Genomic DNA, 144,179 nt, shown 5'->3' on the forward strand with positions numbered 1-144,179 from the left:
GGACGTGGGCTTCAAGGATGGGGAATGATGTGGTTGAGATGTTGTGTGGGAAGGGGCCTGATGGAGAGCCAGAGTGGATGGTGCACATGAGCCAGGTGGTGTACTTGCTGCCGACGGGAGTCCAGAACCTGAGGGGGGGTTTGTCCTACGGATAATAGTGCTGTCTGCCTCTGTGTGCCAAGGCTGTTGTGTATGGCCATGAGCTAGCAGTGGTACAAAGTTGCAAGGGATGTGATCTGCCTTGCAAGGGTGAGGTGTCTTGGATGGCGATCTGCTGTCAGTTCACTCACAATGCTGATGAGCTCCTTGATGTCGTGTGTTTTGGTGTCTCGGCACTATCTGAAGGATCTCCACTTGTCCTTGCTGATGATATGGGGATGTCTGTGTGTGGTCTTTTCCAGGCCTGTAAGGGAAATGATGGCTCTTTGTGTTGTAAGGTTTGCACAAGAGTCCGGCTAGGTCTGTAGGAGTCCAGTAGGTCTGCCTTGTCTCAGGTGCCTTAACTGTTGTTGTGCTTCACAGGAAAGTCCGTCAATGTGGCAAGATTGTTGGATCAGTTGCTGATCCAGTGCGTAAGGTTTCTGGGTGTGGCGGTGGTGTTGTTTTGAGTGTCCCACACAGCTTGTCTGTGGTGACTTACATCAAGCATCTTTGGGGTATCGTTAGCGGGGTGTGGGGCAGTGTGTTGCTTGTCGGAGACGTGGATTAAAATGTTGATGGACCAATGATGGATGGTGGTGTGGTTCTCCTCCAGCCAGAAGTTACTGGCCCCCAGCCACATGTAGCCTGTGGAGGTGAGGGCGTGCGTGCAGATGTACGTGTTGATGGCTTAGCGGAATTGTGGATGTAGGCCTGGAGATCTGTAGATGAGTGTTACTCTGAGGGTTGCCAGGGAGTTGCTGCAAACCCGGATTTGTGACTCTGAGGGTGTACTTGTGAATAAATTGCAAATAATCCTCCGGGATTGTTGGTGCCGTCCCTGCGGGTGATCTTGTATCCGTCTGAGATGGCAATGAAGAAGTCGTGTGCTGAGGATGCTTATGTCCAGGTTACTGTCATGAAGGTGATGTGTGGGGCTGTTGTGTTGAGGAGGTAACAGAGTCCAATGGCGTGCTGGTGGACGGAGCGGGTGTGGAGTAGGAGGCACATGACCTGGTTGTTCAGACATGGTCTGTTAGGCTGGGCAGCGCTGTGGAGGCAGTTGGAATTGCACACTCAGTATGCGAAGGTGTCGTGTGTGCGCTTAGGAGTTGCCTGATAGCAGGCGGATGATTGTCTGGAGGACATTGCTTGGAGGTTGGCTGCAGTATGAGCCTGTTGTGTGACATGGGTAATGCAAAGACCAGAGGCTCGTGCACTGTGCATGTTGCAGGCACAGACGGTCCTGCCTTTGGCACGGCGTTGGCGTAACAGTGGCAACAAAAAGCTGCTGGCTGCATTTAGAATGGGTGGAGGGGGAATGGCTGAGCATTTTGGAGGCGTGTGCGTTGCAGAATCTGGGCACTCGGTGGGGCGGTGCCGCAGGTGAGGCAGCAGCAGGCAGTGGCGGTGTGTCCATTGTGGGCGTTGTGGTGTAGCCCCCCCGCCCGTAGCTCCGTAGCTCCCTCGGCATTTCTAAACTTAAGTAAACTGAATCAGTTTACTTAAGTTCAAAGACGCCGAGGGAGAACCAAATAACAATCATGTCAGTCAGCATGACGTCGGACCGCCCACCCCCTTCAGAGTCTGAAGGGGGTGGGCGGTCCGGCGTCATGTTGACTGACATGATCAGGGGCAACAGGCAGCAGCACAAGTGCGCATGAGTGGGGAAGGTGAGCGAATTTTCACCCGTGCCCAGTCATGCGCACTTGTGTTTGCACTGGCTTGCGCATGCCCATTAGGAGCCCCTCGGTCTCCTAATGGGCAGGCGGCGGGCGTAGCGTAAGCTGTGCCCTCAGCCAATCCTGGCGCTGCTGGCAGCACCAGGATTGGCTGAGAGGGGTTGGCAGGCCCCTCCTGTGCCGTTCGTGAAGGCGCCCAGGGGAGCAGAGGTCTGAGAAGTGGCGTGGATCCGTGGACCGGCTGTGAGGTAAGTTTTTAAAAAAATATTTCATTCCCCCCGGCCGTGCGCGACCCTACCCCCCCCTCCCCCGCGAGCCGCGACTGGAAAGTGGGTCTACAATTCTCCCCACAACAATATTTTGGCCTGCTCTAAATATCAAAGTCCCTTTCGGCTTCTCATGATGTACTTTCTTTAACAAAAACAGAAACGCTATGTTTCCCTGAGTTTCAAACCTTAGATTATATTTTCTCACGAATGAAGAGCCTGTGTTGAAAAAAATATGCTTTCGCACAATTATAACCAGCGAATCCTTCAACATTAAAAGTTTCAAAAGCCAACGGGCCATGATTTTGCATCGACCACGTGGGGGTGATAAACATTTTCTTGCAAACAAACTCCCCCCCCAAAAAAAAAAAAAAGAATCATGCCCGTTATAAATTAAACACGATTTCAGGGTCATATAACAAATCGGTTACCATAAAGTCTACCAAACACGCTAGGACTGTTCACGTTGCCTGCAAGATGCGTCTTCACGACGTAGTAAATAAATAAATTACATTTATGAAGGTTGTCTAAGCGTGTGAGTGTGCTTGCAGGAAAATAAACTTGAATGTAAACATATATGTATAGATATATGAATATATATACACACACATGCATGCAACTCTAAATTGCATCATGGGTATGCACGTTAAAAGTCGTGTGAAAAACAGATGTGAAAAGCAATGCATTTCGAAAATGAACATTTTTATTCTCTGTTTTTTGCAAATCGTCCCTTTTCAAATATTGAATTTTCAAGAAAACTACTGTTTTTCAAATGATAACCGTGTTCAAGAAGACTGAGTCCTTGAATATCAGTTCTTGAACAGCTGGCTGGCACATACATACTTTAAAGTTTTTTTCGGTCCCGGTTTCTTTCTAGCTTGAGAAGCTGAAAGCTCTCTGCAGGACAAGACACACTATGATGGGTGTTGTTAGACCGCCGCACACAGTCTGTTTTAGCCCCAAACTTCTCAGCAGAGCCAGACACTTTCAAGCCTCTATGGATGCGCCGGTCTGGTTAAATTGTAAATCTTTTGCAAGATATTATTTATGTCTCTGCAACGTTAATGGTAGCCGCAGACGTATAATATGTAGGTTGTTTTAATTTCAGAAATATTTGGGGTGTATGTCGGATATTGTTAACTGGTCAAGGGGGTCTCCCTAGTTCAGGAAGACTTGGTGCTTTGCAAAGATAAGCTTCTTCGTTCGGTTTGGCGAGCCAGGAGAGAAGGACAAGTGAATTTACTTTACGAGAAGGGGATAGTTAGACCTTAAAAGTGTGTAATAAAATTACAAAAATCAGGTTGTTGCAACAAAGCTAAGATTATCTTCATAAACATAAAGATACGGACACCTAGCTCCGTCCCGAGTTCACCATTTTAAACCTATAAAAATGTTGTAGCTAAAGTTGCCGAGTGAAAGGGAAATAGTGATTTGGAAATGGTGACGCAATTTGGTCAAGTAGAAAAGCCGAGATTCGGGGGAGACGCGCGAGCGCGCGAATCAAGATGGCCGCCACCCGGTGAGCTCCTCCGCGTTTTCGCCCGTTTTTCTACATAAAACGCCGAATGTCTGTCAAAATTTTGTTTTAAAGGAGGTCGCTGCTAAAATTACAGGCTTACCAGCATTGTGAAGCGGTTTCAGGCCGTTTTCATCGTGGGAAGTCGTGTTTCTGGCTCCCTGGTTCCTGCTCCGAGCTCTGCATTGAGGGTCTGCCTGGTTAGTCTGTCAGGGGGGCGGAGCATACTTCAGGAAAGGACCTGGCTTGGGCCTAGCCACACCCCTAGTCCAGTTTAGCTGCTGCACCAGTATTTTGGAGGATTGCTTTGCTTCTTTTCGCTTTTTTTACTCATAATCTATTCATTTTTAATCAAATTTTATTATCTTTTCTCAAAAATGGATAATAAAAATAAAAGAAAACAGCAGATTTCACCGCCCCCAATAAAATCAAAGGTGGTGGAGTCATCTGAACCCTCGCTTTCTTTAATTTTGGAGGAAATTCAGGCTCTTCGTGCTAATACAGAAACTATTGCGACTGAAATAAAAAATGTACGAAAGGAAATGGCGAGTATGTCGATGAAAATCTCAGACAACTCAATTAAAATACAAGACAATAAAGTTAAAGTCGACGCTTTTACTCCACTTGTGGCGAAAATATCACCTCTGTGCTCACAACTTTTGGACATGGAAAATCGCAATAGACAATACAACCTTCGCATATTTAATTTACCAGAAGAGGTTGAGGGATCTAACTGTCGACTATACTTAGAGAACTTACTTCCTGGTCTTTTAAATGTCAAATTTCCAGAAAAATTTGAAATCGATAAGGCTCATAGAATTCCTTCACGTCGCAATCCTCAACATAGCAAGCCTAGACAAATGATATTTAAAGTTCTCCGTCACCATCATTTGGTTCTGATCAGAAAAGCAGCTAGAGAAATTCCTTCATTGTTGGTCAATGGTCACAAAATCTTTATTCATCAAGATTTTGCCAAGGAAACTGTTGCAACACGTAAGGGATTTACTGATCTTCGCCCACGATTGAGAAGCCTTGGATACCAATATGGCCTTTTTGACCCTTCAACTATGCGCATTTGGAAAGATAATTTTTCAAAATCCTTTCAGCGTCCTGAAGATCTACGACAATTTCTGGATCAGCAAGTACAGCAAACTATGGACACTCAGGGTCCTATCACTTGATTCTTTCATGTATGATCTTCTTTGACAGATTTATATAACTCATAATATTCTGGGCTCCAGCGGTTTCTGGCCATGCTTGTAGAGCGTGTGTGCGTCCCAATCTTCATATTTATGTGTTTTGTTTGTCTTTTTTGCTATGTTTTATTTCTTCCATTCCCTTTTGTGTGTTTTGGAGCTACTTTCTTATTAACTTTTGTGTCTTTTTCTGACCTTCTTCTCTCTAACCCTTCTCTCTTTTTATTTTGTCATGGCTAATATTAAAGTAGTGTCACTGAATGTTAAAGGTTTACGCCATCCTGTGAAACGTACAAAAAGTTTGGATTATTTGGGTAGTTGCAAAGCTGATTTTTGTTTTTTACAAGAAACTCATATAGATGATAAAATTTTAAACTATATGAAGAAAAAATGGGTTGATAATATTGTTTCTTCTCCTGCTAATGGCAAGAAAAATGGTGTAGCTATATTGTGTGCGAAAAAAGCACATTGCCAAGTTTTTTTTTTGTGTCCTCATTTTGCCCTCGGAAGGTCACATAAGAGCATTAGGAGAGAGAAAATGAACCGTACTGTCACAGATGAACTGGTAGTGCCATCATGAACCAGAATGGTACTCAATATAGTTCATACTCTCCAAGGATGCGCCTCAAGACACCAACCATAGAGAGCAATATAGCTGCTAATAAATGCCCAATACAAAATCTGGAACATCCTGATTTTGAGTAAGTTTAGGGAGGAGAGCCGACCAAGCAGCGTTAATCATTGGACAGTGAGAAAAATAAATAAATAAATAAATAAATAAATAAAAAAAAAAAGGGACACCTAGGCCCAATTCAAAAGGCGCCAAAAGTCTCGTTTTTCAGGGTTACCCGATCTTGCTAGGTCCATTTTTGAGGTTTGCAGAACTGACATACGCCAATCTAGCAAGGTGGGAGGTAAAGGATCCTTCCATTTTCTACAGATCTCTCTCCTTGCTAATAAAATGCAATAAAAGAGGAGTTTTTTAACCGGACCTTGGACTTCCAGTGATGTTCCGAATATAGCAAGCAATGCGTTAATTGAGATTTGATACCCCAAAGATGTTGACAAGAGAGTACTGATAGAGTCCCAAAAAGGTAGCAAAAATGAACATTCATAGAACATGTGTAAGTCCGAGGCTGCAAGCAGCCCACACTTAGGGCATGCCACAGTGGAGTCAGTAGAAAATTTCGATAAACGCTGTGGTGAATAATACGCCCTGTGTAGCGTAAAAAGATGGTTCCTACGCAGCCATGCCGGCTTCACTGTGTCCCACAAGATCTTAAAAGAGGAATACCAAATATTCTCAAGGTCTTTTCCGGAAAAGGAGGAGCTCCATAAAGACTCAGGTAAGACAAACTCCCCATCAACCTCTTCTAATAGCATATTATACCAGAGCGAAATCTCCTTAGGTGCTGGGGGTTTGTCCATCATCAGGGTTAGTATGCTGCTGTCTCCTCCCAATTGGAATCTACTCCTAATCAAGCTCTCAGTATGGGCCCAACTCACTATCTGTAGGTATTTAAATCTTGAAAGACCCCGCCCCACTCTGGCTGATAGATTGTCCCAAGATAACAACATACCATCGAAAAAAAAAGATCGCCCCATACCTCCAGTCCAGCCTCTCTCAAGGGTGTTGCCAAGCTGTCGAGGAGCCATGCCGGACTACCCGGCGAGTCCCACAGTGGCGACCTACTTGTGAAATAACCTACTTTTATGGCTCCTCTTAATTTGACCCATGTCTTTATGAAACCCAACAAGATCTTCAGCTCAATTTTTTTTTAAACTTAGGATCCCCAAATTTAAACAAAAAACCCTGCTGGCCTACTCCCTCTCCTCTCAGTAAGGCAGCAAACATGCTACCTACTCCCACATTTGTCGGCATCCTGAGCAGCATCCTTGAATGGGAGAGTTGGAAAGCCCATGCGTATAGTTGTAGGTCAGGTGCTGCCAGACCCCCCTTTTCTCTACGGCGCCTAATTTTTTTCCATGCTATCCGAGGTATGTGATCGTTCCAAATAAAAGAACTAATGTGACCTTGCAACTTTGTTAAAATAGAGGGCTCAAAGTATAATGGAACAGTATTGAACAGAAAGGAGATTTTAGGTAAAATAAACATCTTGACCAGATTAGCACTACCCAGGATGGAGAGAGGGAGTAGAGACCAAGACCTCATGAGCTTTCTACAATCTTTCGCCACGATGTCAAGGTTCAACTGCACAATTTTATCTATATACTTAACTATGGTGAGTCCTAGATAACGCATAGAGTGGCTTAGCCGAGCCCCTGCCACTGGCTCAGCCCCATTCCACATCATCATCTCCGTTTTTGATGCATTAATCTGGTATCCAGAGATCCTGCCATAGTCATGAGCTAGTGTGATGACCGCGGGGAGTGCCGTGCCTAGATCTGATGAAAAAACTAGAATATCATCCGCGTACAGGGCTACTTTCCTCTCCCATCCCCCATGAATAAAGGGCTTGATATTAACATTGTCCCTCAACCGCTGAGCAAAGGGCTCAATATATAAATCAAATAGGAGAGGGGAGAGGGGGCAGCCCTGCCTGGTACCCCGAGTGATGTTAAAAGGGTCTGACAATTCGCCATTGACCAACAAAGAAGCCGTGGGGTTCCGATACAATAAGCCCACGGCTCCACGGAATCTCTCACCTATATTAAACTTCCCCAAGACCTCCGACAGGAATATCCAATTCACCCTGTCGAAGGCCTTGGTGGCGTCCAACGTGATGACAGCTAGGGGCAAAGAGTCCGCTGTCGCCATGTCAATGGCTCCTAATAGGTCGTAAGTCAACTCAAAGAGCTGGCGGCCCTTCACAAAACCTCGTTGGTCCTGGTGTAAAATAGAAGGTGCCACCTCCCCCAATCTTCTAGCAAGGATGGATGTGAAAAGCTTATAGTCCGAATTTAGAATGGAAATCGGTCTATATGAACCGCAACTATCAGCTGGTTTGCCAGGCTTCAATATCAAAGTAATAGAGGCGTCATTCCAAGAGTCAGGAGGGTACAACCCCTCCTGAAAAATCTGATTGAACTGCTGGGTTAAAAAGGGGACTATTGTTGATAATAGGGCCCGATAGACCTCTGAAGGGAGGCCGTCGGGGCCTGATGCCTTACCCTTCTTACTATCTAAGATAGCTCTAGTAACCTCATCGTTCGTTATCTGTCTATCTAAGATAGCTTTCTGATCGAACGAAAGAGAAGGGAGAGTTACTCCATTCAGCCAGTCCTCGACTTGCCTCGCCTCAATGTTCTTATCTTCATGATAGATGTCCTTAAAGAAGTCGCGAAAAGCACTTCTGATGTCTCTATCTGCCGAATAAGCCACTCCTTCTACCGTGATATGGTCTATGTTATTTCTAAGACGGTCTGTTTTAGCTTTCCAGGCCAGGAGCTTCCCTGCACCCTCTCCATACTCGAAATGGGCCATCTTACTGGCCTCCCATCTCTGGAGAACTCGTAGGTTCAAGATCGAGCCCAGTTCCCCTTTTAATGTAATTAACTTGTTTTGCCAATCTTTTAGAATTTCTGGTGAAGCGGTAGGATGTAACGAGATACTCTCCTGTACGCTAGCCATGTCGGCTTCCAACGAGGTAACCAAATTTCTATAGATCTTCCTTCTATACGAGACCCTGTTGGTAATTAGGCCCCGCAGAAAAGCCTTAAATGTATCCCATACACAGCCTGAGGAAGCCGACCCGAGGTTATTGTCGAAGAAACTCTGTACTTCAGTTTTTAAAAAGGAAATATCGTCTGGAGCATTAAGGAGTGAGCGATCAAAAGACCATGTTCTAGATATGGGTTTTGATAATCCGGCCAGTTCCATGCACAAAGCAGCATGGTCAGAAAGATGGAAAGGAAGATAATAAACATTTTGTACCAATTTAACTAATTCCTGACTGACCAGCGCTAAGTCTATCCTTGACTGATGGTGGTATTTATAATTGCGGAAAGAGATGCCTTGTTTTAACCCAGATTTAAATCTCCATATGTCCACATAGCTATACTCCTTCATTCTTTCAAGTAGAAAGACCCTAGTTTTGGATACAGGTATAGGTCTATTAGATGGTGATTTATCGAGAATAGGGTCCAAAACCACATTGAAGTCTCCGGCCAAAACAATTGGTTCAGGGTATAAAAGGAGGTGGGAGAACACAGAACTTAAAGCTGATGGATCGTCCTGGTTAGGCCCATAGTAGCCTGATATCGTGATTGGGGCCCCGGCTATAACTACCGAGACAATAAGCCACCTGCCCCCTGAGTCTACAAGTTTGTCAACTAGCCTTGCTTTTAATGATTTTTTAAAGAGAATCGCGACCCCTCTAGTACTAGAAGTTTGTGTGGTGGAAACGCAAAAGTCAACCCAGCTGTTCTTTTTAACTAGGGAAAGAATCTCGTTTTCTGTGAGATGGGTCTCTTGTATTATGAGTACCTGGGCGTCAGAATCACGAAGGTACTGCATGATATTCCACTTTCTTGGACTAGTACGCAGGCCGTTAACATTCCATGAAAGAATTTTCAAATTATCCATGGAAACAATTTCCACTCCCTATCGTCCAAATAATCACCACATAAACAAAAAAAACAAAAAAAGATCTATATCGGCCATGCCAGCATTTACCTCCAGACCTATAACTCTCCATTACCAAAGATAATAACAATAGGCAAAAAAAGAGGACTTTTTTTTCAATTATTACTAACACCCCCCCGTCGTGCCCCCCTAAACCACCCACCACCCCATGGGAAACCCTTGCTCTATCTATCTGGAAATACCAGTAGATGGCACTCCTGCTGAGTTCCTGTCCCAACTAACCATCACCTTTTACATTTACATAAGTGAAAGTGAAAAAGAAAAGGAGGGCTGAGAAACAGGCAGGAAAGAGGTAGGAAAAAATAAATAAATAATAATAATAATAATTATTCCAAGAAGAGGAACAGGGCAAAGATTATAAAGTATTCTTTTTCTTCCTTAGTTTCTCTCCTTTACCCTTTTCTCCTTTTTCCCCTTTTCCTTTCCCTTTTTTTTTTCCCTTTGTTTTTTCCTTTCCCCCCCTCCTCTCCCCCTCCCCTATTCATTTAACTCTCTCCCACTTTTTTTTTTTCCCTTTTTTTTTTAATTCCTTCCTTTTTATAATATCCTAATTCAGGAAAAAGATCTCTTTATGTTGCTTCACTAAATAGTCTAGAAATTGTTCTGAGAAATATTCTGAGAATCGACGTCCCTCCACGTCCCCTCTAATTCTACTCGTGGCATTTATCTAGATCTCTTCCTTCTCTTCCCCCTTCCATCCTCTCCCTTCCCAACCCTTTCCCAACCCTCCTCCTCTTCATAAGGAGATCCTACTCTGCTACTCAAGTTGGGCCAGCCTTATCCTTGCTTCTCCCCAAAGAAATTAGAAGTTCATCCGCTGCCTGCACTGACCGAATATTGTGCATTGTATTATTATGCATGACTTTCAGGGCAGCTGGGAAAACTAACTGGGCTACTGCCCCTAGGCTCCTAAAGGCTTCAAGCCTACTCCCAAGTTCCCACTGTTTGTCCAGGGTGGCCCTTGAGAGATCTGATCTGATTTGAAAATTGAAGCCCTTCCCACTCAATGATTTCTGCTTTAGGGCCAAATTCAGGATGGACTCTTTTAGAGTGTAAGTATGGAAATTCACTAATATTTTTCTCGGCTTTGTTCTTTGGGGGTTCCTTCTGAAAGGGTCTCTATGGATACGTTGGATATCCAGAGATAACTCCTCGACCGATTGATCCAGTCTCAGGGATTCCTTTAGTAGTTGGATAATATAATTCTTAATATCCGACCCCTCACTGCCTTCCGGGATATTAAGAATTCGGAGGTTACTGCGACGGGCATTATTTTCCAAAGACTCCATTCTCTCAGCCAACAACAGGTCTTCTTTTTTGAGTTTGACAATATCCAGTTTAGCTTCGTCCAGATATAAGGACATGCCTGTCACTTTATCCTCTAATCTTTCCGTTCTTGTGGATAGGCTATCCACTTTACTATCTAAGGACTCACAGAAGTTCCGAATTTCGGATTGAATAATCGCCGAAGCCTCGAAGCCTTTCTTGATGTCTGCCGATAAAGAGGAAAACATCGACCGGAGATATGAAGCTAAAAGTGGATCAACCCCATTGCCCGGATTTGTATCGGAGGCCATAGCCCCCTGCACTTCCTTCTCCTGTATCCCTGATGAAAGTACCAATGACTCTGTAGCCAGGCCCGTTGAGGGTAACAAAGGAGTTAACAGTTCAGTGGGGTGTGTTAGATCTGTTAAATTTTGTAGAGGGGTAGCCGATGAGACGACCATTGAAGGTACCATATGAGATGAAGCAAAACTTAAATTTTGTGCTAGGGTATCAGGCAGGGGGGCAGTCGGTAATTCCAGAGACCTAACATTCTGAACTGAAAGAGCTGGAAGGCTATACTAGCCTTAAACCCAACTTCAACCTCAGTCCCGGCTTTGAATCTGTGTGTATTTGTGACCACTCCCTCTGCCGGGAACTGCAAGGTGCTTGATTTGGTAGAAGCAGATCCTGAGAATGGAATAGCTGGGTCTGATACAGTAAGTTCATTATGTTCCAGCGATGTCGATGTCATTGCCAAAGAAGTGCCTTCCAATAGTTGTTGATCAGGAAGAAGGAGAATTTGTGGAGCAACCTTAAAATAAGACCGCAGGGACGGCACTATCCTTGACCCTGTGTTATTAGCCGCTTTTACGTTTTTTGTAGCTTTGGAGCCTTTACATGTGAAAGCACGCTTTGCTTTAACCTCGCCGGATAGATATGAGGAGACCTTTTTTTTTAGGAGGACCCCCCGACTTATATCCGGTAACCCCTGTGGGCTCAAATCTACCTCAATTCCCTCACCCAGATCAATGGACCCTCCAGCGGCTTTAGCTTTACTTAGAGCACTTCTCCCCCCTCCTCTGCCTCCATGTTTCCGATTAACGGCTGGATTTCGCACTCTGCCTTGTGGAGGATGCGGCAGACCGGGAACAGGGCTACTATCTGGGACCTCCAGAGTCACAGGCACAGCTACCACAGATATTGTATTCTGTCCCCCAAAATCGCCCAGCCTACTGTGAGCCCCCCGGGGTGTTTCAACAGCTTCAGCGATGATCTCTGCAGCAGACTTTAAATGACTCAGAGCGCCCTTAATATCTTCTCCCTTCTCCTCACCCCCCCTACACCTCCTACCAGTAACCAGGGGGGTGCTGAAACGGGATCCCTCCAAGCTTCTTTGACCCAGAAGAAGGCTACGAATCTTCCTGCCGCGGCGGAGCTCCAGCGCGGCCAGACCCCAGAGCTGCAAGCCAGGAACAGGAACAGCCTGCCGCGGACTTCGACGATCGAGCAGCAGCCCTGGCCGCCTCTCCGTCACAGTCTCAGTCGACTTCGGGTTAAGGGGAGACGCAAGCCCATCTAAACACCTGGTGACAGAAACTCCGGCACAGTCTTGCCACGGAGCAACAGTACCAGCAACGCCTCTCGGACCGTAAGGACGCACCTCGTCCCCGCACATCGGGAGCCAAAAAAGCAAAAATACTTGTGACGCTACCAAACCGGGTCAGGTCCGCATAGCCGCAGAACGCCCAGTCTCTCGCCCCGCCTCACTGCAGTGCACGGACAGGAACTCAGCACAGAGCACCGCGACAGCTCACCTAGCTGCCGCCATGTTTCCCCAATGGCTTGTAAAGTAACTTTTTTTCCAAGTTTTGAGCAAAATTACAGATACGGATAGGAGATATTTAATTGTTAAGGTTAAAGTTCATGATTCTATCTTATGTTTATTAAATGTTTATGGCCCTACTGCAGATGACCCTGTTTTTTGGGCTACTCTTTCAACGGAGGTTGTAAAAATTGGTAATGTACCTTTAATTGTTGCAGGTGATTTTAATGTCATATCTGATCCTTTATTAGATAGAATATCTCGTACTAAATTCCACCCCCCTAAGGTTTATTTTGCTTTTAAATTATTTCTTCAAACCACTAAGTTAGTTGATATTTGGCGGTTACACTTCCCTACAGAAAAATGTTTTACTTTTTTTTCTAACCCACATAATTCTCATTCTAGGATCGATTATATATTAGTTTCGAAACAGCTGATCAACTGTGTTAGTAACCCCAGGATTGGCAACATTGATGTCTCTGACCATGCTATGGTTTCTTGTATTTTAAATTTAAATTCAACCTTTACTAACCAGCCTAGATGGAGAATGAATTCTGGTATAGCTCTCAATGAACTTAATAAACCAAAGCTCCTCTCTGCCATTCATGATTTTTTTCAATTTAACCCTGAAGGTACTACTTCATTGGTTAATAGATGGAATGCTTTTAAAGCTTATATTAGAGGGGTTACTATTTCTATTATGGCTCACGAAAATAAGACCTTTAATGCAAATATTAAAAAGCTAGAAAAGCAAATAGCGGAATATGAACGACTTTTTATTTCGTCTAATGACCCTCAATATAGAAGTAAGTTGCAAAAGCTTCGATATGAATTTAATACAATTCTTAGTAATAGAGCTGGTGTTCAGATTTCTAAGGCCAAAGCTAAATTTAGTTTTAATGCAAACAGATCTGGAAGATTGTTAGCGATTTACTTACGTATCAAAAAGGATAAAACTCAAATTACTTCTATTCATGGATCCAATGGTAAAATTGCTTTATCTCATAAAGATATTGTGACTGAATTTTTGGATTTTTACTCTAAGTTATATGATAAACCTGAGTTTCATAATGAATCTTTAGTTGATTCTTTTTTATCTTCATGTGGTCTACCTAAAATTTCTCCATCAGATAAAATGGGGCTTGACTCTCCAATTACTAAGGAGGAAATTTTAACCGCTATAAAATCTCTTAAAAAAAATAAATCTCCGGGTCCTGATGGTATCCCGGCGGAGTTTTATAAAGAGTTTCAATCCCATCTTTTACCCTTATTATTTCAACTTTTCACAACATTTAGCTCTACGGGAATTACTTCAGGATCCTTTACTGAAGCTTTAATTATCGTTCTTCCCAAACCTGATAAAGACCCCACCCTTGTATCTAATTATCGCCCTATCTCTTTAATTAATCAAGACTGTAAATTATATGCCAAAATATTAGCCACACGATTATCCCCTGTACTAGACTCTATTATACATTCGGATCAATCTGGTTTTATGAAGAATAGACACTCTGCAAATAATACAAGAACTTTATTACATGTCATTGAACAGGGTCTTACGTTAACTACTCCTTCAGGAATTATGGCTCTGGATGCTGAAAAAGCCTTTGATAAATTGCATTGGCAATTTTTATTCCATGCTTTATCATCTTTTAACTTTGGCGATAATTTTATTCGTATGATTTCAGCTCTATATTGTGCTCCTACTGCTCGTCTATTTATTAATGGCCAAATTTCAAATCAATTTTCCCTTTTTAGAGGTACTAGACAAGGATGTCCCCTTTCCCCGCTACTGTTTTTAATTGGCATTGAACCTTTCCTTACATCTATAAGAAAATGTGATAACATTAAAGGAATTATTATTAATGAGATTATTATTAAAACTTTAGCGTATGCTGATGATGTACTTTTATTTATTAGTGACCCCTTATCCTCATTTCCTTCTTTACTAGAGATTATAACAAAATATTCTATGGTGTCTGGCTATAAATTAAACACTAATAAAACTGAATTTTTCCCTTTAAACATTTATTGTACTCCTGATATGATACCTATGAATGAAATTGTTTGGCAAAAGACTAAATTAAAATATCTTGGTATTTTATTTTCCTCATCTATAAAATCTACAATGACTTTAAACTGTAATTTTGTCTTAGATTATATTAAAGATAAAACGTCTAAATGGGCATTGCTGCATCTTTCATGGTGGGGTAGACTGGAATCTATTAAAATGAATATTGCTCCAAAAATATTTTATACTCTTTCCATGATTCCCTCTCAGTTCCCATTAAAATTTTATAAAGATATTGATAAACTTCTCTCCAAATTTCTTTGGAATAACAAATCACCTCGCATTAGTTATAAAAAATTAAAAATGTCTAAATGTAATGCTGGATTTGGTATCCCAGATTTTTTTCTTTATCACAAAGCTTTTATTTTAAAACAAAGTGCCATATGGTTTAGTCATTTCCCTTTACATAATCCACCTTCTTGGCTCCTAATTGAAAAATCTATGGTGAAGCCGTTCCCATTACCAACGCTGTTAACTATGTCTAACACCTCCTCAGTTTTTCATAAATCTATCGTTCTCAAATCCACTAAATTAGTTTTTAATGATTTAGATTCTATTTTTCTATACCCCATGTATAACACTGTTGAATTATCATTATGGTATAGCAATATCATTAAACTAAATAGGAACATTAGATTTTGGTTTTCGTGGATCAAAGCGGGTATTTTTTATCTTAAAGACATTTATTCCAACAATACCTTTATACCGTTTGAGGATCTACAAACAAGGTTTGGTTTAATCCAATCTGATCGTATTAAATATGAATATTTAATTAATTCAATTTTAGATTCCTTTCCGCAAGCTATTCCGGCTAGTGTTACAGCTGATCTATCCGTGTATATCCAAACTATATCGCTGAAAGCTAATGGTGTTTCCATTTTATATAAAAAAATTCTAATACGTTAGGAAGTAACATAACGATGATTGCAACCTTCTGGAATAATGAACTTTCACTTACATTGTCTAATGATTCATGGGAAATTATATGGATTAGAAGTATTTCTGGTTGGTTACCTGTCTCACTTTATCAAACCAATTCCTATATTTTATTTAATTCTTTATGGACTCCAATACGTTTATTCCAGGCTAAACTCCTTCAGTCTGACACTTGTTGGCATTGTAAATTGCATCCTGGTTCGTTACGACATATGCTTTTTGATTGCCCTTTAATTGCAAAATTCTGGACAGAAGTTTGGGATTTTATTAAGAAATTGTTAAATATACATGAAGACTTATCATATAAAATGTTAATTTGCAAATCAGTTACATTATCACAATCTCTAAGTTCTCTTGAATGTAGGCTTTTTGATTTTTTGATTTCTGCTGCGTTAAAATCTATTACCTTTTGTTGGAAAGATGTTTCTAAGTTATCAGTTCATGCTTGGTGGTCTTGGGTTATCTTTACAAGAAGAGGTGCTCAATTATCTTTGTCTGGGGTTAATCATAATCCTATTTCCCATCACTCTTTTTGGATTCCTGTTGATTTCTATTTTGCATCTTAGGGGTATGTTTATGTATTGTAATGCTTTTTACGATTTTTATACTAGTTAATATGTCATAGTAGCTCTATTTATTGCTTACTCAATAATTTGTTATTAGATGTTTCCCTTCCCCCCTTCCTTTTAAGTTTATAAGAATATGACCACTTTCTTTTCTATTGGAATGAATTTGATAATTTTTGTATGTCTATGTTGTCGCTGTTCATTATAAAATTTCAATAAAATATTTTGAACTCAGAAAAGCCGAGATTCGACCCCGGTGGCAGGCTTAATAATGTAATCAATAGACTGCACGCAGTATATTTTTCAAGCATTATTGGTCAACGAGAGGGTCAGACATATGTTGGTCGATGAGACATGCATGTTTATCTTCGGAGTGCTGTAATGTTAGCACCCCTGGGCTTTGACAGATGCACAGATGCCAGCGATCAGTGGAGGAAGTGCGGTTGATTTGTTGTCATTGCCACATGAGCATTTTACATAAAAAGCAATAGATTGGATTTGGAAGCATTGAGCTCTTACCCGTTGCAATAATATATATATATATTAACTTAAATTTCGTAATTTTTCATCTTCAGGTTATATAATGTTTACATGTCAATTACTGAATGTTTGAATACCAGTAGTTTAATGTATACATTTTCGTGAGGGCAGGGAGGAGACATATGAGAGATATGCAATTTGACTCACAGGCGCTTCTCTCAGGCGCAGGAAGGGAGGGAGAGAGGTGGAGCAAGGCAAAGAGGCAAAGCACATTTCAAAGGGGGTTGGGTGACGAGGTATTTTGTGCATCTGATTTTTGCCCACCCTTGTGTTGTGTAATTATTCCACACACTTCAGTTGACAATTGGCTGAGTAGCGAAAGATGATGTTTTGAACGCTGTGTGTGTTCATGCCATATTTAGAGCGCCTAGAGCGTGGTCATAGTCCTCCAAGCGCTGTCTTGTTTACAGTCGGAGATGCCAATCCTAGGGAAAAGGGGATCCCATGTCCCAGGCCCTTCCCTCCAGTGCCTGATCTTTCAACTGTTGCTCATTTAAAATTCCAGTCACAACCTGTGCTTTAATAAAGTTATAAAGCAGTGGCAAAGCTATTACTAACTAAAGGGTCGAGTTTTTCAGGTGAGGAGTAAATTTAAAGAAAGGGCGCAAAACGAAGTGGCATGTCCAAGATCACGCAGTTCTTGTCACCCAGGGAGATGAAGGCTGAACGTTAGTTTCCTGGCTCTGCCGTCATCGTTTTAGACCATTGTGTATATCAGGTACGACGATGAAGCACCGAGATACAATGCTATTTGTTGTTATATGTGATGTAAAAGATTAATACCAGCAATAATACCATTTACGTATGATTTTAGACTCCCTGGTGTAAATTGTATTTCAACTGTGACAATTGTTCTTGCCGAGTCTAACAGATACCAAGAGCACCGCAGGCCATTTGTTGTGTCCCGGGTCACGAGCATTTGTCGTAGCGGGTAAATCACAGCAAGGGGAGATGTGTGGCTGGCTCATCTACTCTCCGTGCTCCAAGTCCACTGCACGTGTGGCAAAGTCTTTTATTAAACAGCACACTTCAGTAATGGACAGTGAATGAAAAGGAAATACAAAGGTGTGTAGGTACTCAGTGACCAAGAGTGTCTTTGTGTTATTGAGAAGTGCTGGCACTGTCCCATCAAAAGTATTGCACGACCCTCACTCAGAGAAATCTTGGAAGCTGATGCATGTTTTCTACACATAGCGGGTAGGAGGCTGCACAGTGGGGAATGAGTGGTAGGCAGGGTGTATTGTTGGGATCTTGTGTGGGGGAGAGTTTTTTTGTCGTTTGTGACAGATCAGAGGGGCCTGAGGACGCGTCGCAGGACGTAGAGTGCGATGAAGGAGGTGGTTGAAGATAGAGTGCTGTGGGATATGGGTGCATTTTTGGCAGGTAGATACGGTTAGCAGCCCCTTAGTATGATGGTTTTATTTAAGTTTTCTGGAGAGGTGCATGAGTGCACAGAGAGAGGATGGAGACAAACAGATTATTATAAGGTTCCAAGTAGAGCAAGGGACAGAGCGATGGATACGAGATAAAGTTAAAGGCACAGCGACTGATGCAGAAGGGGCACAGAGAGCAAAGGATCTAGGAGTGGTGGATAAAGGCAAAGGGGGTTAGGGGGGATGGGCACAGGGAAGAGAAAATGTACAGAGGAGTGATCCGTAAGGGCACGTGGAGAGGCAAAGACACAGAGGTGTGATGTATAAGGGCAAAGGGAGAGCAAAGACACCTAGGAGTGATATGTAAGAGCACAGGAAGAGCAAAGACACTGAGGAGTGATATGTAAGGGGTCTGGGAGAGCAGAGACAGACAGGAGTGATATGCAAGGGCACAAGAAGAGGAAAACAAACAGAGGAGTGATATGTAGTGACACGGGGAGAGCAAAAACACACAGTGGTGATATGTAAGGGCACATGGAGAGGCAAAGGCACAGATGAGAGATATGTAAGGACGCAGACAAAGGAAAGACACACAGGAGTGAGATGTAAGGGCACAGGGGGAGCAAAGATACAGATGAGTGATATGTAAGGGCACAGGAGAGCAAAGACACATATACTGAATAAGCAGCTACCTATGTTATATGACATCTCTTTATTAATGTAATAACTGCACTTTCACAATTGCTTTATTAACCTTCCTGCTTTCTCAAATTTGCTTGAAAATGCACCATTTGTCCACTCTTTTTTCTGCGTAGGTTGTTCCGGCTCGCTCGCTACGCTCGCTCGTTGCGCGGCATTAGGACAATAATTTTACGCCTCACCACTTTCAAATGTCACCAGCCGCCACTGGCAGCAGGTGGAAGAGGTGAGAAATTAGGCAAAAAGTAGCACACATAGACAAGGAGGTCAGAAAGGCACAGTGCAACAGGTGTATGTAAAGGAAGGAGTGTCAGGTTACTCATGGGTCACTACGAGAAAATGTATGAACAATAACCAAAAATGCCGGCCACAGGGTCAGGCAACAAAATGCGGAGCTGCACACAGGAGACACACCATCAGCATGCGTTCACGTCCCGTTGTGGGGAGCAACCTGCACAAATACATACACAACCAGGGACTTCATGCACAATAGATATTATTAGCCATGAAGAACTGCATGCATGTTGCCGAAGTACACATACGCTCAATATTTGACAAGTATGCCATAGATGACGCATGCAAACTGGCAAGAGAGCTGCAGTGACAGAGATGAGGCACTTTGGATCGTGCTGAACACCTTTATTCCACATATACACACAAAGGGAAATGCATTCATGTGAACAGACTCACAGGTTAGTTGACAAAACATGTGGGACATACGCAGGACCCCCCCTTCACGACACGGATGATGTCAATCCCAATGAACTGGCACACAAGTTAAGGGGATGAGCCAAACACATCCTGCTGCACACGGAGAGGATGCAATTCCCCATAGAGTCCGTTGTTGTGATGTCAAATGTAAAAATGTAAATGTCAAGGTACATATAGAGCGCACTGTCACCAGACGGCCACCTTGCGGTGTCGCCTTTGCGGTTTCCTGGTGCTGATACTCATACCGCTGTGGAACCCCTCCTGGCTTTCCCTGTGAAGTGTCCACTCCTGGGCACCCCCAGGGTGAAGCCAGGCATCCTTAGCGCTGTTGGGGCCGGTGTGGAGGCTAAGCAAGCTATTGCCCAGAGTTGCAGCGTGGGACCCATGATTAGAATAGGCACCGAGGCGAGAATAGACAGGTCTGAGGAAATTGAGCCCAAGCCCCGCCGAGGCGGGAATCGAACCCTAGTCCCTGGCCAGAACTCTGCTTCAGGGTCTGCCGCTCTAACCATTGAGCCACACTACTCCACACTATGTCCACCCGTAGCATCCGCAATGTTTCAGAGGCAAGGTTTACACACATTGATGCCTTCATCAGACGCCAGACTCCACTACAGATGACTGTCAAGAAGGGTGACTATCATGTCATGGGAGTGATGCTACATGTTATATGCTCCATGGTGAGAAGACATGAATGCATGTTACCACAACATGCACAGAAGCAGGCCCACACATTCCCAACCCGTACCACCACCAAAAAGCCTTGCTGCAATCCTTACCCAAACTGACATTTCCACATGTCCATGCATGTAACGCTGATTCAGCACACGTTGCAATCCTCATGAGTAATAGCAAGAGGACAACGATGACACGAGCAGACAACAAGCGCCAAAACCTGGGAATGACAGACACACAAGAAGTCACCTAAAACAATTCTCGCCGCTCACATGGACATTTACAAAACATGAACAATGTTGGACACATGTACATTTCAAAGAAAGTCTCTCCGCAAAACTGTGTGGCATGACATCATCACTAGAGTGACACATCAGAACACACATCAAAGTCACTTTGCATTCAGTCAGCTGGACACACACATTGCAACACATGCCACTCAATGCTACAAGCTTGCACACTCATACCCAGTGACTCACCATTATGAGAAGAAGGTGCGTATGAGCTGACTCCGGATATCATCCTCCTCCTCCTCATCACTTGCCTCGTGACCAAGCCCTGGATCCTCCACGGGTGGATGTTCCTGCTCATCCGGATCCAGGATGAGTGGCACTGCCTTCTCAACGGCCATGTTGTGCAGCATGCAGCACACAATGAAGATTTGGCAGACCTTCTCCGGTGCATATGGTTGGGACCCGCTTGTCTTGTCAAGGCACCGGAATCGGCTCTTCAGGAGTCCAAACGTCCTCTCAATCACTCGCCTGGTCTGCCCGTGTGCATTGTTGTACCGTTGATCTGCAGCTGTTCTTGGGTTGCGGAGAGGTGTCATTAGCCATGGCATGTTGGGATATCCAGAGTCCCCTACATGGAAACATCATGAAAATAAGTGGGTCAAGAGATGCTGTAAGAGCCAAAGATACCGCAACACACAGGACAAACAGAGTATACCCACCAACAAGACATGCTCATTCATTGTACAGCCGCAGCATTTGTGGCACCCTGCTACGCCTCATGATGTAGGCATCGTGTGCTGATCCTGGAAAACGTGCACAGACATGGGAAATAAGCATGTTAGCACGACACACCACAAGGGCATTTATTGAGTGGTAATGTTTTTTATTGCGATAGGCTTGCTCCTGTGCCTGTGGTGGTACCAAAGTCATATGTGTCCCATCAATGGACCCAATTACATGGGGCATCCCTCCCAGAGCATAGAAATCACCCTTGACCTCTGTCAACTCCTCAGGAGTAGGAAAGTTGATGAATTCGTCAAGGTGCTCCAACATGGCTGCCAAAACATCACGCAGGACACGGCTGAACATTGTCTGTGACATCCCACCAACATCAGCTATGGTCAATTGAAACGTACCTGTGGCAAAAAAATGTAGGGCTGCCATCACCTTCATCTTGGGGGTCAGCGCAGTAGGATACCTGTGTCGCGGTTGGAGGTATGGTGCCAGCTTGTCGGTCAAGTCCTCAATCAACTGTTGAGTGAATCTGTAACGTCGAATGCAGGCACGTTCCCTCATGGTAGCCAAGTCTGGCATTGGTCTTGGGACAGGCGGTGCCCTGCCAGACATTGTTTGGAAGAATGAAGATTGAGAGTCTGCCAACATCAATGTCAATGAACATAGCACATGCTAAACTGCTACTACACATCAGGTAACAATGGAGTCTGGTGTGTGCAATACATCCAGGACACATATGCCAGCTTGCTGGCACTCCTACAAAAAGCCAGATACACCTGTTGATTGTCAAGTCAACATGACATGCCCTGATATGAGCTGGGGGCAAGTCTGAGTGAACAGCCAGAGATATCACCGGAGTGACACACATCCACATAGCTGCATTGGAAGGTTGTCATCTCATCCAGACAGTTGACTGCAAGGCACACGCACAGGTCACATGGAATGTCAAATGTACATACGACACACATTGCGATGAAGGGGTATACGTGACACCAATTAAACACAGCCATTCAGACGACGCAGACATGTATGCCTGGGAAAATATGATATCCAATGCACACAGACCCTACAGCCGTGGGAATCCCCATGTGGCATGGTGTGTGTAGATGTGTTCCATGCCCATCTCCACACAGACCCATTTTGGATGCACCAACAGCAGATGCAGTTGACGGAACACTGACATCAAGCAAATGGGAACACATGACACACACCTGACATAGTCACAAAGGGGCACGCTGATCGTGACATGTCAGTTGATAGAGTGTCCCTGCCCCTGGCATCAGGAGACAGGTGCGGGTGTTGATGACTGTGCCATCCCACTGCTGCTGTGCATGGCACAGTTGGACTACAGACACACATGTGGCAAGTGTGAAGGTGATGTGTGCCACATAGTGCCGCCTCACTCATGACGTGTGTCCACAGGTCATCACACATCAATTGTGCAACTAGATGAGATGACCTGTGCAATATCACTGGCTGCCACACCTAGGGCCTGTCTATTATCAAAAATAGGGACTGGGGGTGTTGTTGTTTAAAGAGGTCCAGTGTACATACCCCAGAAGACTAGCAACAATAAAGGGTAAAAAGCTCCTCGTGTACAGTAGCGAAGAGGAGTTAAAGGAGCAGGTGAGAAGGTATCTCAACCGATCAGTGATGAAAGGAAATAATCAGGGGAAGACAAGGGGGAATTCCCTTGGTGGAACTAGTGCTCTCACAAACCCAGCAAGCTAGGTGTCATGCTTCATCATATGAGCACTGCCCCTCATCAAGTCGGCGCTGCAATCCTTGACGGGCTCCCGAAATCGGGGCTCTTTGTCGGGGATCTTTTGTTCCTGCCGATGGGTGCTTGGGGGTGAGGGGCCTAGTGTGAGGTGATGTAGCAGAAAAAAGGTTAAAAGGGGTCAGTTAGTCCTAATTAATATTTTATTCCAAAGGTAAACTGCCCTATTAAAATGGTGTAGAGTGGCTAGGTGCTAGGAATCAGGTATCTAGACATAAGCTCTACTCTATTGGATCAACATGTTTCTTGCCGTTAGTGTCAGGAGGATCAAGGCAATTCATCAGGATCAAATAAGGCTGTCTACATTACGTGGTAAAGTGACATCTACATACCACTTCCTATGGTCTGTTACCTGTTGAAGATGAGAAAAAGTTATAATGATTCTAAAAGAGCTCTTCATACTGTACATAATTGTGAACAGTTGTGTCGTGAAAATCACCGTGCTAGAGGCGTGCACCACACAATTTTATTATTACATTGCAGTGCTTAAAAAGCCATTCGGGAGTGGAGGGTGGGGAGAGATAAAAATAAAAACCACTAGAAGGTTGGCAATAGTTCTATGGAAGAAGACAAGGACACTCACCTAATGGGGTTGCTACTATTGTTAGCAACGGTACTGGCGGCTAAAAGAGGGGACACCGATTGGGTCCTGTATAAACATGGAAGGTACCAGAAAAACAATCATTAAATGTACCTGTAGTGGTTGGAAACAAACAAGTAATTGCCATCCCAAAGGTGGTGGCAACCGTTGTAAAGGATAACGGGCAGCCGGAAGCAGCCACAGCAGACCATAACCCAGGCAGATCAAAACATAACGGATCTGAGGACCGGGCAAGGGAGTCTTGGCCTCGGTACGTAGTATCCGAAAGAATCAATCAGGAGGGCTCCGATAGCCAGTAGGCAGATGCAGCTCCACAAATGGGGGGAAAAAACAAATACCTTAAGTACTCACCAACGTGGATTCACGTTCAAGCAAACGACCTACCCAGACCGCCAGGAACCGGGGTGGTGAGTAATGGAAGAGAGTGCGGGAAGATATACTCTATTTCCGGGTGAGTCACCGAGTGTGTCATAGCACGTCATGACGTATCACGTTGCTAGGTGAAGTCATGTGATAGGTTCTCGGAGAAGTGATGTGTCTCATTGCTAGGCAACGACGTGTAAACTAGCGGACACACCACCGTGAAATCATGTGATACGTTCTGGGAGAAGTGACGTGTCTCATTGCTAGGCAACGGCGTGTAAACTACCGGGCAAAACACCGTTATGCGTCGTTAGCTAGCGGCGCATGTAGTTGTTGATCAAAGGACTAAACAAGGTTGTTTGCAACAGGAGGAATACTTATCCCAACGAGACGGCAAACAATGGCGAGTAGTGGTGTTACTCACAATATCAAGCTGCATGGTATGGCATGTGGGTGTAATTAAACCACTCCCGAATGGCGTGTTGTTTGTAACACAGTTATTAACACATGCGAAGCCCATAACAATCGTGTGTCGGTCTTAAGTGTGTTAACTATCTTCGATAATGTGGAACGGTACTCAAGGGCTGTACCGTGACGCTGCAGGTCTTGCAATGTGTGTATTCACAAAAAGGCGTATGGGTGGAGAAGAGAGGTATTGATCCCTTCACAACCTATCTCTCTAAGGTCAAGATATAAGGATGTGATGTGTCACTAATCATATAGTGTGTAGGCTAGCACATCGATACTTCAATACAATGTAAAAGAATGGATCCCAATGGGTGTACTGTTGTTCAGCAACAAGAGGATCAAAATAAAATGAACATCGTATCCTGCCAAAGAAAATGTTAATAACGCTGACTGAAACAGAGAATGGAACAGGTTCAGGAGTCAAAGTGAAAGTGGATCAAAAGGTTTAGACTCAAATTCCCAGTTTAAGACAAGGTACTCCAGGGGATGTCATCATTAAGACCCTCGGTATGGCAAGACAATCTATGTACCCACCTCTGTTCAAGCCTGAATAGAGAAGATTTGGAAATCTGAACATGGGATTCTAGTATGACCCAGTGTAGTGAATCTTGTAGTTGTACGTTGGCAACGTATGTTGCTCCTGTGTTCAGTTATGCGGATTTTGATTGGACGCATGGTCATACCTATGTACTGTAGATCACAGGGACAAGTGATCAGGTAAATGCACTGTTTGGTGTTGCAGTTGGTATGTTTTTGTATGTTCCACCTGAAATTGGATCGTAACATGATTTCTTTAGTGGCTGTTGTGAATTTGCAAACTGCACATGTGCCACAGGGGAAGTGTCCTCTGACAGGTGGTAAACCCCAAAGGGTGGTTTGTGATGGGTTAGTGTGTTTTTTAGGTCTTGTGTGGATCAGAATATCTCTCAGGCTACAGGTTCTAGTATAGTCAAACCTAGGTATAGGTATCCGTAGATCTCCTGTGTTGAGAATGCCCCAATGTTTTAGGATAATCTTCTTGGTAGGGGCAGAGTTGGGTGTAAATGAAGTAACACATGTGATAACATCCTCAGGTTGTTTTTGATGTACTTCTAATAAGGACTCCCTAGGACTATTTAAGGCTCTCTTCATGGAGTCCTTAATCACCTTGGAGGGGTAGCCCCGAATCTTGAGGTTTTTGGCTAAAGAGGAGGCTTCTGATTTGTTGTCGTTAGTGGATGTACAGTTGCGTCTGATACGTAGGGCCTAGGGCCTGCACATGACAGTATGCAATGACAAGTACTTGATGGACATCCTTGTGCCCTCCATTCCTGGCATGTGTGCGCCTGTATTACCATTGTAAGCGTGTGAAATGCATACCTGTACGTATAAACTAGTGCGTACCCGTACGTGTCAAACGCACTGAACTACAAGTGCCTACCCGTACGTGTGAACTAGTGCGAACCCGTACGTGTCAAACGCACTGTACTTCAAGTGTGTACCCGTATGTGTGAACTAGTGCGTACCCGTATGTGTGAACTAGTGCGTACCCATACGTGTCAAACGCACTGTACTACAAGTGTGTACCCGTACGTGTGAACTAGTGCATACCCGTACGTGTGAACTAGTGCGAACCCGTACGTGTCAAACGCACTTTACTACTAGTGCGTACCAGTACGTGTGAACTAGTGCGTACCCGTACGTGTCAAACGCACTGTACTACAAGTGCGTACCTGTACGTGTGAACTAGTGCATACCCGTACGTGTCAAACACACTTTACTACTAGTGCGTACCCGTACGCGTCAAATGCACTTTACTACTAGTGCGTACCCGTACGTGTGAACTAGTGCGTACCTGTACGTGTCAAACGCACTGTACTACAAGTGCGTACCCGTACGTGTGAACTAGTGCGTACCCGTACGTGTCAAATGCACTGTACTATTAGTGCGTACCTGTACGTGTGAACTAGTGCGTACCCGTACGTGTCAAACGCACTGTATTACAAGTGCATACCCGTACATGTGAACTAGTGCGTTTGACACGTACGGGTACGCACCAGTCCACACGTACAGGTGCGCACTAGTAGTACAATGCGTTTGACACGTACGGGTATGCACTAGTTCACACGTATGGGTACGCACTAGTTCACACGTACGGGTACGCACTAGTAGTAAAGTGCGTTTGACACGTACGGGTACGCTCTAGTTCACACGTATGAGTACTCACTTGTAGTACAGTGCGTTTGACACATACGGGTACGCAGTAGTTCACACGTAGAGGTACGCATTTCACACGTAACCACACGTGTGGACTGGTGCATACCCGTACATGTGAACTAGTGCATACCCGTACTTGTGAAACGCACTTTACTACTAGTGCGTACCGTATGTCTGAACTAATGCGTACCCGTATATGTGAAACGCACGTACCTGTGTGTGGATTTCAAAATTACATAGGGGACACATAAGGGACAAGTATTAGGCCCTAAATGCATGCTGGTTGTCATGGAGACAGAGTTTTCAGTTGAAAAGTGTCGATCAGGTGTCCTGGAACAGTCAGTAGGCCACAAAATACAATGTTGCAAAGTGGTTGTTGACTTGACATGATGCTCAAAATTTGAATGATGCTAATGCTCTCATTGGTGTATGTTTAAAGGGACTGGAGTAAACGTAGGATGCTAATGAGTCTGACCAATCACTATGTACTCCTCAAAATGAATGCCCCTCAGCAACACAGATATAAGGCAGCCAGAACCCATGAGAGGGCACTTGCCTGCACAACTTTCCAGTCGACCACACTGCTGCTGTCTCTGCTTCCACTGGACCATGTCACGTACTGTGGAGAGGGCCCAGCCATTCACCCAGGAGGAGAATGAGGCCTTGCTGGACTGCCTCTTCCCACAGTACACCAAGCTGTATGGGAGACCAGGGGAGCAGGTGAGTGCTGAGTCCACTACCTTTGCCCATGCACCTGTTGTGTGACTGTCAATATTGTGTCCATGTGGGACAGACATGCAATGTTGTTTAGAGTGGGTTCCGGGGGGGGGGGGACATGCTGATGTCTCTCATGCAGAGCATGATGTAGTTCCTGTGTGCACTCCTCACTTGCATGGTGCTTACTGTGACTTTCACTGCATAGTGCATGACACATTCAGCCTGGCAAATCCTTGGTCGCTTTTTTTCCTATTGTCCTGAGGTGATTCAGTGGTCCCCCCGGTGTGACAGGTGACTGTACCCACAGATGTGTATGAGTTGAGTGGACCTGTGGTGAGAGTGTCCAAATGATGTATATGACCTCATGGACATTGATGTGTGTGAATGTTCCTTGTCATGTGGGTGAGTGTCTATGTGAAGTGTTGCACCACAGCTGCATGGAGGAGGCAACAGATCAACCCATCTGATGTGACAAGTAAGCCGTGCTGTGTGTCTGACTTGCAGAGCTAGCATGACACCTGTGACACCCCACTGGCAAGTGGCACATGTGCAGTGTGAGGGTTGTATCCTCTGTTGTCAATGACAGGCGAGTGATCTGTGCTTGGGTGTGTCTGTCTAGTACGCTGATGGTGCGTCAGTGTAGTGGGACATGTGACTGCTTGCCACGTGCTGGCCATCAGTCTTCTGTTGCATGTGCTGCACAGTGTGTGGCATGATCAGTGAGTGTGTCGCACCCCTCATGCCAACCTGTTGACTTTCAAAGCCATGTAGTGCATTGGGGCTTGCACACAGGCCAATTTCTTATTGTGTATGATGTAATTCCTGTCTGCATCCTATGCCCTGTTCAACATTTCAAAGATGTTCAAATGTGTGTCTCTGGGACATGGAGCAGGTGTATTGATGTTGTGTCACTTTGTCATCCTGACAGGTAACTGCCTACGAGAAGGGGGTGATCTGGAAAAACATTGTCAGGGCCGTGAGATCTGAGGGGAAGCGTAGTCGGCAGCTGCCACAGGTCCCCAAGAGGTGGCAGGACATCCGGTGCTGGACCCGGCGGATCGCCTGGGTCGAGCTGGGGTTCGACCCTCCTCGCCCCCACGGCGGCCGCCGACGCCTGACCCCCCACATGAGACGTGTCCTGGCGGTGGTCTTCCCTGAGCTCGATAGGCAGTTACAGGAGAGACGGCAGCAAGGAGGGGGTAGGTACATGGCTGTTTGTCGTCTTATGTGTCGCCAGCTTTTGGAAGCTCTGTAGCCTGGATACACTCCCAGAGTTTATATGTGCAGTGCATTTCCTGTTCCCCAATGTCACCTGGTGCTCTTTTTCATCCCTTCCCCTCCTTGACATGTGTCCCCTGGTCTGTGTGTAATCACATTTGCACATGGTCATCTAGGGTGCCAGTAAATCTAAGTGCACATTGCTTTCTGCATCATGTGGGAGGGTGGTCTGTGACCTGTGCTAGTACCTTGCCTGTTCACTATGTTGGGGGTCCATATTTGTTGTCACTGATGATGATTCTCAACATAGGAGTGTGAGCTTTCAAATGAACACCCTTGCAGCATGCATGACCAATGTTGTGGCCTCAAACATGATGTGCATGAGTGGGAGATATGCATAGTGCCATGACGGTTGAACATGGTACAGTCAGATCATTCCAGGACCACGGAACAGTGTGCCCACTACAGTCCCCTGAGACACCCTGGCCTCCTAATCATGTGTGTCATCCAACACTGTGCACATTCTCTGTGGGTTCAGCATAGGTCTGCCTCTGTGGCATTGTTCCCTGGCCTAGTTTTTATTTTGCAAATGTGTGCTACATGTGTCCACTGGACAGGGATACACCATTTTGCTTGTGCATACTCACACTGGGCAGTGCCTGTGTGGCTATTCACAACAATCTGTTGATGGTTGTTTGTCACAAATATGTGTTGCCAGCCCCACAAGGTGATGTTGTGTAAATGAAGCAATATTTCCTGCACAGTTCTTGTAACCCTGAATAAGAGGAGTCACTTCTTGATCTGTATCAATCACATTGACTCAGGTATGGGGGGGGGTGCAGGAAAGGCATACATGTGCAACCCTGAATTTTAATTGCCAGGTCTGACTTGTGTGTGAGACTTGGCTGTACAAAGAATCACCGTGCAGTGCCCCTGTGATGCTGGCCAGTGCTTAATGTTCGTGCTTTGCAGCCTGTGTCAGTTTTTTTAAAACATGAATCCTGCTCATACATTTTTGGCACCTGTGTGTGGTTCAGATGCAACGCAGTTTGGACTTTGTGTGCTGACATCTGTGTGTACATTCTGGCTTGCCATGAGGGTGTCCCCACAGTACAGCTAGGCTATTTTTCAACCCAATTGCAGGCCCATTAGCTTCTGCATTGTCCTGGGTGTGTACATGTGTGCCACTCCAGATGACAGGCAGTAGGTCATATGTGTAGCCAACTGTGTAATGAGGTGACGGATGGCCATGTGACAACTGACATAATTAAAGTTGTTACTCAAAAAAAATTGTACCTTGGCACTCACAGCACTTGTCAACAGTTCTTCATGTTTTAAATGTGGAAATGTTATGATTTGTGTTAAGAACACTGATGTGTCTGCATGAAAGAAGTCTCCCAAGGAAGTGCACACCAAACGACATTTCCACTTTCATGGAACACGCTGGCACCTTTTCAAAGAAGCCACTGTTAGAATTACATGGTGTTGCAGATTCTCCATATACATGTTCCCACAGTGGTTTTGATTTTGTGAGACTCCTTTGTTGTTGGTGATACTAACTAACGAGTCTCAAGCCATCAAGACCTCCGTGGGCAGATGTATATGTACTTTCTGCAACACCATTTATTTCTAAAAGTGGCTTCTTAGAAAAGGTGCCAGCTTCTTCAATGACTGTGTAAATGTCCTTTGTGTGCACTGCCTTGCGCAACATATTTCATGCAGGCACATGAGTGTTCTTTTCACGAAAAGGCGAATTGGCACATTCAAAACATGTTGATTGTGTAAAGTATTGTGAGTCCCAAGGTAGCAACATTTTTTCGTTTTGTGTTCCAAAGTACTTACAGGTCTCTGAGTGTGGTGACACCTTGAGTATTGAGGTGTGTTAGTTTACCTTGGGTGCACCACTACTGTTTCTTTTTGGGTAAACACGAGGTGGCATGACTTCATTGTATTGCTGTGCTCACCGGTTCACAGACACTAGCTTCTCAGTGTATTTCTCATTCAAGTTGTCGCCTTTTGTGTTCTTTTTTTCCTGGTGTCCAAGTGGCATAGTGGGTCTACCAACTGGGCAGTACAGGGCTTACATATGTGCGGAGTAATCTAGCTGTTACTCATGATGCATTGCCTGATATGCACTGTGACCAATTTTTCTTGTGCTCATGTGTCAGATGTATACAGGTGACTGATGCATTTCGGTTTCTTCTCCTTGCCCACAGCATCATCATCCGCAACCGAGGGATACACCTGCATGGACCTGGAGGAGGGACCCGGCGACAGTGCCACCAGTGCTGGGGAGTCAGAAGGAGCCAGTGGCACGGAGGGTGAGGGGAGTCAGTCGATGGACCTGTCTGGAGGCGAGAGCAGCTACGACGCCGACGGGTCCGAGGCTGACCTCCCTGAGGAGGCGGAGGCTGCAACACCAACAGGCAGCATCCCCACATCTGTCCCCGCCTCCTCCATTACCATCTCTGCCCTCCCAGTATCTCCTGTCCCTTCTGTCCGTGCAGAGGCCCACCATGTCTCCTTCGGCCCAGGCACCGCACCCCCTGCCCCTGTCACCCATGCTGCCCTCAGTGAAGAGTCTGTGGACATACTGCGGCAGTTGCAGGTTGGGCAGGCATCGGTGCTGAATGTCCTTCATGGACACACTAAACTGCTCACACAGATGGTGTCGTTCATGGAGGGCATGTCAGCAGCGATGTCCATGGACTCTTCCCTGATGGCAGCAGTTTCTCTCCTGCAGCGCTCCGTCTCCCCCCTACCACGGACCCATCCACACTGCCCTCTCCCATGCCTGCCCAACGCACACCCAGACAGTCACGGGCACGCACCCCACCAGACACATCCAGCACACCCCCAAGTAAGGCACAGCGCACACCTCCTGGCACGCACACTCAGGGGGATGTAGGCACACCCACAGGGTCTGGGGCAGACGACATACACGCAGCCACAGTCGCAGTCCGCAGTCCTCACAACCCTGTTCCTCCAAAACCACTCCCCTTAGCTCCCCTGCCAAACTCTCACCCAAGGACACCTATATGAGTGAGCTGGGCCTCGTCCCCACATGATGGTCATGAGGTGTACCATGGTATCTGTGTGCCATCACAGTGTCTCTGCAAAGAATCATTGGTAGTGTGTGTTCATTTAGTTTGGAGACATTGTACCAAGGAGTGTTCCTTCCTCTGTGGCATCAGACATCTTCACTGCAAACAGTTGCACAATTGTTGTGCTGACCTCTGTCCACATTTCCTTTGTTGGTGACGGATCCCTTCACCAATGGCCATGCCTGCTCACCGATGTCTCCTGCTGAATCGTCTGTGCCATCCTTGCTAGTCACTGTACTTGTGTTTTGGGTATGTAGGAATGCCTTCAGGGACAAATTGGCCCTTTTCAGCACTATGCATGTGTGTAATCACGGCATACCACACAAATGGTACTTGTTATGCAGGGTATTTGGGCACCTGACACACAATTGTGGGCATTGCATCTGGTGGAATTGAACCCTATTCCTTCCATGAGAGACAACATCTTGGTGGCTGGACCAGCACCTGAACATTCCTATCACTCCTGGGATGTTCGTGACAGTGTGTGTTCCCTTTGGCTATCTTAGTTTTGTATGCAGTTACATGACTATACAGTCTGTTGGCATGAAATCAGGGTGTGTATTGTGCTGCATCCGCCATGTGTGGGTATGCATGTGTTATATGTCCTCACACCCACATGTGGTGTGTCATGCAGTGTGTGAAAGACATCCATCCTCCTGGGAGTAGGACACTGCTGTCAGTGATGTGTTGTCATAGCACTAAAATCATAGTCCAAAGTTAGGGATGCGTCCATACCACCATGTAGGTGTGGTCATCTGATAATGATGTACACCCCCATATCTCTGTCCACTGCTGGGAGTCATATGCACCCACCCCTCATATGTCTGGACACTGCTGGTAGTCATATGCACCCACCCCTCATATGTCTGGACACTGCTGGTAGTCATATGCACCCACCCCTCATATCTCTGTCCACTGCTGGCAGTCATATGCACCCACCCCTCATATCTCTGTCCACTGCTGGGAGTCATATGCACCCACCCCTCATATGTCTTGACACTGCTGGGAGTCATATGCACCCACCCCTCATATGTCTGTCCACTGCTGGGAGTCATATGCACCCACCCCTCATATGTCTGGACACTGCTGGTAGTCATATGCACCCACCCCTCATATCTCTGTCCACTGCTGGGAGTCATATGCACCCAAACCCATATCTCAGGCCACTGCTGGGAGTCATATGCACCCACCCCTCATATGTCTGGACACTGCTGGGAGTCATATGCACCCACCCCTCATATGGCTGGACATTGCTGGGAGTCATATGCACACACCCCTCATATGTCTGGATACTGCTGGTAGTCATATGCACCCACCCCTCATATGTCTGTCCACTGCTGGTAGTCATATGCACCCACCCCTCATTTGTCTGGACACTGCTGGCTGTCCTCTGCACCCACCCCTCATATTGCAGGCCACTGCTGATAGTCCTATGCACCGACCCCTCATATGTCTGGACACTGCTGGTAGTCATATGCACCCACCCCTCATATGTCTGGACACTGCTGGGAGTCATATGCACCCACCCCTCATATGTCTGGACACTGCTGGTAGTCATATGCACCCACCCCTCATATCTCTGTCCACTGCTGGGAGTCATATGCACCCACCCCTCATATGTCTGGACACTGCTGGTAGTCATATGCACCCAACCCTCATATTGCAGGCCACTGCTGGGAGTCATATGCACCCCCCCCTCATATGTCTGGACACTGGTGGTAGTCATACGCACCCACCCCTCATATGTCTGGACACTGCTGGGAGTCCTCTGCACCCACCCCTCTTATCTCTGTCCACTGCTGGGAGTCCTATGCACCCACCCCTCATATGTCTGGACACTGCTGGTAGTCATATGCATCCACCCCGCATATTGCAGGCCACTGCTGGGAGTCATATGCACCCACCCCTCATATGTCTGGACACTGCTGGTAGTCATATGCACCCACCCCTCATATTGCAGGCCACTGCTGGGAGTCATATGCACCCACCCCTCATATGTCTGGACACTGCTGGTAGTCATATGCACCCACCCCTCATATGTCTGTCCACTGCTGGGAGTCATATGCACCCACCCCTCATATGTCTGGACACTGCTGGTAGTCATATGCACCCACCCCATATATCTCTGTCCACTGCTGGCAGTCATATGCACCCACCCCCATATCTCTGTCCACTGCTGGGAGTCATATGCACCCACCCCCCATATGTCTGGACACTGCTGGTAGTCATATGCACCCACCCCTCATATGTCTGTCCACTGCTGGTAGTCATATGCACCCACCCTTCATATGTCTGGACACTGCTGGTAGTCATATGCACCCACCCCCATATCTCAGTCCACTGCTGGTAGTCATATGCACCCACCCCTCATATGTCTGGACACTGCTGGGAGTCATATGCACCCACCCCTCATATGTCTGTCCACTGCTGGTAGTCATATGCACCGACCCCTCATATGTCTGGACACTGCTGGTAGTCATATGCACCCACCCCTAATTTCTCTGTCCACTGCTGGGAGTCATATGCACCCACCCCCATATCTCAGGCCACTGCTGGGAGTCATATGCACCCACCCCTCATATGTTTGGACACTGCTGAGAGTCATATGCACCCACCCCTCATATGTCTGTCCACTGCTGGTAGTCATATGCACCCACCCCTCATATGTCTGGACACTGCTGGTAGTCCTCTGCACCCACCCCTCATATTGCAGGCCACTGCTGGTAGTCCTATGCACCCACCCCTCATATGTCTGGACACTGCTGGTAGTCAAATGCACCCACCCCTCATATGTCTGGACACTGCTGGGAGTCATATGCACCCACCCCTCATATGTCTGGACACTGCTGGTAGTCATATGCACCCACCCCTCATATCTCTGTCCACTGCTGGGAGTCATATGCACCCACCTCTCATATGTCTGGACACTGCTGGTAGTCATATGCACCCACCCCTCATATTGCAGGCCACTGCTGGGAGTCATATGCACCCACCCCTCATATGTCTGGACACTGCTGGTAGTCCTATGCACCCACCTCTCATATGTCTGGACACTGCTGGGAGTCCTCTGCACCCACCCCTTATATGTCTGTCCACTGCTGGGAGTCATATGCACCCACCCCTATATGTGTGGCTACTGCTGGTATTGATCTGAAGCCACCCCCATATGGCTGGCCACTGCTGGGAATCCTCTGAACCTACCCATACACCCCCTTGGAGCAGTACACTGTTGGCCTGGACCTACACACACACCAATATGAAGGTAACATGCTGGGCCAATCCTCTAAGCCCACATTCCTGGCGTGTGTGCGCCTCGTATCCCAAATGTACTGGTGCCGTAACGGGGTACGTGTGTTACGCAACGTACCGACGCATTCATTGCGTGTGTACGGTCCGTATCACTGTTCTACTGTGCGGTAGGGGTACGTGTGGTACGCACCGTACCCACGCATTCATTGCGTGTGTACGGTCCGTATCACAGTTCTACTGTGCCGTTGGGGTACGTGTGGTACGCACCGTACCGACGCATTCATTGCGTGTCTATAGTCCATATCACAGTTCTACTGTGCCGTTGGGGTACGTGTGGTACGCACCGTACCGACTCATTCATTGCGTTTGTACGGTCCGTATCACTGTTCTACTGTGCCGTAGGGGTACGTATGGTACGCACCGTACAGACACATTCATTGCATGTGTACGGTCCGTATCACTGTTCTAATGGTGCCGTAGGGGTACATGTGGTACGCACCGTACCCACGCATTCATTGCGTGTGTACGGTCTGTATCACTGTTCTACTGTGCCGTAGGGGTACGTGTGGTACGCACTGTACCAACACATTCATTGCGTGTGTACGGTCCGTATCACTGTTCTAATGGTGCCGTAGGGGTACGTGTGGTACGCACCGTACCCACGCATTCATTGCGTGTGTTCGGTCCGTATCACAGTTCTACTGTGCGGTTGGGGTGCGTGTGACACGCACCGTACACGTCCACTTCCGTTGTTGCGGTACGCAGGGTTTGCTGGACACGCCCCCCCCCAAGTGACCAGACCCTGGTGGTAATGTATGGCCTCCATATTATAGGTTTGGCTTTGAGTATGGGGTATGTTTCCTGCCCCTCACCCCCACCCTGGCCCCTGGGTGTTGTTCTCACCTTCTGCGGCGTGTGCGTCGGGTGCGGTGCACCAGGTCGTAGGCCAAGAGGACCAGGATGACACGTACGACGGGGTTCATGGTGTGTACGTCACGTACCGGGGCTCCGTTGCGTAGCGGTTCATGTCGGACTCTGCTTTTCCGGCTGTGTTTGGCTCCCGTAAAAAAAGAGCCGTACCGAGTGACGTAGGGATGATTCGTACTTGCTGGGCCGGAAACCGCAGCCTGAATACGTCCGGACGTCGCGTACAAGCTGTTCCGGATCAGAATCATAGTTTTTTTTTACCCGTACGGGCTTTTGTACGAAACGTACGGAAATAGGCTTTCTGTACGAATCGTACTTCTTAGGTTGTACGGAAAGTTTACCGGGTACGAGTCATACGGGGAAAACGCTCCGTACCCCGAATCTTACAGCCTTTTTCCAGGATTGGAATCGGCCCCTATATTTTTGCAAACGATATTAAACACTTCAATATTTTTTAAATCTATATTACTTACCTTAAGTCGATATTATTAACCACGATATTCTTGCTGTCGATATTTCTGACCCACGATATTAATGACTATATTTGTGCAACTCAATATTTTTTACTCAATATTCTGTCTCTGCACCAGGGAAAGGGTAGGAATATGCCGTATTTATCCAATATGGTGCATTGCTGTCCCTATCCCTTGAGCTTGTTTCATTTTGCCAGCCTGGCACCAACGCAGGCACCCTTGCACCATGGTGTAAAGGTGCCTGTGTTGTGGGCAGAATTGTTTTTGTGTAGGAAAAGACGAGGAGAACTAAAGATATTTCTCCTCATTACGCCTCTCCTGGGGAGTCCTATCTTTCTAGCGCATTTCCAGGTTTACAAGATCTTGTGAATTGCAGAATGTGCCAAAAACCATGACATGCAACGCCCATGGGATGCCTACCCAGGGCAGAGTAATGCAACACTTTTTCATCACTCCACATTTTTTTAGCCAATCAAAACCCCACAAAGTGGCTTTGAGTGGCTTAAAAAATATGACTTAAAGTTTCCTTTGCTCTTGCTCCACGTTGCAAGAGCGACAAACACCGGGTCATAAATATGGCCCTCAGTGCTTGAGGGTCTCTCACTCCCTTCTCTTAATTGTGATATCTATTTCTACCAAGGTCATTTAGAGCCATATGCAAGAGTTATAACTCTTTAAATGGTGCTGGCATCCATTCTAACAGTAGCACTCAAAAGGAAATGAGTGCAAGTTACTTAGTGGGCCTGATTTACAAAGGTAACCCACACTTTTGAGTAGTTTACACTTTTGATAATGTTTACTACTTTTGCCTATTCACAACATTCGAGTGTAAAGTTAATAACAATTGTAAGAGTAAATTATAATGTATATGTTACTCAGACATTTGTGAATAGCCCCTGCAGTCTGTGAATAGCCCCGAGGCCCTTCAATTTGGTGTAAACATGTAAGTTACACTTTTGGAGTACATTTACATTTACATTTTGTGATGAGCCAAAAACTAGCACACTTACTCAAAAGTGTAAATTACTCAAAGATGGAAGTTACATTGTCAAAAAAGACCATTGTGCTTACGTGGGCACTTAGGGGCTCATTAGGATGGCGGGCGGAGGCACAACCGCGGTACTGGCGGTAAATGACCTTTTCTGCACTCCATCAGCGGTCCTTGCACCCGCCATATTACAATGGACAAACAGCCCATTTCCCGTCCGCAGCGGAGCAACGTAAACAGCCATAAATATGCCACCGCGGCGGTGGGAGCCAATAGAGACCCTCCGCTGTGCAGAATGACGTCCCATCCGCCTTACAAATCAAGATGGCCCAAACAACCCGTCACACCGCAGCAGAGACTCCACCCAACCAGAGACGGCAGAAGCATGACAGCGGAACGCGAAACCAGACTCCTGGTCTCCTCCACCCGGTCATGAACGCAACGGAGCCAGCTCTACAAGCCTTTCCGGTGCTGTACCTCATCTACTACCAGCAAGTAATGCACCGTCGCGGACAACACCGCAGGTATGCAAAAACACATCTCCGCACACGACACACAACTCCTGTGCTGACATACGGTTCCTGTCCCACTCAGACACTCTGGTGGGGACAGGAACGTATCCCACAGTGTACCCACACATTTCCTACCTGTCACAAAATCACCCCTCCACATACGTGTCACCCATCAACCGTGAAACCACTGCAATCACCCGGTCACTTCACTTCAGCGGTGAAGACACTGGAAAACCTAAACACATTCTAGTAGGCAGGGCCTGCGCCAGGCATGGGCAGTCTGCAAAGATTCACAGGGCTCCACCTCCACCCTTCACACACTACGCTCCCTACACCCATTTGGGAACATGCTGTGTGCCTCTCCTGTGCCCCCCCTGCACAATTAACCTGCCAGGTGTAGCCAGACCTTGCACCTCACACACCAAAGGACTAGGGAGCCTGTCTTGGAAGTTGGGGGTGAAGAGAAACACCCTGCACAGAAGCCCAGGGGCTGAACAACCCTCCTCCTCACACCCACCTCCCACTCATGTCAAGCAAACTGAGTATAAATCCAAAGTGAAGACACACTGCATATGAACATCCACTGAACTGTTCACACTGCCTGTCAAGGCACTCACAAACACCTCACACTGACACCATGCCACATACCCATACCATAGGTCAGCAGCAATGGAGGACAATGAATGGGCCAGCCAAAAATGAAGTGGACAGTGCTGAAAAGCCATGGAGCAAACCACAAAGCATGTGTACATCACATGCAAGAGAAGGAACATATTACACCACCCTTAGGCCATCAGATCACACATGGGTGGCACAGTGAGTGAAATTAAACCAAAGTGACCTCTGTGCAACAACTCAAGGAGACATAAAGGCAAGCCATGCATAGGCACAGGAATTATAGGAAGTGTCTGAAGTCATACAGTGAACAGCCACACATATACGTCAACTTACTTGACGTGTATGTCATCAGCAAAACACTCATGGCTCATTGTCACACTCCCTGACTGTCCGACACAAGTAGGACCTTCACACATGCCCCTCACCTACCCACTACACACCTGCAACACTCAACACCTGTGTGAAACAAACATAATGGTGCAAATGATGTCCTGTGAGTTCACTGACAAGCAATCACACTCCCTGTGGTGCATCCACAAACATCACACTCAATGATGCCTGAACCAATGCAGACACAAAAACAGTAGCCAAACACAAAGCTCACAACCAACTTACACAGAAGCACAACACGCCCACAAATGGGCAGCCAAACAGTGGAAAGGCAATGTGACCCTAGACAGAACAGGAATACACAACGTTGTCACTCTGGACAAATGCACAGACACCATACCTCAACACAAACAAGAAGTGCATCCTCAAAAATCTATCATGAACACTAACTGGGATCAATGGGACAATTAGCTAACACAGACAGAGACACCACACCACTCAGAAAGGGAACAAGGTGCCATAATGTACCACAAGCATACACATGCACAATCCTGACAAGTGACAGGTTGAAAATAGGAGGACAAACCACCAGTGTGCACTCAAAACAAGCCCAGTAACAAGAATACACATTGCTGGATGCAACAGACACACAAGTAATGCACACCACACCTGCAACACACATCTGAATGTATCACACAGCAGCAACTACTCACACACAATGCCATGAAAATAGAATATCACACACACATAGCAGCTGTCAGTAGAAAGAGCCAACACAGGGCAAACACTGCATACATCCACAACATAAACACAACAGATGCACACACCAATCCATTACACATTGCAAACTCAGCTGGACATCAGGGGGATGCACAACAAGCAGGTACAAGGCAACATACACTGACAACACTGCATGCACACCAAGCAGTGTGTGCACACCAACCAAATCAGTAGCACACACATCTGAGTGCCACACCACGTACTCCCACAACACAAATCCTCACAGCACACAGAGAACATCACGCTTAGGAAGGGTAGCAGTACCTCAGCAAACACACATACAGCTTACCCATCACCCACAGATGCCCAGCTCAGGGACACCAAGGTGCAAACAACATGACCAGAGGACGGTGCTGCCCAAACATATGCACTGCACATGAGCAACCATTACAGCAAACCAGTAGAAGAAAAGAACACATAACTAATTAGCAAACTGTCCTGAGTGGCACATTGGTCCTGTGCACAGACCAGCACCACAAAGCATAGTGTAACAAATGAAGTGGTGGGGAGGATCACACACTGGCAACCCAAGGGGTGGAAGACATGAAACTGAAGTGGTGTGTACTTCAGTAGTGGACAGGTGAGGAGTGCACTGTACACAAACACATAGAGGAGTCACTCATAATGTGTAGGCATCAAAAGCACCTATAGGGGATGGCATGACTCCACATACCACATACCATACTGGAGCCAAAAAAGAGTCAAGTGACAGCAATGCATGACAAAACCCACAAATAATGTCAGTGTGGTTGAGCAGGTCTGCACAGTGAGCACAAACAGTAACAAGACACATGGCTGATCAACAAAACACAACACAGACTTGGCAGTCACACACTCTGCATACTCACAACTGGCAGCAACAACAAGTAGGTGTCCACCAGGAGTGCAAGGACACACCAACACACTGCACAGTGTACAACCTACAATTCCTACATGTGCCCACAATCTGAAGCACATGGCAAACAATTGAAACAAACAGGCACTCATTACCTGGATCATACATGTGTGCAGTTGGCATTGTAGGTGCACACACACATCAACACCACTGACAATGACAGCCCATTCAAACTGTATGACCACTCAAGTGCACACATTCAAATGTACCCCTGTGACTAGGAAGACAGGCCATCACAAGATGAGCGCACATTAACACTGCTGTACACACATCAAGAATGAGCACACAGAAATGATGGACCCTGGTCACCACGCAAGTAATCCTGTGGATAGACGTCCCCTCTTGTGTGGTATTGCATCATAACATGACATGTGTACAATTTAGCAAACATGACCATATGATGAGTATGATAACAGTAGATCACCACAAACACTCATCATTGCACCCTCAAGCCTCAGAGTGAAGAAGAACTAAAGTGCCTTCCACCACTGGCAAACTCTGAAAAAGTAAAACAAGCGATTGGCAATGTTAAAGTGGCATACAGAGCATGTGCCACATGCAACCATACCCATACAGAAAACATTTTATTTAGCAAGGACACTGACTAAGCAGCCAACAGGAGTAACTGTCTTTATTACATATCACCCAGATAGGCATCAAACGTAAACAACAGAAAGGCCAGTGGCCACTCCATAGTTCAAAGTAGATACATGTGTGCATGAGAACCTGCACAGGGAATGGGCATCCAAAGTGACAAACAGCAAGGCCAGTGGCCAGTCCATAGTTCAAAGGAGGTACCTGTGTGCATGAGAACCCGCACAGGGAATGGGCATCAAAAGTGACAAACAGCAAGGCCAGTGGCCAGTCCATCGTTCATAGGAGGTTCATGTGTGCATGAGAACCTGCACAGGGAATGGGTTACACCGTACACTGCCATGGGAATCAACACAGCTAGGGGGATAAAAATGCTCGGTCCAGGTACCGCTGTGGGAGAGATAGGTTTGGGAGGTGGACTTTGCCTCAGACTTGGCTGTCAGTCGAACTGGGAGGTGGCTGATTGTCAGTTAGAGGACTGGTCCTGGGAGAGAGAGGACCAGCTGAGGTAGAGGCATCAGTGGCTTTGGTAGCTGGTGGGCTGCTTGGACCAGGTGGCAAGGTGGCACAGGGAGGCGTAGAGACATGCTCCCATGAGACACAGTGTGTGAGGGAGGATGTGGAGGGCTGCCTCTCTGCTTCTTGGGATTCGATAGGTTATAATTGTTTTGGTAGAAGTGGGAAGTGGGTCGGGCACAACAGCCTCACTCTCCACCAAAGGTGCATAAGGTGTAGGTGGTGGCCCTCACTCTGGTGATCTGCTGGATCTGGTGGTACACTTGGCCTGGCCTTGCCTTTTACCCTCCATCCCCTGTTGACTAGGTGAACCTCCCACAGTGCCCTCCTGTCCCAGCTTCACAGGGGTGTGGGTGTGAGTTGAGGTTGTCGGTGAATCTGCCGTAGAGAGCTGTTTCTGCAGACTCTTTGCAGGCACCAGCTTCACAGCAGGCACGGCAACTGTTTGCCTGTCTTTGGGAGCAGGTTTTGGGATGGGAGTGTCCTTGGATGGGGCTGATTTGGATACATGTGAGCCTGAGGCCTGCTTCTTGGCCTGATGCCCCTGAGTGTCACCTGAAGGGCTTTTGCCTTTGCGCTTCTGTGTGACTTTTTTTGTTTTTGGGGATGGTGTTTGCGCTCTGGGCCGCTTGGAGTGCTGCTGTTTTGTGCTTCGTGTGGAGTACTTGGAGCCTGAGGGCTGTGGTGTGTGGTTACTCTCGTCAGATGTTGCCACTGGCAGGGTGGTTGCCGAAGGGACAGGAGCTGGACTCTGAGCCTCTGACAGCTGAATGGCTGCCGTCACTGTAGAGGACAAAGACTGGACAGTTCTGTGTAGCCCACCAACGTCGGAATGAATCCCTCCATGAAGGCAACTACCTGTGCCAACTTCTTATCATGATCCTGGAAGGCATTCAGGAGAGTAGTCTGCCCCACACACAGCTGGCGCAAAAGGTCCACCGCCTCAACACTGAGGGCAGCAGGGGAGACAGGGGCAGCGGTGCCTGGGGGAAGGACACTCTACCCTTCTTACTGCTGCGGGCATGGGCAGCACTAGTGGAAGTAGCCGAGAGGGTGGGCACTGGATGATGTGTGGTGGAAAAAGAGGCAGATTTCCCACTCCCTGTGCCCGCCAACATCGAGGAGTCACCGCTGGCATCAGATGACGTTGAGGTTGGTGTTTCTGGGCGTGATTCTTCAAGGGCATGCCTGTCCCACTCTGAGGCACTGGTCACTTCAGTGTCAGTTAGCTCATGTGTAGCAGTTGTGCAAGATGCCTCACCACTGGTGTCTGTCCCCTGTCCTTCTGTGGCCTCGGTAAATGCTGCAAGAGACAGAGACGTAGGTTCAGTTTAGTGCCTTACTCACAAACATCATATGCAAGCAAAGCACAAAACTGATAATGATACCCCCATGTTGCACACAACCCTGTGCAGTCTGCATGTGCAACCTTAATGCAAAAATCAAAAGATGCATGGTAACATCCACACTTGGCATTAATGACCCATGTGATGTTCACACAGCCAAATATCTTGCCCGTGCCTACATGTAACCTGACATACAGATTTCTGTGAGCTGGTTATCATGCCACTTGGTGCTCACCCTCCCGTCTTGAAGTATCTATTATAATATGCAACTATACTGCTGATGGACGAATAACGTTTGACCTTGGATACCATTTTATTTATTGGAATTTCTTATTGCACGCCTTATCTGGAATACTAAGAAACTTTATTCATTATACAGAGAGGGAGGTTTTAACGTAATCCTACATAGAGCATATGATTAATACATGCTACTCTTGAGCCCTGATGAAGTTCCCTCTGGCAAAGAATCGGGAACGAAACGCGTTGGCTGTGTGCCAGTTTTAAAAGATTTACCGAATAAAAGGATCTAATCATGGAATAAACGACTACGCTACTTTATTGGCTTTGGATCAAGTGCACCTTCCGTTTTTCCTTTCGAGCATACCTACGTCCCTGTAGGTGAAAAAGATGTTCATCTCAACATGTCACAGTCACATATGGAGTCACCATTAGGGGACAACACAGATACAGACTCCCAAATGTCCTTTTGCAATGGCCATACGCTCCTGCTATCCACCATGTTGTGCTTTGGTGCACAACTACAGTTGCACATTGGTGTCAGATGCGTAGTTCTCACAAATTTGAGGTCAGGCACTTCACACATCGACGAAAGCACACTAAGATGAGGCACACTGCCGTTCACTGCCAGGGATGTCCATGACTCCCCTAATGCAGCCGATGCCATAAGGCCACATCTCTGCATGCAAAGTCAAGGGCCATTACATTAAAGACATGAGAAAGTACATGTAGCGTAAATGCATGACAGCTGCACTCAACACAGAGGCCACTTACAAGCCATAGCATCACACTAGAAACATCACAGAGCTCCGCACTGGCTCAGGGTTGGGATAAATACAGTCACTCACACCCAAAGTCACTCTTCCCAGAACACTCACCCCCAACTTGCTGCTGATGGGCCCTCAAGTGTCCATCCAGCTCTTGCTGTGTCACTGCCAAGATGCGGGCCATTAGTGGTGTCATGCTCCTGCGCGCCAACCTGCCAGTCTGAGGGAGCAGCCCCAGCGTCATCTCTTGCATGTTTTTGCTCAGCTGGCAGATGTCATTCCACCTCTTGTGACAGTGTGTGTGTCATCAGTTGGAGGCGCCCTCCATACGGCCTTGCGCTGGTGGACTTTGAGCTGCAGGCATGGGAGACAAGAGGAGGAAATTTCAGTGACACTGGGTTATGTACCACTGTGTCTCAGTACAGGAGCATGCACAAACTCAGCACAGCTATTCAGATATGTTTAGCAGAGGCCATACAGCATGACACATAGTACATTAGCATGAGATAAACGTACCTAAATGCATGCAGGTATGAGGATGGACACAGTACCTGGCCATCTCCTAAACATGCAGAATGCCAGCACAGAAAGCAATGTGAAGAAGGCCCACATCTGCGATGCAGTTTGTGAGTGGGCAAGACATACATTACATTGTAAATGATGTGTCGGGGCAGACTCACTGCGATCAACACTGCACACGCCTCAATGTTCTTAGCCTGTGTCATGGAGGTCACATTTAGGGACATGATCTTACAATCTCACACCCTTCTTACAAGGCCTGTCTTGTGCAATCCACAGGCCTAAAATAGCTTATTGATGAATAGGATAGCAGACAACCCATACGTCTCACTCTGTCCATTCATTGCTCGCTCCCTGTCAAATTTGGCAGTACATGTGCAGGCCAGGGAGGCTCATACTGAGTTTCAAGGTGGGCCATCAGAACAGTCACATGCACGGACAATATGAGAGAGCAAACAGTGCCTACACATGTGAGTCAGTACGCATTATGAAATGAATGGAAGGGGGATGTGTCAGAAGTACAACAATCTGCTGTGTCATATGGGAATTTCCACCAAGGGTGTCACCTTCAGGCATTTCACTCTTGTGCATAATGCTCACAGATCCATGGTGGCAATATAAAGTAAAAAACACTTCCATCAGTACCCTCTGGATGAAAAGTCTTTGTAATGTCACAAAAGAGCATGTGAGAACCAAATGGACTCAGACATCCATAAGCACAGGCAATGCTTGTTCTGACTTCCACTTTCCAAACCAGCAGTGTCACTTTATGGTAGCAATACCACTACATGTCCCTCCCATCCTGAAATGCAGCCCGGGATCTGTGGAAATTAGGCTACAACCCCCATTTGCTTGAAGTCAGCATGTGAGGCAGTGTATCACACTTTCAGGCAACCCACGCTTTCAGGCACATACTGCAGCAGAACAACTTCATGTGGCAACTCCCTGCACTCTCCTATTTCCACTCTGACACACTTGCCATGACATCAGGAGCACCATATAGCCTCCCATACTGTAAGAGCACCTCGTCCACCAGGACCTCCACCACCTCTGTGGTGAACGGATGGGCCCTGATGTTCTCAGTTCTCGCCATCACTGGGTCCAGGAGACAGGAACAGCAGCAGTTGGTGGTGAAGAGTGTCAGTCAGCAGTGTATGGAAGCAGTGCAAATGTGTGGCTCTCCCCCAGACATATATAGCCCCCTGGGGTTGTTTCAGTGGTACTCAGCTGCTGCAATTGGTGCTTCAGGTCAGCTTTTTTCTAATGTGACCAATGACGGGCCCCGTGGTATCGGTGCACGCCTACTGTGATTTTCAAAAGTGCATTTCACTACCGCGGTCGGCGTTCTCATTGGCTGTAAGGGCATGGGCATTGGTGGTGAAACACTGCAGGGGCCAGGCAGTCGTTACGGCTGTCATGCATCTTTCAATTGCATCCAATGATGCGATAGGGGAGCATGCCTACCGCGATTTTCAAAAGTGCATTTCTCTATAGCCATCGCGGGTCCCACTGGCTGTAAGGGCATGGGCATTGGCGGTGACACAACGCAGGGGCCAGGAGGTCGCTACCGCTGTTGTGCATCTTTCAATTGCATCCAATGACCGGCCCCGCGGTAGCGGTGAACTCCTACCTCAATTTTCAAAAGTGCATTTCTCTACCGCGATAGCGGTTCCCATTGGCTGTAAGGGCATGCGCATTGGCGGTGACACACCGCAGGGGCCAGGCGGTCGCTACCACTGCTGTGCATCTTTCAATTGCATCCAATGACCGGCCCCGCGGGAGCGGTGCATGCCTACCGCAATTTTCAAATGTGTGTTTCACTACCACGATTGTGGTTCCCATTGGTTGAGTGGGAATGGGCATTGGCGGTATCACACCGCAGGGACCAGGCAGTCGCTACCGCGATTTGGCTGCTTGACATTGGTGCCCATGACTGGCCCCGCGGTAGCGGTGCATGCTTACTGCGATTTTCAAAGGTGTGTTTCACTACCGCGATTGCGGTTCACATTGGTTGAATGAGCATTGGCGATGTCACACCGCAGGGGCCAGGCGGTCACTACCACTGCTGTGCATCTTTCAATTGCATCCAATGACCGGCCCCGCGGGAGCGGTGCATGCCTACCGCAATTTTCAAATGTGTGTTTCACTACCACGATTGTGGTTCCCATTGGTTGAGTGGGAATGGGCATTGGCGGTGACACACCGCAGGGGCCAGGCGGTCGCTACCACTGCTGTCCATCTTTCAATTGCATCCAATGACCGGCCCCGCGGGAGCGGTGCATGCCTACCGAAATTTTCAAATGTGTGTTTCACTACCACGATTGTGATTCCCATTGGTTGAGTGGGAATGGGCATTGGCGGTGACACACTGCAGGGGCCAGGCAGTCGCTACCGCGATTTGGCTGCTTGACATTGGTGCCAATGACCGGCCCCGCGGTAGCGGTGCACACATACTGTGATTTTCAAATGTGTGTTTCACTACCGCGATTGCGGTTCACATTGGTTGAATGGGCATTGGCGATGTCACACTGCAGGGGCCAGGCAGTCACTACCGCGATTTGGCAGCTTGACATTGGTGCCTATGGCCATGATTACGGTGGCGGTTCACGCTAACGGAACCTATGGACACATCATGCTGTAGCAATGGCAATGGGCAGTTTTCAGCATTGAACAGTAGACACTTACTATGAATCATACCACCAGACAGTGTAATTCAATGCTAGTGTGACATTTAAATCACTGATGACTACAAATACCATGACAGTGCACAGGATTACATGCATTGGCATGTACTCCCTCACATGTCACTTATAATATTGCTGTGGATGTACACAAATCTTTGGTGTGATGGACTCTCAAATATGTACACATGTTAATGTGTGAGATGGCTAAGCAACCCACAGTAACAAAGGTCTGACCACATAATGTGCCTATTTCACTGTGTAGATTGCTGAACACATGTTTATACTTGATCTTTATGCACACACTGTGCTAATTGTGTTGGTAATGTGTGCCCTGTCTGACTTACTCAAGAAGGTGTGTCAGGTACAGCAGCTAAGTAGAAGCCAGCAGTGTTGTTGTTTCAAACATATGCTGTGTCAACTACTCTCAGGGATGGTGACACAAGATGTTGGAATGTACCTATTGGCATTCACATAGTAAGAATCTGTTTTGGGGGTACTTACTGTGTAAATACTGGACAAGTGTACAACTAATTTAAATCAAGGTGTCTCTACATGTGACTTGTGCTGCAAGCTGTAGTTTCAGGCCATTCATTGTTGGCGCTGTGTTCGTCAAAACGTAAGATGTTGGACACATCTCAGAGTGAAATAGAATTGACATGTGTCCCCTTTCATCCTACCTAGGAGGGGACCAAATGTGCATCAACCATTCACATTGCTTGTGGACATGGAGGATGAGGACATCATGCGGAAATTCCGTTTGGGTCGACCTATCCTTCAGGACCTATGTGCTCAGTTGGAGCCTCATCTGAGGCCACGCAGAACCTATCCGACTGCTTTGACACCAACGTGTAAGGTGGTGGTGGCCCTGCATTTTTTTGCAACTGGTTCCTTCCAGTAAACGGTGGCCAGCGCAGGTGGGATGTCTCAACTAATGTTCAGCATGGTGCTATGTGATCTCCTGTCCACTATGATGACCGATAAGGACAGGTACCTCCATTTCCCCAGGAGACATGAATTGGCGGCTATGAAGGGTGATTTTTATGACCTTACCCACATCTCTAATGTTGTTGGTGCCATTGACTGCACACATGTTGGCCTGGTTCCACCACAGGCATGTGCGCTAATCTACAGGAACAGGAAGCATACCCATTCCATCAATGTGCAAGTGGTATGCCAGGCGGATATGATAATCTCGCATGTCTGTGCCAAATTTCCGGGATCAGCCCATGACTCCTACATCCTGCGTAACAGCATCGTACCACAGCTGATAGCAAATCTGCATCCAGAGCGTGCGTGGATTGTGGGTGAGTACGCAGAGTCAAGTAGCATGCTGTATGTGTGACATGCTGTCCTCTGCCACAGTTATGTTACAAAATTGGTCTGTGTATCTCACACCTAGGTGACTCTGCATATCCCAACCGGCCTTGGATGCTGAGCCCACTGAGGAATCCCGGGACTCGGGGTGAAGTCTGCTACAATTAGGCCCATGGGAGGACACGTCATGTGACGCAGCGTACTTTTGGGCTTCTGAAGTCTCGATTTCGGTACCTGGACAGGACCAGAGGGGCACTGATATACTCTCCCAAAAGGTGTGTCAGTTCATAGTTGCATGCTGCATGCTCCACAACCTGGCCTTGCGCAAAGAGATCCCCCTGATCCTGGACGATGGTGAGCAGCAGATGCCACCGCCTGTAAGCCCACACATATCCAGTGACGAGGATAGTGGAGAGAAAGAAGGTGTAGACCTGCGTCAACAGCTCATCAACCGCTACTTTCCTTGAAGGTGAGTGACATTGTACAACGGTGCCATTGTCTGCTGTTTTTTATGCTGGTGAAAAAGCCTAGGGGAGCTTTTTGAGTGCTGCCTGTTGTTGGCTCTGTGTTGATGGCTAATGTTTGTGGCACAGGGTAGTTATGCCCAGCTACATGATGTCTATGTCGATATTGTTGCTCATTGTAATGTGTGCTGGTTTGTGTACCTTGCTAACAAGTGTTGTGTAATGGCATCACCTGACAAGTGACTGCTGTTCTCTTATGTCTTTCTAGGTCCCTTCAGCCTCTCAATGCCTCAAAACAATCAGTGCTTCTGTTACATTGTGATCAGTCAACATTGTACATCCTGCGATAAACATGGAGCTGACACAAAAACATAGGTGTGTAAAGAGCGTTTATTTACAATAAGTATTTGTGACATAGAAGTGATTATTTACAAAAAGGTGCAAAGTGAATCAATAAGTTGTCAGTGATGGTAGACGAGACAATAGAGTAGACACCACATTGATGTTGTGACACAGTCCAACAGACACCTGCCATCAACATGGCAGTGTGGGTAAGGATAGTCAAAAAAGTCAATGTCAAGGTGAAGAGAGGTGCCATCATGGCTGGCTCTTTGACTGGCGTTTGGCTGGTGCTTTGCCACGCGATCCTCCCTTGGTTTTCCTCGGACTGCCCCTTGAGCGTTTGGCCAGGGGGACCTCTGCTGCGGGCTGCGGGGTGTCTGAGGAGTCATCCACTTCCAGCTCACCCCTCTCTGTGGTGGCAGGTGAGGTGGCGGGACTGTCATCCTGCAGGCCACTGGAGGGAGGTTGAACTGTCCTTTGGGCCGCAGGCCTGTCCCTCAGAACACCCACAAGCTGGCCCAAGAGGTCTATGATTTGGTCCATATGCGTGTCTATGGACCTCAGCAGCAGGGGGAGCTCACGCGATTCTTCCAGAGCCTGGCCCATGTGTCCCTGGGCTTGTTCGTATGCCCCAAGGACTCTGGCAATGTTGGCCAGGGCTTCGGTCCCAATGTCCTGTTGATTTTGTCGCCCAGTTGCCCTCCCACCTGCCCTGCTGTCCCAAACCTGTGCCGTCACCACTCGACGCACCCCCTGACTCTCCCCGTCCTCCTCAGATTGTGGGGTGTGGGTATCCTCCGAGGCAGGGCGAGTGTTTCAGCAGCACTGGTGGTGGTGGTTGAGGCCGCACAGGTCATTGCAGCAGGGGTCAGCGCAGATGTTACTGCTGAGGTGGTGGTGGGGACAGTGGGGGCCTGGGATGTGGTGCGCCCTGGCATTCCTGATGGGCCAGGTTCAGGATCCGCATCCGAGGAACTTGGGGAGTCTGCATCCGAGGGTCCATGTTCCTGGGGGGGAGACTGGCTCTGCAGGTTGGTGTTGTCATCTGCAGCAGTCAATTGTTGGTCACCTGTTGGACAGAGATGAAATGGTCATTGAAGTGCACCCCTTAAGCTTGGTGTTAGATGTTTTGTTGTTACATGTTATACACCACACAGTTTACATTGATATCACATTGTATGGCTGTACGGTACTGAGCATCATGACATCATGTGGAGGTACATACATTACTTGTCCATGGTAGGACATGTCAATTGAGAACATGTTCCACATACAGATTGTGTGAATACAAGGACATGTCGTCATCTAATGACTAGCAGCACAACAACTTTATGTGAAGCTTTTTTTTTGTTTACTCTGCATGGAGACGTTACATCTGAGCATGTACTAGCCATTGTGATCTCATGCATCCCTTTGTCATGTCATGTGCTTTGCTTTCTTTTTACAACTGACCATGCATGTTTTTTGTTCATATTGGCCTTGATGCTATGCACCCATGTCACTTCTAGATAGCATTCATTGCTGTGCATGAGTGTGCCCTGAATATTAATTTCAGTGATAGTTACATATGCTTAGCTTTCTGCACACTAGAAGTGGCTATTGGATGTATGACAAGTTAGGTGACATTTGAGGGCTGGTGTGGTCATATAGCTGCATGCTTTTTGAGAGGAATGGCAGGGTGCATGCACTGTCTACCTACCTGTTCTGTAACACAGTTGAGGGGAATTGCTGCTACATGCTTCTGGTTGTGGGGGAGTGCTCCATCCTGCTGGGCTGTGGGACAATGGGTGCCCGGTGGGAGTTGTTGTGCAGTCTTCACACCCACAACCCCCCCCCCTCCCTGTTAAGATGGCTACCTCCCTGTGAAGTGGAGCAGAGGAAGGGAATGGTTACACATGGCTCTTGGATGGGGGAGTGTTCCATCCTGCTCAGAAGTGGGACTAGAGAGCATAATATGGCTATCTACCTGTAAGTTTGAAGGGAGCAATGCAATGTCTGTGTCATGGTTGGGGGGACTATTCAATACTGCTGAGTTGTGTGACAAGAGGGCCTGGTGGGAGTTATAGTGATGGCTTCCTACCCACAAAATCCCCTCCCTGTTAAGATGGCTACCTACCTGTAAATTTGAAGGGAGCAATGCAATGTCTGTCACATGGTTGGGGGGGCTATTCAATACTGCTGAGCTGTGGGACAAGAGGGCCTGGTGGGAATTGTAGTGCTGGCTTCCCACCCACAAACTCCCCTCCCTGTTAAGATGGCTACCTAACTGTTAGTTGAAGGTGAACAATGCAATGCCTGCCACATGGTTCTGGGTGGGGGGAGTGTTCCATCCTGCTCAGCTGTGGGACAAGTGGGTCTGTTGGGAGTTGTAGTGCAGGCTTCCCACCCACAAACACCCCTCCATGTTAGGATGGCTGCCTTCCTGTGAAGTGGAGCAGAGGAAGAGAATAGGCTACACATGGCTCTTGGATGGGGAGTATTCCATTCTGCTCAGGGGTGGGACAAGAGAGCATAAGATGGCTACCTACCTGTAAGTTTGTAGAGAGCAATGCAATGTCTGCTACATGGTTGTAGGTGGGGGATGCCCCATCCTGCTGAGCTGTGGGACAAGTGGGCCTGGTGGCAGTTGTAGTGCAGGCTTCACACCCACAAACACCCCTCCATATTAGGATGGCTACCTACCTGTAAGTTTGAGGAGTGCAATGAAATGTCTGCCACGTGGTTCTGGGTGGGGGAGCATTCCATCCTGCTCAGCTGTGGGACAAGGGGGCCTGGTGGGAGTTTCAGTGCAGGCTTCCCATCCACAAACACCTATCCCTGTGAGCACCGCCCACCACAATGCTGGGAATAGGGGATGCCACCGCCGCAGTGGCATCCTAATTGCTGGTGCGGGACTGTCGCACCACTGGCGGCCAGTCGCAGCACCGCTAGGGTGGCGGGCAGACGAAAGTCCGCCCGGCATCCTAATAGGCTCCTTGGCATTTTGCAATTTATTATTTATTATACCCTATTTTTTCAAATCATGTACATTAGAATGAAATGTATGATCCCAGCTCAGCAAGAATTGTACATATCAGGACAAAGGTTAAATATGCCCCAATCATAGTTCATCCCACATCTCTAATCAATTATTCTAAAACCCTCCCTCATAGTTGCATTAGTTTACTTTCGTTTGCCAAGTTATGTAATGCTTCTCTGCATACCTTATTGTGCCATCAGTACTGAAGTCGGAATATCGCAATTCAGAATCCTTCAAGCAACTACCTCTTCATCTGTATCATATATTCCTTCCTCATTATTAGTGCTCCATGGAGGGAGGAGGGGTCAGCTCATTCTTGGCTCTTGTTTTGTTATGGAAGATGTTGAACAATGAGTCTTGTTAAAAAGATAATAATAAGCAAAGACATATGGATACTTTCCCCTTTTCATACAAGATGGAACCCACAAGAGGATTTCTGCTCATAGCCACATTTCAGCTACGGTTTACGAAAGAGCATCCAAAGAATGGAAATGTTCCTTCTCTGACTGGTTAGCTTAGCTTGAGTTGAGAAATATGGCAACCAAGCACACATTTTATTACCTGCATTATTTAGAAGAACAAGTCTACATTCCAGGCCCTGCACTTGAATCACAGACTCAAGCATATTTAACACACAGTGACCTTGTGAGCAAACAACCAGGACTGTATTGTATGTAGCATTACGCAATACTTATAAAAGGCTTGCCACAGACTTTACTGTTCCTCCAGGCAACCCTTGTCACCAGTCCTCCACTTGCTGCTCCTGGGCACCCGGTATTTTGCGGCCTCCTAACAGATTCTGGCTCCCACTTAAGAATCTTGGCTTCAGAAAGCCTGGGCTAGGTGCTCTTTTCCACTCTCTGCATTCTTGAAGCTCCATAGCTTCAAGGTTCCTTTAGCTCGTGGCTTCCCTGCAACTCAAAGCCCACCATTTTGCCCACCTTTCCCTTGCTGCTCATAGCTTGGCTTCACCTTCTAAACTCTCTGCAACACAGAACCTCTTGCCTCCCACTACAGTTCATGACCAGCCAGTAACCCATATGGCCTTTCTACTACTACAGATTTCCCTGGAGCTACTGGTTTCTCCTGGAGCTCTTGGTCCGCCCTGCATCCTCTAGTGCCTCAACAGCTTCAACCCACCCTCCACCTCCAGACCTCCTTTCATCTCCTGGGTTCCCTGAAACTTTGAGGCCCTTGTTCATATGTTCTAGCACTGCTGCTTCTGGAGACCTTCAGGCCTTGTTTTCCCTGTAGGCCTCAGGTTCCTCCATCCCTATCCTGCCTCTACGCTTCCCTTCAGCTTCTGGCCTACCCACCGCTCACGCTTAAAATTAAGGTTGTGGTTCGCCTTACAGCTCCTGATTCTCGCTACAGTTTCAAATGTACCACAGGTCAATCCTTTATTTCTCTTGGCAGGCCCTAGCTGAGGTGCAGACTTCTTCCAGCTGCTGTCCTCGCATTCTTGCCTGCCCCCTCAGTGTTTTATATATCTCCCAGCCTTTACTCCAGTCCTTGGCCTCTCAGAAGGTCTTGGGCCTCCTTTTCCTCTTTCTTGTGGCTGCCAATACAGATACTGAATGCCCAACAGCCTAGAGCCTCCATTCAGCTACTGAGCTGATGGTTTCCTTGAGCACCTGACTCCGATTACCTTGCAGTTCTTGAGTTTATTTCTGAACTGTACTCCCCTGCAGTTGCCATCCCTTTTCAGGTCTTGGGTCTCCATGGGCTCTGGCATTTATATAGATTCCAGGTTGAAGGATCCCTGCAGCTCATATGCCCCCTTATGCACTAGTCTTTTAGATGCCTCACGCCAGTCTATGCCACGCCTGACTAGCCCATCCATGCTGGTGTTTGCTTTACATTTTGGTAAATGTTGTTGCATTTCTCCATTACAAAGACAAGTGTGTTGACACTAGAATTCCTTCTATGGAGAAATTCTAGACGACTGGTCTTAACCTGGCATCTTCAGCTCTTTGGTTCACACAGAGTGAAACGCAAGTGGTGCTACATCTCTCCTATTCTTATTGTACATATACTAATATCAGTCTGAGTGAAACTGATATTCAGTGCCCTGCGGTGCTGATTGTTCTGTCCTAGTGGCCTGGCCGCTTACTCTTGCTCTAACTCAGGACCCTGTGGTGTCGGCACGTGACAGAGAGACAAAGGCACACTCCTGCTTAGCCAAGCTGACCTGTCTCCCCCTCCAATATACACAACAGGAACAAGACAGCCAAGACAGGACACATGCTTGAATCACCTGTTTTAAGTCTTCCTCAAGTAGGAGAACAGCAGATCATGGCTTGTGTACATCCAGGGACCAAGTGCCAGCCTGACTGATTCTTACACACATCAGGGGCACTACTGTGGCACAGGCACACATTAATAAATATGTTAATTGACTACAAAAATATGTGTTACATGCTGCCCTCAAATCTGCAAACAGTCAATTGTTGGCTAGCTGCTGGTACATAGTGCTGTCTTGAGTCTACTTTTGTCTAATTGCGAGGCCATAACATGGTGTACTGCTTCCTATCATTGTCCCTGTGTTCACTAAGATGGCGCTGATCTTACTTGGAGAGGCCTGGCCCCTCTGGGCCTCTTGCTAGACCTGGGCATGGTGAGCTTCTCCTATCACTGTAATAATGCTGGTCTGCACACCTTGCTGGCATTACGCTTTCCGAAGCGCCACTGAGGCTTTTGACCCACCACCAAAACTCAGCCACTTGCTGAGCAAGCACAGCTGTAGTTGATTGACGTGGTTAGAATTTGGCGCCATGCAGCGTCCCAGAAGTTGCAGCTGGCCAGAACAAGCTGACACAACTGAAGCAGCATTTTGGAATGGGAATGCTGAACCATGCCCAATACCTGCTCCATTCGGTGGAGGGGGTTTGAGTGTGCTGTTCCCAGTATCCTGAGCCTTGAGTTGGGGTGCACAGAGGTTGCCATGGCTAGTGCAGTGATCTACGACTACGATTCACTTCATGTCACTGATGCACAAAGTGCTTCTCACCATAATTGCTGCCAGATAGTAGAGCAGGCAGACCATAATTCCTCCTGCCTGACTGCACAATGAGGGCGGCTTGACACATATAACTGCAGAAAAAACACCACAACCATAATACTAGGTAAGTCACATTTTCAAAGTTTTATATTTTGTCACATTGGTTGGCACAAAATGTGATTTCTCTAAAACAGACCTGTCAAGTATTAGTATGAATTTACATGCATAGATGAAATGTGTGCTTCTAGAAAGAGAAGCTTTCTTTTCAAGATGTCTTAAATAAAAAGCAAATAGTGCCTGCCACATACTGAAAACAATGCACCTTATGCATTACAATAGAAGCACACCATCAGGGGTGAAATAATATGCCTAATGGCCAATTGTTTGAGAGTGAGACAAAAATACTCCTTTGGGTTGATCTAAAATGAAATTGACATTGTTTCAAAGTAGGGGCCGACCCACAGCATTCTGTCTATGCCTTTCTTTCAAAACTAAAGGTCTACGTCTTCTCTCGAACTAAAAACTGTATATTTTGGGGTTTAAATGTGCTAATAAATCTACAGTGGGAGACACACCTTAAATGTCAGATTAAATTCATGTGTGAGTTATACTGTGAACAAAGTTAATTATCACTTGAAAATATTTCTCCAAAACGTCCCATATAACGGTGATGTCATCGTAGCGCTGTGGGGTATGTTATCAAGCAAAAGAGCGTCGCTCCACTGTTTTCTCGCAGTGCGAGAAGCATAAACATAAAAAGTATTTTAAATACTATTTTATGTTTTTGCTTCTTGCGCTGCGTATGCCTGGTTGGGGGGGTGGGCAGGTGGGCTGGTTGGGCAGGAGTGGCTTTCCCAATGCTGTGGACCCTGACTGTTTGGTTGGCCCTCTTGGGCCGACCAAACCAGTCATGCACACTCTGCATTTTCGGCTGGGCGCTGACCCTACCAATCATAATGCTGCCATTGCAGCGTTGTGATTGGCTTAGAGGAGGGAGGCTGCCTGCTTCCTGTTCCTGGAGCAGGAGAGCAGGAAAACGCGTGACCCAGCCAGGAGTGGAGGCAGCTCGGGTTCTGGTAAGGTAAGGTTTTTTCTTTTTAAATCCACCCCTCGCGCGAAGCCCCGCGCGACCCCACCCGCAATCATTCAAGCTGCGACTGCATTTGAACCTCCAAGTGTTTCTATACATGTGCAACTCTCCTTATCAAGATCAATGTTCGTTGCTTCTTGGGGTATGAGTATTTTGCGGGTGTGTGGATCAATTAACTAAATGCACGTGTCAGACTTTTTAAAAGGTCCTTCAGACTGCAGAGACCACTTAGCAATTTTCAAAGGTAAACTGCACGTGTGCCCTACTTACCAGGATGCTGAACACTTAATCTGTGAAAGAAAGCTGGGCCTCCCGAGGCTCCTTAACTCCATGGCAGCTTGGTTGAGTAGACAAGCCCCTTCTGCAGTGGATGTGGTATGAAGGTTTTTATTTTACTTTATTTAGAATTTCATGATATATTGCAAAACGTGCCTAAAATTGTCTGATGGAGCAGCTGTAGAACAATTACAAAGGGAGATTTGTTAAATAAACCATAGCAAACAAACTATACAAAAAATCATGATCAAACAGAAATAATGAATTCAATTGGGAGAAACCTCACAGAGACAAGCCACGGCATCTAACAAAATCAAACAATAAAATAAAGAAACGTTTTTTTTATCACTTCTGTACATGAATATCAGCATCTCTGAACGTTATTTTCTCACAATCATTTCGAGTGATTTGAAGAACCTGTCTGAAATGGGACCTTCCAGATACCTGGCAGGCTTCAAAGCTCACCTAAGGTTATTAGTACTAAATTATTCCACAAGATAAGAACATGAGGGGAAGTAATAAAGACATGGAGCTCGCAGACCGAATTAGAGATATTGGTCAGGAAAATCAGGATTTTAAAATATATTTCATATCGGTTTTAGAATATAAGAAGTCAAACATTAGTACATTAGTGTAATTAATTTAATTCATTTATAGCCACCAGAAAGACACTTCTCAAAAAGAAGTAATATTTAACGAATGCGAAGTATTAGAAGCTAATGATCAGGTTTAGTGTTGCCACAATGTTCATGCGGTTATCCTGTTCCCCGAATTGGAGAATAGAGTGAACCCATCACAAAGGGGAGGGAGACCAAGAAAATAACGATTGTATATGCATTGAATTGATAACTATCAGTGCTGACAGCAAAAGAATAAACTACAGGGGATACAGATGAGCAAAACAGCGAAAATATTGAAACAAAGTCCTTTAAAGAGTGGAATGGTGCTGAGATGTGACCACAGTAAAGAGTGGCGTGTACCTCTTTGCCTTGTCTATGTCTGGTTGAGTAAGATTCAGAGAGTGACTGAGTGCAGGGGCAACAGGCAACAAATGGCATCAAGGGAGCTTTTCTGGCTTAAGAAGTTTAAGTACGCGGGGGCAATGCTTTTGGCTGGAGAGAGTGTCGTACAAAGACAGTGAGTAATTGGAGCAGCATCTGGACCATCCCCACTAGCAGGGGCGTAGCTTCAGGGGTGTGTTTGGGGTGTGACACCCCCAAATAAATGCATTCTTGGCTTGAGATTTGCAGAGGCATCTGGACCGTCCCCACTAGAAAGGGCATAGCTTCAAGGGGGCATGGGGTGTTTGGGGTGTGACACCCCCAAATAAATGCATTCTTGGCTTGAGATTTGCAGAGGCATCTGGACCGTCCCCACTAGAAAGGGCATAGCTTCAAGGGGGCATGGGGTGTTTGGGGTGTGACACCCCCAAATAAATGCATTCTTGGCTTGAGATTTGCAGAGGCATCTGGACCGTCCCCACTAGAAAGGGCATAGCTTCAAGGGGGCATGGGGTGTTTGGGGTGTGACACCTCCAAATAAATGGATTCTTGCCTTGAGATTTGGGTCTGGGTGACCTGAGTCGAGCCTCCTATGTCTTTGTTGTTTTTTCTCGTCATCCTCGTTGACTAAAAAGGTTTGAACAAGTGTCCACCTAATTGATTGATTGATTGATAGGCTTTATTTCGATACATAAAATATCTTAAAAGCAATTCAACAGTTAAGAAAAACAGCAGAAAAAACACTTTTCCAACAAGACAATAAAAACAATACTTAATAAATACAATTAGTACAGTTAAGATCAGAATTAAATTGATACAGAAAGCCTTGTTGCACGAATCAACCACGACCACTTTAAAAATTTAGACACAGCACAAACCACCAAAGTGGATGTGTCGGACAGTAAAATACGCAGGGCGACTGTGTGATTGCGAGTTCCCAACTGTCTACAAAGTGGTCTGAGCCAATACCTCCTGGGAGAGCAATAGTCAGGGCATTCAAAAAGAATATGTGCCACAGTCTCGACCCGCGTGGAGCAGAGGGCACAAAAGGGGGAGGGCCGGGGGGACAATTTCCACCGGGATATCAAATCACCAACAGGTAGGATCCCTACTCTGAATTTAAAATATAAGGCCCTATCAAAAGGAATAGAAATCATATCGAGATATGGTTCGTAAGCTACCACGTCTTTAATCCTCAAAAAGGCTATAGTTGACTTACATTGGCGTGGATCAACAGTAAGTTTAAACGAAACCCAATCCCAATACAATTTCTTTAGAGTGGCTTTGGGAGGGGCAGATCGAGTAACCCAAGCTTCACCTAGGCCCAACTCCCCCAAAAGATGTTTAACGTCCCTCAACCATTTAATCTTACACCAGCCCCCCATAGACATCACCTCGGACAGTCCCTCCGCATAGGAGGCTAGTTCAGGGACCCTCCACAAGCGGGCCCACAAGAGCAAGGGACGTAGTCGAGCTTGGTCCGCAATTGATCTACATCCCAAGTCCAACAAAACTGGAACTGTGGGTGTACTCGAAGGGAGAGCCATCAGATCTTTCAAAAATTTGCTCTCTGATTTTGCAAGCACGTCAAGAGTGCCTATGCCCCACAACTCTGCCCCATATAAAGCAGCACTAACCCCTCTAGCTTTATAAATCTCCACAACTGGGGCAATAAATTGTTTTGTGGAAGTACGATGTTCCCTGAGCAAAGCACCACCCACCCTTTTGTGGTTAAGGAGCATCTTGTTGATGTGCGGAGTCCAACATAGAGTCACTAAGGCGGATTCCCAGGTAATCAAACTCTGATACCCTCTCCAGGTAAGCAGAGTTCAACACGGGAGGGCGCCCCAGTTTCCCAGGTGGATTCATGATCAAATATTTGGTCTTATCGACATTGATCACCAATCCCCTAAGGGAACAAAACTCCTGGAAGCGTTTGAGAAGTTTTTGGAGGCCCTGGGGGGACTTTGCAATAAGGAGGGTATCATCTGCAAAAATCAGTGTAGGGATCCGAGTGCCTGCCAGGGACGGTGCATCAGCAGGTTCTTGTAGCAAATACTCAACCACCCCATTCACATAAAGAGAGAATAGGGTGGGAGCTAACACACATCCCTGGCGGACACCCCTACTTACTGGAATTCTATCTGTTTTCTCCCCATTCTTACCCCACCGCACCTGTGCATAATTGTCTGTATGTAGTTTTATCAGAAGTGATAGGATATAGGACGGCACCCCCAAACCCTGCAAGACCCTCCACAGTTCCTCCCTAGGTACCAGGTCAAAGGCAGTCTTGAGGTCAATAAAGGCCAAATAGAGACTGCCCTTGCCCAGCACCACCACCTTCCAATACAAGAGGGCCAGTCTGAAGACTTGCTCGATAGTCCCGGTTCCAGAGCGAAAACCAGCCTGGAAATCAGATAAAATCTTATTGTCATCTACCCATTGGAGGATTCTCCCCAGAATCACCTTCTCTACCACCTTTTGGGATGAATCAATAAGGCTTATGGGCCTGTAGTTGGCGGGGTTGTCCCGGCATCCCTTCTTGAATATCGGGACAACCTCCGCCCCTTTCCAAGATTCCGGTACAGATGCTCCCCCCATAATTGCATTCAATAGGGTGGAAACCAACTTCCCCCATTGCTAAGGATTAGCACGTAACAAATCACCGGGTAACCCATCAGGCCCAGCAGCTTTTAGGGACTTGATTACGAGCTCCACTTCTCTGTCGGTAAAGGGATACGCCTCAGTGTCCACTGCCTCAACCATCAGGGTAAAGGAGTCATTAAGAACCCCCTCGACAGGGGTATAAAGGGATAGGAAGTGGCTAAACCAATTCTGGGCTGGAATATTACATGTCAGCAAAGTGTCAACAGGCCTATCCCTAGATCTTACCAAACTCCAAAATCCCCTTGCATTCCTTTCCAGGCTTGCAGCCAGGAGGTCCGCCCAGAACTTCTCCTCCCCCTCTCTTTTTGCTGCCTTTAAAGTCTGGGAGTAATCTTTCCTTGCAAGCCTGATAGCTACCTGGGATTTAGATTTAACAGCCCCTACCAGCGCTTTTTTCTTGACTCTGCATTTTTTTGTAAACCAACCCTGCGATTTCGGCAGCAACTTCCTGTTGTTAACACGGGAGGCCATGCTAGGGAGAATAAATAGGTTACTCAATGCCCTAGTTAAGTCGCAGAAAATCTGCGTAGTCTCCTCGGGCGATCGGGCCAGCGACTCCGGCTTGCACAATGCTGCAGCCAGGAGTGCCCCTATATCCGCCACTTTCTCTTCGGACATAATAAGCTTTGCCCACTTCAGCCGTCTACCACAATTAGATGGGAGAACTTCGTGGGAAATAGGTGCTGTATAGGATGATAATCCCCCCTTAGCAGTTAACCACTGGGAAAAAAGGGTGAGTGAGAGGAGATTATGGTCACTCTCAATGGTAGGTATGATCTCCATATCCTTCAGAGTGCTCCATAGACTAGCGTCAAGAAGAATGTAATCAATTCTGGACGTATGATTTGGCCTATTATAAGTATGGGCACCCACTAGGTCAGACTTGGACCTCCCATTGACAGCCCTAAGATCAAATTCCATGTTAAGTGAGTTGATCTGTACCGCCACTTGGGTCCACCTCTTGATGGGAGGAAGCGCAAGGGCAGGAATACCCCTCCTGGAGTCCTCCTCACCACTTCCCAATATATCGTCCAGGCCCAGGGGCTCAAACGTGCAATTCAGATCTCCTGCCACCAAGATGCGAGATTTATTGGGGCGCTGCCTAAGCAGACCTTCTAGTAAGGATATTGTGGCCGATAGTATACCACCCTTCGTGCCTCTGGCATAGACGTTAAAAATGTCCAAGAAGAGGCCACCCCGTGCACCCTTTATAGTAATGTTGAGGAGGTCGGGAGAATTGGTAGGATGCTGAACCACCTGACAGTCAAGAGCAATATCAACCCATATGAGGAGACCTCCCGAAGGGTGTCCCTTCCCTGAAACTGAGGGGACAGCAGGGACAAAGTAAGTCGAATAACCTACCTTGTGACAGGGTTCCCTACGTGTCCACCTAATGTAAATCAGTATTGAACCTGTTCCTCGTTGGCACAGCGTATCCCAAACACTGGTCATCCCGCCACACTTTGGCACACTGATATTAAGTCTGGAAATGTATGATTCACACCCCCCGAATCTCACTGACAAAGCTACATCACTGTCCATTAGCTATAACCAGAAAGGGCTCAGGCAGTCAACTTTCATGCATCATTAGCTACTAGATGTTGCTTTCTTGCAACTGGCTTCCTCGATACTTTGCTTTAAGCCATCTAGAACACATGCATGATGTGACCAATCAAGGAAAAAGAATGTTTGACAAGATAAGGTAGCTGTAGTGACAATTATTAAATTCAGAAAAGGACACTATTGAAGAGGTAGAACAGTATTTGCTGTACAAGACTAAGAGTTGCAAGTAGTACAGAAATTCTACCAAACAACCCAATGAGAAGAAGCGATAGTACAATGTGAAACAAACAAGCATTTGCAATGCAATAGGTTTCGCAATTGCGAGATTTTGAGCTATTGGCATTGTAAATGACAATGCCTTTTATATATGTGTTTAGAAAACCTGCAATAATAAAAGGCATTGTCATTTACAATACCAATAGGTCAAAGTTTCTAAAATGCGAGACCTATTATATTGCAAATGCTTGTTGTTTACAAGCACCCTATGCTGCGCTTTTACGTTAATAGAGGCCACGCCCCTTTCTTTAGACGAGCCATGTCTAAAGAAAGGTCCGCGGCCGCCTTTAAAGTGAAAGCGCTTCATGGAGCGCTTTTACCCAAAAAAGCATTTGTTTGTCTAGTTGACAAACAAATGCTGATTTTTGTAAAAGCACCCTGTGAAAACGCGCATGGCGTGCTGAATGCGCTGAATGTTGCAGGAAAGCATGTACTGCCTGCAGTAGGAGAAACTCATTAAAGAAAATAGCGCTTACACACTAAAATAAGACCTACCGTGTAACAACCGAAGTAAAAGGGCCAGTCCTCATGGGAGGTTACAAATGAAGACAAAGCGGTACTAAGGAGAGACTAACAAGCCTATTAACGAATCAGAAGCCAGCATTTATGAAGGATAATGACACAAGTAAATGACAAATATGGGGGGAGAGTGTGCGGGGCTTCAAGTCCATACTCCTATACAGCATGCCTCACAGAGCAGCACATGCCATGCCCAGGCTTGACCTAAAAACGGCAAACAAACCAGGGAACTAGAAAAAACAAAATGACAGATGAGGAGATGCAAGTTTCAGAGAAAAATACAAGAAGAGCTATTTGCCGTTGCAATGATTTAGATGGACAGGGCACTAAATGGCGTGAACTATAAAATTGTGTATTGGTATCACATTATGGATGTCGAAACTTACACCAACGCTACAACATCAAGGAGGGCTCCTAGAGTGACCCACCAATATGCATTGTGAGATATAGTGAAAACACAATGTGAGGAAATAAATGAAATATGTAGAATAAAAAACTACAGGTTTTTAAGAACCTGACTCAACTAAATCCAGACAGTGGAAGAAAGGACTTGGAGTTAACCAAACATGAGCAATGATGCACACAGCAGCCAATCAAAGTGGTGACCTAAGATTTCAGGGGTGTTAGGGCGAGACATAGTCAAAGGATGACAGCCACATTAGTATAATGAATTCTTGAATGGTACTGGCACACTATGACCGATAAGCAACTTTACGCTTCACCACTCAGGAGAAGAACGACACTGCAGCACAGTGGCACTTCCAGACACACGTGAAGTGGATCAATGGCAATCCAAACCAAGATGAGGTGTGCAAGCCAAATCAACATCATTCACGTACCTATATGAAGTATGCAATGAGGTTTGGTAGTTCAAAACCTTAAGGGGCTTATTTACAAGCCACTTGCGCCAGCAGTGTGTCACTTTTAATATGGGAAAAAGTTATGTTCTGGCGGCGTAAGGGGCTTGAAATAAGCCTCTAAATGCTTGTGTTGCTTGAATTGTATGTCAAGTTCAAGAACTTCCAATGGGGAATTGCTCAAAGAGACCAGGGCTATCTACAGGTTTATATGCAAATGAAAGTTAGCCCAAAAGGCCACACAAATAATTTCAAACTAATGTAACAGTTAATGTTATTAATGTTTAAAATTGTAACAATACATGTAATCCATTTTTTATAGCAGTTATTTTGACCTTATTTTTCAGATTCAAATAAATATATAATTAAATAATAAATATGTACTATTTGTATATATTTTTTCAACATTAATTTCAATTTGTTTATATTGTTAACAATTTTAAGTAATTTAATGCAATTTAATTTTACATTATTTCCTATGGGGTTTTATTTTAAGACCCTACCACGATTATTTTCTATGGAAGAGTGTTTCTGTACCAGTGGTTGGTCATATGATGTTCTGGACTTACTACACAAGTGCAAGTTACAAAAGTGGAAGTTACTATAAAAGTGCAGTTTGTGGACACCAAAATGTAGTAAGGGTGCTCAAAAGTGTAAACTTACTCAAAAGTGTAGTTTGTGAATCAAGCCCTATGTGCCTATGAATGTAGGGTTCAGTGCATATTCGTGTGTGTGTGCGCACGCGTGTGCTTGTGTGTGAGTCTCTCTAAATATGTAAGCATCTTTGTGTATAATTATCTCTGTGTGAATTTCTGTATACTGTATATATTTTGTCTTCATTTGGGCTTTATGGATCTTGAGGAAATGTCTGGATGCATATGTATATATTGCTGATTGTGCTTTAGGGCACTTCGAGGCATGTATGTGGCGGTTACTTTAAATAAGAGACTTTGGGGCCGATTCCGATCTGGGTCGGAAGGGCACCGAACGAGATCCGGCCGGAAAAACTACAAGCCGTACACGTGTTTTCCACCCGACTCGTACAGCTGTACGAGCAAGTACGATGCGAGCTACATGAAATTCACCGACCAAGTCGTTTCTGGGTCCGAACCGCTCCATACGTTTCAGCAGTAAGCTAACCATGGTGTGCGATGGATGCGATTTACGACCGAGCCAGTACGATGCACGCGTCGGACAGCCGGTGCGAGCCGGAGTGTCCAGCTCGCAAAATGTCCGGGAAGTTGCCTTTGGGGGTCTGCGTCGGACCCCCTGTCACCCGCAGCCCCACGACTTGGACACAGGGGGAGACCCAAGTGTCCCCCCAACACAGGCATGTATGGTGCGGATGGCACCGACGCGTACCCACTGCAGGGGGTGCCCTTGTGCAAGATGTACCCATTTAGTCAACGGGAGCCCATGTACGCGTTGTACGACCGGCTCCCATTGACTCCTATGGGAGTCCGACCGAACCGAGTTCGGCAGCATACGGCCGCATTGTACTCGCTCCGTCGGACTGCAGTACTCCGGCTCGGTCGGAAAACACTCCGGATCCGGCTCGGTCGGAGAGCTTTCTGACCCGGATCGGAATCGGCCCTTTTGGGGCCGATTCCGATGGCTGGTCGGACAGCTGTCCGTAGCCTTAACGTGCAACCGACACGTACCCGGAGCCGGTCCGTCCAGTATAGGAAGTACGATGCGCATAACTGCCAAAAACACGACCGACACGTAGGCTGTGAATCAAGCCCCATTCTCCGTCCGAGCCGTAACTCATAAAGAGGAATCGTGTCGCCCGGAAGCAGTATCCATAGCAGTTTCCGGCATGACAAGTACGATGCGTACTTCCTACGCGCCGGACGGGTCGTCACGTACGGCGCGTCACAGCATCCGGAAAACAAGCATATCAGCTACGATTCGCGCCACAAATCAATACACGGCTACGAGATGGACCAGCTTGCAGCGGGTACGAGACAGAGCAACAAGCAGCGTGTACGACATGAACACAACATGAATCCCATCGCGCAGGTCATACCAGTACTCTACATCTATGACCGGATCAGGGACAGACGCCGGCGGCGCAGGCGGTAAGTCAGACACCTACCACATAAACAAACGATACGTACCCGCAAAATGGCACACACACACAGGGGATCCATATCCTGGCCACTAACAACAGGCCACCATAGGGGTTGCATGGCCAGCACCCCTGCCACCCCCACCCATAGGGACTATGTTGCCCATCACCCCTGCCACCCCCACTCACAGGGCTTATGTTGCCCATCACCCCTTCCACCCACACCCATAGTGCTTATGTTGCCCATCACCCCTGCCACCCACACCCATAGTGCTTATGTTGCCCATCACCCCTGCCACCCACACCCATAGTGCTTATGTTGCCCATCACCCCTGTCACCCCCACTCACAGGGCTTGTGTTGCCCATCACCCCTGCCACCACCACTCACCGGGGACCTGTTGCCCATCACCCCTGCCACCCCCACTCACAGGGACTATATTGCCCATCACCCCTGCTGCCCCCACTCACAGGGGACCTGTTGCTCATCACTACTGCCCCCCCCACCCATAGGGACTATGTTGCCCATCACCCCTGCCACCCCCACCCATAGTGCGTATGTTGCCCATCACCCCTGCCATCCCCACTCACAGGGCTTAAGTTGCCCATCACCCCTGCCACCCCCACTCACAGGGGACCCGTTGCCCATCACCCCTACCACCCCCACTCACAGGGACTATGTTCCCCATCACCCCTGCCACCCCCACTCACAGGGGACCTGTTGCTCATCACTACTGCCACCCTCACCCATAGGGACTATGTTGCCCATCACCCCTGCCACCCACACCCATAGTGCTTATGTTGCCCATCACCCCTGCCACCCACACCCATAGTGCTTATGTTTCCCATCACCCCTGCCACCCCCACTCACAGGGGACCTGTTGCCCATCACCCCTGCCACCCCCACTCAGAGGGCTTATGTTGCCCATCACCCCTGCCAACCCCACTCACAGGGGACCTGTTGCTCATCACTACTGCCACCCCCACCCATAGGGACTATGTTGCCCATCACCCCTGCCACCCACACCCACAGTGCTTATGTTGCTCATTACCCCTGCCACCCACACCCATAGTGCTTATGTTGCCCATCACCCCTGCCACCCTCACTCACAGGGGACCTGTTGCCCATCACCCCTGCCACCCCACACTCACAGGGTACCTGTTGCCCATCACCCCTGCCACCCCCACTCACAGGGACTATGTTGCCCATCACCCCTGCCACCCCCACTCATAGGGGACCTGTTGCTCATCACTACTGCCACCCTCACCCATAGGGACTATGTTGCCCATCACCCCTGCCACCCACACCCATAGTGCTTATGTTGCCCATCACCCCTGCCACCACACCCATAGTGCTTATGTTTCCCATCACCCCTGCCACCCCCACTCACAGGGGACCTGTTGCCCATCACCCCTGCCACCCCCACTCAGAGGGCTTATGTTGCCCATCACCCCTGCCAACCCCACTCACAGGGGACCTGTTGCTCATCACTACTGCCACCCCCACCCATAGGGACTATGTTGCCCATCACCCCTGCCACCCACACCCACAGTGCTTATGTTGCTCATCACCCCTGCCACCCACACCCATAGTGCTTATGTTGCCCATCACCCCTGCCACCCTCACTCACAGGGGACCTGTTGCCCATCACCCCTGCCACCCCCCACTCACAGGGTACCTGTTGCCCATCACCCCTGCCACCCCCACTCACAGGGACTATGTTGCCCATCACCCCTGCCACCCCCACTCACAGGGGACCTGTTGCTCATCACTACTGCCACCTCCACCCATAGGGACTATGTTGCCCATCACCCCTGCCACCCCCACCCATAGTACTTATGTTGCCCATCACCCCTGCCACCCCCAGCCATAGGATGGGTGATGCGCAACACATCCAGCATACGCAAACATCAGGTATGTCCAAAAAATACATCCCCCATGACAACAGTGTGTAGTCTGTGACAAATGCCCACAACAGTGATTATGGCTACGAGCATACAATGTAAGTAACAGCACATGTGTGACCAACACATGAGTGTGACATACACAAGGCAAGCATCACCATAGCACTGTGGCAATGTAAAAAGAACACCCCTCACTGTGTACAGCAGAAGTTAAGTGGGGGCTCACAAAATGCAGCAGATATCGAGCATTGTAGTGATGGGTACCAAACCCCCCTCAACACAGTGACCAAAAGGCAAGTGTCATCGTGGTCAAAGCTGCAAATAACAAACAGCATATATGATCCCTGCTCCCAATACATCAAACTCTTCTGGGGTAAACTAGTGGTTGTGTCCCATACACACAGAGATGTGGTGAGGCTAACAGTGCTCTGGAAACATAACACTCTCGGCCATGTGCAGACAAGCACAACACATGGGGGCTGACAATGCACACAGCGTACAATGACACAACAGCAGAAGTGAGCATCACCAAGCATGCACACATCTCGAAAATAGACACACCAATCAAAACAACATGTGTAGACTGTAGGTGTCAGCTCACAAACTCACATTCCATGCCAGCAATGGCACCCAACAACCAGGATGAATGTGCACAATGATGTGAAATGACTCACAGGGACAGCAGGGAAAATCACAGAAACAGCATCCAGACCAAGGCCCACAACAGCAATACCAATGCACTGGTGCAGATGCACAAAAAGGCAAACTCACACTGCACATCGGACACAACATGTGTGTGTGTGTGTGTGTGTGTGTGTGTGTGTCACAGTATCCCCAGGCAACTACACAACACATGAGGGGGGCTGAACCACAGTGACACAGATGTGGACACAGTGCCATACAAAAGTAAACCATCATTGGGACACCCTCAGTGGGGAATCAGGCATTGGGAGATAAGAGGAAGCACAACAGACACATGTGACACAAGCTGGAATGAACACAAACTAACACAGCAAGAGACTGACACACAACACCACTACCCCCAGGGAACAGACAGTGGGGTGACACAAGCATGCATGACACCTCCACTGTGATGACAAAGGCAGATGTCGTACAAACTGGGAAACCCAGACATGTGTCCTGTGCCACAAATGTACATCACACATACACAAACACAAATCACTCAGAATGGCCCCTCATCCATGGACAAACGGGGGCTAGGGGACCATCCATGCAAACATTCACATCAGTCCACCATCAACACCACACACCTGAACTGCAACAATGTGTATCTGTGAAGTCCACATGGACAGGTGACATTGCACATGCACCCATGACAAACACAGGAATGTTGTCAGGAACTAAGGTGCACACACACATCACACAATGACTGTTTACAACCCGGGGGAATGAAAGACACACTGCACAGTATGCGGTACATGGCCATGACCTCAAAGGTCATGTAACCTTCAGAATCCCTGCCACAGTCCCAGGACTATGCAGATGCCAAGGAGGAACACAAGGCACCCATGCTGACACCTGCCAGCATCGCTGCCGTGAACCCGACAAGTGGGAGCAGTCACACACACATACAAATGTCTCAATCACTGAAAACTACCACCTAGGGACAACTACATGATATTGCGAACAAACAAGTGCCTTGAGGAACCCTGACTGTGTCCCATCTGTGTCTGACAACATCATCACCAATCAGAACTGACAAATCACAATGATGATACACCAATTAACAGTAGTGTGTCATGCACCCACACATCTGGTAGCCCATTGGAAAAGTAGTAGGATGAACCCAGTACCACTCAGCAAGCATCAACAACAGGAACATATCAAGGGAACCCTGTCTGTGTATGAACAGGAATGTGGACACACACACATGCACATACAACACACACCATGGGCCCAGGCCATGTCACTGGACAACACACTAACTTGAGGGGACACATCTCCTGTGGGAGCCCAGCTGTGCCAAACATATTCACCGCAAGTCCCACTCATGTCTGCAGAACACTTGGTCAGTCAGCCATCAGTTACCACACAATGAAGGCTCTGGTCACAACAGCTGGATACGGGAGTCTCCCCTAAGTCAGCTGTACATACCCTCAACATATGTCTAGCAAATTGCACAGAGGACCCAGTTGCTCCTATTGCAATGATGCCCACACCTGTAGGGCCAGTAGTGATGAGCACGAAGTATGTTGAAGTGACAATTTGGACAATGGTAAGCACATCATATGTGCAGGGGTGCAAGCCACAGATGTGACCATGCCAATGAAATGCTCACAGAGAGATGTGCACAAATAGTTGATCCAGACACACCCAGGTAGCTGCAAAGGATGACATGGATACCCACCAGAATAGGATACATATCTCATGGACCACAGGGAGTACCTCACATCAATACATCAGTATGCAACATTGTAAACCAAGCATTACAGGTGCAAGGGCATGTAAAACAACATCAACATGATGTACAGCTAAATCAAGTTCACAGGGACAAAGTAAAAAGCTTTATTAAGCATATGAAAAGTGAAACGTCCATTCCAACAAAAGGCCAATGGCCAGTCCATGTCCAAATGGCAAGGAGTGAACTAGAGTCACAAATTCAGTATATGAAATGCTAAACGTCTGTGCAACCAAAAGGCCAATGACCAGTCCATGTCCAAATGGCACGGAGTGAACTAGAGTGACAAATTCAGTCTATGAAATGCTAAACGTCTTTGCAACCAAAAGGCCAATGGCCAGTCCATGTCAAAATGCCAAGGAGTGAACTAGAGTGACAACTGTCACACCTTGCTTGCCTGCACTGCTAAGGACCGGGGTCATCCCCTCGGAGGGGCATACATGGGGCAGTCCAGGCACCGCAGGGACAGGATCAGGGCGCAGCAGAAGGAGGAAGTAAAGAGGTGGGGGATGCAGGCGAGACACTTGCAACTGCAGTGGAGCTAACTGAAGTGGTGGGTGCTGTCACAACTGTGGGGCACAAGTCAGATGGGGTGGGTGCCGGCACAACTCCAGTGGGCAGGTCAGATGGAGTGGATTGGCTGACCACTGCAGTGCCCAAGTCAGACGGGGTGGTCGTGGTCTCCAAAGCAGTGCCTACATCCATGGGAGCGGAATGGGGGACAGGTGAGGTTCGCAGGGCAGGGGGGGACACGGTCCCCACATCAGTGACATCAACTGTCTGACCAGGTGTGGAGGAGCAAGTGCTGGGGGGGATGGCCTTAGCATTTTGGGGATGGTGTATCTGTGTGTGGGGGAACCCGGGGCAGGGAGTGGCGGGGGAACCTCTGGAGTGGTGGCCTGGGGGATGGAGGATGGAGACTTTGCCTTGGAGCTGCGTGCTGTTGGGGGGGGTCTTGCTCTTCCTGCGCCGGGGGGACTTGCGGGTGGGCGTCTCGGTCTGACTGCGCCTGGGGGAGGGTGTCTGGGTGTGAGGGGCACTCCCTTCTGTGTGTGCTTTCTTGTGTGCACGTCTAGCCCTTGGTTTGGGGGTTTCTGTGCTTGGGACAGGTAGTGTGCTAGGAATTGTGGGTGCTGCAGGGGTAGGAGGGGTGTGGGACTGTTGGAGGAGGGACACTGCTGCCGTTAGGGAGGAGGCCACGGACTGGTTGGTCCTCTGTAGGGCAGACATGCCCGAGGAAATACCCTCCATGAATGACACCAGTTGTGTCAACAGACCTGTGTGTGCATGGAGGACCTTCAGCATCGATGTCTGCCCTACATGGATCTGTCGAAGTAAGTCCACAGACTCCTCACTCAGGGCAGCAGGGGACACAGGGGCAGGGGTTGCGGTGCCTGGCACAAAGGAGACATGCTCACGAACACGGTAGCCCACAGGGACCTCTGGGATGGGAGCTGATGGGAGGGGGGTGGTGGTGGTGGCAGTGGCGGAGACAGCCTCACTAGCTGGGCTTTGGTGGCTGCAGACACCCGCCTCCACAAGGGAGTCATCCTCAGAGCTGCTGTAGCCTTCAGCTGGGGGGGGGTGGTGCTGACGACTCCTCTGTGCGGCTCAACTCGCCCTCCGTGCCACTGAGTCCACCTGACTCCTCTCCTTCAGTCCCTCTAAGGCTCTGTGGCTCCTCCTGGTCCGTGGAGCTGTCCCCTCCTGTGGCCGTGGATGTATCTGGATAGGAATAGGAAGTAACAGAACTACATCAGTCACCTGTACCAACTGCACACACCGCAGTGAGTACATCACATCACAGGGCAAGCCCTGGCATCAACAGTTGAACACAGCTCAAAGTGCCAACACTGTTTAGGATGAGACAAATGTCATTCTCAACATCAACCATGGCACACATATCCCTCCTTGACTTTCACACATATGTCCGTTGCATGTTGGATGCTAACACACCAATGTGCCAACATGCACCACCCATACATTAGTTGTACATGCAAGTGAACATGTAGGAGTATGTCACCAGACCCACAGCACATCTCTTGCGACTGACTCAGTACAGGTATCCGGATGAAGGGATGGGCAGAGACTCATTTCACATGTTTGGGATGCATGCCAGCAACACACACTATGATGTACTCATGTCCTGATGGGCAAGGCCACAATGGGGTGCATGGTGCACACTTGAACACCACGCAGGCTCACTCATAGCAAGTTCAATGCCATGGCACTGGGATGCCCTGAAAGTCAGTCAACACTGTCTCCTGTCACAGGGGCAGGGCATCCAGACAACAACAATATGCACTGACTCACAATCCTAGCTCAGGGGTAAATCTGACTCTGCAGATGACCAGCGCACTTGCCCATCCAATGCAAACAACATATCCAGGACCCAGAAGACCTCACATCATGAAAATCATTCATATGAGTCTCAGCAAACACAAATCCATGTGCATTAACACATCACAGTCTGCCATGCATATAACCCAGCTGCATGAGGGACACAGTTGCATACACCATTGTGCGCTGTCAGATGATCACACACCTATATGTCACAGGTCTTGTCTCCCACAGTCACATTGCAGATGTCATGCTGACCCTCTGAATCATGGACACCCCAGTTGTACGTAGCAACAAGCCACACCCTAATGACACAGAGGCAGACAGCTGAGGGCACATGTCACTAAGCACAACCTGCAATTTCATACACAGGAGTGGGATTACAGATTGTTTCTGAATGCCCTTGAGGGGGCATGACTGGGCAGGACTAAGTGAAACAGTGTTTTGGCCCGGACAGTAGTCAAGCAATTGTGACATACTTGATATACATACACCTGATGCCCAAAAATTGGAGGCCCCTGCTGTATGGTTTTGTTTTGAATACCCCAGAAACATGTTGCGAGTCAGACCAGCAATTGGTACACATGTCAAGGGCACACACAGTTCACATGTCAGATCTCAAGCATTGTATAAACAATTGAACCACACATGAAACACACAACAGAGTCATGGGAGCTGATACTGACTGGTACCTGAAACATAGCTGACTGCAGGGACACAGTGCCCTAGTGACACAAGCAACATACTGTAGGGGCCACACCTGTGGAACAGATGAGGAGGGTGCATCACACAGATGAGGGACCTGAATTTGGGCCTACAAGACCTATGTAATGTGGAAGTGTGACCCGGACAAAAGACTGCTATTTGCATGTCAGACATAGTACACAGATCAGGCATGGACTTACCCCCTTCCTGCTGCTGTCTGGCCTGCAGCTGCCTATCCAGGTCCGGGAAGACCACTGCCAGTATCCAGGGCATGTGGGGAGTCAGGGTCCGGTGCCCGCCCCTCCTGCATGGAGGTGACAGCTTCAACTGGACTCTAGCTATCCTCTGGATCCAGCCCCGAAGGTCCTGCCACCTCTTCTGGCAGTTGCGGATGTGGCGCTTGTAGACCCCCACAGAACAAACAGTCCGGGCGATGGTCAGCCAGATCTCCTGCTTCTGGTGGGCCTCAACCTGTGAGGATGACAAAGTGAAAAGTACATTAACACACATGCCCCAGATTTGTGCAGCACCCAATTGGTTATACATGTCATCATCACAAAGGGAAATAAATTACACAGGTAGTGCAACCATGGGGAATGAAAACTCACATGCATGTCTGACATGTTAAGAATGCCTGGATAGTTTAAGCTTGCAATAATGCACTTTAGCAGCAGGAAAACTATTCATTACATGTACCTACACATTTTGGTGGATGAAAGTAGTCAGTGAGAATGCTTGCCACTGGTGTCCACACTGCTAGTACTGCTAGTCAGACAACATGCATAATTAGGAAGGCAGTGGACAGCACACTCACATGCTCCCCTGGTGTCCCATAGAGCTTTCTGTACTCTGGAAGGAGCCCGTCCAGCAGGGCCTGGTTCTCCTCCTCAGTGAAGGCTGGGGCCCTCTCCAGTGTACGTGCCATAACAGGAGCCAGAGAATGCATAGACAGCAGCAGTGGTAGCTGGGATGTGGTCCAGTAGCATGTAGTGCAGGCAAGTGAGCTCCCTGGGGGCCAGCCAGCCTTATATCTGTGCTGCAGAGGCAGACTCTGTGCCATGTGTCCCAAGTGATAGGTCCAACATGGTTGCATCCTATGAATCTGGCCAATCCATTCAAAAGTACGACTCGTACACGCCTTCCGCATCGTTCAAATCTTCACCTTCATGGAACACTTGAAATTGCAACATTGTTGTAGGCATCCAACTGAATTTCCAGTGCACAACTTGTACAAGTTTTGAATCCGCATCCGTCTCCATGACAGTCCTGAGCCAATGGGTGCGCCCGGCTCATTCAACTGACAGAACAACGCGTATTTTGAATATACACATGCACCCGTCTCCATACAATTCAATGGCCAAGGCGTACGCCTGTCTCGGACCATGCCTGTCCGATGCGTATGCATGATAGTCACCCGCGTCGGACCGCATTGCATTCACTGACAAGGTGTACGCACGGCTCGGTCATGACCCGTGCAATGCGTACGCATTGTCACCCGCGTCGGACCTCATTGCATTCAATGACAAGACGTACGCACGGCTCGGTCATGACCCGTGCAATGCGTACGCATTGTCACCCGCGTCGGACCTCATTAGTGTGACTATTAGATGGATGCAACACACATATACTGGCCATGGACACCTGCACACACCTGCCACACTATAGCATGGGCCACACAGTGTCCCATGGCATGTGAGGCTGCATTCCCTGGGTGTTTGAGGGGGCCACATCTGTTTTTTTTCTGCCACTCCCAGGCTGTTATCTTGTACATGGGGGCAGAGTCCTTTGTGTGTTGTGCACATTTGCACTGTGATGTGCAATTGGACAGTAATGGGCATGAGTGAAGGACACAGTGTCAGGTTGGATATGTTTAAGACATGTCACATACACCCTGAGTCCTGGTGGTGATGGCATGTATGTCACAGTGAGACCTGTAGCCCCTATACTGATGTGCACCCACAGTCTGTGTGCATGTTGTGTCTCAGATGTGTCTGATCACATGTTACCAATGGGTGACAGTCTCCACATCCATGTGGTATATGCATCAACCTTGATGGGGTGTGTGTCTAAGAGACGTACATGTAGGGCCGACATGAACAGTGGCCACTACCTGTGGGACTCATGCTTGCCTTGTGGTGTGTACGTGCTACGCCATGTCCATTTCTGTGTTGATGTGGCAATACAGGGACCCTGGGTTTCTTTTTTTTTTTTTTTTATTTCCGCTTGACATAACAAAAAGCAAGAAGAAAAACACATAACTTAGACAATCTTGGTTATCAATACAAAATAGGAATTTGCAATCAAAAAGCACAAATACAAGTAGTCTCAACAAAAAATGACTGCAGGCCCAAACAATATTACTTGTTATACCAAGCCGAAAAAGGGGCCCAGATCCTTAACCCCTTATCCCGCCTCCTTCTCTCGCTTTTTGAGAATACTGCTGATTCCAAATTATAAAGGGCAAGAATTCTCGCCCTCCAATTCAAAAAAGACGGGGATGAGTGGTTGATCCATTCGGAAGTTATACATAAACGAACTAAAGACATTGCAATACATAGAAAAGCAGATTCAAAAAATGATCTATCCAAGCTTGGATCTGTCACACACCCCATGATTACTAATTCGGGGGAGAGTTCTGTCTGAATGCCAAGTGAATAATTAATAAACGCTTGAATATCGTAAAGAAAATTATGCAATTTAACACATGAAAAAAACATATGAACATCGTTGGCTGCTGCCAAACCGCATCTAGGACACCCCTGAAGGCCACCTCCTCCCCATTTAGAAATCTTGGCTGGGGTAAAATATAAATCAAACATAGCCATATAGCTTTGTGAACGTAAACTACCAGAAATTAATACAGAGTTAGACAGGTCCAGCGCATGAATGATATCTATATCTGCCTTTCCAAATTTATCTTCCAGTTTAACCGTCTGAGAAGAAAGATCATCAGGGAGTCCTTTTAAAAGGGTTTGATAAAGAAGACTCAGACGGGCCCTCCTTAAGATTAACTCCATAAGAGAGTTCTTACTTAATGCGTTAGGGGAATTAATAACAAGGCGATCTATATAACTACGTAACTGCAGGTACTTAAAAAAATCACTTGAAGCCAAAGCATATTTATCTTTTAGAGATGCAAAGGAGGCCATTTTACCCTCGTAAAGTAAATCCCCCAGCATAAGAATACCCTGAGAACCCCACCTAATTGTAACTGAGTCTTGGAAGATTGACGGCAGCAGCCTTGCAGCGACCAGTGGAGTATAAAAATGTATTTTAGGTATTAGCCATTTTCGACAGATCTTCCTCCAAACAGAATGCATAGCTATGTTAACCTTAAATTTAGTTTTCTTATAATAACTAGGCTCGAGGACCTTGAGGAGCAGCCCCTTAGCCTCTTGCCCTAAACTAATCTCAAAAATAGAAGGGCTGCATGATAAAGGAGGTGAACCGCGAAGGCCAAATAGTGGGGAAGCCAAGTTTTGAAGTAGAGCAGCCCAGTAGTATAGAAAGAGACTAGGGACTGACCACCCTCCTCTGTCCAATGTGAGAACCATCCATTTAGCGGCTCTTCGGGGCATATGATAGCTCCACATGAATCTATTGCAGCATCTTTCTGCGCTGTTAAGACTAGCCTGCGAAAATTCCAAAGGTATAGTCCTAAAAATATATAAAAATTTTGGCAAAATCAACATCTTTAGCACATTCCTTCTGCCAAATAAAGAAAGATGAAGGTTATCTAGCCTGCGTAAAGTAGAATTAGCAGCATCGATAATGGGTAGGATATTCATGTCTGGTATTTGTTCTACTGCTGCCGAGATTTTGACCCCCAGATATGTTGCAGTTTGTACTACCGGAATATCCGCAGGTACCATAGATGATGAATGAATAATCTGAGTCTTCTGGACGTTAAGTTTGTAACCTGAGAGCCGTCCGAAGATCTGCGCTAGATTCTTAATAGCGGGGAATGCCAATGTAACGTCCCTTGTTATGATTACAATATCATCAGCATAAGCTAATGCCTTAAAATCAACCGCATTGATCTCGGCGAGTAAGATCCTGCTAGAAGCTCTATTGTACTCAAAAAAGGGTCGATATATAGAGCAAACAACAGAGGCGAACAGGGACAACCCTGTCTAGTGCCTCTGCTTATTGCAAATGGTCTTGAAAAGTTCCCTGAAATTGACAGATATGCTTGAGGAGCGATATACAGTGATTGGAGAGCCTGAACAAAGTTCGGGGAGAATCCCTTCCACCAAAGAACCCTCCATAAGAATTGCCAGGCTACCCTGTCGAACGCCTTTTCGGCGTCCAACAGGATTGCTGCAAGAGCGGAATGGGTAACCTGCGCCCGGTCCAGAAGGGCAATCACACGGCGGATATGATCTGCTGTGTCCCTTCCAGGAATGAATCCATGCTGGCGGATAGAGACCAAGGGGGTTATGACCAAAGCCAATCTAGCCGCCAAAATCTTTGAGTAGATTTTACTGTCCGTGTTTATTAGTGAAATCGGATGAAAAGAGGCGGGATTCAGCTCGGGTTTATCCCTTTTTTTTAGCAGAATGATAGAGGTAAAATGCCAAGAATCTGGAATAATCCCTCGTTGGGCATCTCTCAAAACCCGTAAAAAATCCTCCTGTATTTCTGATCGAAATGTGCAATAAAATTCCAAAGGAATAAGGTCAGGTCCCGCTGCCTTCCCACTAGCCAGTGAATTCATTGCTGAAACCACTTCCTCCCATTGGATTGGGGCCGCCAGAACCGTATTCTGATGATCAGATATTTTAACTGTGTCCAATCCTTCAATAAACTCAGCGAACTCACGATCCAGTGAATACGGGATAGCATCCTCGGAATATAAGGAGCGATAGAATTCGGAAAAAACTGATAGAATCCCTTCCGGGGTGTCATGAATGACTCCCAGAGAGTCCTGAATCCTAGTAATGCGATTGGCTAACCCACGCTGTTGAAGTCGTTTAGCAAGGACCCGCCCAGACTTCTCCCCATACTCAAACATTGTCGAACGGAACTGCAGATATTTAGCCGCCAGATCCTGCCCGAAGAACTCCTGCACTGACGCTTTGATCCATGCTACTGAGTTTGAGTTGTGGTAATATCCCCTCCCTCCCTGATTGTGGTAGTAAGTAGGATTTCAGCTCTGTGTAGTTCTTCGAGCCGTTCCTTAATTTGATCTTTTATTTGTTTTTGCCGAGAAAAAGAAAAGCTTTTGGTTTCCCCGTGGATGGCAGCTTTGAACGAGTCCCAAAGTATACTATTAGAGGCCGAGCCTCTGTTGATGTTCAAAAATTCAGTTGCCCAGGGTCTCATATGATCAATATATTTGGGATCCAAAAGTAACTTCTGCTCAAAAGTCCAAGGCCTTAAAGTGCACCTATCTGCTGGTATATTGCATTTGATAACCAAAGGGTTGTGGTCTGACAGTATTCTAGGAAGAATTGAAATTAAAGCAGAGGATACTAACTGATCCGAAACAAAGAAATAGTCTAATCAGACCGTTTTTTTGTGGAGGGCAGAGAAATAGGTGGTCCCCTCCTTATCTTTGCAATGGTAGAACCATAAATCAGTCATAAGATGTTCTTGGACAAGGGCTTGTAAGGCTCTATAAACTCTAGGTTTTTGACCAGAATAAATCTGCCCTCCTAATATATTGAAGTTACCTGGCAAGTTAATATTAAGGTCCCCGCAAAGACAAATAGGTTGGGGCCACATTGCCAACTCGACATTTAGGAAATCTAATAAAACAGGGTCATCAAAGTTTGAATTGTAGACGGTGCACACTGTCAGGGTTAAGCCATTAATCAATAGCTGCACAATTGCCCAGCGACCCCCGACATCCTGACTGTATCTCAAGCAGGATCCTATCCCACACTTCATTAATATAGCCACCCCCCCTTGTCATTGAGGACTGCCGAGAACATACTATCAGGTCAAACCCTGGGATTTTAAGACACTCTCTATTGTTCCAAGGAACATGGGTTTCCTGCAGACAGAGTACCTCTAACTGGAAAGAGCGAATGACCTGTGAAAATAAAGCACGCTTCCTCGCATTGTTGAGACCACAGACATTCCATGAAGCAATAGAAATTTTACCCATTATCCTTTAACATGAGAAAACTTAGAAAAAAAATACTTTTATTTTGTTTATTTAAACCAAGATTGTCGTAAAACAAGAGATAAACGTCAAGCTTATTTTTCCCGTGCGCCCTACCCCCATCCACCCTCCCACCCCTCGCCCCTGCTGACCCCCCCCACCCAAACCCTAACCACCCCCCAAACAGGGCAGGGAACAACGTCCCGGTGATGTAGAAGCCGGTATAGACAAAGACCCCCCCCCCAAGAGTCCTAAACAAGAAAAACAGCAAAGAGCTAGAAGCAACAGAACCTGCTATTATTGTGAGAATTCAAAGCACCTCTGCATGCATTAAGCAGACTTTATAACGTGTCCAGATAAGCCTTAGCATGTACCTCTGACTCAAAAAATTTTGTCTGGCCATGAAAAATGACTTTAAGTTTGGAGGGGAACAGCAAGAAAACTTGTGCCCCTTTTAACTGAAAAGGGGCAATCAGCTGGCGGAGCTGCCACCTATGCTCCACTGTAGCTGGACAAAAATCTGGTCTAACAAAAAACTGATACCCCTTCCCAGATCTTTGCCTGTCAGGCCTGGCCAAATCGAAAATCCTTTCTCGTGCCAAAAAATTATGCAAACATATTAAAATAGCACGTGGTCTGTTGACAGCCTGACCAGAGCGATGTTTTACTTTAAAGGGAAAGCGATGGGCGCGCTGAATCTCCAGCCGCCAGTCTCACTCCTTCACCTCTGGAAATGCTTCCGTAAATAAATCTATAATGAACTGGCGCGTATCTTGACCCTCCAAACCTTCAGGAACCCCCAGCACTCTAAGGTTATTCCTCCGTGCCCGGTTCTCCATGTCAATCAGTTTCCCATCAATGTCACCCCTCTGTAACTGAATTGAATCAACGGAGGCTTTATGAATAACTAGATCGTCCTCGAGAGTAGAGATCCGAGACTCAACTTCCGTGACCCTGGAAGCAATGTCCGTGCAAGTCTTAATAACTCTGCGCAGGGAGTTTTGAACCCTACGACATGCCCCCTGCGCCCGAGTGCTCTCCTGTCGCGTCTCCTCTCCATGTGCCATAATTATTTGATAGATTGTGGCTAGTGAGATTTCCCCCTGGGGGGGGGCCTGCTTCAGATTCCTGAGGATAAGACGCTGGACTTTGAGAAGTACCTTGAGGAGCAGCTTGTGCCGAGAAAGAATAGTCCCATGCCAGTGATCCAGTATCTGAAGCAAGGTCAATTGGAGCCTTACGAACTGTAGAAGGGCCACTAAGAGCGCCTGCGGAATTCAGGACATCGTTTGCACGCCAATCACCAGTGTCACTACCCTCATCCTCTGTCCAGTCCTTGTCCAATCCACCTTCTTCCCCCGATGAACCAGTGTGTTCTGAGAGTGAAAAGAAATTATCGACATCTGTTTCTGCCTCAACATCTGGAGTGACAACGGGAATTTGTAGGAAAGCAGTACAAGGAGCAGAGGGGTTGACTAGGAGAGTGGCTTGTCGCAAATTAGGTAACTGGGCAGGAAAAACTACATCTCCCAGCATGCCCTGCTGTTCCTGAACTAAGCCCTGGGTAGAATCTAAGCCAGGAACTAGTGCTGCCACAGCGTCACCTGGCTGACTCCCTCCGAAAGGCCCCTCATCAACACTCCCAGACGTCGCAGCAGGGGAAAGAGAAGCATCATTTACCACCACTGTTTCCTGGGCTCCGAGCACTTGAGGAGCTGGAACAAGATCAGCAGAAGTAGCGGCTGGAGGACTTGATACCTTCCCTCCTGCTACACTCTTCCGAGGTTTGAACAAAGCTGACACCGAAGCCTGGGATCTTGAGACACTGCCTGGGGATGAGGTAGCTGTCAGAAGCCCGACAACAGCTGGCGCCGCCGAAGCCGGCGCTGCAGCCAACTTCAAAGGTAAGCGCTGAGCCAGAGCCGCCGGCTGATCTCCTGCTGCAAGCTTCACAGCGCCCTGGGTCGGCCCCCGTGTATGGCTCTTAGGCGGCATTCCAGGCGATGACACAGACTCAAACTCGCGTAAAGAGAGAACACGCACGAAGCAGCTTGAAGGTGCACCCACACCAAGGATGCGGCTGAGCAAAGTCCGAGGGCGAGAGAGGTAATTCAGACAACAAAGTCGCCACAGCATCGTCCGTAAAAAACAGGTAACAGGTGTCGGTCACAGCATGCAGCCAGACAGAAAGATTACTCCAGGGGAGGGGGAGAGAACGCCAACACCAGCTTACTCTGCCACAGTAGCGGCCGCCATCTTGCCCCTCGTATATACTATTTTGGTGGATGAAAGTAGTCAGTGAGAATGCTTGCCACTGGTGTCCACACTGCTAGTACTGCTAGTCAGACAACATGCATAATTAGGAAGGCAGTGGACAGCACACTCACATGCTCCCCTGGTGTCCCATAGAGCTTTCTGTACTCTGGAAGGAGCCCGTCCAGCAGGGCCTGGTTCTCCTCCTCAGTGAAGGCTGGGGCCCTCTCCAGTGTACGTGCCATAACAGGAGCCAGAGAATGCATAGACAGCAGCAGTGGTAGCTGGGATGTGGTCCAGTAGCATGTAGTGCAGGCAAGTGAGCTCCCTGGGGGCCAGCCAGCCTTATATCTGTGCTGCAGAGGCAGACTCTGTGCCATGTGTCCCAAGTGATAGGTCCAACATGGTTGCATCCTATGAATCTGGCCAATCCATTCAAAAGTACGACTCGTACACGCCTTCCGCATCGTTCAAATCTTCACCTTCATGGAACACCTGAAATTGCAACATTGTTGTAGGTATCCAACTGAATTTCCAGTGCACAACTTGTACAAGTTTTGAATCCGCATCCGTCTCCATGACAGTCCTGAGGCAATGGATGCGCCCGGCTCCTTCAACTGACAGAACAACGCGTATTTTGAATATACACATGCACCCGTCTCCATACAATTCAATGGCCAAGGCGTACCCCTGTCTCGGACCATGCCTGTCCGATGCGTATGCATGATAGTCACCTGCGTCGGACCGCATTGCATTCACTGACAAGGTGTACGCATGGCTCGGTCATGACCCGTGCAATGCGTACGCATTGTCACCCGCGTCGGACCTCATTGCATTCAATGACAAGACGTACGCACGGCTCGGTCATGACCCGTGCAATGCGTACGCATTGTCACCCGCGTCGGACCTCATTAGTGTGACTATTAGATGGATGCAACACACATATACTGGCCATGGACACCTGCACACACCTGCCACACTATAGCATGGGCCACACAGTGTCCCATGGCATGTGAGGCTGCATTCCCTGGGTGTTTGAGGGGGCCACATCTGTTTTTTTTCTGCCACTCCCAGGCTGTTATCTTGTACATGGGGCAGAGTCCTTTGTGTGTTGTGCACATTTGCACTGTGATGTGCAATTGGACAGTAATGGGCATGAGTGAAGGACACAGTGTCAGGTTGGATATGTTTAAGACATGTCACATACACCCTGAGTCCTGGTGGTGATGGCATGTACATCACAGTGAGACCTGTAGCCCCTATACTGATGTGCACCCACAGTCTGTGTGCATGTTGTGTCTCAGATGTGTCTGATCACATGTTACCAATGGGTGACAGTCTCCACATCCATGTGGTATATGCATCAACCTTGATGGGGTGTGTGTCTAAGAGACGTACATGTAGGGCCGACATGAACAGTGGCCACTACCTGTGGGACTTATGCTTGCCTTGTGGTGTGTACGTGCTACGCCATGTCCATTTCTGTGTTGATGTGGCAATACAGGGACCCTGGGTTTCTGCATGGCAAAGATCTGTGATGCCTGGGAGACATGAGTCCTCATTTGTCACTGGGGTGGGTTTTTTGAACATTGCAGCAGCACATAGGTTGGGTGACACAGCCAGATGATTAGCCCATTGCACTACATGGCACTCATGTGGACATGTGGAATTGAGATGTGAGGTGGTGGTCTTGTAGGTGACATATGTGTCCATGCCCAACAGCACACACCTCAGTACATTGTTTAATGTCATGAACTAGCATGTGATAGTGATCGTGGTCATGGCCACATGGGTGGATGTACTGACAATCTTCCTTTGTGCATCTCTGTACTGCAGGGCACCAGCTGTCCATCGGCCGTTCCCAGACCTTGCAACCATGCAGGAATGCGACAGCATCAGACGGTACCGCTTCACCAGGCCACTGATTGAGGAGTTGGCGGAGCAGTTGGCGCCACATGGCACCACATCTGCTACCTGGCCGGAGATACCCTACAGCACTGACCCCAGAGGTGAAGGTGATGGCAGCCCTGCACTTCTTTGCTACCGGTACCTTCCAGTACACTGTGTACTGCTGCTGGTGGTGGTATGTCGCAAACGATGTTTAGTCGGGTGCTACGCAATGTCTTGGAGGGGATGTTGCAATTCCTCGACCTGTATATCAAGTTCCCGAGCCAAGATGAACTCCCTGAAATTAAGGATGCCTTTTATACACTGGGGAGGATGCCAAACATCATTGGATCCATTGACGGGACACATGTTGCCCTGATACCACCACAGGCACATGAGCAGGCATACCGGAACAGGAAGCCCTACCATTCGATCAATGCTCTGGTGGTCTGTCTTGCTGACATGTTGATCACACATGTGTGTGCACGGTTCCGTGGTTCGGTGCACAATGCCTACATTATGAGGAGTAGTCACAACGCTGATGTCACAGATACCAGCTCAGAGTGCCTGGCTTGTCGGTGTGTACTGACTGTTTCTCATTGTGTGTTTGGCAATGTTGTATTCTGCACTCCTACAAAACTCAGCTACTTGTTCATTTTTTTGTGTGTAGGTGACTCCGGATACCCCAACATGCCGTGGTTGCTGACACCCCTCAGGAACCCTGTGACACCAGCCGAACTGCGCTACAATGGGGCACATGGTCGGAGCAGGAGGGTGATTGAGCGGACAACCGCCTCCTGAATAGCCGCTTTCGCTGCCTGGACAGGACCGGAGGGGCCCTCCCATAAGAGCCTGCAAAGGTGTGCAAAATAATACTGGTCTGCTGCATGCTACACAACATGGCGGTGCGGAAGGAGGTGCCTCTCATCCAGGATGAGGATGACGACGACCAACGTCCGGCACCTGTGGAGGATTCCGGCCAGGGCCAAGATGCCAGTGATGATGAAGATGATGGTGACGTCCACTCCCAGCTCATCAACAACTTCTTCACCTGAATGTGAGATTCCAGTGTTGTTATGTGAATGTATGGAGGTAGCCTGGAATGTGTTGAGCCAGCTCTGTTGCTGTCTGAGTGTGCCACTTGACTGGATGTGTGCTGTGACGTGTCCATTCAGGTGGTGTGTACTCCACAATAGGGTAGTACTGCTAACTAGTGTTTGTGTAGGTGTTTTGCTACATGTTTTGTGCATGTGTATTGCATTTCTCTCCTGTTCGTCTGTGCTTTTGACTGTATCTTGTCTGTCCTTCCCAGGGTACTGTGCCTGTTGTGTGGTCAAAACTGACCCCCAACACCCAGAAGCCAACACCAGCGTGGAAGTTGAGAATTCCCATCAACTGATGTACCACACATCCCTGGACTTCCATTCTCCAATACATTGTGAGCATGTGTCCACTGTTACGTAGAATTACCGTGCAACTAGTGTGGAATAAACGTGTTGCTGATGTGTAATGAACCTGTGCTACGCTTTATGTGCGTTGTCTGTCTTCCCACATCTGAGTGACATCTGCTTACCTCACCTGTGGACTTGTTACCACTGACTGTGCTTGGTGTTGTGTCTGTGCATGCCAATGTGTTTCAGGTCGACATCATTGTGTGTGATGAGTAACATGGCCATGGTGAGTATGTGCTGTGTTGCCATAGTGGTGTGTCTCCCTCACATGTGTCACATCCCCATGACTCACCTTACGGTGGTCACATTGTTGCAGTATTTGGCTTGCACTGTGTTGTGTAGCAGATCGACTTCGCCCTGAACATGACAAGTTGGAATCACAACAGAGGCAAGTATGGTGTACTGGTGAGTTTATTTACAAACATGTGTGAGTGAAGTGCACAGGATGGTGGGTGCTGTACAGTGGTTTGGGAATCCAAAGTTCACATTGGAGTTGGAAGTGCTGGTAGATGAAATGTCCAGAGTAAAGTCCACAGTTGTCTGCTACACTGGCCCAACATGAACCCTCCATGTCATGTGGGCGAGTTGTGTGCGATTGTACAAGGGGAACGGGTTGCGCACAAAGAACATTGTCCAGAACAGGTTTAGAGGCCTTGGGGGATGTACTGGGACATCTGCCTCTCACATGTCCTTCTTCGGACGACCCCTCTTCTTCAATGGGGGGGGATCCTCATGTGCAGGCCTCTGCGGTGCAGGGGTCTCTCCGTCAGAGTCCTCCTCCCTCCCTGTGGCGCTGGCAGCTGGTGTTTTGCGACAGATGATGTGGGCACACAGGGGGGTGGGGACAGGTTGGTGTTGATCTGGCGGGGGCATTGTAGTATGTCCCGATGCACCGCAGTAAGGGCATCCCCCTTTGCTTCCATGCGGATATGGTGGGTGACCTGCTCATGTTGCATGTCCTTGAGGATCCCCACTACCTAGCCAAATCCTCTGGTGCTATCCTGGTACGCATCTAAGATGCGTGCGAGTTGGGGGTCATCATGCAGTCCAGACCCCTCTGCAAGGTGCACCCTGTGCCTCCCACCCGTCCCAGCACCCCTCTCCACACGGGCAGGACCAGTGGCAGTACGCACAGGTGACACTGGGACCCCTTGGGTGGTGTTGCTGGTGGTGTTGGCTGTAGCTTCCGGGGGGTCCTGTGTCCCTGTGCTTTGGGTGTTGATTGTCCTTGGTCTGTCCGTGTTGGTGGGGGTGCCCTGTCGGTGTCCAGATGCTGGAGGCGTGGGTACAGGGGGGGCAGATGTTGCTGCTGCTGGTGCTGCATGATGGCTCACCACGGAGGGGCTAGGTTGGTCGTCGTCATCCAAAGAGGATAGTGAGAGAGTCAGACCAGAGAGCTCAGTGTCCACCAGAGTCTGGGACTGGGTATCCTCTTCATTTGGCGCTGGGTGCCCAGCACGACCTGTGTTTGGAAGAGACACACAATGTGATTTATGTTTCTACATGCATCGTTGCTTCACAAACATGACATTTTCTACTTTTCAAACAGATGCCTGCCTGTACACTGCTTTTTCCCAGCTTGTCACAGAGAGAGTTTGATCTTGTTTTTGGCCATTTGCCAGCATGGCCTTGTGCTCCCCACAACAGAGCCCAGTGTCAGACATCTTGTCAGTCCCTTCCCACTACCTGTGAGGCGAGTATGGTTCAGGTTGATCTTTCTGTGCCATGTGGGTGGGTGTAGGTTGTCTGTGACTGCGAGTCCCATTATACTCTTGGCTACACCCCACTTACCAGCATACCCATGCTTCCTCCCTCTTGACTCTGCTTCCCCGTGAGGGGGTGTGACATCAATGGCAAGATGGCTGACTGTGAAATCCTGGTGTTTGTTTGGCTACCAGTCCTAGCATGGCCCTGTGCTCCCCACAACAGAGCCCAGTGTCAGACATCTTGTCAGTCCCTTCCCACTCCCTGTGAGGCGAGTATGGTTCAGGTTGATCTTTCTGTGCCATGTGGGTGGGTGTAGGTTGTCTGTGACTGCGAGTCCCATTATACTCTTGGCTACACCCCACTTACCAGCATACCCATGCTTCCTCCCTCTTGACTCTGCTTCCCCGTGAGGGGGTGTGACATCAATGGCAAGATGGCTGACTGTGAAATCCTGGTGTTTGTTTGGCTACCAGTCCCAGCATGGCCCTGTGCTCCTCACAACAGAGCCCAGTGTCAGACATCTTGTCAGTCCCTTCCCACTCCCTGTGAGGCGAGTATGGTTCAGGTTGATCTTTCTGTGCCATGTGGGTGGGTGTAGGTTGTCTGTGACTGCGAGTCCCATCATACTCTTGGCTACACCCCCTTCCCAGCATACCCATGCTTCCTCCCTCTTGACTCTGCTTCCCTGGGAGGGGGTGTGACATCAATGGCAAGATGGCTGACTGTGAAATCCTGGTGTTTGTTTGGCTACCAGTCCCAGCATGGCCTTGTGCTCCCCACAACAGAGCCCCGTGTCAGACATCTTGTCAGTTCCTTCCCACTCCCTGTGAGGCGAGTATGGTTCAGTTTGATCTTTCTGTGCCATGTGGGTGGGTGTAGGTTGTCTGTGACTGCGAGTCCCATCATACTCTTGGCTACACCCCCCTTCTCAGCATACCCATGCTTCCTCCCTCTTGACTCTGCTTCCCTGTGAGGGGGTGTGACATCAATGGCAAGATGGCTGACTGTGAACAATGAATGGAAAACCACGCACACCTGAATTTATACAAAAGTAAACTGGATGGGGCGTGCCTTAGAGGTGAACGTCACCTAAACCAGGACGTGTAGACAAATGAAGAATGCACTATTCCAGTTGAGTAGTGTCCCTCTAAGCACAGCCGAAATTGCAACGAAGTTGCAGAATAAACACTGTTCAAACTCAAAAGTAAACTGACAAGTTGTTCATTGTTGTCATATTCCTCGTTTTATTCACGGGATATGAAATTCATCAAAGAAATCAAGCCAAGGACTCGTGAAGTATACTCAATGCATTTCGGGTTTTACATAACCCTTCATCAGGAGTAGTCCTAAGAAGAACACAAAAAGGAGAGATGTGTCGACCTGTTGCGTCATGTACATAATTAAATTAGTGTTTGGTGAGTTAGAAACTAATCAAAAAACGTGAGATAACAGAAGTAACCATTCAAAAACGAAACCTTATAGGGTGGCGGTTTGTTGTGAAAAGGATAAGACAAGGAAGCGTGATTAAAAACAACGGTGCCGCGAGGACCAAGACAAATTAATGTTAAATCAAGTGTGCAATTGTTATGGAAAACAAAACAAGAACTCACATAATTAGAAACAACAGTGCCACAAGGATTTGAAGGAAAAAGTGCTGTAAAGTCAAGCATGTGAAACATGACTAATTGAACCTTAAGCCACGGAGCGGTACTATTCCCCGGTGCGTAAAGAAGATAAAACCATGTGGTAACAAAACATACCTGGTAGATTAGAAACTCTGAGTAACCGAGGTTACAACATGCAGTGAAAGTCAGCGTGTGTGCTTACAATCCTGCTCCAACAGGTGGGTCAGTTAGTGAAAGTGAGAAAGGACATTCCTTCAAATATCACAAGCCAGGTAATGAAAAGTAAGAAAGGACTGAATAGCATTGGAAAAAGGGTCAGCCATCTTGTGATGGTGTTCATGGAATGACATTAATGCTGTATCTACGGAGATTAATGGATACTGATGTACAAAGTAATAACAAAAGGTAAAAGTGTTTGAAAAAATAAAAGATAAATAGAAGATAAACAACCAAATTAAAAGAGACGGTTTAACTGAGTTAGAGACAAATAAAGTTATTTGAGAAAAAAAAAAGAGGAGATTTCTTGTTATGGAAGGCTGAAAAAAACTGAAAAAATAAAAAAAGATCCAAAGAGAAACGTAAGATAATAATGAACAAAGAGAAGTTGTGAAAAGTTGCATAAAATAACATTAATAAATACAGATGATCAGATGAAGTCAAATAGACACAAAGATCAAAATAAATTCATGAAACCAGAATGCACAGAGCAAAAGTTACAAAAAGCAACTAAGTTCAACACGGTCATTGAGTCCGTGTGGGACCAAGGCATTCATTTTATAAATCCATGCTGTTTCTCTCTGTAAAAGATATTTACGGTTGTCTCTGTTTTCTCTGATTGGAACCATTTCACAAACCAGAAATCTCAATTGGCTGATGTTGTGACTCTTGGATAAAAAGTGCATCGCTACCGTTGATTTGATGTTTTTGTTGCGAATGTTGCTTTTATGTTCTGTTAGACGCACTTTTATTTTCCTCTCGGTTTTGCCTATGTATACGAGGCCACATGGGCATTTTAGCATGTATACAAGATTCTTTGAGTCACATGTCGCTGTGACATGTAGCTTAATGTTAAAACCTTGTGTGGGATGTTGAGTTGAATTTCCTTTGATGATGCTGTTGCAATGCCCACAGTTATGACAAGGTATGGTACCTTTGTGAGATGAAAATGAATCAATGGTGAGTTGAGGATGCAAAAGTTCCAACAAATTCTTACTCCTCTCATATGCAAAGAGAGGTTTCTCCAGAAATATGTCCTTGAAGTCTGGTTCTATCTGTAACATTGGCCAATGTTTCAAAATGATTTTCTTGATGTTGAAACTCTCTGTGGAAAATTTAGTGACTATGACTGAACGTGACGTAGACTTCTTGGTGTCACAAATCTTTAGCAATTGAGATCTAGATTTGATTTGAACCCTTTCCAAAGTGGAAATTAAAGTTTCTTTTGGATATCCTTGATCGATGAAACGTTTTTCCATATTCAAATTTTCTTGTGACAATTGTGTCGGTTCAGAAATGATTCTTTTAACTCTCAGAAATTGAGAATAAGGTAAGTGTTGCTTCAGAGAGGGCTGATGGAAGCTTGAGAAATGTAACAAATTGTTCCTATCAGTGCTCTTCCTATATAAAGTAGTCTCAATTCGACCCTCCTTGATGTACAGCAGTACATCCAAATAGTTGATAGTATCACTATGAATGTTATACGTAAATTTCAAACGATCATTGATCCCATTGAGAACCTCAATAGCTGTTTTTAGCAGATGTTCAGAACCTTTCCAAATTAAAAAAATGTCATCAATATAACGTAAGAATAATAACATGTGTGGTTTCCACTCTGTGTTGTTGAGAATGTGGTCAAGCTCAAACTTGTGCATGAACAACTGCGCGTAGCTAGGAGCTGCACAATTGCCCATCGATGTGCCATTCAATTGAAGATAGTACCTGTGATTGTAACAAAAATAGCTGTGATAAAGTGTAAAGTGTAGTAATTCAAGTAAAAATACTTTATGGTCTTCAGGGATAGAAGATTGTAACAGAAAAAATTCGATGGCTTCCATGCCAAGGTCGTGTGGAATGGAAGTGTATAGTGAAGTTACATCAATGGTGCAGAACAAAGTGTTGGTGTCCCATTTAATGTTACTTTCTTGAATGATGTTCAAAAAATGAGTGGTGTCTCTTACGTAGGTTGACATGTTAAGTACAAAAGGTTGAAAATGTCGATCAAGATATTTACCTACGGGTTCATGTACTGAACCACGGGTGTTGACGATAGGTCTCATGGGTGGATCAATGAGATTTTTGTGTATTTTAGGCAACATTCTTAAGGAAGGGCGAGTCGGAAAATTTTGAGTGAAAATTTTTTGTTCTTTCTCACCAATAGTGCCACAACGGACTGCTTTCTCCACGATCTCTTGTAGAGTTAACTGTATTTCAATGGTAGGATCCTTGTCAATTTCAGAATAAGTTGTACAATCTTGAACATGTTCTTCCAGTTTGCATCTGTAATGACTAGAATCCATAACGACCAATGCGCCACCCTTGTCGGCATTAAGAAATGTAAGGTCTAGATTATTGGCCATATTCTGAAGAAGTGCTTTATCTTTAGTTGTCAAATTCCTTTGTCTGATTTTGTGTGGTTTGTATGTTTTCAATAGATCACGTTTTACAAGAGTTTCAAAAGTATCAAGCACTTTGTGGCTCACAAGTGCCATATAGGTGCTTTTGGTTTTCAAACCGCCCAAGGTATCAGTAGCTTGAGGTTGAGGATCAGTCAAAACGTTGTCAAAAAAGTGTCTAAGTCTTAAAGAGCGCATGAAGCGATGAAGGCTAACTTCAGTTTCTAGTTGGTTGGAGGAGTAGGTAGGGATGAAGGATGATCCTTTTTGAAGCAATTTACTCTGTGATTTGTCAAGAGGCACTGACGAAATGTTAATGACCAAATTATCTTGCTCAGTTATCTCTGACTCCTTGTGACTCTCTTGTCCAAAGGTAATGTGGTCGGTCTTACGTTTTTTGCCCCGCCTCGGTCTACGTTGTCTGACTGGCCTGTCCCTAAAAAAGGAACCACAGTTGAAGATGTAGAAGTGGATGGTAAATCAGATACTAATTGTGTACCAGTCGAAGATTTCTCCAATTGGCTGCTAGGTTTTGTTCTGTTCCTGATGTTCTCTGAATCACTAGAAGCTGGCGACGTGTCAGTATCAGAGGTTTTGCCAAACGGTCTATTTTGACGTCTGTGTGCATAGACTTCAGCCCAGTTATAGACTTCTCCCAGCTTGTAGTCTATGGTATCCCTGCGAAACTTGCGCAATTTTCTTTCATTGATGTCTTGTGTATGTCTTTTCAGTTGTTCATTAATATCTGCTAATGTTTGTGAGAGATCCTCAGCTGAAATTTTCGTGGATAATTCCTGTTTGAGTTGCCCAATCTCCTTGTTCAACTCTTCCAAGATATTAGAAAGCTCCTCAATAATCAATAAAATGAGGTCTAGTGAACACTTAGTCAGAATGCCATACCATCTTTCAATAAATTTTGGGTCGTTCTTACATAGTGATGGCTTCAAAGAAATTCTTAATCCTCTCGGAATGCGTTGAGCGCGATGGTATTGTATGAGGGTGCTAGCGTGAAGTCTCTGATTGATTTCGCGTTTAGTGAGATAAAGAAGTTGTTTAATGTTGCTCTGTGCGGTACCGGTCCCAGAAGTGGTTGATTCAATCTCTCCAATGAGTGAATAGATTCTTTGTGCTTCATCTTCGCCAAATGCGAACGTGTCGGCACGTTTATCAGTTAAATTCATGATATCTTGGTAAGCCATGGCAAAGTGGGTGCTGTGGTAGTGGTTTAGCGAGTGAAATTGAACAATGAATGGAAAACCACGCACACCTGAATTTATACAAAAGTAAACGATGGGGCGTGCCTTAGAGGTGAACGTCACCTAAACCAGGACGTGTAGACAAATGAAGAATGCACTATTCCAGTTGAGTAGTGTCCCTCTAAGCACAGCCGAAATTGCAACGAAGTTGCAGAATAAACACTGTTCAAACTCAAAAGTAAACTGACAAGTTGTTCAATGTTGTCATATTCCTTGTTTTATTCACGGGATATGAAATTCATCAAAGAAATCAAGCCAAGGACTCGTGAAGTATACTCAATGCATTTCGGGTTTTACATAACCCTTCATCAGGAGTAGTCCTAAGAAGAACACAAAAAGGAGAGATGTGTCGACCTGTTGCGTCATGTACATAATTAAATTAGTGTTTGGTGAGTTAGAAACTAATCAAAAAACGTGAGATAACAGAAGTAACCATTCAAAAACGAAACCTTATAGGGTGGCGGTTTGTTGTGAAAAGGATAAGACAAGGAAGCGTGATTAAAAACAACGGTGCCGCGAGGACCAAGACAAATTAATGTTAAATCAAGTGTGCAATTGTTATGGAAAACAAAACAAGAACTCACATAATTAGAAACAACAGTGCCACAAGGATTTGAAGGAAAAAGTGCTGTAAAGTCAAGCATGTGAAACATGACTAATTGAACCTTAAGCCACGGAGCGGTACTATTCCCCGGTGCGTAAAGAAGATAAAACCATGTGGTAACAAAACATACCTGGTAGATTAGAAACTCTGAGTAACCGAGGTTACAACATGCAGTGAAAGTCAGCGTGTGTGCTTACAATCCTGCTCCAACAGGTGGGTCAGTTAGTGAAAGTGAGAAAGGACATTCCTTCAAATATCACAAGCCAGGTAATGAAAAGTAAGAAAGGACTGAATAACATTGGAAAAAGGGTCAGCCATCTTGTGATGGTGTTCATGGAATGACATTAATGCTGTATCTACGGAGATTAATGGATACTGATGTACAAAGTAATAACAAAAGGTAAAAGTGTTTGAAAAAATAAAAGATAAATAGAAGATAAACAACCAAATTAAAAGAGACGGTTTAACTGAGTTAGAGACAAATAAAGTTATTTGAGAAAAAAAAAAAAAGAGGAGATTTCTTGTTATGGAAGGCTGAAAAAAACTGAAAAAATAAAAAAAGATCCAAAGAGAAACGTAAGATAATAATGAACAAAGAGAAGTTGTCAAAAGTTGCATAAAATAACATTAATAAATACAGATGATCAGATGAAGTCAAATAGACACAAAGATCAAAATAAATTCACGAAACCAGAATGCACAGAGCAAAAGTTACAAAAAGCAACTAAGTTCAACGCGGTCATTGAGTCCGTGTGGGACCAAGGCATTCATTTTATAAATCCATGCTGTTTCTCTCTGTAAAAGATATTTACGGTTGTCTCTGTTTTCTCTGATTGGAACCATTTCACAAACCAGAAATCTCAATTGGCTGATGTTGTGACTCTTGGATAAAAAGTGCATCGCTACCGTTGATTTGATGTTTTTGTTGCGAATGTTGCTTTTATGTTCTGTTAGACGCACTTTTATTTTCCTCTCGGTTTTGCCTATGTATACGAGGCCACATGGGCATTTTAGCATGTATACAAGATTCTTTGAGTCACATGTCGCTGTGACATGTAGCTTAATGTTAAAACCTTGTGTGGGATGTTGAGTTGAATTTCCTTTGATGATGCTGTTGCAATGCCCACAGTTATGACAAGGTATGGTACCTTTGTGTGATGAAACTGAATCAATGGTGAGTTGAGGATGCAAAAGTTCCAACAAATTCTTACTCCTCTCATATGCAAAGAGAGGTTTCTCCAGAAATATGTCCTTGAAGTCTGGTTCTATCTGTAACATTGGCCAATGTTTCAAAATGATTTTCTTGATGTTGAAACTCTCTGTGGAAAATTTTGTGACTATGACTGAACGTGACGTAGACTTCTTGGTGTCACAAATCTTTAGCAATTGAGATCTAGATTTGATTTGAACCCTTTCCAAAGTGGAAATTAAAGTTTCTTTTGGATATCCTCGATCGATGAAACGTTTTTCCATATTCAAATTTTCTTGTGACAATTGTGTCGGGTCAGAAATGATTCTTTTAACTCTCAGAAATTGAGAATAAGGTAAGTGTTGCTTCAGAGAGGGCTGATGGAAGCTTGAGAAATGTAACAAATTGTTCCTATCAGTGCTCTTCCTATATAAAGTAGTCTCAATTCGACCCTCCTTGATGTACAGCAGTACATCCAAATAGTTGATAGTATCACTATGAATGTTATACGTACATTTCAAACGATCATTGATCCCATTGAGAACCTCAATAGCAGTTTTTAGCAGATGTTCAGAACCTTTCCAAATTAAAAAAATGTCATCAGTATAACGTAAGAATAATAACATGTGTGGTTTCCACTCTGTGTTGTTGAGAATGTGGTCAAGCTCAAACTTGTGCATGAACAACTGCGCGTAGCTAGGAGCTGCACAATTGCCCATCGATGTGCCATTCAATTGAAGATAGTACCTGTGATTGTAACAAAAATAGCTGTGATAAAGTGTAAAGTGTAGTAATTCAAGTAAAAATACTTTATGGTCTTCAGGGATAGAAGATTGTAACAGAAAAAATTCGATGGCTTCCATGCCAAGGTCGTGTGGAATGGAAGTGTATAGTGAAGTTACATCAATGGTGCAGAACAAAGTGTTGGTGTCCCATTTAATGTTACTTTCTTGAATGATGTTCAAAAAATGAGTGGTGTCTCTTACGTAGGTTGACATGTTAAGTACAAAAGGTTGAAAATGTCGATCAAGATATTTACCTACGGGTTCATGTACTGAACCACGGGTGTTGACGATAGGTCTCATGGGTGGATCAATGAGATTTTTGTGTATTTTAGGCAACATTCTTAAGGAAGGTCGAGTCAGAAAATTTTGAGTGAAAATTTTTTGTTCTTTCTCACCAATGGTGCCACAACGGACTGCTTTCTCCACGATCTCTTGTAGAGTTAACTGTATTTCAATGGTAGGATCCTTGTCAATTTCAGAATAAGTTGTACAATCTTTTTTTTTTTTTTTTTTTTTTTTTAAATTTTTATTGAACAATAAATCAGTTACAAGCATGGGCCTACAACCACCAGGGCCGGCCGCTAGATGCAGAAAGGATCGTACATTAGTTAAGGCAGTAGGCGACTCCTGGGGCCCAGCCCCGTAAATGGCTCCGGATAGTTCGAAGGAGGCAGGAGACATAAATTTAACATAAATAACAACTAAAAAACAAAAGGCGAGGCATAAGGGCAAAAAACGTGGGTCAGGCTACATCCGGGGGACTCTACTTCGGACCTTCAATTAGCTATCAAGAGGAAGGAGTACTGAAAGATCGGGGGGGATAACGGGAGAGGAACATCTATATTCGATTATTACAACAAGTTGCAAGGAACTATCAAGGGTCAGGGGGACAAGGCAATATCGGTGTCCACAAGGGGGGGAGTACAGATACCCCCACGATACGCGTTCCATTGCCCCCAAATTCTACCCCATGCCCCGGGTTTACCACGGGCCACATACAGAGTCTTCTCCCTGAACATACACCAATCCATGTTCTCCTTCCATACTGACACGGTGGGAGGCCGCTGGGAGCCCCAAAGCTGCGCTATATCCCTCTTGGCAATCATGTTCCCCAGGGCCGCCCACCGAGTCTGAGCCGCGTTATAATCATTGGGCTCCCACACATTCAGGACACAGCGACGCACCTCCGGCAGCAGCGCAACTCCGGTGACTTGTCCCATGACCCCATGAACCCGACGCCAGTATTCCGCCACCTCGCGGCACTCCCAAAGGATATGGAGAAAGGTGGCACTGAGCCCACATCCCCGCTTACAGAGCCCATCTTCCGAGAATCCCATCGAGACCAAACGGGGACCCGTCACATACACCCGGTGGAGAATCTTTAACTGGACCAGGCGGAGACGGGCTGGAATGGCTACTTCCTTAGGGGACGACAGTGCGGACTGCCAGTCCTCGTCGTCTAATTCCACCCCATCCCCCGTCCACGCCTCCCGAAGGCGCACCAATAGGTCAGCCCGATTATTAATAAGTTTTTTATAGATTAAAGAGATAGTACTGTCGGGGACATGACCATCGAGTATGCGGTCCTCGAGGGGCGAAGAGGCGGGGATCTTAGTCCCCTCCCCAAAGACGGAGAGCAGGGCGTGCCGAACCTGGGCATATCGGAAGAACTCCCTGTCCGTGAGTTCGTATTCGCTCTGGAGCGCCGCGAAGGTCTTAACCGCGCCCTTCCTCCATAGGTCTCCCACTCTACTAATACCAATCGTGTCCCAACGGTCAAACCCTTTCGTCGTCCAGAGGCTTCCCAGTCGGTCGGAGGCAAATAAAGGAGTAGCACATGTTAGTCGCTCACTCCAGCCCATGGCTACATTGGCCGCCTTCCAGATCCGCACCGCAATCTTAGTAGGGCCCGTCAGGGTCCGTCCAGCCGAGCGGGAGTAAAGCGCCCTGTTATAATTCCTGCCGGGAAGCAAGAATTTATCCATCTCATACGCCGGATTCAAGCCAGGCGCATACGTGGCATGGTTAATGGCCGATAACTGCGAGGCCCAATAATACCTGCGAATGTCGGGAAGCGCGATGCCCCCATCGTACCAGGGGAGAGTAAGCTTGGCCAGGGCGATACGCGCCCGTCCGTCCCACACCAGTCTCCTCTGCAGGCTCTCCACCTCCCGAAAGTAGGCCACTGGAATGACATCGAAGGAGTTCTGAAGTGCATAGAGGAATCTGGGAAGGGACATCATTTTAAACAGTGCTGCCCGACCCAGCGGGGACAAGGGCAGCCTACACCACCGAGCCGTGTCTTCCCTCAAACGCCGAAGTGGAAGCAGGAGATTTTGCTCATAGCGAGCCACCGGGTCCAACGAGACGTATATCCCCAGGTATTTAAAGCCGGCCAGAGATACTTGGATCGGAAGCCGAGGCGGCAAGAGAGGAGGGCCACCGGAGATAGGATAGACACAGGATTTAGACCAGTTAATCGTGAGACCCGAATTTCTCCCATAGGAAGTCAGAACATCAAAGAGAACGTTAAGCGACTGCCGCGGCGAGGTAAGATACAGGAGAATATCGTCAGCATATAACGAGACCCGATCCTCGAAGCCCGGGGCCCACCGGATCCCCCTGATCGAGGGCTCCCAGCGGAGCCAAGCAGCGAGTGGCTCCAGGGCGAGAGCAAAGAGCAGAGGGGACAACGGGCACCCCTGCCTCGTACCCCGACCGAGCGCGAAGAGCCGAGAGACCCGCCCATTAACCACCACCTGAGCCATGGGTCCCGTGTAGAGAAGCTTCACCCAGCCAAGAAATCCCTCCCCAAAGCCGAATTTGGTCAAGACAGCCCAGAGGAACGGCCACTCGATGGTGTCGAAGGCCATCGTGGCCTCTAAAGAAACCAGCACGGCCGGTTCGGAGAGGTACTCCGCCCTGGCGAGGGCGCCATGAAGACGCCGCAAGTTGAGGGCGGTGTTGCGATGCGGGATGAAGCCGCATTGATCAGGATGAATCAGATCGCAGATGACGCTCAACAAACGATTGGCGAGGACTTTAGCCAGGATTTTAGGCTCTGCGTTTAGCAGTGAGATAGGCCTGTAGGAGGCACAGCGGTCCCGCGGCTTACCTTCCTTGGGGATCACGACTATCGTGGCCAGTCGCTGGTCGACAGGAAGGGAACCTGCCTCAAGGGACTCCTGAAACATACGACGGAGGAAGGGCGCTAGTTTATCCGGGCGCAACTTATATAATTCGATAGGTAGACCGTTGGGACCCATAGCCTTGCCCGAGCGAAGGGATCGAATCGCAGTTACTATCTCATCTACCGACAAGGGGGCGTCCAGCTGCTCACGGTCCTCGACGGACAGGCCGGGCAAAGCAATATCCCTCAGTAGAAGGCAAGAGTCTTCCTCATCCCTATCAGTCACCGGGGAGTACACGGCCCGGAGGTGGTCGGCGAAACATTCCACAATCTCACCAGGCTCAGTCACACACACTCCATCCGAGACACGCAGCTCCGGGACCACACGATTCACTCTCTCCTTCTTGTCCAGCCACGCAATCAACTTACCCGCCTTGTCCCCGGCATCATACAATCGACCCTGCTGCTCCCTATACATAGTTTTGGCAGCGTCAGTGACAAGAGACCTGTATTCAAACTGTTTCAGGCTGAGGGCATGGAGCCCGTCCGGAGTGACACCCTCCTCCAAGGCCGACTCCAGCCCCGAGATGTCAGTCTCCAGCCTCACCACTGCCTCACTATTGAGCTTCTTAGCCACCACTATCTGGGAGAGGGCGTGTCCGCGGATTACGGTTTTAAAGGCTTCCCACAGGGACATTGCAGACAACACCGACCCCTCGTTTTCAAGGAAGTATTGGTCCATAGCCTTAACCAGGCTATCGCGAGTCGTAGGGTCTCGCAGGTACCACGGGTTAATGGGGGCGATCCGCCCTGCAGACCGCGACTCGGTGTCAAAGAGCAGCCACAGCGGGGAATGATCGGAGATACCCCTCGCCAGGTGCCTGACCTCTCGAATTCGACCAGTCTGCGTCGCGGGCATAAGGAAATAGTCTAACCTAGAAAGACTCCCATGTGCCCCAGAGTGAAAGGTGTACTGACATTGGGTCGGATGCATTAATCGCCAACTATCCACCAGGCCGAAGGTCTCCAACAGACCACCTAGCCATGCCTGGGCAGCGGGGAGGGCCCTGGGTGGGTGACGATCCAGGTCACCCGAGACCACCGAATTAAAGTCCCCGCCCATAAGCAAGAGACTGTCCGGAAGTTCAAGCAGCATTCGACCCAAGTCCGCGAAGGTGGAGTTCTGGAGGCCCGGGGGGACGTAAACTGAGACCAGGGCAAGGGAATGCCCCTCCCACCTCCCAGTCAGACACACATAACGCCCTCTGTCATCTGAGACTACCCTGGTGATCTCCAACGGAAGTGAGGATCGCAGGAGAATGCCCACCCCCCTGGAGCCAGTTGTGAAACCAGAATGAGCCACGAGGCGGTATCCCCCCCTATTCATTGCATGGCAGACATTACCAACCAGATGCGTCTCCTGGATAAACACCACATCAGGAGTCAGACGACGCACATACTGCAGTACTACACCTCGTTTGATACGGTCCCCCAACCCATTGACGTTCCATGACATCAGCTTCAACCCGTCCCCCCCCATCCCCTCCAATAAATCAAAGGTCCCCCAGTAAGCAGCACAGTTCCCGATGGTGGACAAAAATCAATACCTCGCCCTGCAAACAAAAAACACACAACAAAACAACCCCTCCTTCCCCCCCACCCCCCCCAACATCCAACTCCCCCCACCCTGCACCCCTGCGGGCCAAAAAACCCCCCCAACTTGCAGTGTGCCTGTCGCCCAACTAACCCCATTCTACGAAAAGACCCCGGAGGAGGAAAGGGACCCGACCCCGCCCGCCCCCCACACAGGTCCTAGCAAGACACAATGAACCAAAGAAGTACAACCCAGCTGAACAGTGCAAAATGGCAAAATCAAGGACCAAAAGTCACTCCAAAGGGGACCCGTCACCGTTGGCACCTGCAGAGGGCCCGGGACGGCCACCTCTGTCCGGCAGCAAGTCCAGCCAGTCACTCACGGCCACAGGAGAGTCAAAAAAGGCAGTCCGATCCTCATGTTCCACTTGGAGTTTTGCAGGGTAGAGCATAGAGTACTTTAGGCCCAGTTCACGAAGACGACGTTTCACCCCCTGGAATCCCATCCGCTGTTTCTGGACAAGTTGGGTAAAGTCCGGATAGAAGTTAATGGATGAGTTCTCATGTCGAACCGGGCCATGGACACGTGAGGCCTGCAGAATCGCATCCCGGTCTCTGTAGTAAAACAGCTTGGCCATGATAGGCCTCGGGGGGGCCCCCGGCCGTGGTCGACCGCCCGGAACTCGATGGGCCCGCTCCACGGCAAAGAACTTACTCAAGCCAGCAGGGGTCAACTGTTGGAGGATGAGCTCCTCGACCAGGAGGTCAACCGGGCGGTCGTCGGAGGACTCCGGTACGCCTATGACACGGATGTTGTTGCGTCGGGCCCGTCCCTCGAAGTCCTCCAGCCGCCGGGCCATCTGATCGTTGACCACCTTGATGTCACCAAGCGCGGCCTGCAGGCCCGACACATCCGCCCCAAGGGTAGAGGTCCGCGCATCGAGAGCCTGAACCCTCTCGTTAGTTTTGGAGAGATCCGCCCGTATTAAGGTGACATCAATTGCCACCGTGTCGATTTTACGGGCCAGGGCCTCGTATTGCGTGGCGATGGTTTCCCTGATGCCATCAATGGCGCCCATGATATCTTGTAGGGAAAGTTCCGAAGAGACGGACGTGCCACCACCGGTGGCGTCCGGGGGGGGACCGGCCGCTCCAGGGGAGCCTCTGCCCTGAGTGTAGCGGTCCATGTTGTTGGTCTGGACCGATCCCCCACGGAGGGAGGCCTTGGTCTTACGCCCCTCGGGGCCCCCCTTGCCCCCCATGTGGCCACGGACACCGAGGGGGACCGCCGATCAAAGTAGCAGAGGCACCGGCACCGGAGACTAGCGCCTCATCCGAGACCACAATATGGCGGTGCGGGGGGACCCAAGGCGATAGGCACTCTAGTGGCAGGTGGAGACAAAGCCTTGTGCAGAGGCCAAGGATACACCCCGCCACCTCAAGCGCTCCACCGGCCAGCCCCCTAATCCGAAAGTGAAACCGAAAGTGGTCGAGCGGCCCCTGGCACCGCGCCGCAGCCGCTGTTGTTCAATTGCGACACGGCTCCACGGTTCACCTTCGCCCCGGGCACCTCCGTCGGGTGGGTCCCAAAAGTTCTAACAACGATAACTCAGGATTCCCAGGTCCGATTCAATTTCTGAAAAGAGATACGTGCTCAGCCGGTCTTCATCTCCCAGATTCCATAAACCACATCAGGATATTATCAGGATAAATTCCGAGGAGCAGCGAGGGTCCGGGGAGCCCTGTGCTCACGCGACCATCTTGGATGCGCGCTAGGCTCCTCCTCGAAGTTGTACAATCTTGAACATGTTCTTCCAGTTTGCATCTGTAATGACTAGAATCCATAACGACCAATGCGCCACCCTTGTCGGCATTAAGAAATGTAAGGTATAGATTATTGGCCATATTCTGAAGAAGTGCTTTATCTTTAGTTGTCAAATTCCTTTGTCTGATTTTGTGTGGTTTGTATGTTTTCAATAGATCACGTTTTACAAGAGTTTCAAAAGTATCAAGCACTTTGTGGCTCACAAGTGCCATATAGGTGCTTTTGGTTTTCAAACCGCCCAAGGTATCAGTAGCTTGAGGTTGAGGATCAGTCAAAACGTTGTCAAAAAAGTGTCTAAGTCTTAAAGAGCGCATGAAGCGATGAAGGCTAACTTCAGTTTCTAGTTGGTTGGAGGAGTAGGTAGGGATGAAGGATGATCCTTTTTGAAGCAATTTACTCTGTGATTTGTCAAGAGGCACTGACGAAATGTTAATGACCAAATTATCTTGCTCAGTTATCTCGGACTCCTTGTGACTCTCTTGTCCAAAGGTAATGTGGTCGGTCTTACGTTTTTTGCCCCGCCTGGGTCTACGTTGTCTGACTGGCCTGTCCCTAAAAAAGGAACCGCAGTTGAAGATGTAGAAGTGGATGGTAAATCAGATACTAATTGTGTACCAGTCGAAGATTTCTCCAATTGGCTGCTAGGTTTTGTTCTGTTCCTGATGTTCTCTGAATCACTAGAAGCTGGCGACGTGTCAGTATCAGAGGTTTTGCCAAAAGGTCTATTTTGACGTCTGCGTGCATAGACTTCAGCCCAGTTATAGACTTCTCCCAGCTTGTAGTCTATGGTATCCCTGCGAAACTTGCGCAATTTTCTTTCATTGATGTCTTGTGCATGTCTTTTCAGTTGTTCATTAATATCTGCTAATGTTTGTGAGAGATCCTCAGCTGAAATTTTCGTGGATAATTCCTGTTTGAGTTGCCCAATCTCCTTGTTCAACTCTTCCAAGATATTAGAAAGCTCCTCAATAATCAATAAAATGAGGTCTAGTGAACACTTATTCAGAATGCCATACCATCTTTCATTAATTATCTTACGTTTCTCTTTGGATCTTTTTTTTATTTTTTCAGTTTTTTTCAGCCTTCCATAACAAGAAATCTCCTCTTTTTTTTTTTTTTCTCAAATAACTTTATTTGTCTCTAACTCAGTTAAACCGTCTCTTTTAGTTTGGTTGTTTATCTTCTATTTATCTTTTATTTTTTCAAACACTTTTACCTTTTGTTATTACTTTGTACATCAGTATCCATTAATCTCCGTAGATACAGCATTAATGTCATTCCATGAACACCATCACAAGATGGCTGACCCTTTTTCCAATGTTATTCAGTCCTTTCTTACTTTTCATTACCTGGCTTGTGATATTTGAAGGAATGTCCTTTCTCACTTTCACTAACTGACCCACCTGTTGGAGCAGGATTGTAAGCACACACGCTGACTTTCACTGCATGTTGTAACCTCGGTTACTCAGAGTTTCTAATCTACCAGGTATGTTTTGTTACCACATGGTTTTATCTTCTTTACGCACCGGGGAATAGTACCGCTCCGTGGCTTAAGGTTCAATTAGTCATGTTTCACATGCTTGACTTTACAGGACTTTTTTCTTCAAATCCTTGTGGCACTGTTGTTTTTAATTATGTGAGTTCTTGTTTTGTTTTCCATAACAATTGCACACTTGATTTAACATTAATTTGTCTTGGTCCTCGCGGCACCGTTGTTTTTAATCACGCTTCCTTGTCTTATCCTTTTCACAACAAACCGCCACCCTATAAGGTTTCGTTTTTGAATGGTTACTTCTGTTATCTCACGTTTTTTGATTAGTTTCTAACTCACCAAACACTAATTTAATTATGTACATGACGCAACAGGTCGACACATATCTCCTTTTTGTGTTCTTCTTAGGACTACTCCTGATGAAGGGTTATGTAAAACCCGAAATGCATTGAGTATACTTCACGAGTCCTTGGCTTGATTTCTTTGATGAATTTCATATCCCGTGAATAAAACGAGGAATATGACAACAATGAACAACTTGTCAGTTTACTTTTGAGTTTGAACAGTGTTTATTCTGCAACTTCGTTGCAATTTCGGCTGTGCTTAGAGGGACACTACTCAACTGGAATAGTGCATCCTTCATAAGATGGCTGACTGTGAAATCCTGGTGTTTGTTTGGCTACAAGTCCCAAGTGAGCCCCTGTGCTTCACACAGCAACACCCAGTACGGGGTATCTTTTGTTGATATTTCAATGAGGTGTGTGTCAATGCATTGTAGCCGGTGAGTTGTGTGGAGTTTGTGTTGGGGGGTGTCTCCCCATGCTGATTAGTATGGTCAGGGCTGTCAGTCCTCCTTCCCATCATGAAACGTGCTTCCATTGTGGGGAGTGCAAGTTGTCTTTCAGGATGTTAGTCAGTGGTGTCCTACTTCTGATTTGCACACAAGCCCTAGCAGGGCCTTGTGCTCCCCCCAGCAGGAGCCAGTGTCAGCCATCTTGTCAGTCATTTTCCACTCCCTGTGATGTGGACATGTTTCAGAGGGGTCTTGATGGGCCAATCAGGAGGGGGAGCATTATCTGTGACTACAGGCCCCATCATGCTTTTGTCTACACTCACTTCACCTGCATCCCCATTATTCCTTCCTGACAGTCAGCTCCACTGTGAGGTGGTGTGTTGTGGTGGCAAACTGTCTGGCTGGATGTATTTGGCTTAGTGCCAGTGGATTGCTCTATTTGTTTGTAGGTTGGTGCATGTCATGACACAGTCCCCAGTCACTATGAGATGGCAGGTATTGTGTTTGTGTGACTAGCATACACATCTTGGGTTGATTATCTATTGGTTAGTGTAGGTTTGCTTGGGGTGCATGGTTTCACTGTCCCTTTGCCACACAATCTTGGCTATGTTGTTTGTGTACTCACCTGTCTCTGGGATGTCTGTTAAGCCATGGACTCTCTCTGGTGGTAGGATGTCCCGCACCTTCTCCTCCCAGGTCCTGAAGTAGACTAGTTTGGCAGGAGGGCCACCGCCGGTGCGCTGACTCAAGGCATGATCTTTCTCAATGAGTTTCTTGACCCTCCTGCGCACGTCATACCACCGGTTCTAGATATCGTCCTTTGTGCGCAACGTTGGTGCTTGTGCGTTCACCTTGTCCACAATCCTCGCCCACATCTTGGTTTTCTGTGAGATGGGGGTCCTTTGAACCAATGTACCAAACAAATGTGGCTCTACTCTGATGATCTCGTCTACCAGCACTTCTAACTCACTATCTGTGAACTTTGGATTCTTCTTTGGAGGCATGGTGATGGGTGGTGGTGGTGAGGGATGTGTGTGTGAGGGTGCAAGTGATGTTGGTTTGGTGTTGGTTTTGCTGTGTGTATGTGTGTGTGGTTTTGTATGAGGTGCTGATGGGTTGTGAGTTGTGTGATGTGTGAGTTGTGAGTGTGTCTGTGGTTGCTGTGTACTGGTGTTTGCTGCTGGCTGTGTCTCCTGTTTGCAAGGGATGATGGTAGGGATTGTAGTCCTTTATATAGTTGGAGTTGTTGGTGTGTCTTTGTCCAATTAATTTTTTTGGGGTATTTATTGGCTTAGTCATTGCTTGTTTGGCCCATTTTTGATTTTTTTCCTTTGTGTTTTGTGGGCATGAAGGAGACGTTCATGTGACAGAAACGGACGCTGCTGTTGTCTCGTGCGGGCTTCTCCGCCTCGTTCACGCTGCCTTTCTTCTGTGTTTGTTACGCATCGTTCGCGGCAGTCTCTATTGCTTGTGTGCCGGGTTGTCTGTGCGTGTCGGTCATGCGGCTTGGTCTCCGTGCGAGTCGGTCTGGTTTTACACACATTGCATCGTACTGCGCTAATCGTACATCGCGGGTACGGGTCGGTCGGGTTGATTCCGGGTTCATGTCGGTCGGTGAAAATTGCATCGAATTTCCGGCCGGATCACTATTTTCCCTCCGGCTCGGTCGTATGGCTTGTATACCGTACGTGTCGGTTGTAATTCACTCACGTTGCATCGTACTGCACTGGTCGTACGGCGCTGGTCCGTGTCAGTCGGTATTCGGTCCGGGTCCGTGTCGGTCAGTTAGTTTTGCGGCCGGAATCGGAATCGGCCCCTTAGTGTTGGTTTTTACTGGCAATTGTTTTCTATGCTGGAAGTCCATAATTATTTAGATCAGTCTGTATACAGATGTGCACAGTGAGGTAGAGAAAATGTGGAAGAGTTCATTTTTGCATGCAATGATAATTTTCAATGAGAGTGTCAGGGTGTGTGTGTTTTTGTGAGTGTGGATGTATATATACAACAAGTTAGCTCATTGGGCCAGGTTCGGCATTCCAGTCTGGAAAGGCAAATGCTTTTCTAGAAGGTATCCTTAGCTCACCTTTGGTATTGTGCCATGAGCAGAAAGAATATACTCTGGGGTAAAGTTGTGTGGTATTCGTGTCACAATTAACAAAACAAAGTGCAAAATAAGTAAAGATTTTGAATGTCCAAAACTATTTATTAAAATAAAAATATTCAATGTTCTTCAAGGAGCAAAAGTGATCAAAATTGGAGCAGGGTTTAACAGTTATTAATTAAGACAATATGATGTGGGAGCACACCGCTGACCTCACAGGCAAGTTTCGCCCCTGTCATTCTGGGAAATGCAGTTTCTTCCGATGTTTTCAAGTGTTTCGCCAAGGTTGGCGCAGATAGTGCTGATCTCTATACGCGTGTTTCTGGTTTATTAACCGTCATCAGTAGAGAAAACAGCCAATATTTGGGGTTTGCTGAGTAGGCTGCCAATCATTACATCAGGTCCAGTACCTCTCACAGGCGCGCAGGTGCTTCATCCACGAGTTTGTCAGCCTACTCAGCAAACCCCAAATTTGTGTATGTTAGGTACAACCAGTCCAAATTTTCCATCAAGTCTTCTGGTATTCCAGGTGTTGAAGATGGATCAAACTTGATGAAAATTGTAAGCAATTTGTTAAGTTGTCTTCAATTTTCAGTTACCAATTTAGAGTCACCCTGTAGCAGGTCAGTTGTGTGTTGCATGTGCCAGAGCAGGTATTCTTGTATCTCAAACGTTGGGTATAATCACACAGCCCTTGCCATTGGTCGTATGAACCTTTGTTAGCTGACATGGAAAGTGGATAAGAAGCTAATATTTACATTCATTTCCATAAACAGTGAAGACCAAATAGCACAGGAAATGACAAGGAGAACTGAAGTGAGTTTAAAGGGATGCATTCAAAAATTAATTTAAACCAAATCATTGGTTCATTAGGTATTCAAATTTTAGTCATCATCATTCCAGATTCAAATAATCTAAACGTTGGACTTTCAAAATAAGATAAAGTAGCACTTTGGTATGAATAATAAATAGAGTGCATAATATGCAGCAAGTGTATTCCATAAAGGAAAATCCCTAATCTAAATTAAAGAAGATTTGGGCAAGAATGGCATTTCAATTAAGCAAAATAGGGTAAGGTGTCAGCTTCAGAAAACCAAATGAAGGTTTCTGATGAGAAAATAGGAATGCATAGGCATGAAGCCTTAGCACTTAGGCAGCGGAGATTAGCATAGGCTAGAAGGGTCTTCTCAGCTCAAAGTCAGCAAACATCTCCAAGATATGCTTCCCTTGTCTAGGGAACACATGCTACTAAAATTCAGTAAAAAACTAGTTGTAATATTGCAACACGTTCCCACTCTAGGGTACCAATCATTCTCTTCCAAAGGATGGGAGGAGGTAAATTCCCTTGTTTCACACGTATTTACAATGATTCATACAAGGTTATGTCAATGAGTTGTTACACCGAACAGAACCTTGTGGTTCAGATAGCTCTTCCCACGAGTCGCACTTTCTGCCATCTTCCTCTCCTCCTGGTGAGTACCTCACTATCCATTATCTAATACATAACAAATGCCTATTCACTAGCGAATAGAATGCTTCTGGAAAAATATAGCAACTGCAGTGGAACGAAAAGAAAAACATCTCATACACAGCAGATGCATAAATGCGTGAACAAGCTTCTTAGCCTTAAAGGTGTAAAGTCGACATTCCAAATGGCATTGGTATTTAAGCTAACTTAATTCATCACAACAATCACACCACATTAACTTGAGTGTTTAGTTATAATAGCTAAGTATAATTACCTATTGGGCAGCGTAATTTTAGCTCCAGCCAGACATGTCACAGATACGCAATATTTACGTGCACGTAGCACTATTTACTCTGCATGCCTTCACTCTATTAATGTGAAGTGAAGTATTCAAACATACTATTGAGATGTCCTCACTGTAGAACACTAGATATTCATAAACGTGTGCCTATTAATGTTTAGTTTAACCAAGGAAAAATGTAGTTCTCATACATATTTACACATATTTCAAATTATGCTGCATTTATGTGAAAGTACATTGCTCATGATTCATTTATTTAGGTACATTTACATTGCTGTAGGTATTTTGAAGTTATACATGCACATAACTAAAGTGAACAATTTAGTGCTCAACCAATCTAATTCAACTATTCCTGAATTTCTAAATGTATTTTTCTACTTGTCTTACATGCTCTCTCCTCTGCAGGTGCATTTCAAATATTCATTGGTTGGAGAAAGGAGAATTGTGTGTTAGCAATAGAGAGGCCTGAAAAGAAAATCTTAGCAGAGATGTGGCATCCTATTCATCATGTATTAGAAAAGGTGTATTACCCAAAGTCGTGTGAATGTACAGGTTTTGTTGGGTGAGAAAATGTGAAGCTGTTGCCACTATGTACGTGAAGTGCAACACTATTGTTCCCTGGAGGGGTGATGCAAGTTCTGTAGAAATCATAACATATCTGTGTGTTTAAATTAGTGTTCACTTTGCTAGACGTTATGACAGACCCCTTGGAGTTTGAGAGGTACGGACCTCTCTGCTTCCCTTTATTCTTATATGCGTGTGGCTTTATGCTAATACTTGTTTCCCTGTTAGAATACTTCTACTGGAGTTTTCACCATACTGGCACCTTTCTGCAGTCCTAAATTCTCTTGAGACCTTTTTATTCTAAACCATCCGTTATTTAGATGTATAGTTAGACTAGATGTCTTTGAAACCTATTCATGTTTATGAGGAAGGAGCGGAGTAACGTGAAGGCCCTCCAATTACACATTCCTGGCATCTGTATTATTATGACTTTGATTGCTCTATGCTTTGTGCTATCAAGACGGAATCTGCTCCAATGATTTGATTTTTGGGTTGTGATTATTTACAGTTATAATATGTTCTTGATTTTTGCAACTATTGGATTGATTACTATTGTGTAAAAAGCCTACTTAACTTTGGTTATTGATTCCTACTCCTGATTGTGTGGCCCAATGGTCTACATGAGTATTACATTGTTTATTGAATACCAACTTTCCTTGCATCTCAGTCTTTCAAGAAAAGCTCCATCAGGTGAAAATTGTAACTGCTTCCTGTGCACCAGAAACTACTACAAACTATTTGTTAAATGTGTGCGTGTTGTTTAACATTGTGAATTGTACTTTATTAATAGATGTGTTTTATTTGCAAAATGAGGAATTTCACTCTATCTCAGGGGTTGCTCTGAATGGCAGAAGAGTTACCATGTGTTAAAATAATACACCCAGTGTTGGGTATTCTTCAGCAGCATCTTCAGCAGGCCTGAGGACAAGAGTCAAACCCCACAGTACAATTCAGAATCCAGGTGTTCAAATGAAAGCAGCACATGGAGGATCATGCAAAGAAGTGGATGAGTCCACACAATGTATCTTAGTGTATTTTTTTACTATGCATATTGTTGCTAGTATTAGATTTTGGGATTGGTTTATATGTGTTATGAAGGAGATGGGAAGGCATTGCTGGTAATTAGAACATGCATAGTACTTGTGTCAGGTAGTCTGTGTGTGCCTAGTCACTCCGAACCAGTGTGTGTGTGGTTACATTTGTGTTTTATTTACATTGTGGTAGAAGGAAGGATAACATATATCTGACTGGGAGCTTTTGTGCAGAGAAATCTAATTCTGTGTTCAATATACATTAACATTTGAATCCTTCCCACAATCGGTTAGGTATTACTTCCAAATCACAATTGACTGTATCAATATTCAATTATAGATTAATACATTTCAAAATTGTCCAATTAGATTCCCATATCTGTTTGGCTTAGGAGCTGAAAAGGTATGAATAGAGCATTAATTACAAGAATGGTCTTTAAAGGTTCTTTCCTCGGCATCAGAGAGTTAGGGACCTAACACGGACCAGAAGGGCAGAAGAAAGGCCATCCGACATTGGGCAGGAAATGCTAATATCTTACCTTAGGGAGGCATCCAGAATGTATTTAATGATTTATCTTTTCTCCACGGAGCTTTGTAAGGTCAGACCTTAAATTAAACTGATTAGTTTGCATGTTTGTCATCCCAAAGCTGTATATGTGATGTTCAGCAATTCAGATTTTTTAATCAAGAAGACACACACACTACATGATATGCAGCAATGACAGCCATGATATGCCACACATGTAACACAAAGCCAGTCACATCAAAAGTATTTTTCAGAAGATGAGCGCCAGATGTCCAAAGCTTTTTTGAGGTTTTAAAGCCTCGTTTCACAGGATCAGGAGGTTTACGGCCACAAAAATGCTTTTTGAAATGTATAAAAGGCAAATTGTGATTCGGTAACTTGGAAGGGGTGTGTTTAGGGCGTCCCTTCCAAATACCTATCCGCAGTGATATATATTAATGTTTTTGACGAAATTCCTGTTGCAAACATTCATATTTTACCACCAGTTCAAAGTTGAAAAGCACCACTTCCCTTTGAAGAATGTAAAAAACATACTTTTCAAGAGCAGGCAATGGTCCCACAGACCACGGCCTACTCTTAAAAGCTGAATTTTAAATGTGTCATTTTTTTCTTTTGAAACACTTTCCTTTCTGGCTGCATTTAAAAAAAAAAAAGGTTTGCTTTATTTAAAAACAATCACAGACATGATGGTCTGCTGACCCCAGCAGGCCACCATCCCTGTGATTGTGTTGATTCCTATTAACTGCGACTTACCTCATTAGCATGAGGTAGGTTCATTTGCGACTTTCTCAGAATCGCAAATTGAAACTCATGACGTTTCCTACATTAGGAATACATATTTTCTAATTGCGATTCACAGAAAATTGCAATTAGGAAATCGCTGTTTCTAACCTTAGTGCATCTGACCCTAAGACTCAAAGGTATGGTGGCACTGGTGCACATGCTTATCGTCAGTCAGATACAAGGAAATAATGTAAAACAAGTTTGTTTTCAATCTGGTCTTAAATTGCATTAAGTGCAAACTATTTCCCAAGTCTTGGCTAATATGATTCCACCAATTTGCTGTAAGTGTTAACACTTTATCACACTCTGTTTAATCCCAGACACCTTAAGTAAGTTCTTATTCTGAGATCTCAGTATACTGGATAGAGTGTAAGGTTTGCATATGTTTTTGTTTTCAATATGCCAGACCATCCAGATGCAAGATTTAAAAAATCATAACTAATGCTCCAAACATGTACCTCTTTTAATCTGGGAGCCTATAGAGCCTCTGCAAAAGTAGTCTGATATGTTCTGATGGAGCGTTGATGTTGTCTAGCATCTGCCTGTATCAATTCTCACCAGGGAAAATCATTACGACAAATATCACCTGATGAGACATAATAACCTCAGTCAAAAACATGAGATCACATACTGTATCTTAAAACGCACAGAGTCTGATAAAATGATTAAATGAAAATATATACAAAGAGAAAGAAATGAGAATTTTACGAAGATGCATTTACGTGTTGTGAAGAAGATGAAAATAATGTTAACATAGTTTTTTTATGTGAAAAATAAATTCAAATGTGCATTAACCATGAAATGCATACATGCATAGTGAGATTAGTGAAAAGCAAAAATGCTTCTTAAATGTGAACTGACAGTGCGATTTTGAACTTGGTAATGTTTATGAAAATGATTCATGCGTTGGAGAGCAACACGTTAATAATTATGCTTGAAAATAGTAACATGCAAATAATGATATAGGGTCAGCACCCACCCCAATGTTAAAAATGCATGTTGTGCATTTCCCTGCACTATGTGGCAGGCACCAAGCGGTGCCTGCCACCTGGTGCAGGGCCCCAGTGCACACCCACCTCCCCCAGCACAAAGGGTGCCCGCAACGGGTTCCCAGAGTACATCCCTACCAGCCTTTACATGGCGGTTTCACCACCATGGAAAGGCTGGCGGGGATCCAACATCGTAATTTGGCGGACGGTGCCTGCTAGGCACCGCCACCATTCTTACAATGGGAGATGTCCGACCGCAGAAATCGTTACAATTGCTGCAGTCGGACCCGTGGCGGTTGGACTTTCCATCCACCACGCACACCGCCCGCCATCAAAATCTGGTGGGCGGAATTTGGCCGCACGATTGCGGTGAATCCGCCACCTTACAGGATAATTGTTTACATCTTACAAATATTCTAGTCCCTGTCAGCTCAACCAAAAATCTGTCCGAGGACCTTGTTTTGGGGTAAAAGAGAGTATCAATAAAGGTCATTGAACACATGGTGAGTGACTTTTTTTGACGCACCAGCTGTGCAGTGTGCCTGCCCATATTAACAAGGCCACATAAAGTCACTCTGCGTGACCTTTCATTACCTTATAAATATCGACTCCTTTCACCCATTACTCAGCGTGAAATGGGCATTCCATGGGTGTTGCTGTGGGTGTTCCCATGCAACATCCATGGAACCTGACACAGTCCCGGATTTACAAACCTTTGTAAAGCTGGTAATGTGTCAGAATCTTACGCCTCACCAGGGGAGGTGTAGAAATGGCTCAATGAGGAGAACTACTTTTATTTCTCGAAGAAGGGGCCCATGCAGGTGAGAGTGGTGGGGCATGGTGGTGGGGTAAGTCGACAGACGACAACGAGGAAAAATGTATTATTTATTCATTGTCATCTGTTGAATGCCCCCCCCCACCCCGCTCCACCGCCCCACCGCCCCACCACTCTTACGTGCACGGGCCATTCATGATTACTCACCATTTTTTTCTCTTACTATGTATGCTCATAAAAAGAGCAAAATGCCATCAATGATTGTTTTTGTGCAGGAAGGTTTCCCATTATGTGCATTATTCTTAATGCCAAATCTACTTACACTAAACTTATCTTGTGATGTAGTGCTTAGGTTGATGTTGCAGATGCAATATTTTTTGGGGGAGAAATAGCACATGTGGTGTTCTAATGAGTATTAACTGGACAAGTTCCTCATTTCCCATATGTGAGACAGCTAGACCAGAGGACCAAAAAACAGTAGATTGCTAGGTAGAAGGTTGCTTCCAATCACTGTACTTCCAGTAGAGCTTTTATGTGTATGAAATGGGGTGTTGAATGAGTGGGATAAGTGGCCACCTTGTATAGTAACCAAAATCCATATTAGGGTGAATCATTCCTGTCACTTAATCAACCTGAGCTCAGCCCCCTGATAGCTCTGGCACAGAGCAAACAGGCTTACCTTAGAGACGAGATATAACGTATTTATGGAGCACAGTGGAGCTTCTTCGAAAATCTCCACATCCCAGCCTCTCCCCACCCTCGATCGCGGAGCCCCCACCTCTCTCAAGTCTTTCAAATTTACATTATCAAAATTCTCACAGCTCTGAAACCCTCACACCACTTCAAAAACACTTTGCCATCAAATTTCTTTAATAATTTCAAATTGTCCTTACTACCACTTTGGACCAAGATAGTAAATGCTTCATTATGTCCAGGCACTATACCCGATTGCTTAAATTCCGGTATGGTAACTCCTATTCTGAAGAAACCCATGGCAGATCATATGCACCTAAGCAACTTCTGCCCTATCCCTAACATTCCAGTCATGGCTAAGCTCTTGAAGAAATGTGTTCACATCCAACTAGGCAACCACATAGAACAATTCCAACTGTTAGACCAATTCCAACCTGGCTTCCACCAAGGCCAGAGCACTCAATCGGCTCCAACGCACATGGTAGATGATGCGCTAAAAGTGCAGGACCAAAATGGATCTTGCCTCATAATTCTCCTTGACCTGTTGACAGCTTTTGACGCGGTTAAACATAACAGCCTCCTTGACCTTTAGGAACAGAGAATGGGGCTGTCGGGGTCCTTCCTTAGTTGGTTCACCTCTTTCCTACACAACAGATCCCAAAGAATCAAGGTTAACCAGTCCCTTCCCATTCTTCACCTGTCACACTGGGGGTTCGACAGGGATCAACGCTCTCTGTTAGGCACCATCCGAAGGTAAAAGCCAATGTTTTACCTTCGGACTTAGTATCTGAAATGGAAGTCAAAAATCCACAGTAGGGCAAGGTGTCTGACTGGCTGAGGAGGGTTCCACAATGTCAAGTAGCTTCTAGATGAGTTCTTAGTGAAGCAATTGACTTTTGATGGGAAATCTCTGAGTGGAAGAAATTTCTCCACTAAGTCCCGCTGAATCTGATTTACTGCTGCTCAAAAGATCTGAGTGGAAGCAATCTGAATCTTCAGCCCAACAACAATGAACCTTCATCAGATCGACTTGGTATGTTCGTCCCAGTTCTTCAGAGGTCTTTGGAGACAAAATTCTTTTAAGTCCCAGAATTCTGGAGATGTTAGGAGGAGTATACTTTGACATAGCCCAGGGTTCCAGGACCTCAGGAACACCACCTGTGAGTCAAGCCTCACAGCTGCAGAAGCTGCGAGAAGGGGTTCAGGGCAAGTCTGTTGGAACTGGTTAGCTGGGCAGTTGCCTGGAAGGCCTCTTACAGCTTGTTGTTTCCTTGAAGGCTTGAACAGCAGAACAGCCTTGTGACCCTTGGAGTCCACTTCTTTATTCTGGCTAGAAGAGAGAGAGCAGGTAAAGTATTTTAGGCTCTTTTCAGGTCTCGGATCGAATTTTGAATTTGAATTTGAATGCAGATTTCTAAAGCGCATAGCTACCCTAGGACGTCCCAGCACTGACAGTCAACCAGTAGCTTGGGGGGGGAGGGGGAGGGGTGGGGGGGGGGAGTAGTAGTGATGGGTTATGGGAAGAGCCACGTTTTTAGTTGCCTACGAAAGGCAAGTAGGTTGTGTTCTCTTCGAATGGAGAGTGGGAGGGAGTTCCACAGCTTTGGAGCATTGTAAGAAAACAGTCGTCCCCCGGAACGGGTCTTTCTTATTCTGGGGACGCTGGCCAGGGATAGGGAGTCTGATCTGAGTTGTCTGTTCGAATGATGCGATTTGACGAGAGATCTCAGAATCGGCAGGCCTCTGCCTTGTAGTATTTTGTGTGTGATGCAGAGGGTCTTAAAGGTGATCCTTTCCTTAATCGGGAGCCAGTGTAGGGATCTGAGGGCTGGTTTGGCAGAGCATCTAGATTTGGTCCCGGTCAGGAGTCTGGCGGCCGCGTTTTGGGCGCATTGCAGTCTGTTGATGACCGATGCGGGAGCCCCTAAATAGAGGGCATTTCCGTAGTCCAGTCTGGAGTTAACTAGCCCCTGCATGAGTAGTTTCCTGGACTGAAAGGGGATTAAGTGGAGGATTTTTCGTGCTGTCTGAATAAGGCCAAAGCATGTACCGGCGGTTTTTCTGGCATGGGCTTTAAAGTTGAGGTCTTGGTCCAACCAGATACCTAGGCTTTTGACTTTGGACTTGGGGGTAGGGGGTGATCCCATACAGAGTGGCCAGGAGAGGGATGGGGGGAGTTTGCGTGGGTTTCCCAGAAGAAGGATCTCGGATTTCTCTCCGTTTAGTTTCAGGCGCGATTCGCACATCCATTGAAAGATATTCTCGAGGCATGATGACAGGTTGTCCAGACTTTTGGTCGACTGATTTACGGAGACTACCAGCTGTGTATCGTCGGCATACATGACTGTTTTTATGCCGAATGAAGTTACGATGTCTTCGAGGGGAGACATGTATACGTTAAAAAGTGTGGGGCTCAAGGAGGAGCCCTGGGGGACCCCACACTGGAGAGGGAGAGCACTGGAGTTAACTGTGCCGTCGGACACCTGGAAGGTTCTGCCTTCCAGGAAGGATTTGATCCAGGACAGGGCGGTGCCGGAGATACCTGCCATGCTGAGACGGTGGATGAGGATGGCATGGTCCACCGTGTCGAAGGCGGCACTCAGATCTAGGAGGATTACTGCCACTGATCCTCCTGCGTCTATGATGGTTCTTGCCTCTTCGACTACGGCTAGGAGTGCGGTGTCCGTTCCCTGTCCCGGTCTGAACCCTGTCTGGGATTGGTGCAGGAGGTTGTTGGATTCCAAGAAAAGAGATAGTTGGTGGTTGACGATTCTCTCGGCCACTTTGCTGATGGCCGGCAGAAGAGAGATAGGTCTAAAGTTAGACAGGTCAGTGGGATCGAGGTGGGGTTTTTTGATAAGTGCCCGAACTGTGGCTTTTTTCCAGTTGGTTGGGACTGTGCCAAGTACAAACGACACATTAATGAGGTTGGTGTAGGGGGAGGCAACAGTGGAGGCGACCAGTTTTAGTTTGCTCATGGGAGTTGGATCTGATGGAGCCCCACTCTTGACTGATTGTAGGGTGGTCAGGAACAGTTCTGTGGTCACCTGGGAGAATGCTTCGAGGCATGGGGCCTCCGAGCCAGAGGGAAGGATCGCGGGGAGTTGGGAGGTGTTGGGGGTGGGGAGGGTTTTAAGGATATTGTTGATTTTTGTTGAGAAGAACTCAGCTAGCTGGTTGCATCTCGTGCCCGATGGGTCTGGTGTGGGCAGTGGATCTGGGGTTTTCGTGAGGAGACGCACAATGCGGTAGGTCTCTTTGGCAGAGTTAGCAGCAGCTAGTATTTTTCCCTCGAAGAAGGTTGCCTGGGTGTTTTTTATACAGGTTTTGTAGTGCTTCAAGGCAGATGTATATTCGTTTTTGCTATCATTAGCCCAGTCCTTTCTCCAGAGGCGCTCGAGCTTTTTACACCTTTTCCTAAGTTCGCGTAGTTCTTGGGTGAACCATGGAGATTTAAAAGTTCCCTTTTTACTAGGGAGGGGTTTGATGGGAAGGGTGGCGTCAAGGGATTGTTTGATCCAGGAGCGGAGCTGGACGTCTGCTCTGGAGGGGTCTGGGTCAAGCGCCGGTGTGGTGGAGGCTAGTGCTTGGGTCCATGAGGCCGTGTCCAATTTTTGCCACGGACGGGATGGTGCTTGGGGAGGAGATCTCTCTGGTGCTTCGTACGCGAGTTGAAGCTTAAAGGGGATTAAGTAGTGGTCTGACCAAGGGATAGGGAGGGGGTTATTCACTACTAGGCTCGGGAGGTTAATGAATATGGGGTCCAACAAGTGGCCCTTAGAATGGGTGGGCTGATTGCATTTCAAATTAATGTTAAGGGAGGCTAGGTCTTCCTTAAGGTCATTGGCTGTTTTGTTTGTTGGGTCGTCAAAGTGGAGATTTAAATCTCCTAAGACCATAAAGTTGGGAGAAAGACAAGCCAGGGAGGAGATGGTTTCCACTAGGGAGTTGCAGAAAAGACCTTGCTGTCCTGGGGGGCGATAGACGAGGATCCCTGAGAGGGTTGTAGATGGGGATAAGTGGATAGAGAACTGGACATTTTCACAGTCCTGAATAGGGCTGTCCTTAAAGTGGCAGGACAGGTTGTTACGGTAGATGATCGCAATTCCGACCCCTGTCCTGGAGGGTCGGTCCAGGTGCTTGATTAGGTAACCAGGTGGGAGTGATTGAACTATGTCAGGGTCTGAGCTGAAGTTGATCCATGTTTCGGTGAGAAAGAGGATCTCAATCTCGGAGTCATGCAGAAGCATATTGATTTCTGCTTGGTGTTTCGGAAGGGATCTGCAATTGAGTAGAGCCATCTTAAGCCAGCGTGGTTTCAGGGGGAGTCGTGGTGTTAGCCTGTATGGACAGTTTGAGCAGCAGTAATGACCTTCCTCTAAGGAGATAGTGCTGCAGCAGGGGGTGGGAGAAGAGTCCCTTAGTTTGAGGAGGGTTTCTTGGGTGTACCTCAATGGAGAAGATGTAAAAGATGCAGGTGTCCTGGGCTCAGAGCTCGGTCTGGCGCTGACGGGCGCAGACGGGCTTACATTTGGCGCGCCTTCGGCGCGCAGGCGGCGCGCCCGCAGCACGCGTCCGCTGCGCGTCCGGCCGAGGCACATCCTTAAGTGACGGTAAGAGAGGGCGTGGCCTCGAGATTAGTGGGCGTGGCCTCGTTTAGCAGGCTAATGGCGGCGTAAATGCGGAAGTACCCGCGGCAGCGTTAACGTCGGCTGCGCGGGGTGGTTCCTGGTGCTTCAAGGGAGGGGGAGTGCCTGGAGTGAAGTGCAACGATCAGGTAAAACAATTCTATTACAGTTTTCAATTTTTAAAAACGAGCGCTGAGAGGTTCTCCCGGCTTCCGCTTCAGAAGCTAAAGGGTAGACTGAAATGCGAGCTTTTCGTCAGAAGTGCGATTTATATGCTACCGGTGGGCGTGGCCTCGAGATTAGTGGGCGTGGCCTCGTTTAGCAGGCTAATGGCGGCGTAAATGCGGAAGTACCCGCGGCAGCGTTAACGTTGGCTGCACGGGGTGGTTCCTGGTGCTTCAAGGGAGGGGGAGTGCCTGGAGTGAAGTGCAACGATCAGGTAAAACAATTCTATTACAGTTTTCAATTTTTAAAAACGAGCGCTGAGAGGTTCTCCCGGCTTCCGCCTCAGGAGCTAAAGGGTAGACTGAAATGCGAGCTTCTCGGCAGAAGTGCGACTTATATGCTACCGGTGGGCATGGCCTCGAGATTAGTGGGCGTGGCCTCGTTTAGCAGGCTAATGGCGGCGTAAATGCAGAAGTACACGCGGCAGCGTTAACGTCGGCTGCGCGGGGTGGTTCCTGGTGCTTCAAGGGAGGGGGAGTGCCTGGAGTGAAGTGCAACGATCAGGTAAAACAATTCTATTACAGTTTTCAATTTTTAAAAACGAGCGCTGAGAGGTTCTCCCGGCTTCCGCCTCAGGAGCTAAAGGGTAGACTGAAAAGGATCAGTCCTCTTCTGATTTTGCACAGGTCCACTTGCCTTCTGAGGAGGGTTCTGAGTGTGCTACATTTTATGCCTGGCACCAGCTTGTGGGTGGGGGACACTCCTGCCCCCCCCAGAATTAATAGGGTCAAATTTCCCTGGGGTAACACTACCCACTTTTGCAGTAGTTCTTGTGTACCCTATAGCAAACAATCCCATAGTGCCCCTCTCAGCCTAAATCAAAAGTTGGAAAAACCTTTCTTCCCCTGTGAAGACCTTGTGTATGCACTCCAGAAGTGTGGCAATTTCAATGAGCAACCGCTCGTCTGCGCTCACACTAAACCAGCTCTGGAGAAGCTCCTCTTTCACTGAGACTGGTGCCTGCTTGACTGGGGGACAAAGGAAGGGCATGCCTAGGTGTCAGCTAACATTTGGCTGTGATAGGGTAGGCTCTTAGAAGTTAATCGCATTTCTGGGCATAGCCCACTGGCCATCGTGTCAAAAGAACAGCAACACCTCCCAACACCTATGGTGGTTTTCCTGCTCTGGAAGCAATTTTCACATCTCATCAAGGTGCCAAAACAGCAACCAGATGGCAGTTGAAATTCAGGCTAATGGGCCTCCAGGGGCTTTAGGCAGGAAAAAAGGAAGCTTCCCAAAAAGTACCCTTTTCTTAATAGTTAATAAACATTTCATTTTACCATTAAATTTGATTTAATTTATTTGTAGATCATTCCTAACAATATTAACATTATTAAATGGAATAATATAACTCAGTGTTTTCCTGTGGACCAGCCAGCCTTGCTAGAGTGAAAATTACTTTTAAAGCTTTTTCACTGTAAGGACATGTTTAACATTGAAATTGTACATTACCTATTTTTTCAATATCATGCACCCTGCCTTATGGGCAATAAGGCCTACTTAAGGGACGCTTAGCATTTAAAAGGAAGGGTTTTATCTGTCAAAAGGGCTTATTTAGATAGGTTGAAATTGCAGTTTAAAATTGGAAAAAGCAGGCTAAAAGTGGTAGACCAGAAGTCATGTTTTCACTGTCACTGTAGTGGTGGCACAATGGGCGCTGTGGTCTACTTATGACATTTAACTTATAGGCCATCTGTAAACTTTGTTTCATATACTAGCATAGACGTCATTTGGGTGTAGTCATAGTTTGCAGCTGTGACCTCTGGCTTGCTCCCTGCTACTCCTACCACTCCCTTTGTCACTCCTGGCCTCAGAGGAGGCAAATGTTGTGCTCCCTCTGCGGTCAGGAGGCGCAAAGGAAGTGACCGGCGTAACGGGAAACACACTAGAGGTCACATCTGTGACCCCTGACTACACCCGAATGATATCCATGTACACTAGTGATTTATAGGTAGGTTAAACATGCCAATTAGGAGTATGCCAATTTAATCTTATTGCAAGGGGGCGTGCAGACCCTTTGACACTCGTTAGCAGAGATAAAATGCACAGAGTTCTAAGGCCAGCAAAAAACAGTCAAGGCAAAAATCTAGGCTACACCACGCAAAAGATGGTCATATTCGAAACTATCCCTCTCCCACCTCCGTTCTGGTCATTCTATCCTTGAATCTTTTCCATCCTTAACAGGACTCTTGGCAAGCTTGCTACAAGGAGGTTGCATGATTTAAAGATGATTTAAGGTGGTGTACCACAGACTGGAGAATTCCAGCCTGGAAAATTCTGATTATGGAATTTCAAGCCCCATAAGCAACCAAATCAAGATTTTGCTGACTTCCCCCTATCCCCTGCCTTTTTTTGTAGTGTGAGCCTTACAACTCTCACAGTTTGTTTTACTTTGACTTCCCAAGTCTCATGTCAGACATTCTGTGACTCAAAAAGTGGCCTCAAGACATCTTTTTCTCAACATACTCTTTGTTTGGTCTCTTTATGTTGACAATCGCAAAGGGTGAGTTTACATTCAAGAGAGGATTCAAGCCGGTGTATAGTTAGGCGCCTGCCTTTGTTGTGGTATTTAGAAAGAACTTCCTTGTGACAGGAATCCTCCCTGCCCTACAGACAGTTGATTAATACTTGCCCTTTCTGGTCTCTCACAATGGTGCTTCCATTTACATCTCAAAAGGAAGAGGGATTTTCTGTCTAGAGCAAAAACCATCAAGCAAATCACGCCTTAATTTTAAAGCGGGCTCACAAATGCATATTTATTACATCACCACGCTTTCACCAATTTGTTTCCAGATGCTGCCCTTTCATTATAGAGCTGTGTTCCAAACTGACACAGTTCAAAGGTCACCACGGAGCTACAGACTTGCACGTTTAAGAGTGTAAAGTAATATTTCTAATATTGCCAGAGTGGACCCGTGTTAGGGGTGTGCTGGAAGCACACCATAAAATAACAGATCCTGACACTGAAGAAACTGTACTGCCCTGTAGTGTATTTTCTTACTTTTATTTGGTCGTCTCACAGAAACTGCCTGCAGCGTCTGCCTCGCCTATCTTCCCGCCCATCATTCTAGCCCCTTCTCTCTCTCTTTCTCTCTCCAAACGCCAGCCATTGTCATGTATGCGCCCAGCATTCAAAGACTGACACATCTGTAAACGGCTGTAATTAAACTGGGCGAGAGCCAGGACTCCCAGTGCATTTCTGACTAAGCTGTGCTAAGATGCAGCTGCCTTTGAATCAAAATCCCAGGCGGCGTGTATCATTTTCAATTATCGCTGTGCAAAATAAACAAATAAATCATAGAAAAGATTACCATACATTACATGCAACATTTGTTCTAATCCCCTCCCGCGCTCTTTGCTGTAAAAAGCAGGCATTATTTCGGAGCAAACAATCTTAAGTTAGCATTTCTATTTTTGGCCTGACAGTCCACTTATCTGCCTCTTCCAGGGCTTTGAAGTAAGATAAATTATCCTATCACCCTCTTCCTCATTGAACTCCATTGGCTCCCCTTGCCAGCTCGCGCCATCTTCAAGAACAGCTGTATCCTTTACAAAGCCATTCGGACCAGCACCCCAGTTTATCTTGCATACAATCGCGTCAATCTGCAGACTAAGAGGTGTAGAAAAAAACAAGACAGCATGCCTTTTCCATCTATGCACCCAGGATCTGGAACATCATTATCATATCCACCAAGGCCACTCCAATTGCTGCTGCAGCTTCGGAAAGAGTTGAAGATTCACCTCTTTAAAGAACACTACATCACAATGTATTACCATATACGAATTGTGAAGTAGTCCTATAGCTTGCTGACTTTATGCTTGCCTCTGACTCTGTACAGTGCTCCGCTGCTCTTTGCTAGGCTTGTGCTAATGAAATACCATATACATACATACATTTGTACATATGGGTATATAGTCTAGGGGGGGATATGTACAAGAAAATGTGAGAGCTCTGTGTAATGTTAAATTTGGCAACGCTGCGCCCTGACATTTTCATAACGTGGGGATGCACCCCTGCGTTTCCCCTAGCGTTAGTGCTAAAAAAGCTGCCTAGCGCCAGCGCAGGCACCCTTGCATCATGTTGCAAAGGTGCCTGCACTGCAGGGGTGATTGTTTATGTGTAGGAAGTGGCACCTTCTGGCACATAAACAATCTTTAAAGGCGATTTGTTGTTTGTACACATAGAAAGAGCAAAATACAAAGAGAAGTTAATAATTTCTCCTCATATTGCCATCCAAACACCTGGTTTTAACTGGCCTTAGATTTTTACGGTGCCCCATTCTTGTAAATATGGGGCAGCATCAAAAACATCCAACTGCAACACCCATTGCCCACCCCTTTGGGGCATATTTACAAGATGGAGTTAAGCCACATTATGTGGCTTAACGCCACCTTGTAAATATGGGCTATGGAGCAACACCACCGGGGCTTCATAAAAAGTGACGCTCCGGTGGCGTTAGGGGCTTGTAAATATGCCCCCAAAAGTCTGAGTGAAGAACCATCGCTAAGAAGACAATATCTAAACTTTTCTCTAAACCATTCTCCTCCTACCGCTCCTATACCACGCTTTGTTACCCTCTCCTCTGAATGCACATAGTGGATAGCCGATTGGCTGAGGGAACAGTTAAGTCTCTACCTATGAACAGACTCACAGCCTGCTGTAACAGAGAATTATCCATTTACTGTCACTCCCGCCATCATATTTAGAAATAGTGAAATGTATGAAGTTATCTTTAAAGGTACACTTGCAATTTAGTGAGATAATACCCTGGGTTAAAGCATCTGCAGCAGAGGATAGTACAATGTCCGTTTTCACAGTGTTGGACTTCATATGGCTGTCTCATCCTTTTCCCTGCATGTTCATGTAGGTAAGTTCTGATACAAAAGAATGGAAATGGTTGGCAGCTGCTTAGGTTAAGCAGTATCAGGCGAGCATCTAGAAAGCACTTAGATAAATAGAGAGAGGGAGCAGAGTAAGCAGAGATCAATGTTAACGAGCAAATATGTCTGGCCTTGGCATACTGATGCAATTGTTATTTTTTGTTATTTTTATTGCAAGCATAGGGCACATAAAAAGAAGAAAAAGATGAAAACATACCACCCCCTAAACTATGGATGCTTGCAATAAAAAATGCACTTTAAGAAATGTAATTATCACATATAATTTTAACAAATAGTACCATTGCCTCCTAGCAGACAGATATACATAATAGTGATATAGAAACCCTTTTAGTTGCATTGCACATTACAGAAAAATATGATTCCTGTTGGCACAACGAGCATATACAATTGGCTATGAATCATTGTCGCCTGTAGATGTAGATTGAACAGAAGGATGACCAAATAAATATTAAAAAAAGGTTAAAGAAAAACATAAAAAGCATATGCAAAGTAAAGTATTAGTCCACCATCTCTGCCTCTAAACTGCACTCCATTTGGACAGATTGTATATGTGATCAGGCAAAATGCCGTCACTTATAGCTGAAGTATGCTTACTGACTGCCCCATGCTATATGCTGTGCTGGGTGGAGCAAAATGTGAATGGCAGCTGAACAGACAAATGGATGAAGAGGGCTAAACCAAGGCTACTCTGTATATATATAGTATGATTTTCACTTATGTTTTTTTTTAGTATATGAAACTGCCTCAATAGATAACGCTATCCCTATGAGAGAGATACAAATCAGAATGTCACTGGCTGTGATCCTATATAGAACGACCGGAAAGCAGTTGAATTCTTAAGAAAGCATGATCTAAAAAAACATTGCAGCAACATCTGCCACATTTTTGGGGTACCAGGAGTTTCAGGTAAATGCCTTTAGAGACAAGGCAAAAGATGTTCTAAGGGGGAACTGGAGTTTCGTTAGACAATCATCTTAATTGCAAGGTTAATAATGTAGCTGTAACTACCATGTATCTCCAAGTGATTGAGCTGGCAACAATGAAGGCTAATATTTGCTGGTTGTAATGTCATTATCAAGACTTTATGTACATCTGGTACATAATACTTCGGTACATCCAGTACATAATACTCCGGTTATAGTAATTCTTCTGGACCTTCCCCCGGCATTCGATACGGTCTCTCATGCTATTTTGCTTGAGAGACTAGTAAAGATCTCAATTAGAGACCTAGGGGCATATTATCAAAAAACGGCGTTAAAATTATCGCCGCTACTAATGAAGTGCTTGCGCTTTCTCCTCTAAACATGGTAAAATTGACTGATACCCAATTGGTACATTTAATTTACTCGTAAGTCCCTAGCAAAGTGGCATTGCCTGTGCCCAGGGCCTGTAAAATTAATGCTACTAGTGTGCCTGCAACACTGATTGTGCCACCCACTTAAGTGTCACTTTAAACATGTCTCAGACATGCCATTGCAGCCTGTGTGTGTGCAGTTTTCAACTGCCATGTTTATCTGGAAAAATAAACCTGTCAGGCCCAAACCTTCCTTTTTAATACATATAAGTCACTCCTAGGTTAGGGTCTAGACAGCTCAGAGGGCTTTTTGTACTTTTAAGATTTACATGCCCTAGTAGGGAAAAACTCTTAAATTAATTTTCAATTCTGCCAGGCCTAATACTCCCATAGACTAACATTGGTGTTACCTTATTACATTTAATAGCTGTAGTTTCCAAATGGGACAGGTAACTCATTCATGGTTGGTGTCTTTGGAATTCTGATGAAGAATCATAACTTATGGTGAAGTTGGATTTTAAATTATAGTTTTGGAAATGCCAGTTTTAGAAAGTTGTCATTTTCCCGCCTTGGTCACATGACTGGGTATAGCTAACAGTTGAGTTTTTTTGTATTCCTCCTAGACAGCCACAGACAATAGGGACCTTAGATGTGCCTGAAAGGGCCATTACTGGCAGGATGGGAGTGAGGAGCTGGGGCCAGTCCCACTTACACTTGAATAGGCTGTGTCCTGCCTCCACAGAAAGGGATGCATACCCGCTGTGGTTAGTGTGGTGCCAGAACAGGGAATAAAGGATGCCTGGGGACTTCAAAGGGAAACCTCTAGAAGCTTCTCCCCCACTTCAAAGGCACAGCTGGGAATAAATACTGGACCTCAGACACCAACTCTACAGCACACTTCTGGACCTGTGGATACTCTGCCAGGAAGAAGACTGTGCTGCTGAAAAACTGCCACTCTGCTGGACTACTGCCCTGCTGTGCTGACCTGGTGCCCTTTTGCCTGTGTGAGAAGAACTGGACCTGCATCTCTTGAACCCAGAACCCAGAGTGCCTCCAAAGGTAAGTTGGCTGGCCTCCTGATCTGAAGCCTCAGGAACACAACAGGCTTACAACCACCTTGCACCTGCATCTGGACTCTGCCATCTGCGAGTCTACCCAGCCAAATGGTGCCACCCCAGTCCTGGAGCCTGGAAAGTGGGCCTTACTCTGCCAATTTCTCTGGATTCAGTGAAACTGACGGATCTGCTCTGTGGCGCAAATCCGAGCAGAACTGGCACAACGCTGCTATTGCATGGATCGGAACCACTGCAAAGACCTACATCGTATTACCGCCGTCACCGCATTAGAACCGCCACGGTGCAATGCATCCTTGGCGCAGGCACTCCCATCCCTTGTCGACGGCAGCCTCGATGTTGTTCCCAGACTCCGCACCGGAGTCTCGTAGCTCATCAGAATCGATGTATCACATCAAGTGCGCAACACATCCATGGTACAAGCCCTCAAATGCCTCATTGTCATCAGTTGTCACGACGATGCTGAACTCTGCATCTCTACCCAGTAGCTCATCGGAAACTGATGCATAGCCCTGATTGCTTGACACATCCTCAATGTTGGACTTCACATTGCAAGCACTCGTCAACAAGATCCTCGACCCCACCAAAGGGCTTCGTGCCGCAGCCTCACTACATCTCTCTCTGAACCGACGCATCACTTTGGCTGTGCGATGCATCTTCGATATGGATCCTCACAATGCTCAGCAAACCAGTATTTAAGGTACTCTGTTCAACTGGCCTAACTGGGTCCCTGTAGCCAGACTGTGCTCCTTCGCAGTCGGCCTGAACTTGTGAATTTGTCCTGGTCTGGCGCAACCAGATATTCACAGTTGGCGCTTTAGCTCTTTTGGCTCCATTTTTGTTAAAATCTTATTGAATATATCCGGTTCTATTAATTGGATCGTTATCATTTGGTCTTGTTTTATTTATTAAAAATACATTACTCTATTTTTCTAAACTGGTGTGGGAAAGTACATTTTCCCTTTGTTACTGTTTGAAGTGCTGCATGAATACTTTACACATTGCGTTTGAGTTAAGCCTGATGCTCTGTGGCAAGCTACCCAAGGTTTGAGCACAGGTTAATATAGGGTTTGCTGGTGACTTCATCCTGAGAAGAATTGTGCTTGGTAGGGGTTTCACTCCCCTCAACCAGTAACCCAATTTCTTACATCCTCCATCAGTTCCAGAATAGAAAGATGTACATAGCACTAAACTATTAAAATACTTGCAAGCAATGTACCTGAGAGCACTGAATACAAGAATTGCCCCAGAAATCCCAATAGACTGTACAAAGTTTCTTCCCAGATAAGGACCTGGTCCTGGAGTATATATTTGTCTCTGCTCTCCGCTCTTTATTTTTTTCTCTCATTGAAAATACTTCAAAGAGTTGATAATGCCCACGCTGCTCAAGAAATGGAAATGGGAGGAGGCTGTAGGGGTATGAAATAGAGGTGAAAAAGCACAAGGCATTCTAATGAAGGGTTAATGCAAGTAAAGCTTGCCAATGATAGACCAATGCCTTGAAATCGCAGGAGCTATTGAATAACACAAGTGCAATAGAGACTTTGGCAGTCGTAAAATAATGTATTTGGGATCAAGCAAATTGTTCATTACACCACCGTTTTAGCACACCCTCATGCTCTGATGTTACCTTCCCCACATGCAGACCCTGCACAGACCCATGTCTTCCATGACAAAGAAATCCCTAGAGCACTATAGAAGGAAAGTCAAACCTGAAAAGCCTGCATGGGTCTGCAACAACCGAGAAATTACATAGATTGTCGCTACGGAAAGAAAAAAGTCCTTCTGCATATAGATAGTGGTTGGCAATCGATGGGGGAGTGATTCCATAACTTTCTGGAATATCATTAATTAGACAAGAGAACCAGAGCGAGTAGGAGGGACTCTCATCCCTAGAGTGGCTTGAGCTACGCTTAATAAAACCTTGCACATTGATTATAATGTGCTTTCTGTGTTATACATTTCCATTATTTTATACAAACCAAATAATGCCAAAAGCGCTGCCGGCAGATAAAAAATGTAATGGGGTGAGGGTACTTTAGTGCCTAATGGTTTTCCAAGCAAGTTAGTCAAAGTAACTCTAGAATGCTCTGTAACAGTGGCTTCTTCCACTGTACAAATCTGCCCCTGAGCAATATATACCTCATTCATGAAAGACTCAATTTTATAAGCAAATTGAAAAAAAAAAAATTGGGCAACCTAAGAATCTAGCGAGTTACCATTTAATTGCATTGCTGGTTACTGTTGCCAAATTGTACACCAAGACCTGCGTAGGGAGCTAGAAGACTGGGCAGACTGTGTCAGGGAGTTTCCCATTTCCAGGGATTGGACCACTCTGCACTTTACTTTTCTGCAGGTAAATTTATACTGTGAAGTTCCAAACATTACTTTTTTGTCATTTGTCAACTTTTTAACAGAGATCACTATAGGACTATTTGAATTTACACCCACACATAAAAAGGCCGTTTAAGAAATATATATCCTAGTCAAACCTTTCTGGTAGTAATTGTAAAGGAGTACTGAGTCGAAAATGAACTCATTCTTCCACTGCAGCTTACATAACCAGCACAATAACCTGTTCTTCTGAAGGGTACACTTGGCTCACCTTTGGTAGCTTGGCTTCAGAAGCAAGGCAAACCTTCAGAAAAATATGTGTATGGGGCTTGTCTGTAATTAGCAGCAATACTGTTATTGGAATAAAAATTAAAATGGGCCAAACCAATTTCAGTTAAAAGGAAAAATATTTAATAAGTAACTTGTCACAAAAATTGAAAGAAAAGAAATCAAGAAAGGCTTCAAAAGTCAGGAAAGAAAATAAATGTAACCTCTTACATCTATGAGAGCTTTAGAAATTGTGAAAAAATTACACAGTTCCCCTGTGGAATTTTAACTGTGACCTATAGACCTAGCTGAGCCATCCAAATAGTACGTCTTGAGAGAGATGTTGCTGGTTCAGTACATTCAGATGTTTTACCTTAACTCTCTGAAACTTTCTTAAGTTGATCCAACTTCAAGTCACATAGTAATGATGTAACCGTGAAGGTGGGATCAAAGTAGTACACACTTAATTCAGTGACTGTGAACACACCTTGCAAACACAAAAAAGCTGAGAATGATACATTGGCTGTTCATGTATCCAACAGCATCATTCCTTTCTCAGTAAGTGGCCTTTTGTTTCCTTCAGTTTTCTATAGTACACAAAAGTCTACATTCCTGTAAACATCGACCATCAAGGCAGAGGCCTTTGCTTAGTTGCCTCATTTTCTGTTTTTTGCTGGTCTGGCTACAGTGAACCCAGTACAATTTAGATTATATCCCTGGGACCCTAATAACAGGGACCAACAGAAAGCAGTAAAAGGTGCCACATGTGACAAATCGGAGGTCAAATCCAGGTTTTGAGAGCTAATCCAGAATGAAGAGTAAGGTCAAAAGAACATGATTATGCAGGTTGTTGTAAAGATAGGTTTAGGGACTGGCGTGGCTTCAGGTGACTTACGTGCTGGAATAGTGTAGTGTGGAAGGCATAATAGGTCTAAAGGATTCCTAAGAGCTAGAGGAAGAAAAAGAGGTAAAAATACTTGCCAATCCAGTTGGTACAAATGATGGGAGGGGATAAAGAGTGTTAAGACTTCATTGGGCTCAAGCTGACGTGAGTAAGAAAAGTGGTGAGGAAATTCAGGAAAGGAATGCTGTGAAGAAGATAAACCTTAGGGTAAAAAGTGTGGTTGCATCAAGGAAGAAAAGGGGCAAGTTTAGAGGCTGGTTGTCACTCAGGAGCATGAAAGTGCAAAAACAGCGGGGTTTGGGACGTCCGAGCACAGATAAGTAGGAAAGTAGGCTCATTCGGTCAGCACTGAGGTTCAGTAGGAGTAACAAGGGTAGAGATATCATTAAGAAGAAGAAGAGGACAGCTGGGCTGGGCATGACACTATCCACTGAGTAAAACAAGATGAGACTAAGGGCCTGATTTATATGTTGAGGGAAAGGGTACTCCATTGTAAGGGCAATGGAGTTCATTTCTGCCAACTAAATGGTGCGGCCGCCATATATTTTAATGCAGGTGGATCTTTGGTGGAACCACGGCGGAGACTACTCTGTCTCTGCCGTGGTTAGACCCCTTCCACAACGTGACAGAGTAAGCGCCGTTGAAGGTTGACCTGTGTGTCTGTCCACCTAATTTATATGGGTGGACATACATGTTAGTTTCCACTGCTTGTCACAAAGGGATTTTGAAAACTGCAAAAATGCCCCCTTTTCATGAGCGAAAACTCCATTGGTGAGGGGGACATTTGTTTCATTTTATTTTCAAAAACGAAATCCAGATTTGGGGTATTGTTTTTGAAAAAATTGAATACATTTAACTTTGCCGTCGGATTGAGTCATGTTTGATGGAGTTGTACGACAAAGTTAAACTACACAGGCAATAACCACCTTGACAGAAGTTCCTTTCAATGGCTGAGATGTCCAACAGCCGACAGTTCAAAATTTGTCAGTTGGGCCCTCGGCCATGGGCTACGCAGTATATCTCCGCTAGGGTTACGGAGTAATTTAGGTTTATTTGGTGATATCAGTAGGATAGCATGAGAGGTTTCTGATGGAGATTCCTGGCAGACATACAACATAGGCAGGGCAGATGTTGGTTAGGTCTTAAAGGGAAGTGGATGAAAAAACTGATTCATCCAGTGGAAACAGATTATTGACAATATTATAGTGAGACTGGCATGTTGAAGAAGGGAGGTTGGGAGGGGATGTCTGGGTAAGGCACATTTATAGTGAGTTGGGGGGGGGATCAGCAATTGTTACATCAAGTGATTGAGGGTTTGAGTAAGGCAGGAGATTGAAGATAGTTAGAAGCCAGTGTGTTGGTGGATATCATAAGTGAGGACGCAGAGGGTGTGAGTGGAGTTTGGAACACAAGTTAGCAGCACTCATCCTGATGACGTTTAAGAGAAGTGGATGGTGCAGTTAAGTCACATAAAGGAGCAAAACAAGACTGGCAGCAGACAGCACGTACAGGATGGTGCAGAGGTACAATGGAGGCACAGAGCCATTCCCCCACAGATGAGAGGGGTAAAATATAGCGTACATGAAGAGAGGAAGAGTGGGATACACAGGAATGTGAAGGAGAACACGAATGTGAAGAAATACTGGGGATGGGTAAAGGGATCTGGTAAGTAGTGAGAGGTAAGAGAATTGAAGCGATAGATCGAAACAGTAGTGGAGAGGTTGCCAGGGAGAGAGGCATGTAAGGCCAAAGCAAGTGGGAGCAAAGATGGGATAGGCTAACCTGCACCCTACTTATCCTGGTTATATTGCACCGTCATTAGCATGTTTGTATCTGAAATTTGAATGACGCCTACCCATTAATAGATTCATGAGTACTTGCTTTTGCTTGTGCAGAATAATGCTTCATTTTTGTGTGTGCAATTTACCACATGCCTTTTGCTTCGCACAACTGAGTTTAAAGTTGATCTTTTGAATTTCACAGTTCGAAATTGGCAAAAGCAAGGAGGTAAAACTTTCCTCCAGATCATCATTACTGAAGTTCTGGTTTTCACACAAATGGGGTTCTGAAAGCCAAATTTATTACCACTTCTGAATGCTTCTCGTAAAAGCATTGTTTTCACCTAAGGGCCCTATTACAATGTCGGTCAGAGTTTCCTCTAACAGACACCGTTTCTGTGTGAGAACCGACGACCATAGGTCGTCCGTTCCACACAGTCTATTACAATGCGACCGCACATGGTGCAGTCGCAAACTCCCATTTCTCAATGGGGCTTGTGCGGCAGGCAAAAACCACTCACAGCACAAGCTCCCATTGAGAAATGGGAGTTTGTGGAAATCCCTGCACCTCACGGTGCCTGCCACATCCTGCAGGGATTTTCAGGGGGCACCATAGGTGCCCATTAGGCACACAACCCCAGTCTGCAGTGGGATGGGGGCCTTGCTAGGGGTCCCCAAAGTCGTTTTACGACAGCCTTTCCATGTAAAAAAAGTTGACATGGAAAGGCTGTAGGAAACCAACATCATAATCCCGACGGCAGAACCACCATCCATAAGGGATTATGATAAGTTTCGGACAGGTCGATGGGCTCCTTGAGCCCGTCAGAACACAGTTGGATTGACCGGCCGGTTTACACTCTGACTGCCGACATTGAAATTCAGTGGTCGGACTGTAAACCTACGATGTCTGTCAGTAAGCCTCCGACAAGCGGTCAGAGGCTTACCGACTGACATCGTAATGAAGCCCTAAATGTTCTAGTAGGTCAAATTGGGACACAAAATTAGGGGTACCTGCAGCAGTTTATAAGGTGTTATGCAAAAGAGGTTAATTAAGTTTTTCTAAATTAGGGAGTGGTACAGAGAGAAACCAGATGATGGGGGCAGGATGCCCATCAGGACAAAAGACTGAAGACTGCAGGTGTGCAGGTCTTAATACATGACTTCGCAACAAATCACATAACATAATGTTGCAAGGCAAATGGACAGTTCCCTAAACTAGTTGCTTAATTGTTAAGGGATGCGTGATGAATACATTTTATTAATTTTAATAATCATTATTGCTGTTATCCATTATTATGATGAGAATTATAATACACTTGATATATATTTGATTACATATTAGATTCACAAATAATAAACAATAATTATTGGGATGTGGCTCCACATATGTACCCTGCAAAAGCTCATCTGGCAGCACACACACATACATTCACACACACATAAACTCTCTCTCTCTCTCTCTCACTTCAATTTAATTCAATTGAACTCTCTCTCTCTCTGTCTCCAGGGTCAAGGCAAATGTACTGAGTGTGACCCCGCTACCCCCATACAAGGGGGATTCACAACAGTGGTACACCAAAAGTTGTCTTTTGGTGTGTGAGAGATTGTTATTGACCTTCAATATTTTTAATCAAGATTGAACCACTGCAGTACTGTCCTACCCGTACTAAAGGTGTGGATCGGATGCTGTGTATGATATTGTTGTTAACCATATCAAATGCTGCTGAAATGTCAAATAAGAATGATAGATTAGATAAGATAAACAATGGTCTCTGCGCCTCGCTCATCTTGGTGCAAACTCGAAAATATATTATCAGCAGGGGCCTTTGCCTCAAACTGAGGCTGAAATCACAAACGTCAATAACATTTCATTAACAGTGAAGCAGATTTTTCCCCACAGTAAAGAAACGAAGGAGTAGATTGCAACCCATGAAGGTTTATTAATCAGATTAGTAAAATTAAATCTCAAATCAATTCGAATTAGTAACATCGATATTCTTTTGGATACCGCATGCATGAATATAATCCAAGCCGTACAATCAATAATAAAGAGATTTAGCATCATGTGATATGCGAGGCAAAGACTTGCTTCCATTTAAGCAACACCCTAATTCTATGCTAAAATTGTGGGCAGGAGGCAGGATTTCAAAAGTAGTTGGTATCAGCAAATATAAAATTGAAAGAGAAACCAGATAAAGGTTCCAATTAGAAACAGAAGAAATGCAATTACTCTGGTGACTATCTCAGCAAGCAGAGTCATAAGAGGCATTGGTCTCAAGAGATGAGAGAAACCATCCACCTGCAAAGGTGGACCCTGGTCTACCTAACTAACAAGCTTTGTATACTTAATATACCACATTTGTCCAAAGGTTACAATCTTCAGTAGCCCACCAAATGATGACCCAATCACAATCCAATGTTCTCTCCGTGCCTGATGTCGGCCTACTTCTCACGGAACAGTACAAAGCCAACTCTTACTTCCACCATGACCTTCACGATATCATACAAAGGAGTATCAACTCCTTCGATTTCTCACCTGCTATAGGTGTTAGGGCTTCGGTCCAAATCCACTAATCTCTAGGTTACGTCCTTCAAAATACAAGCTGGGAATCCTCAATGGAAAATGTTACGCACAGCAAGCAGAAATATGTTTAGTTCAAAATAGCATGAAGCACCTAGGCCTTCTCACGCTAAGGACAACTGAGCATTGGTTAACTAAAGTTAGCCAACTATACATGTGTAGGTGATACATTCTGCTCAGTCTAAATGTGAATAACGTAAGATTCATAAATTACAACTTTCGAGAACATAATGAGTATATCATGTGTAAATCATGTAAGCTGTAGTTAATGCCAGTTACAGATTAAGATATTCTTTACGCGCAAATAACAGAAATTGAATTCTCTTCATAAAGATCATAGATATGCTTCTCCTTGACAGATTTGCCTAAATCAGATGTTTAGGATTACAGCTTGTAGCTTAAAAGTTAGAAGAGGTGTTTATGTCCAGAGTTTCAGTAGTGTTTGGCTTCAAGGACGTCCAGCTAATAACTGTATTCAGTCAATCAATCAATTAAGCTTTATTCAACCATTAAAATTACAGTCATAAAAGCATGTATCACAATCATTAAATATTTCAAGATAAAAGTGCACAGTTAAAATATCCAAGTTAAAAGAAAAGATTAAATAACAAAGACACCTTACATTAAAAATCTAGTTTACATGATATCCAAACATAATTCAAGTCCCAATAATTCACATAAGGTGCAACCTCCCAAGATTCGAGAGGCATGCTTTTCCTCAACCGCATGGCCTTTTTCAGAAATGTGGATACCCTCCAGGCCACGTGTTCATTATCTAGAAGTTGTAAGCCAACAAGTGCTGGACGGCATTGCCTAAGGCCCTGCAGTCTTAAAAGGGGAAGTAACCAGACTTTCCTTAATTCTTTAAAAAACTTGCAAAAAAAGACTAGGTTAATGGTGGACTGCTCTGAGTGGGTGTCACACAAGCAGGGGGGTACCACTCTGGACCAGTCATTCATTCTGGGTGTGGTCACTAGTCTGTGTACCACACCCAGTCTGAATCTTATCAGCAGCATTCTGTCGTGTCCACTTGGGACAAAATTTAAATAATGTTCCATACCCAGAGAGCTAAGCCTTAGTTGGTGTTGGATGACTGTAGGTTTGGAAGCCTCATCTGCTATTCTAACAGAGCCCAACATTTAGAGGCACTCATTCTTCAAGGTTTTCCTCGATCCTCGGGCCATAGAGCTGGGATTTGAATAAAACTCTGGGTGTCCAAGATCATTCATAAACCTATAGATAAACTTGAGCCAAGGTATCTTCAGCGCCCCATCCAACTTAATACAGTCAAGCAGGATGTCTCTATTTAAATGGGTCTGCTCACTGATCCAGATCCTATGCCATAGAAGAATTGGCTCAAGTTTGATAAGGTTTGCTAAATACGGGAGGCCCAACTCCTCATGGCACACAAAAGAAGACGTGCCAGGAGGGACGGAGAGGATATACCGAAGGAAAGCGTTTTCCACATTTTGTAAGGGAAGGGAATTCGCAAAACCCCACACCCCTGCCCCGTATATCGCAGCTGAAGTACACTGGGCCTTGTAGATTTGCAAGAGATCACCGGGCGGCTTCCTTCCCAGTCTCTTTGAAAAAGTAGCCAGGGCACTGGTTGGTCTACTAAAACCCATTTTTTTCTGCTCAATTGCTTGAGTCGATATGTCGTTATGACTGAAAAGGACGCCGACATACGAGAAAGTAGTAGTAGTTGCTAGCTTCCTACAATCCAGATAGATGTCCGGACCCATAATGCTCCGGGTGCCAGTAGCTCAGTTCATTATAAAAGTTTTGGAAAGATTAATCTTTAAGCCCAAATCAAGCATAAAAGTATTAAAACTGGTCAGGACCCTTTGTAACCCATTGCCTGTACGCACCATTAAAACGGCATCGTCAGCGTAAAGGAGAGCCGGTAAAGGTCTCCCACCTACCTGAGGAAACTCATGCCCACTCTTAAGGAGTGCCTCGGCCAGACCATTAATTTATAAATTAAAAAGAAAGGGGGCCAGGACGCAACCCTGCCTGACCCCTCTTCTAACAGGAAATCCTGCTGTACACTGACCATCCACCCCGTATCTTACACTTGCTGAAGTTCCCTCATAAAAACGGTGCAGGAAAGCAATAATATTAGGATCCACACCAAGATCGGCAAGAATCCCCCATAGCCTCGCATGGATTACAGAGTCAAAGGCTGCAGTCAAATCAACGAAGACTAAGTATAGTCTCCCTTTTTTGGCTCTTGTGTATTTCCCGACAATCATAGCCAGGTTTAGACTCTGTTCCAGGGTTCCCAGGCCCTCCCAAAACCCATACTGGAGATCAGACAGAACATTATTTTCTATTGCCCAGTCCTGTAATCAATGCAGGATGACTCGGCCTGCCACCTTCACCATGGAGTCAAGAAGGGAAATTGGTCTATCACAACCAGGGTCTTGGCAGTTTCCCTTCTTGAATATTGGGACAATGATGGACTCCGTCCAAGTCTTCGGGAAGGAGGTGCAGTCACTGGAATTGACCATCTGAGTTAATAATGGGGCCCAGAGCGGGACACATGACTTAAACAAGTCAAGTTGCACGCCATCGGGGCCGGGAGCCTTACCCCACTTGCTACGGGCAAGAGCCAGTACCATTTCATCCAACGTTAGAAGGAGGTTGCCATTATGTACGCAGAGAGGACCCTGAGATGGGAGCTCATCGGTGTCCGGGCCATTATATAGTGCAGAAAAGTGGGTTATCCAATCTTTTTCTGGGATTGCAATCTCAATTGAAGGTCCGCCACCCCCACGCAAAGGTGGGGTCCTTAAGATCTCCCTCAGTGACCTCTTTCTGGCAGCAATCATCCTCCTATAAGAAGCTCTAGCCCTCCTTATCCCCTCCTGAGATCCAGGTTGCCTATGGAGCTCTGCCTTCAGGCTGGAATATGCCTTGGTGCATACACTATCGAACCTGCCAGTGGTTTTCGGCCCAGTACGGCATTGAGCAGTCAATAACTTCCTAACCTCTTTAGTTATCTCAAGAAAAGATTGGGTTAGGTCATCTGCAGTAGAAAGCTCATTTAAGCAGATGTCAAACGCAGTTTTACATGATACAATAAGCTGCTTAGTCAGTACCTCATGGTCGACTTTGGACCAGCGAAGAGCATACCCATTTGTTTTGCTCAGCTCTAAGTTACCCAACACCTGGTTCACACAGTTCTTCCTCCCAATATTTTGAGCTTGTCGTTGTAGCTTAAGACAAAGTGGATAGTGGTCACTCAACACAATGGTCCCTATCATAAAGGACAACAAACTTGGGGCAAGGGTGTGTGAAACCAGCATAAAATCAATAATGGAGACGAAACCTCTACCAATAAAAGTCGGGGACAGAATCACAGGGATGGGGACAAGTTCATTTGCAAATCCCAAATCGTAACGAGACATTAAGTCATTGAGATGAACCCCAGCCTTAGTGTGAGAAAAATGACAGTTGAGTATCAGTGCCACAAATTTTCGGGTTAGCAGATTTACACAGTGCACAATTAAAATCCCCCAACAGGATAATCACAGTGTCCATGGAGCTCGAATTACAAATAACATCCAAGGCCTCGCCAATCCTAAAAAGCTCCATCCCCAACACTCCTGCAGGTATATTATTGTAAAAATTTACCACTAGCATTCTCTTAGGAGGTTTTAAGTACAGTTGAATGATCTGATAGTAGCAATTCCCCGCGGAAAAAACAATTCTATCCACCGTTAACATATTTGATATATACATACATAAGCCTCCCTTGGGCCTTCCTCCCAGGCCTTTCACCGCCGGGGTATTGAAGGTCAAATAACCAGAGATATGTACTGGCTCCAGCTCCCATGTTTCTTGTAGGCATAATATGTCAATATTATCTATAAACTCAACCCATACAGGATTTGAAATCTTTGCACGCAACCCAGCAATATTCCAAGAAATAATACTAGTTTCAGACAGTACTTTCTTGGAGGTGTAATTCGCTGGGTAAATAGATAGGAGTTGACTTGCACTGGAGGGCAACCCTTCTGTGGTAAGTAGAGCGCTAACGTCATTGCTCAAATCATGTGTATGGGGATTACTGCGAACAAGCCCCGTGGGATTGCACACAATGGTAGAAGAAGGTGGATTAGTACCAAGACTGGGGCTTGCTGTTCTACCACGCTGAACCTCAGGAGAGGTTACAGGATTGCCAAGTCCCCCCTCAACTATTTTGTCACACTGCATATGGGTGGCCAGTCAGTCGACCTCGTCCAGGTTGTAAAGTGGAGCAAAGGAATTACTGACAGGAATCGGGTAGCTGAGATATGGTAAGCCGCCGCCAAGACGTTGGAAGGGTTTTGCAGGATGGTAGAAAAAATCCAATGGCAGAATACTAGCCCCCTGACTTCTAACTGGCCAAAGACCCACCCTGCTCAAAATTGTACGGACAAGTGCAGGAGATGCAAAGGAAAGGACCACACAGTCTCCCTCAAGGGACTTAGCGGACTGACCCACCCACCCTATCCTACGGGCCATTTTAAAATCTCGAAAAAGCTCACTTGTCTAACCTGTTTTCCCAGTTAAATAATGTAGGGATCTATTACGCAGAGTAGACCAGTGTTCAAACTCCCCTCGAGGGAGCGTGGGGATGTTCACCGGGACCACTGTGAGTGGAACAGCTTCGGGCGGGAGGTGAAGTACCTTTAATCCCATGGCTCCCCTCCTGTCTACCCTCTGGGGTCCTGGGTTCGTACGAGACCCCTGTTCCGTGGTCACCTTGTGTCCCGGCTGCTGATAGAAATTAGATGTTAAGTTTACAAGACTCAGCTGGCCCTCTTGCCGGTTAGAACGGATAGAAACCGGGTGACCTACCTGGGACTTAGGGGGAGCACCTTCAGAGACAGTGCAGACTGTATTGAGTTGCGGGCTAGCGCTAGTAGGACCCCCTGGGGGAGGAAAAGACTGAATAGGTGCTCTGGTCTGGGAAGATTCACGTGCAGAGGCCTCTGAGGCACTGAATGGGACCCTAGGGCCTTGGCTTGATGCAGTATTAAGGTTAACAAGGATTTCCAGGGTCGCTAATCTGTTCTCGATTTTAGTGAGTGTGGCTTTTAAGGAGGATACAACCACCACTAGTGTTTCCTCTAATTTTTGCCAGAACTCTCTCATACCTACACCTGCAGGAACAGCGCTGACTGTCTTTGCAGGGGGAGTGAACTCCAGAAGTGGCATTGGCACAGGATTAGTCAACGGTGCTGTGGTGCATGATTGGCTATTGTTGGATTGCCTAGTATTAGCCATTGTTTTCCTTAACTGTATTAGATTAAGAGGGAGCTGTTATGGAAGCGATGCACTCTTTTAACAAAGCCAAATAGTTATGTGGCCTCGTTTTGTCCTGCTTTACTTTGGTCTGAATGTTGGTTTTGTATATTGTCCTAAGTTGTTTTACTTCTTTTGCCACGATAGGCTGGGTATATGTATCTTTCCCACCAAAATAGTTTAGAATGTAAGTTTTGCCACTAAAAGTTTAAGGAGGGTGTGAACCAACGTGTAGATTTTTTCCTGGTTCTTTCTTTGTTAACAGTGCTGACAGTGACAATGATATATAGGATTACGATTTTTAGGGGTTCACTAGAAAGTAGGCATGTTGTTGTTTGGAGGGCTTAGTGTGTTATTAGCAGTGCTAAGATTTTTTAGAGATATATTTTTCAAGCTCTTTTTAGATTTTGGTTGAATTTGCTGAGACATCGTAGTCCTCAAACTATTAGACCAGGCAACTTGTAAAAGACTGTCAATGATTATGTGGGAAATAAAGGTGGTGCCTGTATAGTAACTGAGATGTCCTTGTAATCATTTTAGTGTACGTTAAAACCTCCCTACAGTGAGTAGTCTTTGAGGGAAATTAAGGTAGTTTGATGAGGTAAATCAGTGCCTAAATAAATTAAATTTGTTATCTAGAAGATGGTACAGTAGATTGGTGCTGCAGGGTGTGTTTTGGATACATAAACGGTTTCTTGCAGAGAATTAGCTGTAGATGAACAGATCAGTAGTCCAATAAGGCATATTTAAGGTTGCTAGTTGATATGTTTCCTTTGATTGCTGGCTTCTCCCTTTGAAACAATAGTGAGAAATTGTTGTAGCAAATTCCTCTAGCAGCTAAACACTTGTTAGAGCTGTAGTTTCCTATCATATTTGTGACTGTTCCTTATTGCTGGGGTGGATGTTTTATTAGGAGAAATCTTTGCCTAGTGGCTATCTTCCCGATAAGCGATTGTCCAGGATTAAAGAGTAGAGAATCATATTATTATTGGCGATTCACTTGTATGTGTTTTGGTTATTTCAAATATAAATTGATTAGTCTCATGATCCTATCAATTATATGACCCAGAATAGGACAAGTCCAGTGTGAGCTTCAATAGATAGGGTTTTGAGGGAGAGGTGAAATTCATGAAGCCACTGTGATAGTAATTTATTTGTTTGTGGATACCATTGTTGTTTGCCTTCTTGAGACACATGCTGTTATGGTGAGTAGTCCAGCATTGTCTTTTCTACATGTATGCTGAGTGGATGAATTTTGTTAGTAGCATACATTGTGTTTACCAATGTTTCTGATTGTTCTTGGGATGAGGTGGTAGAGAGGGTGGGCTTATTTTGAAATAATGTGTGAAATGTGGGGTGTGGAATTTTTTGCTTATGTTTTTAAATATGGAGCGTTAGATGAAATAGTGTTGTGTCATGAAGAGTGGTGTCATAATCTTTAGATAAAGGTAACAAACATTAAAGTTAAATGAGTTGAGAATAGCATTAGGTAGCAAGATAGAATTAGTTCTATTGCGGTGTACGTCTTGGGTAGCATCAGAAAGTGCAATATTTATTTTTAAATGGGGCACAATTTCCAACTTATTAAACAATGTACGTTTCCCAGAGGTACCTCTGCAGAGGAGAATCCTGCTTGGGGATCGCTCCAGGACTGGGATCTCCAACTAGGGATCCGCCCAAGAAATTTGTTCGGGGGCAGCGCTCCCCCATGCATGGGCCAGTGCCCATCATTCTTACAATTAAAACATCAGTATATCTGCCCCTGGGGGATAATTGAGGGGGTTAACCCCCTATCTGACCCCCCCCCCCCAATGTGGTAGAGAGCCCACAAGATGTCAGGGAAAATAAATTAAATAAGAATAAATGGGTACAGCCTGACATGGCATTGGGTGTACTCCCACCATTAAAAAGACCCTAGCATATTTCTATCCCTGAGGGCCTGATTTGGGGGGGTCTTACTCACAATCTGCCCCTCCAGGGGGCAGAGAACACAGAGATGCCAGGGACAAATCAACATACAAAAAAGAAGAACAGAAAAGATAAGATACCCACCCACGCATTCAGCTGTTCTCCCAACCCTTAATGGGCCCAGTAGTCTTTCTATCCCACAGGGGGCACATTAGGGAAATATATCCCCAATCTGCCCCTAGGGAGACAGAAAGGTCATTAGACACCACGAAAAAACAATTAAAAAAAAAGGTGAGGCCACCAGTTCTGGTATTGGGCCATGCCCCACCCCTTAACTAGTCCCAGCCATCCTTCTGCCCCCTGGCGGTTTGATTGGGGAGGCTTACCCCGATACAACCCTGTGGTGAGGCAGAAAGCCCCCTAACACAGCAGGCAAATACAACAACAAAAAGAATGCAGTGGGGGTGGCCAGCCCAGGCATCAGGTCTGACCCACCCACCTAAAGAGCCCAATAGTATGTCTGCCACCTTGAGCAAATTGAGGTGTTTATGCCCAATCTGCCCAGAGGGCCTGAAATCGCACAAAACACCAATGAAAAAAAATCAGGTGGTGCCCCATCCCTATAATGGGCTCAGCAGTCAATCTGCCCCCGTCAAAGGATTCTAGAAGGGGTTCACTCCAGTGTGGCCTTAAAGGGGCAGAAATCCATCTAGACATCAAGCATAACAAAATTATAAAAAAAGAAGTATTGGGTGTAAGGATGCTCAGAATCTTCTGCAGGAGCGTCAGGAACTTGAAGAGTATATCTCCGTCTTCCCCTGCGGCCTTCCGTCTCTATCAAACCCTAGAGAACCGGATGACACGCCAGGGGAAAACAGGGTAACAAAACAAGGGAAGGAGGGTGTGACTTCAGAGGTAGTGTTGTGGTGGATCCAAGGAGGTAGGTCTTTTCCGGACACTGCAATAGAAAGGCCTAATCACTCTTCTTTCTTGCTCATAAACTGTAAACCATAAACATCATCAAGCCCACCTACCACTGGGGTCTGGATTTCTTGCATGAAGGGGGGGTCACCTCTATTGGGAATAACAGGTACACAGGAGAGGACTGGTGTAGAATGAGCTGGCCCAGTGTTCCTAAACCACATAAGCAAACAAGTCAGAGGAGATTCTGTAACTGTAAAGTCAATATCATCAGAAGCTTTCTATAGATCCTTTACTCACTCATGGTAACCCACTCCAACTCCCCTTCCTGGTATTTTCCAATGACAGGTAACAATGGGACTTTATTCGGTTGTAGGCCACGACCTAATGGGAAAGTACCGGGCGATAACTATTAGTTCTACTCACACATAAAGTAACTGTAAACACACAAGAAAGATGGAGCGCACTGCGCTGTTACCGTGTTTCAGTCGTGCATCGGCTCTTACATCGTGGTCCACGCTAGCGTCCCCCTTTTGGTTACTAAAATCTTCAGTCTCATAGGAGACTAACCCCACGGCTCAAGGAGGAGGGATAGATCAGGGTTGGGAGATACGGGAGTGACTGATGTGCGACTCCGCGGCCCTCCAGGTGCAGTCAGAACGCGAAGATCCCGTTCGAAAGGGAAACAATGTAGTAGGCTGTAGGGTGAGGGGACGAAAGGAGCAGGGGATACCTGAACCCTCAATTACTGCGTGGAAACTGGATGTATGGACAGAGTGGGGAGGACACAGTTAGAGAAAGAAAATAAGCATACCAGCATACATACCGCCGCCACCAAGGTGCAAGCGCTGCGACCGAGTAGCAGCACAGGGATAGGGAAAGGGCGTGCACTCACGTGAAATGTCGCCGCCCGGGACGAAAGACAAACAATAGCAAAGCACGGGCGAGCCACAAAGGTGAAACAGAAGAGCTCGCTACGGCAACTATTTGGCGTCTTGCAAACACGCCAAACAATCGGATGGAACCCGCAAAGGTTCAAACTCCAAGTTTACGCTACTCCGGAAACAGGAAATCAATCTTTCCGGAAGTCAGGCACTCGGAACTCGGACAAAACCAGGCCACTAAGCTAGAACGCTAAGCGCGTTCGTAAGCGCCCAGCCTCCTTATATACTAGTTCGTCTGTGGATCCGAGTTCGAGTCCCGGGGCATGACAGCGGGCTCTCTTCCCATCCCAGTAAATTGGAGAGGTTTAACCCCAATTTGCCCCCCTGGTGGGTCAGAAAGCCCAGTAGCCACCAGGAAAAATACAACAAAAAAACGGAGTGGAGGTGGCCTCGGTGGTGCAATCACCTATAATTGGTCCTAAAGTCTTTCTCCCCTATGTGGGGTGGATTGGAAGTATTTACCCCCAATCTGCCTCCTCTGGGGGGCAGACAGACAATTAGACACCAACGAAAAATAATTTAAAAAGAAGGTATGATGGCAGCCTGCCAGGGCATCGGTCTTCTACCCACACCTAATATCAGGTCCAGCAGTCTTTCTGTCCACCCCCCCCATGAGTAGGCACACTGGTGGCATTTACCCTCAATCTGCCTCCTCGGGGAGGGGGCAGAAAACCCATTAGACACCAGGAGCAAAATATTAAAAAGAGGAAAAGAAGGATGGGGAAGCCCGCTCAGGCTTAGGGACAGTCCCCCACCCCAGTACAAACCAAGCAGCTATCTGCCCCTCTGGAGGCCAGAATGGGGGCATGCACCTCCAATCAACCCCCATGGTGAGATAGAAATCCCAATAGACACCAACAAAAATATACACAAAAAAGAATGATGTAGGGGCTGACCTCCTATGCATCGGGGATGACCCTCACACCTAATGAACCTGTTAGTCTTTCTGCCCCCCAAGAGGGTAGGCTGGAGTGTTTATCCCCTTTGGAGGCAAGAAAGCCAACTAGGCATCAGGGCTAAGTTTTTTATTTAGAAAAAACTTGAGGGGGGGTGGCAGCCCACCCAGGCATTGGGCCTAACCCACACCATAAATTGCCAATAGTCTTTCTGCCTCCCTAAGGGGTCAGCTCCGGAGTTTATGCTTAATCTGCCCCCCAGGGGACAGAAAGGCCAATACACCAGCAGATGTTTTATAAAGAAAAAATAATGGGGTTGCATCTGGCCTGCATTAAGCCATACCCCCATCCCAAAAGTCTGCCCTCGGGGGAAAATTAGAGGTGTTACCCCCAATCTGCCCTGCAGGACCAGAATGTCCACTGAATGTCAGAGATATTTAAGAAAAAAGGGGTGGTGTCTGGCCCGTGTTCACATGAGGCCGCACTCCCAACACTAAAGCCCCAACAGTCTATCTTCTCCACGGGTCCTACAATTTGGATTCTTTTGGACTTAGGGCCCGATTCCGATGTCAGACAGACCGGAGTCCATCCGAAATTGGTTTTGAACTGGAACCGAATAACCTCCTGTCATCGGTTCCAGTCCAGGAAGTAGGATGCGACCGAACCCTGTTCGGTCTCAATCCTATTCTTTACAATGGGAGCATGCATTCCGAACAGAATGCATGCTCTTATTGCAAAGAGCAGACGTGCAGTTCATCCCTGCACACGGTGGCAGGCACCTCAAGGTGCCTGCCACCGGGTGCAGGGATCAACAGGGGGACACGGTTGCCATTCTTCAGCCTTGCACCCATGGGGGCTCTGCTGGGGTCCCCCGAAGACAGATTCCCAATGACTTTCTGTGTCGTAAAAGCTGGCACAGAAAGGCAACGGGAAGCTGCCATCGTTATCCCTTGGCCGGGAAGGGCCGGCCAAGGGATTACTGCAGGCTTTCCAAATGGCGGACGGGAGAGGCCATTCGGAAAACCGATTTGGGTTCCCTTCTGACTGACCCCATCAAAATGGGTCGGTCTGAAAGAAATCTGAACTGGCAATTCCGATGTCAGAGCCATTCCCAAACGCATCGGAATTGGGCCATTAGTTTTTATGAGCCGACAGAGAGGTGGTAAATCCCAATTTCCTTTCACTTGCCGTGGTGAATGGCTGCACTATTTGGGCTGTGGGTCAGCTGGCAATGAAGGAACCTTACAAACCTGGGCATTTCTGAAAACCTAGAGACCCAGGTGAATCCAGGGTGATGTCGTTAGAGAGGCTCCCACTATTTTTTCGACAGGAATGGATGAAAACTATAACCATATGAAGCCAGCATGGTCTTCACATAGTCCCTGGTTTGGTCCATTCCTGTTGCGAGTGATAGGCCCATCCATAATTCCATGAATGTTCCCTCACAGAAGCGTGAGGAAAAGACATTATTTTAGCCAATGTTGGAGGCTTCCTGGGCATTCTGACTAAGAAAACATTGTGGCTGAGCCCAGGTCAAGATACTGCAGCTACCCACATCGTCAAAACAGGTACATTTTCAAGGCAGCATTTTTATATCTTCACATTACAATTAAGGGCCTACCGTGTCACGGGTGATAGGCCCAGCCACACAAATCAGGAACCAATTTTACCGTGAAAAGTGTGGTATCACTGAGTGTAGGTATTTTCTAGATTAGATTCCCACAGCTTCTGGAATATTTCTTCATAGAATTGTTAGGAAAGTATGTAACCTTAGCCAAAGTTTAAGGTTTGCAAGGAATTCTGGTTAAGAAACCCTAGTGGAATCCACACAAGCCACATTGCTCTGGACTCTCCTGGGTGTCTAGTTTTCAGGAATGTCTACATTTAGTAGGTTTTCCTGGGTGGAGCTTGGGATCAGGTACCACATCTACCCACATTACCAAAGTG

The sequence above is a fragment of the Triturus cristatus genome, chromosome 5_1, assembly GCF_964204655.1.
Source record: "Triturus cristatus chromosome 5_1, aTriCri1.1, whole genome shotgun sequence".
Taxonomy (NCBI): Eukaryota; Metazoa; Chordata; class Amphibia; order Caudata; family Salamandridae; genus Triturus; species Triturus cristatus.